Consider the following 144179-nt stretch of genomic DNA (forward strand, 5'->3'; position numbering starts at 1 on the left):
CCGCTGATGTTGTGAGAATGACGTTAACAGTGTGTGTATTTGACGTCCATTTCACTCTTTCCTGGCAAGCCCATAGCTCAATCTCTGATTAGATTATAAAAATAACGTAAAGAAATTCACCAGACCCATGGTATTGATTCTACAGATGTAAATGGACAGCAACTGAGTTTAATGTAATTTCTGTCATTGCATGATTAGCCTTTCTGGCATGTGTAGAGCACAGGCCTGAGTGCCAGTTAGCCCTATATAAACTCGTGACCGAGGAGCAGCATCACATCTCTGACGCTGTCCATTATATCTCAAGTATGTGTACGTTCTCACGCCCGCCATATTAAGTCAGTTTAACTTAGTGAATTTTGTGAATATCAGTGTTCATGTTGTAACAGTGTATCATTTACCCAGTGAAAGAATTAATGTAACGTAAATATCGTCTGTCGATGCCAGACGAAAAATAGCTGGATTTATTTTTTTTCACATCTCTGATCCTGTCCATCATATCTCAGGCACTGTCTGTGTTGCCACTACTACCGAGGTTCGGTAGCCACCTATGGGCAAGATGGTCGTTGAAGGATGTCTTTAATATGGCAAGATTAGAATCTGAGGACAGGAGCACCCAGGGAAGGCCGTGCTGAGATACTGCAGCGAGTCTACCCCGGGCGGTACTAGAGAAGGAGCTGGCTTTGTGTGTAAACAACCCCCGCGCCCAGTTGGCTCAGTATTGTCTGGTTCATTGATCTTGGTTATATACCGAGCACTGTTGGTATCCATGATTGGGGATAATTAGCAGAAATATAGTTATCCCATGTTGAGTATTGACCCATACATATTGATATGACCAGTTTGTTACGAGTTGTATACATTCTTCATATGTACTACCAACTGAGTTCGAGTTAAAGTGCCACGTTGCTCATTCCGAAATAACATGATGCGCTAAATAATATCTTAATTTGGGATAATGTCAAGTGTGTCATATAACCATCTGTAATGACAATGGAATAATATAACATTTCTTTAATGATGTAATAAGTAAAGAAAGATCTATTTTATGAAGTGTAAAGTAAGACCTAAGGGGTTCAGTCTCGTCTGAGTGTACTTATTTAACATCTTGCCTCCTTATGTTAATAAATATTGAATTAGTAAAGTACGAGTACCACCACTTCTCCTTCTACCTTAGTTGGTTCTCAGAAAATAACTATTGTAACTTACATGCCTAGAAATTTTACCTAACAGTTCAATGAGATATGTTATATATCTGTCTGTGGTGGTGGCAGGCTGTTGTAAGTATAAGTTGTTATAAGAATAACATGGTTTCAGATTAATCCATGGCATAGAATATAACTAAAGCAGGATATATTGAGAAAGTAAGCATATAAAATTCAGAAAAAAAAAATAAATAAATATATATATATATATATATATATACATATAACAGAAGAAATGAAGTATAGAAAAGATATTACCTTCGAAAATATAAACAGAGAAATATAAGATATAGATTTATAAACAGAAAGAATTAGAAAACAAAATTATTAATATATACATAAGAAAAGATTACTAGAAAATATAGATATGAAGCAAGTATATACAGTAAGTATTAAAGAATGAAAAGAATGAATATGAAATGGGAAAAAAGAGCCCCTTACAGTAGCCTCACCCACCAACACTAACACTTGTAGCCTCACTTACCAACACTAACACTTGTAGCCTCACTCACCAACACTAACACTTGTAGCCTCACACACCAACACTAACACTTGTAGCCTCATTCACCAACACTAACACTTGTAGCCTCACCCACCAACACTAACACTTGTAGCCTCACACACCAACACTCAACACTTATAGCCTCACTCACCAACACTAACACTTGTAGCCTCACCTCACCAACACCAACACTTGTAGCTTCACACACCAACACTAACACTTGTAGCCTCACTCACCAACACTAACACTTGTAGCCTCACACACCAACACTAACACTTGTAGCCTCACACACCAACACTAACACTTGTAGCCTCACCTCACCAACACTAACACTCTGTAGCCTCACCACCAACACTAACACCTGTAGCCTCACTCACCAACACCAACACTTGTAGCCTCACTCACCAACACTAACACTTGTAGCCTCACTCACCAACACTAACATTTGCAGCCCCACCACCAACACCAACACCTTGTAGCCTCACCCACCAACACCAACACTTATAGCCTCACCACCAACACTCAACACTTGTAGCCTCACCACCAACACCAACACTTGTAGCCTCACTCACCAACACCAACACCCTTATAGCCTCACACACCAACACTGACATTTGCAGCCCAACACACCAACACTAACACTTGTAGCCCTCACCACCAACACTCAACACTTGTAGCCTCACTCACCAACACTAACACTTGTAGCCTCACTCACCAACACTAACACTTGTAGCCTCACACACCAACACTCAACATTTGCAGCCTCACTCACCAACACCAACACTTGTAGCCCACTCACCAACACCAACACTTATAGCCTCACACACCAACACTGACATTTGCAGCCTAACACACCAACACTAACACTTGTAGCCTCACCTCACCAACACCAACATTTGTAGCCTCACTCACCAACACTCAACACTTGTAGCCTCACCCACCAACACCTAACACTTGTAGCCCCACCAACAGCACTAACACTTGTAGCCTCACACACCAACACTAACACTTGTAACCTCACTCACCAACACTAACACTCTTAGCCCTCACTCACCAACACAACACTTGTAGCCTCACACACCAACACTCACACTTGTAGCCTCACTACCAACACTCACACCTGTAGCCTCACCACCAACACTAACACTTGTAGCCTCACCATCAACACTCAACACTTGTAGCCCCACCACCAACACCAACACTTGTAGCCCCACCAACACTAACACTTGTAGCCTCACCTCAACACACAACACCTGTAGCCACACACCAACATAACACTGCACCCCACTCACCAACACTAACACTTGCAGCCTCACCCACCAACACCAACACTGTAGCCTCACACACCACTCAACACTTGTAGCCTCACCACCAACACTCACACTTGTAGCCTCACCACCAACACTAACACCTGTAGCCTCACCACCACACCAACACTTGTATCCTCACTCACCAACACTAACACTTGTAGCCTCACTCACCAACATAACACTCTGTAGCCTCACCACCAACACTCAACACTTGTAGCCTCACTCACCAACACTAACACTTGTAGCCTCACTCACCAACACTAACACTTTGTAGCCTCACACACCAACACTAACACTTGTAGCCTCACTCACCAACACTAACACTTGCAGCCTCACCACCAACACTAACACTTGTAGCCTCACCATCAACACTAACACTTGTAGCCTCACCACCACAACACTAACACTTGTAGCCTCACCACCAACACTAACACTTGTAGCCTCACCACCAACACTAACACTTGTAGCCTCACCCACCAACACTAACACTTGTAGCCTCACCCACCAACACACACTTGTAGCCCCACCCATCAACACTACACCTTGTAGCCTCACACACCAACATAACACTTGTAGCCTCACTCACCAACACTAACACTTGTAGCCTCACCACACACACTAACACTTGTAGCCTCACTCACCAACACTAACACTTGTAGCCTCACCCACCAACACTAACACTTGTAGCCTCACCACCAACACTAACACTTGTAGCCTCACCACCAACACTAACACTTGTAGCCTCACCATCCAAAACCCACAAAACCACCACACACCCACCACCCACCCAACACACCCCAACACTAAACATGTAGCCTCACTCACCAACACAACACTTGTAGCCTCACACACCAACACTCAACACTTGTAGCCCCACTCACCAACACTAACATTTGCAGCCTCACACACACCAACACACCAACACTTGTAGCCTCACTCACCAACACTAACACTTGTAGCCTCACTCACCAACACTAACACTTGTAGCCTCACCACCAACACTAACACCTGTAGCCTCACACACCAACACTAACACTTGTAGCCTCACTCACCAACACTAACACTTGTAGCTCACTACCAAACAAACTTGTAGCCTCACCACCAACACTAACACTTGTAGCTCACCACCAACACCAACACTTGTAGCCTCACACACCAACACCAACACTTGTAGCCCCACACACCAACACTCAACACTTGTAGCCCCACCACCAACACTAACACTTGTAGCCTCACTCACCAACACTAACACTTGTAGCCTCACTCACCAACACTAACACTTGTAGCCTCACCACCAACACTAACACTTGTAGCCCCACCACCAACACAACACTTGCAGCCTCACACACCAACACTCAACACTTGCAGCCTCACTCACCAACACTCAACACTTGTAGCCTCACCAACAACACCAACACTTGTAGCCTCACTCACCAACACTAACACTTGTAGCCTCACCCACCAACACTCAATAACACTTGTAGCCTCACACACCAACACTCACACTTGTAGCCTCACCTCACCAACACTAACACTCTGTAGCCTCACCACCAACACTAACACTTGTAGCCTCACACACCAACACTAACACTTGCAGCTCACCACCAACACTAAACCACTTGTAGCCTCACTCACCAACACCAACACTTGCAGCTCCCACACAAACACAACACACACCAAACTCAGCCCACCAACACCACACCCCAACACCTTGTAGCCCCACCACCAACACCAACACTGTAGCCTCACCCACCAACACCAACACTCTGTAGCCCCACCCAGCACCAACACTCTGTAGCCCCACACACCAACACTCAACACTTGCAGCCCCACCACCAACACCTAACACTTGCAGCCTCACCACCAACACCAACACTTGTAGCCTCACCATCAACACTAACACTTGTAGCCTCACCCACCAACACTAACACCTGTAGCCTCACTCACCAACATCAACACTTGTAGCCTCCACCACAACACTAACACTTGTAGCCTCACCACCAACACTAACACTTGTAGCCTCACCACCAACACCAACACTTGCAGCCCCACTCAACAACACTAACACTTGTAGCCTCACACACCAAACTAACACTTGCAGCCCCACCACCAACACTCAACACTCTGTAGCCCCACCACACACACCAACACTCCTGTAGCCTCACCACCAACACTAACACTTGTAGCCTCACCACCAACACCAACACACCCCACCCAAAAACACCACCACCACCACCAACACCTCATCACCACCAACACCACACTCAACACTAACCCCACCACCACACACCCTGCAGCCCCACCACCAACACCAAACACTGCAGCCCACCTGCACAACACCAACACTCTGTAGCCCTCACCACCAACACCAACACTTGCAGCCTCACACACCAACACTCAACACTCTGCAGCCTCACCCACCAACACCAACACCCTAGCCCACCACCAACACTCAACACTTGTAGCCCTCACCCACAACACTAACACTTGTAGCCCCACTCACCAACACTAACACTCTGTAGCCTCACCCACCAACACTAACACCCTATAGCCTCACCACCAACACCAACACTTGTAGCCTCACACCCACCAACACACTAACACTGTAGCCTCACCACCAACACTAACACTCTGTAGCCTCACACACCAACACTCAACACTCTGTAGCCCCACCACCAACACTAAACACTGTAGCCTCACCCACCAACACCAACACTTGTAGCCCTCACCACCAACACCACTTGCAGCCCCACACACCAACACCAACACCTTGTAGCCCCACCAACACTAACACCTGCAGCCCCACTCACCAACACTCAACACTCTGTAGCCCCACCACCAACACTAACACTTGTAGCCCCACACACCAACACCAACACCCTGTAGCCTCACCACTCACCAACACACTAACACTTGTAGCCTCACTCACCAACACAACACTCCTGTAGCTCACACACCAACACCAACACTCTGTAGCCCTCACCACCAACACCCAACACTCTGTAGCCCCACCACCAACACTAAACACCTGTAGCCCCACCACCAACACCAACACTCCTGCAGCCCCACTCACCAACACCAACACCTGCAGCCTCACCACCAACACCAACACCTCATAGCCCCACCACCAACACCAACACTCTGCACCTCACACACCAACACCAACACCTGCAGCCCCACACACCAACACCAACATTTGTAGCCTCACACCACCAACACTAACACTCTGCAGCCCCACCACCAACACCAACACTTGTAGCCTCACACACCAACACTAACACCTCTATAGCCCCTACCACCAACACTCAATACTTGTAGCCCCCACACACCAACACTAAACATGTAGCCTCACCACCAACACCAACACTTGTAGCCTCACCACCACCAACACTCTGTAGCCCCACCACCAACACCAAAACCTCTGCAGCCCACACACCAACACCAACACCTGTACCTCCCACCAACAACACTAACAACACTCTGCAGCCACCACCAACACTCAACACTTTAGCCTCACACACCAACACTAACACTTGCAGCCCACACACCCACCAACACTCTGTAGCCTCACCCACCAACACTAACACTTGTAGCCCTCACTCACCAACACTAACACTCTGTAGCCCCACCCACCAACACCCAACACCCCTGTAGCCCTCACCAACACCAACACTAACACTTGCAGCCTCACTCACCAACACTAACACTTGTAGCCTCACCACCAACACTAACACCTTGTAGCCCCTCACCCACCAACACCAACACTTGTAGCCCCACCCACCAACACTCACACTCTGTAGCCTCACCCACCACTCAACACTTGTAGCCCCACACACCAACACTAACACTCTGTAGCCTCACTCACCAACACCCAACACTTGTAGCCCTCCACCACACACACTAACACTTGCAGCCCCACTCACCAACACTCAACACTTGTAGCTCACCCACCAACACTAACACTTGTAGCCCTCACTACCAACACTAACAACTTGTAGCCTCACCACCAACACCCAACCCTGTAGCCCCACCACCAACACTAACACCTTGCAGCCTCACCACAACACTAACACACTTGCAGCCCTCACTAACCAACACTCAACACACTTGTAGCCTCACACACCAACACACTCAACACTTGCAGCCTCACTACCAACACACTAACACTTGTAGCCTCACCACCAACACTAAAGCACCCTGTAGCCCTCACACCAACACCTCAACACTCTGTAGCCCCACTACAAACACTAACACTTGTAGCTCATCACCAACACTCAACATCTGCAGCCCCACACAACCAACACTTGCAGCCCCACCACCAACACTAACACCTAGCCCCACCACCACCAACACTTGTAGCCTCACCCACCAACACTAACACTTGCAGCCTCACCACCAACACCAACACCTCTGTAGCCCCACCCACCAACACTAACACTTGTAGCCTCACTCACCAACACTAACACCTGCAGCCTCACCCACCAACACTAACACTCTGTAGCCTCACCACCAACACCAACACTCTGTAGCCTCACACACGAACACCAACACTTGTAGCCCTCACTCACCAACACCAACACTTGCAGCCTCACACACCAACACCCACACTTGTAGCCCCCACCTCACCAACACCCACACCTGCAGCCCACACACCAACACTCAACACTTGCAGCCCCACCTCACCAACACCAACACTTGTAGCCCACACCACCAACACCCAACACTCTGTAGCCCCCACCCACCAACACCAACACTTGTAGCCTCACACACCAACACCAACACTTTAGCCTCACCACCAACACTAACACTTGTAGCCTCACCACCAACAATAACACTCTGCAGCCTCACACACCAACACACTAACACTTTGTAGCCTCACCACCAACACCAACACTCTGTAGCCTCACACACCAACAACACCAACACTGTAGCCTCACCCCAACACTCAACACTTGCAGCCCCCACTCACCAACACTCAACACTTGCAGCCTCACCACCAACACTAACACCTGTAGCCCCACCACCAACACCCAACACTTGCAGCCCCACCACCAACACTACCAACACTTGTAGCCTCACACACCAACACCAACATTTGCAGCCCCACACACCAACACTAACATTTCCAGCCTCCTCACCACCAACACCAACACTCTGTAGCCCTCACTCACCAACACTAACACTTGTAGCCTCACCCACCAACACTAACACTTGTAGCCTCACCACCAACACCAACACTTGTAGCCTCACACACCAACACAAAAACATGCAGCCTCACCACCAACACTAACACTCTGTAGCCTCACCACCAACACCCAACACTCTGTAGCCTCACACACCAACACCCAACACTGCAGCCCCACTCACCAACACCAACACTCTGTAGCCTCACTCACCAACACCAACACCCCAGCCCCACCACCAACACTAACACCTTAGCTCCCCACACCCAACAACACCAACATCTGCACCTCACACACCAACACTAACACTCTGTAGCCCCACCACCAAACACCAACATTGTAGCCCTCACCACCAACACCAACACCTTGTAGCCTCACCCACCACACCCAACACACTCAGCCCCACCACCAACACTAACACACTGCAGCCTCACACACCAACACCCAACACTTGCAGCCCCACCAACACTCAACACTTGCAGCCTCATCACCAACACTCAACACTTGTAGCCTCCCCACACACCAACACCAACACTTGTAGCCCCACCACCAACACCACACTGTAGCCTCACCCACCAACACTAACACTCTGCAGCCCCCACCACCAACACTAACACACTCTGCAGCCCTCACCCACCAACACCAACACTTGCAGCCCCACCCACCAACACCAACACTTGTAGCCCCACCAACAACACCAACACCTGCAGCCTCACACACCAACACTAACACTTGTAGCCCCACCACCAACACCAACACTTGTAGCTCACCTCACCAACACCAACACTTGTAGCCTCACACACCAACACCAACACTCTGCAGCCTCACCACCAACACTCAACACCCTGTAGCCCCACCACCAACACTCAACACTCTGTAGCCCCACTCACCAACACTCAACACTTGTAGCCCCACACACCAACACCAACACTCCTGTAGCCTCACTCACCAACACCACTCTGCAGCCTCACCCACCAACACTCAACACTCTGTAGCCTCACCACCAACACTCAACACTTGTAGCCTCACTCACCAACACCAACACTTGCAGCCTCACTCACCAACACTAACACTCCTGCAGCCTCACACACCAACACTAACACTCTGCAGCCTCACCACCAACACTCACACTTGTAGCCTCACCCACCAACACCAACACTCTGTAGCCTCACCACCAACACTCAACACTCTGCAGCCCACCACCAACACCAACACTCTGTAGCCCCACCACCAACACTCAACACTTGTAGCCCACCACCAACACTCAACACTCTGTAGCCTCACCACCAACACCAACACTCTGCAGCCTCACCACCAACACCAACACTTGTAGCCTCACACACCAACACTCAACACCCTGTAGCCTCACCCACCAACACCAACACTTGTAGCCCCTCACCACCAACACCAACACTTGTAGCCTCACCACCAACACCAACACTTGCAGCCCTCACTCACCAACACCAACACTTGCAGCCCCACCACCAACACTCAACACTCTGCAGCCTCACTACCAACACTAACACACTTGTAGCCTCACCCACCAACACCAACACTGTAGCCTCACCCACCAAAACCAACACTTGTAGCCTCACCACACACACCAACACCCTGTAGCCTCACTCACCAACACTCAACACTTGTAGCCTCACCCACCAAAATCAACACTTGCAGCCCCACTACCAACACTAACACTCTGTAGCCCCACTCCACCAACACTAACACTTGTAGCCCCACTCACCAACACCAACACTCTGCAGCCTCACCACCAACACCAACACTCTGTAGCCCCACTCACCAACACCAACACCTTGTAGCCCCACACACCAAAACTCAACACCCTGTAGCCCCACCAACACCAACACTTGCAGCCCCACCCACCAACACCAACCCTTGTAGCCCCACCACCAACACTAACACTTGTAGCCTCACACAACACTCAACACTTGTAGCCCCACCACCAACACCACACATTTGCAGCCTCACACACCAACACTCAACACTTGTAGCCTCACTCACCAACACTAACACACTGTAGCCTCACTCACCAACACTAACACTTGTAGCCTCACCCACCAACACTAACACTTGTAGCCTCACTCACCAACACTCAACACTTGTAGCCTCACACACCAACACTAACACTTGTAGCCTCACCCACCAACACTAACACTTGTAGCCTCACACCAACACTAACACCCTGTAGCCCCACCCACCAACACTCAACACTTGCAGCCTCACCACCAACAACACCAACACTTGTAGCCCTCACCACCAACACTAACACTTGTAGCCCCACACACCAACACTAACACTTGTAGCCTCACTCAACAACACTCCAACACTCTGTAGCCCCACCACCAACACTACCTTGCAGCCCCACCACCAACACTAAACACCCTTGTAGCCTCACTCACCAACACCAACACTTGCAGCCCCACCACCAACACTAACACTTGTAGCCTCACACACCAACACTAACATCTGCAGCCTCACACACCAAAAACACACCACCTCACCACCACCCAACACTCCTGTAGCCCCACCACCAACACTCAACACTCTGTAGCCCCACCCACCAACACTAACACTTGTAGCCTCACCCACCAACACCAACACTTGCAGCCTCACCACCAACACTAACACTCTGTAGCCTCACCCACCAACACCCAACACTTGTAGCCTCACCACCAACACCAACACCTGTAGCCTCACTCACCAACACTCAACACTTGTAGCCCTCACCACCAACACTAACACTTGTAGCCTCACCCACCAACACTCAACACACTCTGTAGCCCCACCCACCAACACCCCACTTTCACCACCAACACTAACACTTGTAGCCTCACCACCAACACTAACACTCCATAGCCTCACCCACCAACACTCAACACTTGTAGCCTCACTCCCAACACCAACACTCTGTAGCCTCACCCACCAACACTCAACACCCTGTAGCCTCACCACCAACACTAACACTTGTAGCCCACTCACCAACACTAACACTTGTAGCCTCACCACCAACACCAAACTCCTGTAGCCTCACCCAACACTAACACCCTGTAGCCTCACCCACCCACACACACCACACTTGCAGCCCCACCTCACCAACACCACACTCTGCAGTCTCACCCACCAACACTCAACACTTGCAGCCCTCACTACCAACACTTCAACACTTGCAGCCCCACCACCAACACTCAACACTCTGCAGCCTCACCATCAACACTAACACTTCAGCCCTCACCACAAACACTAACACTTGCAGCCCTGTTCAACCAACACTAACACTCTTGCAGCCTCACACACCAACACCTAACACTTTCAGCCCCACCACCAACACTCAACACTTGCAGCCAGCCCACCCACCAAAACCAGCACTCTGTAGCCCCACCAACAACACCAACACTTGCAGCCCCACCACAAACACCACACTTGCAGCCCCACTCACCAACACTAACATTTGGGCAGCCTCACACACCAACACTAACACTCTGCAGCCCCACCACCAACACTCAACACCTCCCCAGCCCCACCCACCAACACTGTTTCACCTGTGCAGCCCCCACCCACCAACACCAACACTCTGCTCCCACCACCCACCCACACCACTCTGCAGCCCCACCCACCAACACCAACACTCTACAGCCCTCACCACCAACACCAACACCTGCAGCCCCACCCACCAACACCACACTTGCAGCCTCACCATCAACACCAACACTTGTAGCCCCACACGAACACCACCAACACTGTAGCCCCACCACCAACACTAACACTTGTAGCCTCACACCCAACACCAACACTCTGTAGCCCTCACTCCCAACAACACCTGCTGACGGCAGCCCTCACACACCACCACACTCTGTGCAGCCCACCACCACACCAACACCTGTAGCCTCACCCCACCAACACCACCACCTGTAGCCCACCACCAACACCACACTCTGCAGCCCTCACACACCAACACTCAACACTTCATAGCCCCCACTCACCAACACTAACACTTGTAGCCCTGAAACGCCCAACACACAACACTCTGTGGTACCCCACACACCAACATCAACACTCTGTAGCCTCACTCACCAACACTCAACACTCTGCAGCCTCACACACCAACACCACACCTGTAGCCTCACCTCACCAACACCAACACTTGTAGCCTCACTCACCAACACTACCAGCTGTAGCCTCACCACCACCAACACTCTGCAGCCCCACCCACCAACACCAACACCTGTGTTCCCCACACAACCAACACCACCATCTCACACACCAACACCAACACTCCCACCCCACCAACACCAACACCTGCAGCCCCCACCCAAACACCCAACACCCAACCACCAACACCAACACCTACAGTCCCCACCCACCAACACCACCACCTGCATCCCACCACACCCAACACCAAAACACGTGTTCCCACCAACCAACACCAACACCTGTCCTCACCACCAACACCAACACTCTGTGAGTCCTCACACAACCAACACCAACACTCCACCACCATCTGACCACTCTGTGGTGTCTCACCACCAACACCAACACTCTTGTGGTCCCACCACCAACACTAACACTTCATAGCCCCACACACCAACGACACACTCCAACACACCAACATCAACACTCCAGCCCCACCCACCAACACTCACTGATTCAGGTCTCACCCACCAACACCAACACCTGCAGCCCCACCCAACTGACCACTGACTCTGTGTTCTCACCAACAAGCACCAACACCTGTGTCTCCACCCACCAACAACACCAACACTCTGTGCTCCCCACCACCAACACACACCTGTATCCCACCCACCAACACCAACACTCTGTGGTGCTCCTCACCACCACCAACACCAACACTCTGCAGCCTCACCATCAACACTCAACACTCTGTAGCCCTCACACACCAAAAACTAACATCAGCCCTCACCTCACCACCAAACACCAACACTTGCAGCTCCCACCACACACACCAACACTTGCAGCCCCACCACCAACACCAACACCCCTGTAGCCCTGCCCACCAACACTAACACTTGCAGTCCCTGCTCACCAACACCAACACTCTGCAGCCCCCACTCACCAACACCACACTCTGTAGCCCCACTCATCAACACTACACACTTGCAGCCCCACCCACAAACACTCACAACACACTTGCAGCTCCCACCAACCAACACTCAACACTCTGTGCAGCCTCACACACCAACACTAACACTCTGCAGTCTCACCTGCTCAACACTTCAACACTCTGTAGCCTCATCCACCAAAACCAGCACCTGCAGCCTCACCACCACTCAACACTCTGTAGCCTCACTACAAACACTAACACTGTAGCCTCCACCACCAACAACACCAACATCTGTAGCCCCACACACCAACACCAACATTTGTAGCCTCACTCACCAACACTAACCTTGTCAGCCTCCACACCAACTAACGCTCACCCACCCACTCACCAACACTCACCCACACAGACCTCACCAACACTAACACTTGTGGCCTCACACCTACACTTGTCCCTCCACCAACACTAACACTTGTAGCCTCACTCCACCAACACTAACACTTGTAGCCCTCACACCAACACTAACACTTGCAGCCTCACTCCAACCCTCTTACTTGTAGCCTCACCCACCAACATAACCTTGTAGCCTCACCACAACACTAACCTTGTGGCCTCACACACCAACACTAACACTTGCAGCCTCACCACCACCAACACTAACACTGCTAACCTCACTAACTGCTTGAGCCTCACTCACCAACACTAACACTTGTGGCCTCACTCACCAACACCACTTGTAGCCTCACCCACCAACACTAACACTTGTAGCCTCACTCACCAACACTAACACTTGCAGCCTCACACACCAACACTAACACTTGTAGCCTCACTCCTGCTAACATGGCTCACTCACCAACACTAACACTGTGTACCCACCCACACTAACACTTGGCAGCCTCACTCACCAACACTAACACTTGTAGCCTCACACAAACACTAACACTTGTGGCCTCACTCACCAACACTAACCTTGTAGCCTCACTCACCAACACTAACACTTGTGGCCTCACCACCAACACTAACACTTGCAGCCTACTCACCAACACTAACACTTGTGGCCTCACACCAACACTAACACTTGTAGCCTCACTCACCAACACTAACACACTTGTAGCCTACTCACCAACACTAACACTTGTAGCCTCACCACACCAACACCTCTACTTGTAGCCTCCTCACCAACATCACACTTGCAGCCTCACACACCAACACTAACATTTGTAGCCTCACTCCAGCTACTAACACTTGAGCCTCACCCACCAACACCTTGTAGCCTCACTCACCAACACTAACTGCCAGCACCTCACACACCAACACTAACACTTGTAGCCCTCCACACACCAACACCACTTGTCGCCTCACCAACACCAACAGTAGCCTCCACCCACCAACACTAACACTTGTAGCTCACTCACCAACACTAACACTTGTAGCCTCCCACTAACAATAGCCTCACTCCCCCTTAGCCTCCTCACCCTTCCTCCTCCTACTAACACTTGTAGCCTCCTCCTAACCTTGTAGCCTCACTCTAACTCTGCCTTGCCCTCACCACCAACACTAACAACTTGTATCCTCACCAACACTAACACTTGTAGCCTCACTCACCTACACTTTGCACCTCACTCACCAACACAACACTTGTAGCCTCACTCCCAACACTAACATGGCCTCACTCACCAACACTTGGCAGCCTCACACACTAACACTTGTGGCCTCAACACCAACACTAACACTTGTGGCCTCCACCAGCACTAACACTTGTAGCCTCACACACCAACACTAACACTTGGTAGCCTCACTCACCAACACTAACATGGCCTCACTCACCAACACTAACATGGCCTCACTCACCAACACTAATGCCTTGGCCTCACCTCACCAACACTAACACTTGGCCTCACTCACCAACACTAACACTTGTGGCCTCACTCACCAACACTAACACTTGTAGCCTCACCACAACACTAACACTTGTAGCCTCACACCAACACTAACACTTGTAGCCTCACTCACCAACACTAACATGGCCACACACCAACACTAACGCATGGCCTCACTCACCAACACTAACACTTGTAGCCTCACTCACCAACACTAACACTTGGCCTCACACCAACACTAACATGGCCTGTCACCAGCATAACTCTCACTCAACACTAACACTTGGCCTCACTCACCAACACTAACACTTGTGGCCTCACCCACCAACACTAACACTTGTCGCCTCCTCACCAACACTAACACTTGCTAGCCTCACACACGAACACTAACACTTGTAGCCTCACTCACCAACACTAACACTGGCCTCACTCACCAACACTAACACTTACCCACCCACTAACACTTGGCCTCACTCACCAACACTAACACTTGTAGCCTCACACACCAACACTAACACTTGTAGCCTCACTCACCAACAATAACACTTGTAGCCTCACTCCAGCTCTAACACTTGTAGCCTCACCCACCCACACTAACACTTGTGGCCTCACTCCTGCACTAACATGGCCTCCACACACCAACACTAACACTTGTACTCCACCAACACTAACACTTGTAGACTCACTCACCAACACTAACACTTGTAGCCTCACACACCAACACTAACCCTTGGCCTCCCAACACTCACATGGCCTCCACACTAACACTTGTAGCCTCCACTCACCAACACTAACACTTGTAGCCTCACCCACCAACACTAACACTTGCAGCCTCACTCACCGACACTAACACTTGGCCTCACACCGACACTAACACTTGTAGCCTCACACACCAACACTAACACTTGTGCCTCACACACCAACACTAACATGGCCTCACTCCACCAACACTAACACTTGTAGCCTCACTCACCAACACTAACACTTGTAGCCTCACTCACCAACACTAACACTTATAGCCTCACTCACCAACACTAACACTTGTAGCCTCCTACCAACACTAACATTGTAGCCTCACCCACCAACACTAACACTTGTAGCCTCACTTACCAACACTAACACTTGTAGCCTCACTCACCAACACTAACACTTGTAGCCTCACACACCAACACTAACACTTGTAGCCTCATTCACCAACACTAACACTTGTAGCCTCACTCACCAACACTAACACTTGTAGCCTCACACACCAACACTAACACTTATAGCCTCACTCACCAACACTAACACTTGTAGCCTCACTCACCAACACTAACACTTGTAGCTTCACACACCAACACTAACACTTGTAGCCCACTCACCAACACTAACACTTGTAGCCACACACACCAACACTCAACACTTGTAGCCTCACACACCAACATAACACTTGTAGCCTCACTCACTAACACTAACACTTGTAGCCTCACTCACCAACACTAACACTTGTAGCCTCACTACCAACACTAACACTTGTAGCCTCACTCACCAACACCAACACTTGTAGCCTCACACACCAACACTAACATTTGCAGCCTCACTCACCAACACTAACACTTGTAGCCTCACCCACCAACACTAACACTTATAGCCTCACTCACCAACACCAACACTTGTAGCCTCACTCACCAACACTAACACTTGTAGCCTACCCACCAACACTAACACTTATAGCCTCACACACCAACACTGACATTTGCAGCCTAACACACCAACAATAACACTTGTAGCCTCACTCACCGACACTAACACTTGTAGCCTCACACACAAACACTAACACTTGTAGCCTCACTCACCAACACTAACACTTGTAGCCTCACTCAACAACACTAACACTTGCAGCCTCACTCACCAACACTAACACTTGTAGCCTCACTCACCAACACTAACACTTGTAGCCTCACACACCAACACTAAAATTTGCAGCCTCACACACCAACACTAACACTTGTAGCCTCACTCACCAACACTAACACTTGTAGCCTCACTCACCAACACTAACACTTGTAGCCTCACCCACCAACACTAACACTTGTAGCCTCACTCACCAACACTAACACTTGTAGCCTCACTCACCAACACTAACACTTGTAGCCTCACCCACCAACACTAACACTTGTAGCCTCACTCACCAACACTAACACTTGTAGCCTCACCCACCAACACTAACACTTGTAGCCTCACCCACCAACACTAACACTTGTAGCCTCACTCACCAACACTAACACTTGTAGCGGTATTCATAGTCATTACACCACCCGACCGATCGAGAGTACCGGTGTGTGGTATTCAGAAGCATTTACTGACTCGAAGAAAGTCCTGGTGGATTTGGCTTCCTTTTGGAATCGTTGGAACAAATTATCGAGAGGGGGTATTCGCCCTCTGACAGTTCCGATGGATAAAACTTTTTACCTTCCGAATGTTTATAATCATTTTGAGATAGAATATATTAAAAACTGATATGAAATGAATTTGTTGGTGCTAAAAAGTTTTATTTTCATATATATTCAATAATTGTCCGTTATTTAAGAGTGTTTAATAGTCTCAGCTGATCATGAGTGTGCATCATTGTATCAACGAGCACCGCGCCACGAATACTGAGTCTACAGTACTGCAGGCAGTGTTTTAGAGAAGAAACAGCAACTTGTAGAGAACCTCTACAACTAGATGTTGCCTGTATAATTAGAAATAATGCTGGTTTGGTAGTTTATGTGCACGATAATTGATATTGCCAGAGCAAGAAATAAGGAAGTTTTACATCTGTTCTCCTATACTTTGTCTTATTCATACAAGTAGAATAGTAAAGAACTGGATCCAAGCAAATCTCCATATCGAGGTGTTGGTCTGGTTGACAAAAGGGGACTACATGAACTTACAGAAAATTTGTGGGCCATAATGTGCCGTGGTTATGACGAGCCATAGAAAATAAATCTTCCTATTCCAATGGCGATTTTACCAGTTTCAGTCGGTGTAAATCGACATCGCAGAGTTCTCCCGCCACACAATTTTACCAGACCTGCTCAGGACTTGCTCGAAGACCAGTGTGTGCTATCCATGATGCGTAGTAACAAAGTCAGGAGAGAAAGGCATAATAGTGCAGCATCTAGCAGGTAGAATCGTCCAAATGGTGATACAAGCAAGAAATTTGCCATGAATACTCTCCTTGGGTAATCTTACAAGGAAAAAGTCCACGCGAAATTTCAACATGGCGGCCATTTTCCAAGATGGCCGCCATCTTGGTCATAATTTCCAACTTTTTGTCATAGATGCTGGTATATACTGTATGTCCAATGTAAGTGGTTTTAATGTCATTTTATATGTTTTAAACTATGCTGAAACCGATTTTGCTATGAAAAACTATGATGCTCTTTAAATCGACATTCCTGTGGAAATTCTTTCAATTAGAGCTTGCGAGAAGATGTCTCATTCAAACGGAAGGCTGCAGCTAAATCCGTCATTTACTGAGAATGTCATAATATAGTCCTAATGATGACAGTCACTGCCTTTTTTATTTCCTCAGTAGGCCTGTCAAGGACAGCTACAAAGAGCTGTGCAAGGAAGTCCATAGCTGAAGCACCTGCACCGTCCACTCGTACATTCGTAGTTGCAACTGCATTTGGTAAACTCTACCAGTCACTCGAAATGGGTGGAAGGGCAGTCCAGAAGACTTTCTACATGTCGCCGTGTTTGACCCATCCCCAGTCACATAGGTAAGGCAGGTCTGGCTGTCTCACAAATACCTGTCCCCATATTTGTCCAGCCTGATAAACAGCACGTTTAGCATGTTCTTTCAGTGCAGCTCGGGTTGGCGGAATAGCATCGTAAGCTTTCTGCTTTTTGGCAAATAGATCAAGCCTTGCTTCATCAACATTTGTTGCTTCACTGGACCTGTCGTACATGAGGACTACAAACTTCTCCAGTGCTTAAAGGTCACTCTCATCCATCTCTGTTGGGCACTGGCTGAGTTTTGCGATTGTATCAGAGATTTCATACACGTTCCATGTTTGCCAGGGGGACTTTTTCGCTTTTCCATGGAAGGCTGACACAACATCATAGCCGCTGAATGCATAAAAAATTAGGATGCCACATGTTTTCTCAGGTCCTATGGCCAAAACTACCTCATGTATTGGAATCCACTGAGTGCTGCGTCCTTTGCCAAATGCAACACACATTTTTTTCCAGACCTTGTTGCATCAGATATGCCTATGACAACGATGTCTGTGTCGTTCGCTTCAACCATCAATGACTTGTATCCCTCAATCGTTGCATGCATTGCATGCAGAAATATCCTTGTGTCAGCCTCTTCTTGGCTACATGGGGCCAGTTCACCCAGGTTGGCTTCTTTGTTACTGATAACATTTTCACCCTCTGTTATGATGGCAATATAAATTGTAGTCATTTGTGACACTTTTTCTGCAAGAAAATTAAACAGTTCTCTTTTGTTGTTATCACGTAGAAAGCTTGGCCAGTGGCTGTCGCTTTCCTTCTAACCGTTTTCCCCCGTTTTGACCTTGCCTCAAATTTCAAGCTGTACTGCCAGTCCTCTTGTGATTGCTACCGAATGCCTCTATCTTGGGAAGAAAGTCTGTAGTGGCATGTTCTTCAAATGACTTGGGTGAATGTGGCGTTAGTATATTCACCATTGCAGATCCGTCCACAATGAGGCATCTGAATCTGGCTTTATCTCTGGCAATGTCACTTTGTTTTGAAGCATGTCAATGAGCTGAGACTTTGTGCACGTGCGGAGTTTTCCTCTGTCACTTAGGGAAGTAGGAACAGACTGGTTCTCATGATTGAAGATTTTTTTTCAAATCGCATTGCTTGTTCTGGCATGAGATGAAAAGTCTGGAGAACAGCTGGTAGTCATCCTTTAGTACCATCATCTTTGGTTTAGATTTACTCTCAGTTGGCTCTTCTTTGAAAAAAGCTGTGTCGTTCTTCTTGATGGGCTTGTAGAAGGAACCATGGCCATCACGCTGTAGTTCTGCCACAAATGACTTGAATCGTTCTTTGCCTTGTTCGTGATGTACTGCTATCAAATTTGCCCCACTAGCATCAACAATGTCTTTCGTGTCCAACACTAGTAGATCATCTGACTCTTCTGTTTAAGGAAAAAAAATGAGTAGCATTACTTTGTTCATGGTGATTAGTGCCTCTACCCACTTCTTTGGCTCCTGGCCAAGCCTCGTAACTTGGAACTAGACTGCTCACCTCTGGACCTGCGATCATCCACCGTCTGAGGGCAGAAGGCTCCTCTGTCTGACCGATAGTTCCTCCATCACCTTTCGCAATCGCATTATTCTGTTCATGATCTTGGTCGATTGCCATTGCAGAGAGCTCTTTTTCGGATTTGTGGACAACAATGTTTCCCCTGTGAAACTCTCTGGCTACTTCTGGATGTTGCTCCTCAATGCACACCATTTCCCGAATGGGAATCGGAAGCCACCGCGCATAGTTCACATTGTTGTTCGCAAAGAAGTATGGTATCAAGTGGGCAAGTGATTCACAATACAGTCTGAAGTTGGCTTCTCGAAATGACCGAATCAATGTTAATATGGTCAACTCCATCTGATAAATGAAAAACCAGAACCTGAACTGTGGGCTGTTCTGTTTTGCACACCATTCTTCGAAACTGATGACCGTGCTGTTAACTGCATCCTCTGTATATAACTTGTACGCATCCTTCAGTAGCTGGTGCAGACTGCACACTGTGATCTGATGTGTTTGGTGTGTTCAGGTTACGCTTGACGCAGAGAGGAACGATTCTGCCGTACCAGAGGAGGCTACACCAGCCTCCACAAGAGCACTAATCCATCCACTGTCTGTCCTATGGATTTTAATGCTGTCATAATGCTTTCATTTCAATATGCAGAACTTAAAACATGATTATGAACTTGTCTTGCCATATTGCTCTGGCCAGTGCAATTGAACCTGCTTAGCAAGCGCATACGTAGAGTGGTTGATCTGCAGGAATGAAATGGTTTCCCTTGCTTTGTTCAGAAAATGTTTTATCGTAGCAACAGAATGAGCTTGGTCTCGAAGGAGAGGAAGCAAAGATATAATGATGCCATTAAACTTGTTACTCCTTCTTTGGGAAGCATGGTGAGCTGACCAGGTTATGCAAGTAGAACAGTCTACTTCTTCTGTTAGGGAAATCTTCTCCAACCAGTCAAACTCGGGTGCCAAGTTTCTTTGAATATGCTGGGGTCTGGCAGGCGTTGAATGGGTATAGGAGGAGGTTCTAGGTTTTTCTTAATGAAGAAAGCTGGTGGAATGTTTGTAAACGACACTGGAATCTTGGGAAGTTTCTTTATTCTGCTATCCGAAAGTTTGGGAGGTCTTATTTCACCTTCATTATCGGAGCTTGGATGTTGGATCAATGAGATATTTGTACCGTGGAAAGCAGCACTTGCTGTATTTGCTGTTGGATTAAAGACAATATTGTCTACAGCAGAGGTTGTGAAGAGTCCCTTACGAAGAACAGGTGGACACATAACCCCATCGTCTACATATTGGTTCACCTTTGATTCCCCTAGCTGTGCAACTATTTCCAATACCTTGTCATAAGATAAGCTAATCTCATCCTCATGAAGGATATCAATGAGTTGTCTCTTCCTGGTCTTTGAATAAATTGCCAAACCGATATATACTGCAAATGGAGTCTCGCGGTCTTTAGAGTGCTTCTTTATACTTTGTGAAGTAGTTATACTGCAGTAGCTGTGCAATTGCAACATCCGATTTGAATACGCCATGATTCAAATGTGACAAACTGAAGAATTGTTGGCGGAATGGAGTCCTCATGGTATTCATGGTAAAATTTTCACTTGTAATTAAGTATTTCTTTTCGAATGATGTCAGCAGCCTTAGCTAAGTGTATGGCTTCATTTTATTTGCTAGCCTCTGACAGAACGGAACTTACATCCGTTTTGAACACAATCAGAACATCCGACCCTTCTTATGCGCTTCTAACTCTGGTATGCGGGAGAGCAACTACTCTTTTAACCCCCGTTGAATTCACGTCTGGTGATTCTACACCAAGTTGCCGAAGTCGTTGCTTATAAAGAGATGCTAAATCTGCAAGCCTGAATACAACTGGATTCGTCCCATCACTTGTAGCCTTTGTATCAGTACTGTAGATGACGAGTTCGGAAAAAGCAATTGGGTACATGTCCTTGCTAGCCGACTTTGTTTTCTGCTCTTGATTCAGGGCATTGAGCTAGGCCCGTTCTCTGTTATATAATCCTACTAAGCAGGAGGGATGATACTTGATTTCCAGTGTGATAGCATCCCCAGCACTCAGCTTTGCTAGGAGCCTTCCGTCGCTCAGATTCCTTAAGCATTCGTTAAGTCGTTTACTCATTTTCATTGTCATTGCTTGTCTTAAAGCTGACGTTGGGAGCTCACGTTCACAGAAGAAGCAGGATGGTTCCGAGGGCTGAGAAGTTCTTGGTCACTTGTTGTGGATCTCTTCTGTGTTTTCAGCAACTCCAGCAGATGCTCTCTTCTGGGCCATTTTTAACTTTGTGTTGTTAAACAACAACCTACAGCTCTGATGATATTTTGCACTGTTCCTTGTCAGTGTGGTCTCTATTCCATCACCTTCATCTATTCCTGGCAGGATTCAGTAGAATTGGCATAGAGTTGATAGCATTAAATAATGGTAGATTCTTGCTATGTTGCTGGAACCAGCCCGATCTTGTTCACTGTTGAATACACTATGTGGGTGAATGAGTTTTTCCTTGCTTTCCTTTTGACAAAGGCAGCATTTATCCCAGTTAGCTTGCTGTGTTTGGTTGGTTTGTTCTGTCATTTTTCTAGACTACAGAATCAATGGGTCAAGGCCGAGGGTTTATCCTTTTACCACCTCTCACCATTATGCACTTTGTTGCATGGGTACAACTAGGTTCATGCATGCGCCCTACACCTAGCCCGATTGTTCATCCAATGCCATTTAAAGCCCGTGCGATCTGTACGGCTATCTAACATTCTTGGGGGTAGATTAGACAGTATTTGGAATACTAACTTTCAATTCAAGTTAGCTGACATTGAATCCTTGCTGAGTTTAACAGCAGTGAATATCACCAGTATGCCCTGGTAGTGTAGACTCTTAGTCTATTGCTATGATTTAGGACTACAAGGCCGTCCAAATAACAGTAGAAATTTCTTTTCACTCTGCACCATGAGATTGGAGTTAGACTTACTCCCTCACACCCAGCCACTTGACTGTGTACCTAGTTTAGCTAGTGAGCCAATATGGTGTACCGGGGTGTGGCCGTCACTGTGCACAAGCGACTTCTAGGAGCCATAAGTGAGAGTCGGGAGACTAGTGAGGACCAGTGTAGGTACAGTCCATCCTGACGGGATGTGGCTGACTGCATAAACAAAGGTATTACCTCTACTGTTGCTTCTCCTACACCTCATTTGTCCAATATGGCGTAAAATTTTGCCTAATATTTTCTAATTTGTCCCAAAATGGTACAAGTATGTATAGAAGACATCCAGGGATGGAAAAATCAGTTCCAACGAGGTTTAAAACATAGAAATCGACACTAATATCACTTAAATCAGACATCTCCTTGATGAAAAGATGCATTTTTAAGTCAGTTGGTGGCCATCTTGAAAGGAGACGCTATGTTGGATTTTTTAAGTGGCTAGCATTTTTTTCATAAAAGGCGACCAAAAAACCACTCTTAGCTGCTGCACAATAACCAGTGTCAGCATCAACCAAGAATACCCACATGGGTAGTCGGTACAACGTAAATGTCAATGGAGGCTGCAAACAAAGGCTATAAGAAGCTGGCTCTACGTGGCATTTATCCCAGATTGAGAAATTTGTAATATTTTTGACATATTATTACATAATGGTTACTGTATGCTATGAAACTGGTTACCACACGTGAGCTATAGTATCTCTATAATATAGAATTCATCTAAAAATGACCAATTAACTTTTTTACATTAAGGCAAAACTTGTATTCTCAATACTGTAGGTAATAATGCACTAATAACTATTTGGTAGCCTAACCTCTTCACTCCCTCTCCCCGTTCCCCCTTTGCATGCTGATTCGAATTCATTGGTTCGGGATTCACAGGGTTCACGACCTGAACACGAGTTTTGAACGTGACTGTACTTGAACTATCAAACCAGGAGCGAATGCATAGCAAAGGCTTTAAATTAGACAAATTTAGATTTACGTGAAAGTAGGTAAACACTGGTTTGGAAATAGAGTAGTGGATGAGTGCAACAAGTTGCCAAACATCATCACTAAATCGAACACCCTGGGAAGTTTCAAATATAGGTTGGACAGATATATGAGTGATAGGAATTTGATGAAAACAAGGCTGCCTAGTATGGACCAATAAGCCTACTACAGTTAACTCCATTCTTATGCTCTTATGAAGAAAGCAATTTCAACTGCTGAACATTATGATGATGTGGATTCCATAATTCCCTCGGAAGGTTATTAGCTGTCCTGTCATGCATAAATTTTTAACTAATTACCCTTGATTCTAACTCCGACTCTTGACCAACGTCCATCACAGTTAAGGGTCTTAACCGTCGACCAGCCTTTATCATGTCCCACGGGTGGAGGCTAAATAAATTTAAACTTTAAAGTATCACTAAAAGACAGATGCACAGACAGAAACACGGACGGGAACACTTGTATGCACTTACTTGTTTTCTCTGGTAGATAGCGCTGTCGATGTAGACCAATTAGGCCCGATCAGCAGACCTTGGACACCCTCAAACAACACACTCTCTACCTCGCCCATGGCCTTCTGGAAAGGAGTGACGGATGGCGACGATATAACAGAACTCCGAATGTCGGTCACCTCAGTAGGTTGGGTGTCGACGGTGACTTGAGCATCAGTGGTGGAGTAAACGCTGACAATGTTGTGGATGTCGACAGCAGCAGAAGCATTCAAGTTAAGATCCGTCACCAGCCAAAACCAGTGAGTGTTCTGGAGTGACATAGCCAGTTAAATAATTGTTTGACGATTTTGCTAATACATTAATAAAGAAAAAAGAAACAAGTAGTATCAAATTGTAATAGATGGGCAAGACAAGGAAGCTACCAAACAGGGAGGTACTACCGCCTGGGAAGAAATTAGAAGCATAATGTATGGTCTAATGGTAGACCCTGCTGTCATATGACATCGCGAAAATTGTGACCAAGTCCCAGGTTGTTGATCTGACTTTCTGCCTCATTTACACACAATTGCAGGGTCTAAATTGTTTCTCTTACTTTGACAACACAACATACATATATCGTTTCTCACTATTGATCTTTTTTTTTATTTTTGTATTTCTTTATGGTTCCTTAATAAAAATAATAATAATAATATTATTGTTATTATCGGTGTTGTTGTTATTGTTATTGTTTGTATTATTTTATTTTAATTCTGTATTTTTTATTATAAATTTTATTTACTATGAACTAGCTATTATTATTATAATTATTATTACTACATTTTCGTCCCCCCAGGCCTGATGTGGGTCAGTGACCTGTGCTGGGGTGGGCTAATACCCGTAAAAAGAAGAACAAAAAGAAGAAAAAAGTCTAGTTTGAGCGGTAGACAACTGGTAAATTTTAGAAGCACTAGCTTTTAAAACAATGTTGTCAATTTTTACGTTACCTTACCAAAATTCCAAAAGAAAAAGGTCATCAATGAAGAATTCACCCCCAAAAATTTATATTAGCTGGATATTCATACTCATTTTAAAATTTTAAATGTACAGTTGGTTCAACTCCCGCGTTAACTACTTAGCGTTGCCAACGCTCTCTGTCCCTGAGGTGGGAACCCAGAACTCTGAAGTGTGAATTCGAAGCAGTCGCTATAGTAAGCGGGAGGTAGAGGGGAGGGGGGGTCCGGGGTAAGTGTGTTACTAGGGGTGAGGAGGGTCAATACCCACGAGATTTCCTCAGCAGAGTGCAATCGTCTAGATCTCGCTAAATGAAAATAATAGTTACAATAGGATGAGAGAGGGATGAATACACGTTCTAAGTACGGTGTTTCTGTGAAAAGGTCCTTATGAGCAAATGGAGTATGAATGTGTTTGAATCTACATCCTGTAAAAGAAGCGACGTTTTGTTTATTCCCTTGATTACGAGATGGAACTTCCAGATGAATAAAATCTTCTGGCGGTAGTCAGGATAAAATAGATAAACAGATACCATACAGAAAGGGGGGGGGGATGTAAAGTGTATTTAATTTTTATTTTTCTATCCGCTATCTGATAAATATGTGTAAGAGTAGAGGTTTTCTCTTTTAATAATTAATAATTGCTCTTTCTTCTCTGTTATTATAACGCAGGGGTGGCCAACCTGTCGATCGCGATCGACTGGTTGATCGCAAGATCTTCTCTAGTCTATCGCATGCCAAAGTTAACGTAATGATCCATCCCTCGTAAGCTGCCATACAAAAACCCTCTTCAAATTTTACTCATAATCATTGGGATATTATATTTGTTTAGATTTTTTTCTGGGAATAGATTATCTTTATGGACACATCAGAGCGATACATACAAAAAAACTTCGACTGTGCCATGCTGTGTGTGGCGGAACCTGATAGGAAGTGCGTTCATACGGGCCTTTTTAGAAGCAGCATATTCGTTGTTTGAAAATTTCAAAAATAAGTCTGAAATACTGTCTTCTATTAAGGATGTTCAGTTATCAAGAAACACTCATGAGGCGCTGTGAATTTATGACTGAGGATTTGTGTGAACAACTGAATAGAGACATACATGAGTGTGCGTTCTTTTCATTACAATTTGATGAGTCTACTGATGTGGTCGATACATCACAATTATGCATTTTCATGAGAATGGTGTTTAAAGACATGAGTACCAAAGAGGAACTGCCGAAAATTCTACCATTAAAAGGAAAAACTCGGGATGAAGACATATTTCAGACTTTCAGTGATTTTGTTAATAGTACACAGTTTCCAGTAAGTAAGCTCGTATCTAAAAATACTGATGGGGCACCTGCAATTGCTGGCCGAATCAGTGGGTTCATGGCCCTGTGCAGGAGTGATGATAGGTTTCCTAACTTCTTTTTTGGCCTCAAAAGATTGACCTTTTGATCACAACGAAGTGTGGCTGTTAGATTTAGCTTTTTTAGATAACATGACTGCTATGCTGAATAAACTAAACTTAGATTTGCAAGGGAAAGATGAAACTATAGTTGACATGATTAGTCCTGTGGCTGCTTTTAAGCATAAACTAAAACTAGTGTCTTCGCAGCTGCATCAACATTAACTACGAAACTTCAGAAATATGATGACTGAACTAGAAAACCAAGGAAAAGACTGTGACCAGTTTGGCAGTGCTCGATATATTGAACAGGTACAAAACTTTGCCTCATATTTTGACAGACGGTTTCAATATATAACAACAATAGAACCTGTTGCAACATATATGTGTTTTCCATTTGGTAAAATCACAAATGTTGAAGATATTGCATTTAGAATGGAATCAGTATTTAACATGGACATATCTGAAGTCGAAAATGAGCTTCTGAAACTTAAAAATGATACTCAGATCAAATCCAGGGCAGGGCATATTATATAAATGGGTCAATACATCTGATATTATATTCAGATTCACCCCCTGTAACTTTCCACTTTCTATGAGTAAGACATGAGTTTTACACGTGAACGGTAGCTTTCCCAAGAGGGACAAGCCCATATGTCAGCATCTTTGTAAGAGCACACCAGCGACGCTCCTTGCTCTGTCACTCAGATCAACTAATATCCAAGGGATGAGATCTACGTTGATATTTACATAAACGCCGTCCTCTTTCTCGTTCACTCATATACAGTGGAACTTAATGTTGATCTACACTCAGGAATTATAGACATAATCCTTTTATAATAAAACAAAGGAACTTCAATTGGGTCTCGTTACAAAAACCTCAATATTTATTTATGTGAACAACTCGGTTAATTGGGGGATTAACCGACGGATTCATATAAGGTGGCAGCCAGGTGGGTAACGAATGAGTTGAACTAGTAGACATACCTAGACATCTGTGTTTTGTGAAAACAGAAAAACAAACAACAGTGACGAGTTACATACTGTTACATAATCCGAGTGTTTAAAACTATATCCCCTATCGAGACGATACTTAGTGAGTGCTCCTCATCTCTGACACCCTCAAGAGATGCAGAATTATTAATATATCATACAGCCAGTTTGGTGAACATCCTGTTACTACCGGTGAAGAAACCCAGAAGTCAGCATTCTTCAGTACAGTGTTGCAGATGGTTTCGTAGTCTGTACTAGCAGTTGACATTTCATAAGTAGCTGGACGGTTGTGTGGTGTCGCGAGCGTCTATTACATAAGTTCCGGTGTCATCAATCAGTTCTCCATATATATGAGACTACAAAGGTTTGGCACACGGCAGTCACGGCAGCGGCATAGCAGCGAGAAGACAGCAAAAAATCCATCCATCATCAATATCTGTTCAACAGTGGAGGAACTACCCTATTCTGTAGTGGATTCGCCCATCGTCGAGGTTGCTGCACACCATCTTTCGTTACCAAGGGAACCAGCAGGAGGCGCGAGCACCCATCCAGGGACGAAGCCCCGCCTACTCTACCCACTCCACCTCAGATATCACCTGGAAGGATTGCGTTTTCTTTACAGACGACTCTACCCTGTAATAGGTATTTCAATTTACATAGTTATACACACATAAACACATTCGAGAGATATCTTCACAACGATAGGAACGTCGGATAGGAGTATTTCATTGATAAAGTGTCTTATCTATATTAAATGTACTAAAGTGCTATAATTTACAGTGGTTATATATCGTGTCTGTTCAATCTTTGATAGTTTAATTATATTAACTACAATTATTTTTATTCATTTCTTGTAAATGAGAGGCAAGTAATTTGCTTTTACCGATTAATTAATCTTTGGCTCACACGGAACTTCTTAGATAATTTTCAAAGTTTCCAATGTCTAAAGGTGACGACCTTGTACGCCTAACGCATCTATTTGCTGATACTGTACTCATAGATGATCAAGTAGAGACTGGTTTTGAATTTGAGTCAGAAACACAGTCAGTTGATTCGGTAGAAAGTAGTGAGAAAGTTATTGAGGAATCATATGACGAATTAAACCGTCGTATCTTAAGGTCTGGAAATAAATATAGTACCTCACCTCAGTATACAAAAGCAGTTAACCCTGTTTCAGGTGATAGTGTGTCTGTTCCTAAGCCAGTAACAACCTTATTAACCCAGCCTTCTGTTAGGAGTAAGAATACTAACTTACTAAATACTAACACTACCATGACTTCCCCTAACCCTCACACCAGTACTACTACCACATCTAAACCTGATAATGTTATTAATATCATGCAGCGTGGCGACTACGTCCGCAATTTTACAGACCAAGATGATTTTTGGGTTGCGCATTTCATTCGTGCATGTGAAGATACCATGCGCACCGGTAAAATAACAAGTGACGAAGAAAAGAAAGCATTTTTACGTCCCCACATTACGCAGGGATCTTACGCCGGTAATCATTTGAATGCGTATGGGTTACAGAACCCCAGTTATGAAAAATTTAAACGCACACGTGTGGGAATTTTTGGGGGTAGGTCACAGTTGGGCGATCTACAGTGGATCTTCAGATGGTTGGACCGTTGTACGCCAGTGGTTCACGCACAGACACCCGTCGTCGCAGTGGACATCGCAGGTGAAGTACGCCAAGATATGGAAGCGACATTCAGAAGTTCAGGTTGGTACGACCCAGATGGCAAAATGTCAGCGACAAATGTGGAGACGTTAATACAGTGGTTCTCAACCTTGTTTGCCCCATGCCCCCTTTCACCATATGTCAGAATGTCATTCCCTCCTCCATTCCAAGATTGTCTGCCTCAAAAAGTGCATTCAAAATAATATGCATATAATACTGAAAATCCTTTATTTTTTCCATATTAGTACATATACATTTACAATTTTACATGGATTATTCTTATAGTGGAGTTTTACAAATTAAATGCCCATTGAAAATGTTGATGGATTTATAAAACTTGAATAAAAGTAAAATAGTTTTTTTATATTTATAATGAATTACTAAACAGACCAAACTGAAGCATAATGCAATAAACAAAAAGTTCAATAGAATACCAGGATATTGTAAATTTGTAATTAATTTTATTCAGATGAAGATTACAGTCAATGAGAAACCTGTGATTGTTTTTTCTTCGCCAATTCTGGGATACGCGGAGGAGTGCTTGAAAGGGCACAACGCAGGTCATTTTCTACCTCTAATCTACTACGTTGCTTCGTTTTAATTTGCAACAGAGTTGAAAAGCCTGACTCACAAAGATATGTCGACACAAACGGAAGCAATGCACGGATAGCTCTTTCTGCCACTTTTGGGTAGGAATCGCACATCAAGGGCCAAAATTCTGTGATTGATTTCTCATCGAACATATCTCTTGCTCCCGAATCAGTTTCCCCCCTGAAAACCTGAATTCCCCCCTGGGGGGAATTCCCCCCTGGTTGAGAACCACTGCGTTAATAGAATTGATTTGTGTAAACGCCTTAGTTAAGGACGTTCAGGTTACGGGCAAGTCGAAGGGAATGATTGAAACCCGTCTTTTGACGCATTCAATATTTATTGATGTGGTCAAAACCAGCAGAGGAGAAGGCGTTCATAATATTACAAGGTGATCCATCTGATACATAATTAGTTAGTCTCACACAATTTTATCTTAATTACAATTTATTAAACATACGGACATAACACAAAGTTCATAACTCTATTAATTTTAGCTTCGCTTCATTCTGCATTGTCTTATTATTCCAGGTTAGGCAGAAACGAGTAGGCGTAATTATTCAACAATATTTCAGTACCGAGGGATATGTCATCACTTAGGCTGTACTTACAAGTGCGGGTCAATGCAGATCAGTATGGTGTCCCAAGAGAAAACAGTATTACGTAAATCGTCCCAGTACAAATTCTCGGACGGAAGGCTGGTCTTCACAGCATCACGAGAGAGGGCGATCTGTCTCATGGAGGGGCGGGCAGCCACCGCCACCAGTCTAACACAGTCCACTCAGCAGAACCAGGACTTGTCTGTAAACACTTCTACATCTGGCGAGGTCACAGTCGAAAGATTTAATGGCATCACACGCCAGCTATGTAGCTGAAGCCAGCGGCGATAAGAATTAGCTTCCTGCTAGTTGTTTGTCGCCCCCTGTACAATGTACACGGTGTACATGCTTGCTCAAGAGGTAAAATTTGAACCGCCTATTGATATGGTTGAGGACGCAAACAAACTCTGCCCCACAGCTACAGGTCCTCTAATGGCGCAGTCTTCCATGATTACGGCGGCGCAGCCTCCCACGTCTACGACACAACCCCAGATACCTCAGATAGCACCCATGACTCCACTCCAAACTCCCTATACGACACCCATGGCTCCAATTGCACCTCAAAACCGGACTTACAAACAAGGTACTTCTTTATGCTGTGCTCATTGTAATAAACGTGGCCACGTAATTGACGACTGTTTTCAGCCCCAAGGTAATAGTGCCAAATTTAAGGACACATCCGGTGCAAAGCCATTCCCAAGGTCATACAGTGAGGCAGCTAAGGCGGCGCCTCCACCTAACCACAAAATGCGCAAGTGGTGCGCTCTACACAAGTCCACTTCTCATAATACACTGGAGTGCGGCTTGGTGATGAAGGCTAGGAATTTAGATCTTAGTGAAACAGAGGTGTCGTACAAGCGTAAGAAGAAGCGTCCCCAGGACAAGTCATCAGGGGAAGATCTGCGCTCATCACAACACGGAGAGGGATAGGCACAGTATTTCCTGCCTCTCCTCACAGCACTTCTATAGCAGCCTCGTTGGTAGCGGCGCTAAGCAAAGTTGAAGAGTTGTCAGTGCCGGTGAGGGTTGATAGTACAAGATTGGCTCTTGATATTGACACGGGTGCTTGCGCTTATGTTTTGGCCTTGACATCCTATCAAGAGTTACAACGTAAATTCCCTCACCGAGACTTCAAATGGCGACCTAGTAACGCTGAGCTCGAAGGAGTATCAGGTACTCAGCTGAGCATTCATGGAATGGTGACGTTACCACTCAGATTTCAAGACGTGGTTCTCCCTTCTACGCGGACTTTTATGTAGTTCAGCAGTTCAATTTGCCAGCTGACGGGTTACTTGTTCTCCCAACCCTTCGAACGAACATGGTAGATGTTCATCCGCGTAATAATACCATTACGTTTAAAGGTGTTTCCTACAACGCTATGAGTCATTCTGAACCGATGCTCACCGCTAGATCGAAAGTGTTGTTCACCAATCCTATTAGGAGGAAGGCGGATCATGCATCAGAGCTACCTCATGACCGCAACCCCACACTTTCCCAGCGTGATTACAGCAGCAATAGTTGGAAGATAGTACCTGCAATTTTGAAGAGTACTCTCCATTACCAGAATGAGGAATTCACCAAAGCAACTGTCGAATTACCCGACGTGTACACGGGCACATATGTTGTGTGTCTCCCGGAAACGTGCAAGGTAAAAGGGCTAGCGTGTGAGTCTACGTTGAGCACCATACGCCCAGGTGGTTTGACAGACGTCCGGATACTAAATAGAACAGGCGTTCAACGGATATTAAAGAAAGGATGTTATTTGTGTGATTTTCTAGTATATCACAACAATGTGGAAGTACAGCCTACAAAATTCCCAATTGGTAGTATTGTTACGCAATACCAACAGAATCGGCAGGACAGGATAGATCAAATAACGCCACATGTTAAAGTGATCGATCATCCTCAGGGCAAGACACGCCTTTTAGAGCTGCTTGCTGACTATAGAAATATAGCAGCCTTGCCAGGGGAAAAGCTAGGTCAGACAGACTTAATATCCCATTATATAGCGTTAAAGGAGGGAACAAACCCTATCTACGTACTAGCTTACAGACTACCTCATAGCCAGCGCGCTGTAGTTCAAGATATGGTGCAGGGTATGTTAGATGAGAGTGTTATTAAACATTCTAAATCCCCCTTTAATAGCCCCTTATTCCTCGTCCCCAAAAAGGATGGTGGATGGCGCCCTGTTATAGATTTCAGGCGCGTCAATGAACAAACAATCCCTGATAGGTACCCTATGCCTATCTTGAGTGACATATTGCAATCCTTAGGTAAGGATAATGCAGTATGTAGCAACTTAGATTTGCTTAGTGGGTATTGGCAGATACCACTCGGTGAGAAATCACGAGAGGTCACGGCGTTCAGTACGCCCCTAGGCCACTTTGAGTTCCTCCGGATGCCATTTGGTCACAGGAATGCCCCACTAACATTTCAAAGAATGATCAACACCCTGTTTGCCGTTATTGATTGGTACCAGTCTGCGCTTATTTGGATGATCTAATAGTAGTCAGTAAGGACGTTGATTCCCATCTGATTAAACTGCGTGAAGTTTTGGAAAAACTTTCCACAGCAGGTCTTAAAATTAAACTCTCGAAGTATGAGTTTTTAAAATCCAGAATCCATTTCCTTGGTCATGTAGTTGACGGTGAGGGCATCCACACAGAAGATAATAAAGTCAAAGCTGTATCTCAGTTCCCGCGTCCTACCTCAGTTGATCATGTGCGTAGTTTTCTTGGCTTATCTGGATATTATCGTTCGTTCATCAAAAACTATGCAACATTAGCACCGCCCCTAACACGGTTGCTCAAAAAAGATGCAATGTTTATATGGGACGCTTTGAGCACGAAAATAGTTTTGCGGCATTGAAGATAGCGCTTACCAATGCCCCTGTTCTCGCATTCCCAGACTACACTCAACCTTTCACTCTCTGTACTGACGCTTCCGGACTTGGAGTCGGAGCCGTGTTCATGCAAGAGGATACGCATAGGAAGTTTAGAGTGATAGCTCTTGCAAGTCGCAAACTTATTGATGCTGAAACACGTTATTCGGTAACGCATTTAGAGACGTTAGCCGTTGTGTGAGCACTTAAGAAATTTAAATACATTATCTTTGTATATAAGATAACTGTTTTTACTGATCATGCGGCAGTAACTGAGCTGTCCCATGGCATAAACTTATCAGGCACGCTGGTATCCGACAATTCAAGAGTTTGACCCCGAGTTTAGATATTTACCCGGGAAGGCGAATATTGTCGCCGACGCTCTGTCAAGAAACATAGCACCAGTAATGCCTGTATCAACCTTCACTCTTTCGCAACTGGAAGATGAGCAACGACGCGACCCATTATGGTCAGCAGTCATTTTTGCTCTCGAATCAGGAGAGGATGTTAAACTCCCTAAATTAATTCTTCCCTTAAATCAGTTTGGATTACGACATAACATACTCCATAGGTCGAAAAAGACGCCAGAGGGTAATGTTTCTCAAATAGTCGTACCTGACATGTTGTGTAAAGTGGTTATAACATTGTTCCATGATGTCCCACAGGCAGGTCACCAGGGTCATGACAAATGGTTAGCGGAATTACGAAAGAAGTATTTCTGGAACACTATGAAGAAAGACATAGAATTACACATAGCTAATTGTTTGGCATGTGCTCAACATAAAGGTTCTACAGGATCACCTGCCCCGATTCTACAATATCCTACACCAGATCGTCCGTTTGACACAGTCGCTATTGACTTGTTACAACTCCCCAAGAGTCATCAAGGATCAACGTACGTCTTAGTGTGTGTGGATCATTTTTCCAGGTTCATGGTCTTGGCTCCACTAAAAGATAAAACGGCCGAGTCTGTGGCCTATGCATTAGTGATGAATCTTATATGTCCATATACTACGCCTAAAGTTATGCTCTCTGACAATGGGACAGAGTTCAAGAATCAGCTAGTAGCGAAAATATGTGCGCAATATGGGATTAAACAAAGTTTTGTGACAGCTTATCATCCACAGGCTAATGGCCTTGTTGAGAGAACCAATCACAAGATCCTAGAAATACTGCGTCCGATTGTCAGTGATACGCAATACGCATGGGAAGATTGGTTACCGCAGGTAGCAGCGTCTATAAATGGGTCAGTTAATAGCTCTACGGGCAAATCACCTTACTACATTATCTATGGTACATCCTTACAGATGCACCATACCCGTGTTATATTATGGATGATTTCGCGGCAAAACAAATTCGTGTCTTTACAGATATTCATACCCAAGTCCGATCACATTTAGCGGCGTCACGTGCCGAAATGATCATCAAGCAACATAAACATGCTAAACCTGTCGTGTTAAACGTAAGTGACGCTGTTATGGTAAGAGAACCGGAAAGGAACTCCAAGCTTTCGGCTAAATTTTCAGGTCCATTCCTCATTATTGCTAAAGAAACAGGCAACAAATTTAAAATTTGGAAGCCTAACGCACAGATTGCAGATGTCGTGCATGAGGACCGTCTTAAAAAGACCCATGAGAATTTATTACTTCCAATTGATGATGATGTGATAGACACCTCTTTACAGACTGTACAGAAGCAGAGTGTTCCAAATGACTATTGTATGAAACTTCGTTCTGCAAGTAGGTGTTAAACTGTGTGTAATCTCTTACAGAATGGCTTGGAGCATCATTGTGTTGCTTCTACTGTGTTGTTGCACCGTTGTGTTGACAGACATGTCCACATCAGTCCTCAAACCTGGTGCACTAGTTGCACCTCTAGGACGCGTTCTCATAGTTGAGGACGTGGTGAACATCAAGTATGAACTCCATCCACTACTCCAGTTTCCGCGTCAGATGGAAAACGTCGACGCTCAACTACAATCAGCATTGGACATCCTTCATGGTCTCAGCGCAGCTTCTAATGAATCGACGATAGTTTCACAAACTATTGACCTTCTACACTTTCGTCTCCAGAACCTTCGCAAGCTTCTCGTCGATGTTGGGAAGAATATACCAGCGTCTCAAGCGGATCTTGCTAAAGAAGTGCATTCTCAGACACGACAAAAAAGGGGTCGCTTTAATTTTGTGGGTCTTATCCAAAGCACTTTGTTTGGCACGGCAACGGCCGATGATGTAGCTAAATTGGGGGACCGAATGAACATTGTCGTTCAGGCTGTATCTCAACAGAATCGTGTTGTTTCTCAAACCTTTCTTGCGATTACTGCTTTAGAATCAAAGGTTAATGCAATAATATCGGAGTCTAACAAAGTTTCGAGGATTGTTAATAGGTTACAGAAATCAGTCCCGACGTTAGAATGGCTCCTTTATTTCACAGAATATTTGCGTGCTGCAGAAATTTCAGTTCAAAAGATTGTAACCTCTAAAAATGAACTAATTGACAGCATTGTAGATGCAGGGATAGGACGTGTGGACGCAAAGCTTGTGCCTGTGCAGACTCTTCTTCATGCTTTACAGATAGCCAAGTTGCAGTATCAATTAACTCCTATTTTTAATGACAATGAAGTTGAATATTATTACCCACTGTTGGAGTCGACTCTCACGCACAATGCTATCCTGATCCACATTCCTATGCGAGGGCAACATCAGTTTCATGCATGGCATTTAGAACCCTTCCCCTGGTTTGTTAACGACACACTGTATACTCTAGATAGGCCTAAAGAACTTTTCCTAATAGATGAAGATTATTCTTTATTGTCAATAGAAGATCCTAAGGTACTGTCACGGTGTAAGACGTCTTATCTACACCTACACGTATGTCCAGCCTACATGTTCGCGTTTATTCCTGCTGCAGAGGGAATATGTGAATTGGCAGTCATACAACCAAATGTGCTCACTGCTCTTGCGCAATGCAGTTATAGGCCAGTTAGTCTCAAAACTGTGTTTCACGCACTACTTGTTCTTTCCAAATCTCACAACTGTTATTTTAAAAAGGCCATGATGGTGTTAAGCAGCTAGTTGTGAAAGGGCATTACAAGGCTCCGGATTACTGTGAAATCACTTGTGGTACATTACGGGCCTTGCCTACTCATCAGCATTTTGCTTTAAATATAAAACTCAAGTCTGCTTTAATTCAACTTCCTGTCATGAATTTCACTATAAAGGATATTCAAATAGTTTCAGAGAAATCAAAAGTTTTAGCATTCTTGATGGAGACACATTTTGCTGATTTGAGTAAAAATTTGCCATTTTATCTTTCACGGGAATTTGCCATACCAAGCCTTACAATTCCCTCCATTATATTAATTTTGACAATTATATTTCTGTTCTGTTATTACAAGGCAGTGTCATCCAAAATGAACGTTGTTCATAACATATTAACCCCTAAGACACTAAAGTTTAGGTCCCCTGTAGTAGCTAATACCCCTACAGTAGTAGATTCCCCTAGGGTTGTCTAGGATGTACTGTACTCTGTGAGCTTAGTTAGGCCTCACGGAGCTCGGTTGGTAGGTGACCGAGCGATGTAATGGGCCCCTGTCTCATCAACAGAACATATATAAATGGGTCAATACATCTGATATTATATTCAGATTCACCACCCTGTAACTTTCCACTGTCTATGAGTAAGACATGAGTTGTACACAACGTTTACAGCGCTGTGTGTGTGTGCCAGACCACGATGCTTCCACCACACCCCATCATTCGTTTAACTATATGAAAAATCGTGTTTAATTTAACTACATATTTCGAAAACCTTAAATTACATGTAGATCAGTCACTCCTCATTTGACACACTTATAGTGTAATACTTTGACCATCCCACCTGGACACATGGAGGCCCACGGTAACTCTCACGGGGCAACATACGCACGAACACACAAGTTATGATATGAACCCTTCCAGGCTTCACTATCATTATCATGTTATGTTCACCGTGCTCTGTATCTTGGTAACTAGTCATAGTATCAATACATGACAGTGTTATTAGTATAATATTGTAAATTTTTACCTACAGTTATTGTTGTAAATCATGGACAGGAAGGATACATAACACATACATGCACTTAGAGCATCAAGATTGTTTTGTAGGCATGACTATTGGTTAATTGAAACCCCAAAAATGTCGTGGCCAGACAGATGACTGAAGGACATTTGGCCGACGGACGTTTCTCCGACGGACATTTGACCGAACGGACATCGAGCCGACGGACATTTGACGGATCGGACAATAGACCGAACGGACAAATGGCCGAACGGACAATAGACCGAACGGACAAATGGCCTTTTTCTTTTTTTCTTTCTTCTTTGTAATGTATTTTTTGCACATTTACTAAAGGATAAAATATATTAATTGTAATGTAATTGCTTTATAACAATTGCTTCAGTCTTGTGCTTAATATCTGGTAGACGTCCGAAAAAATCAGCATTATTTTCCCCAATTTCAATTTAATTAGTGAATTACAAGGACTGAGAGAGGTTTATGTACACGGGTGACCTTACAAAACATGAGGTCAGGTAAGAAACATGACATCCGCTAATCCACACACCAACACCACCACAAACACAAAAGAAAGGGCGACATAACTAGTCATGTTAAGTTAGGTGAAGTTTTTAGCCACGCCCCAAACCAACCAAACGTTAGCCCTGCTTGCCTGGACTCGGATGCATTCGCTCTTCAGAGGTTGTAAAGGTAAGCCGATATTTTTATTTTTATTATTATAATTATTATTATTATTATTATTATTATTATTATTATTATTATTATTATGATTATTATTATTATTGTTATTATTATTATTATTATTATTATTATTATTATTATTATTATTACTTTATTTAATATTTGTTTCTTTTAAGTTGTTGGGGACGATTAAAAACAGAAGACGTTATTCAAGGAGAAGCAAGTAATCACTCACGTCCGCCTGATGCCGGACGTAACCTGTCCTTGAAAACAGTAAAGAAAATTAAAGAAAGAGCCAGACAGTTGGAGGAAGAGACATCGACTATTATACAAAACTGCACCAGTGAGTACCCACTTGATGCTGCAGGTGCTCTTCGTAAGAAAGAAACTCTGGCAAGAATGGTACGCAGACAATGCATGGCACCAGACGGGGACTTTTTAACTGACGACTTACGGAAATCAATTAGAGGAGAAAGTGATAACCTGCTAATTCTGTCAACACCTTGAAACTTACAGCTTCTTGCTTTCAAAGACCACTGGCCAACAACTTCCTTTGCGTTCACATCGCCAATATATTACATTGTCTTTCAGTTTATCAACGATGTAGGCGTAGCCGTCAAGCAAAAGCCTTCTGCCTCCTCTTGTCGTTGGTATGAATTCCATGGTCTTAAAAGAAACAAATATTAAAACAAAAATTGTATATCATGCAAATGTGTCACATTGAAATTATGTTATCTTTTTATCCTTTGTTTTATAAAGCAAATACATTGCAAAGAAGCATTTACATTACAATAAATATCTTTTATTCTTTAGTAAATGTGCAAAAAATACATTGCAAAGCAGAAAGAAAAAATAAATAAAAAGGCCATATGTCCATTCGGCCAAATGTCCGTTCGGCCATTTGTCCGTTCGGTCTATTGTCCGTGCGGCCAAATGTCCGTCGGCTCGATGTCCGTTCGGTCAAATGTCCGGGTGCCAAAAATGTGGTTTTACGTCACTTCATATGAATATGCTTACAAAATCTATGCATTAATATGCATAACTCTTGGGAATCTGTCCAGACATTAAATATATGTTATATACTACAATAAATGTATGTGTTAAATAACGAGTAACTGATCCACATTATTTTGGGAAATAAAGAAATGAAAATCAAGCACTTAGCCATATGGATATAGTTACACGGAAGAAGGGAAATAAGGATGAACCATGGTTTTGATGGAAACAATGTGCTCTGGACGATGTTCACAATGACGAACGGGAGAAACCTCTTTATGAAACATCTTACCTACTAAGGATGAAGCTTAATGTTACGGAACACACACACACGCACACAGTGCAACTTTGTGTGACGCGTTGTCTGACTTGGGGTGGCTTTGAGCGAACCATACACTTGATATTACAATTTATGCATCCTTCCTGTCCATGATTTACAACAATAACTGTAGGTAAAAATTTACAATATTATACTAATAACACTGTCATGTATTGATACTATGACTAGTTACCAAGATACAGAGCACGGTGAACATAACATGATAATGATAGTGAAGCCTGGAAGGGTTCATATCATAACTTGTGCGTTCGTGCGTATGTTGCCCCGTGAAAGTTACCGTGGGCCTCCATGTGCCCAGGTGGGATGGTCAAAGTATTACACTATAAGTGTGTCAAATGAGGAGTGACTGATCTACATGTAATTTAAGGTTTTTGAAATATGTAGTTAAATTAAACACGATTTTTCATATAGTTATGCGAATGAAGGGAAAATAATAGATATAGATGGGGTGTGGTGGAATCACCGTGGTCTGGCACCCACACACAGCAGCCCTGTAAACGTTGTGTAGATTCACTGGGTGGTTTGGAAGTGTTTATTTCCATTCATACTTTCGGAACTACAACCTATGGTAATTTTTCTTCGTGTTCATATGTAATGAAGATAATGCAGAGTATAAAATGCCATATACAATATTTATACATAATATCATCTATACAGCCGTACTATGACTGTGTGTGTTCGTGCCTGTGTTGCCTCGTGATAGTTAGAGTGTGCCCCCGTCCAGAAAGGACACTGTACTAACCTCCAGCATCGACCCAGGTGGGCTAGAGAATATGGTTTCCGAGTGTACCTCACAGCATTTTTTGGATCAACCTCCCTTTGTGAATCAACATTTTCACACAAGAAACACATCAAACCCAAATACGGGTCAACAATGTCAGATGAACACCTGGATGCTTGCTTGAGGCTGGCAGTCACCGCCTACAGTCCTAATTACACAAAGCTGGCAGACAACATGCAGTGCTAACCATCTCATTAGTAAAGTAAGTTTATGATTTTGTCATGTTATCAATATATCATAACAATTATTGAAAAATATTATTTGTTTACTCTGTCTCTCTCTCTCTCTCTCTACGAATCTGCGTATTTTATGGCAATGGGTGAATATTAGGCTGGTAGATCGCGTCAGGGTAACTGTGGAAAAAGTAGATCACATCACAAAAGGTTGGCCACCCCCTGTTATAACATATCACTTTCTTTAATTTCCTTGGTTATCTTCTTTTCATTTCTGATTTACTTGTTATTTTTTCTAATTTCTTTTTTTTCTTTCATTACGCTTATTTATTCCTTTCAATATCATTATTTGTTTATTATATTTTCCTCTTAAATATTTCAGTATTTAGCAGTGCTTAGTGTTGGTGTATTTCCTCTTACTTCTATTCTCAGCTGTGATCAGTTATATTCTGTTCATTGGATTAGCCTGAGAAAACCATATCATTCTTTTACATCACCTCTTAGTATAACTATTATGCTTACAGTTTTACACGGTAGACTGCCTCCACCCAGGCTTTTATCTAGAATATAACTTCTATCATTAAAAGTTTTAGGTCGGGTGGTAGACGAGCTGAGGCACGAGGGTTACAGTGTTTATTTTGAGAACCAATTGTTAGAAGGAAAGGAGCGTTGATACTCACATTCTTCAAAATCAATATTTATTAAAATCAAATGTGAAGAGTATGATAATTTGAACTTTTATCCACAACAATAAAAACTAGGTTCAATCACTGATTACTTTATTGCAACACTCAGACAAGAACGGACCACTTGGTCTTACTTTATAAGTAACAAAAGAGGTCTTTAATTATTTGTTACTACATCAAACAACTGTAACACTGAGGCAAAATGGACCACTAGGTCTTACTTTATAAATAATAAAATATATCTCCAATTAACATTTAATACTTACACCTCCTTAAGGGTATTATTATAGATCATTAACACTAAAGAAAGTCAATGTACACACTTGCTAATATCATAGTGATATTAGTACATTACTTATAGCATCATATTATTACTGAATGAACAACATGGAAACATATACCCGGCCATCTCAGTGGTGAGGATGGCTGGTCTACTCACATAGATACATACACACTACTTCTGTGGGTAATAACATTTAGAGCGACCTGCTATCTCAGGAACATGTATCGTCGTCTCAGTTGTGAGTACACATTAATGGTTTACTCACAATATATATCACTCTAAGACTGGTAATAGCAATATTTATAATGTCAATACTCAACTGGGACAATTATATTTCTGCTAATTATCCAGAATCATATACATTTAAGAATAATACTTGGCACCAGTCAAGATAGTGTACAGCAGGCTTGCACCGCTGATGTTTACTACAACAAACAAGTGAATCATGCTATTAACATTGGTTAGACTGGCGCGCGATGCCGTTAGTTCCCAGTGCGTCACTCCCTCGGCTTTCAGTCTCACTGAATTAAAGACATTGTCCCTTGGAAACCTTGCTTGGAGGCAGCTATCATTCCCCGGTAGCTGCGGGTATCAGCCGAGATACGATGAAAAAGTGTTAGAAAAGTCTAAACTCAAATTCAAATTGTCACATACGTCTGGCAAGGAAGATGCATGGCATCGACACAGACGATGTATAAGTTACATTATGTTTTCACTTGGGACATGAGACTTTCAACTATGTTAAAACATGAACACAGATATTCAGCAAATTTAAACTAAGTTAAGTTAAATTCACTTAATATGGCGGGCATGAGGCACTATTTACATACCTGAGTTACGATGAGAGAGTGTCAGATGAGTGACTTTCTTTGGCTTTGGAGTCATGAGTTATGAGGTGAAAGAAGATTATTAAGGATTAAAGAAAAAGTGGTGAAACTGAAATACAGTAGGAGTAGAAAGAATCTGGGCTCAACCAGATCGCTTCATCTTTCCTATTGGTGTTTTATCTTTGTTTTGCTCCCTTGGGTCGTCAGACCTTTGTATTAGTATTGGTTTATTTATAAAGTGCTGCTTATTATACTTCTAACTTCTTTATTTTTATTTAATTTTTATTTTTTTACTGTGATGGAGTTAGTGAGCCTTCCCAGGTCCTTGTGTGGCTGGTGGGGGTCACTTCTCTTGTTGTTTTTTTTTTTTTTCTAAGGTGTTAGTTAAATGTTAGCTGTGTTAGTCTAAAGGTACACTGTATGGAGAGGCCTGCCAGGTTCTTAGTGGAGCTGGTAGGTCACTCTCATCTTTTATTCTCTTTATTAATGTTTTATGTGTATATTGGGGCAGGAGATGGTTCAATTACTTTCTTCCTGGCTGATTTAAACTAACTGTGTTCCTGGAATTCTTCGTTATCTATATTATTTATTCAATTTTGGCAAGTTTCTGTGTTGAGTTCAGTCACTTTGTTCCAAATATTTGCGGCTTTGTTGTGTATTTCTACATTGATTGCTAAGAGGTTTGCTCTCTTGTGTAGCTGTTCATTATTGATGTGGTCTGTATATTTTATGTTATAAATAAATCTGAGAGCTATCTTTTGTACTGTTTGTAACCTTTTAATGCTCGTTTTACTAAGGGTGTTCAATGGGATGGGTGGGTAGTCCATAATTGATTTGACAAGGGCTATAAAGATCTTTCTTTTGTTATTTATACTAAGATTCTTCTTAAAACGTTTTATTTTTGATAATCTTATTCTTGCCTGTCGTTCTTTAATTTTTATGTATGTTATATATCCTGTTTTTGTTAGTTTTAGTCCAAGCATCCTGCCTTCAGTGTCGTATGGGTATAGTTCCTGGTCGACTATTACTGAACTTGTTTTGATCTTGGCTATTGGTATTATCTTGAATTTCTTTTTATTTGTCCTGATTTTCCATTTTTTCTCAAAGTCATTTATGTTTTTTATCGCTGTTGCCGTGCAGCGTGCCATAAATTGGGTTGATTTTCCTGGGTATGATACTATTTGAGTGATATCATCAGCAAACATTACACATTCGCTAAGGGGGTTGGTTGAGGTGTGTCCGAGGTACTCCACTCTCGAGATTGAACATAGTTTCCATATAGTTTCCAATTTGAATTTGTGCTCTCCTATCATCTAAGTAGTCACATGATATTCTTAGCAAGTATTCGTTAAGTCCCAATTTTAATATTTTATATTTTAAGCCTAAATGCCAAACTTTATCAAAAGCCTTAGAGACGTCCCTTAAAATTATATTTTCTGGTTCCCTTTGCCTTTTTCTATTGCCATTATTTCCGTTATTGTAGCTATTGCAGGTCGGGTATTTCTATTGGGCATAAATCCATGTTGTCTATTGTTTTTTTTTCCGCTGTTGTGTTAAAAGGTTATAAGTCTTGAATTCATTTTTTTCCAGTAGTTTCCCGGTAATTTCTAATAAGGATATTGGCCTGTAGTTTAATATTTCCTTATTGTCCTTACCCTCCTTGGGAATAAATATCATTTTAGCATATTTGAGTTTGTCTGGAAAGTAACCCGTTATTAAGCATGCGTTACAGATGTTCAATAATGTTTTTAAGATGTTTTCCGGTAGATTTATGATCATATATCGTGTAATACCCGTGAGACCGGGGGCCTTTTCTTTAAACTTCCTCAGACAGTGCATCATTTCTCCCATAGTTATTATTTGATTATTAGGTAATAAGTTATAGTCTATATATTGCCTTGGGGTGATTCTATGTATGTGTCTTCCCATTTCTTCTTCTATCCTTTCCTCGTGTTTACTATTAAAATCTTAATTTTCCTCATCTGATATTTTAAACACTTTTACCCATTCTCTTTTGAATGCGGACTCTTGTTCATTTTCCTCGTACAGTTTTGTACGGCGAGCGCCGTGTAAGCTATGACATTTCTAACCACACCCTGCAAAACACAGTGTATTGAGCAAATGCTGCAGCCGCTGAGAATTTATGGGGGCCGAAGTTATTACCAAGAGCAGAGACGTTACCGAGAACAAATTCCTGCTTGAATGTCATGTACAATAATACTGACACGTTCCTTGATAAGAGAGGGGAGTTTGAAACACTACTGAAAGTACACCAACCCGATATAGTAGGAGTTGTAGAACTGTTGTACAAGAACAGGAGAATCGACCCGGAGGAATATGAGTTCAGTATTGACGGGTATGACTTGCAAGAAGGGTGTGGTTATCTATGCTAGGCAAGACCTTAGAGCAAGCCAGGTGAGGGTACAGGGAGAAGATGTTTTTGAAGAACCAAAGTGGTGTAAAATTAAGTAGAAGGGAGATGTACTTATTGTCGGGTGTATCTACAGATCCCCAAACTGCAGCTTACCAAACCAAAGGAACTTCAGAGCCTTAATTGACAATGCAGCGAGGCTCAACCCTAGCCACTTCCCTATCATGGGGGACTTTAACTATGGCGACATCAAATTGAGAAGTGAGCACACGCCAAATTACCTAAATAACCCCGCTACTCTTTTTGTAGAAACTCTAAGAGATAATTTTCTGTTCCAGCATGTGAAAGACCGGACACATTACAGGGGGGAGCAAGCACCCAAGCCACTGGACCTCATCATAACAAACGAAGAGGGTATGGTGGCCAAACTGGAACATCTAGCCCCAGTTGGCACCAGCCACCGTGTAATGCTGTCTTTCAGGTTCAATTGTTACTCGGTGTACGACATAACCAGGCCAAGGTGCAAATATTACCAGTGTAATTATGAGGGGATGAGGGAGGAGATGAAGGGTATCCACTGGCCTGACTCATTAAGGCATAAGAACGCAGACGCTGCACTAAATACCATAGCTGGTAAAGTAAATCATTTGATAGAGAAATACATACCCAAGATCAAACCCAGTGCCTCTAGAACTACAAGGAGACCGCTTCACATGAACCATGCGGCGGTCGACAAAGTTAAGAAGAAAACTAAGAAATCCAAGACGTGGGTCAGGTCGAACGATGAGCTGGACAGGAGGATGCAGGCAAGAGCCAGGAAACAAGCAAAGGCAGAGTGTAGAAGGGCTGAAAAGGAGTTCCAGAGGCTGGTTGCAAGCGAGGTCAGGACAAACCCAAGGGCGTTTTACCGCTATGCAAAGTCGAAATTAACCTTTAGCTTTGACAGTTTATTTCTTATAATCTCATTTTTGAACAGAATGTGGGTCAGTGCTGTACCATACAGCCTATCCTCAAGCACAGGAATATTGTTCGCATCCTCTCTTGTGAACATCGAGGAAAAGTAGCTGTTCAATGCCTCGGCTTTGTCCTGGTCAGACTCTGCGTACCTACCATCATCAAGTCTCAGATTCGATACTCCTACTCGTGTTTTTAATTAAGAGGTGTGGGAGAGGTCCAGGTATCAAGAGGTGTGGGTGGGGGCCTGGTATCAACAGGTGTGGGTGGAGGCCAAGAATCATCAAGTGTGGGTGAGGGCCAGGTATCAACAGGTGTAGGTGAAGGCCAGGTATCAACAGGTGTAGGTGAAGGCCAGGTATCAGCAGGTGTGGGCCCGAGTATCAACTCACCATTCAGGAATGACGAGGAGAGAAAGCAGACGAGAAAGAAGATACCAGCAGAAGCCCGAATCATCTACCTTCTCTTGTAAGTCCCCATTTCTCTGTTGCCAAGATTCACAAAGAAAATACGAATCATAATATCAACCGCACACTATTCATATTATATGAACAAAAAAACAAATCATACTTCAGCAGAACACGAATCATTTACACAGAACACGAATAATTATATATCAATAAAACACGAAACATAATAGGTATATAAACAGGAGACGAACCATATATCAAAAGATCAAGAATTAGATATGACAGGACACTGATTTTCTGACTTAAGGTTAGACGAATGCTAAAGCAAGATGTCAACAAAACTGCACCGAAACTTTAACCTTCTCATAAATTTTCTTAGAGGATAAAGGGGTAAATTTAGCAATAATTAACAAAATAAAGATAGTGACATAACTATACTTGAACTCACCCCAGGAAGACGAGAGATGGCGCTTGTTTGGGGATCTGAGACGCGCTGCTTCTACCCGTCTGGTCTGGCTTCCTCCAACTGTTGTAGACTTGCTTGACTAACGAACAGACTCTCTCGTGTTGCCCCTCCCTCCCCCTCTCCCAAGTAGAAGAACTGGTACAGGTACAAAATCCAAGTAAAGATAAAGGTACGTCACCAAGTACAGGTACTCATATTTCGAAATGGTGGCTGTATATCTTGTTATAATCCCTGATATGAGTCCAATTGAGGAAGATATCTTAAAAAAATGAGTGAGATGACAAAATAATTTGATAGTAATACCTTAATCCTTTGCGTACGATAACGAGCTCCCTTGAGTACGAGACACGTACTCAGGAAGTTGGGTCACTGTACTGAGGGGGCCAAGTTGTTATACTAGGTCAGGGGTCACCAAACTACGGCCCGCGGGCCGGATCCGGCCCGCGACGTCAGTTCATCAGGCCTGCCGACGGTACTTGAATTTGCTTGATAAAACGTATGGAACACGAGACGTTGTGATACAATATAAATTTAAATATTATGCGGCCCGCGCGCGTCATTCTTTCAGTTATCCGGCCCACTGTGAAAAAAGTTTGGTGACCCCTGTACTAGGTGTTAAGCCAGCTTAGTCAAAGGATTAAGACATCGTATGGCGAAATTATCATCAAATAACTCAGGATTTTGTGTCATCTATTACACTCGACACTAACGTTTCTGGGTATTGTCAGGCAGTAAGACTGATAACCACTCTTACTTCTACAAAAGAATTTATATATATATCTATATATATATATATATATATATATATATATATATATATTTATATATATATATATATATATATATATATATATATATATATATATATATATATATATATATATATATATATATATATATATATATATATATATATATATATATATATATATACTTGTATATATATGATCATGTTAATGCTTCGTCTCAAAATCCACATTGTGGAAATCTCGATATATATGCGGCTAACTTTTACCTTATACTGTAATTATAATAGTCTCAGAATATGAGCCTAATTATCATAATTGTGGAGACCTAGAAATACTTATAAACGAACACAACGGAACGCCAAATCCTGACAGGTGGTGACGTCAGGTTGTCGCTCTCCCTGTGGGCTTTGAGGACAACGAACCTCAGTGCCAGGGTGACGCTGTTGAGTAGCGGTACTGCCAACGGTCTTACCATGACTATACAATATATATTGAGACGTCATCTTCCCGCTAACAGCACGCATGGAGGGTCATACTTGCGAAGCTCAGCTTCCATTAGCTATAAGATTTGTTTCATATCGTTATTATTATTATTATTATTATTATTATTATTATTGTTGCAAAAAACCTCTTCGGTTATAAAAAATAAGAAAGTAAAGTAGTGGTAACCTTCACGGGCCTCACCTCGTGCGACACTGCTAACGGAATGAATAAATAAATGAATGAGTAAAGGCTAGTGACAGGGGGGAAGAGGGTTCAGGGGAAGGATAAAGGGAGACTGGAAGTGATTTGTAGAACGAGAGGTAAGATGCAGTGGTTTAAACACCGCTTGCGTAAGGGAGGCGAGCTGTGCTCTGATTGGTGAATGGTCGTTATTGTTCTTTATTTCAGGTCGGCTTGATCTCTTGTGTGTTTCTTGGTGTAATTGCTGGTTTCTGATGGGCGGGCTGCTATGAGCCTTGTTATATTGAAGACGAAGATCTTCTCTTCCGAAGTATTTAGTCGTATTTGTGTCCAAATTTCAGCTTCCTAGCTAAAAACAGTGCCTGGGATAAGAACCATCCACAGAGACACAGGTAAGGGGGCGAGGAGGCCGTTTACGATAAATGAACCCGTAAAAGACAGAATCTTATATATTTATAGAGCCTTTATTCATTCATTCATTATGGGGTTTTTCCTGCGTGTTGGCTCATATTGTACACCTCTTCTACCCTATTCCGTTAGCAGTGTCGCACGAGGTGAGGCCCGTGAAGGTTACCACTACTTTACTTTCTTATTTTTGTATGACCGAAGAGGTATTTTGCAACAACAATAATAATAATAATAATAATAATAATAATAATAATAATAATAATAACGATATGAAAAAAATCTTATAGCTAATGGAAGCTGAGCATCGCAAGTAGGACCCTCCATGTAAGAGTGGTTATCAGTCTTACTGCCTGACAATACCCAGAAATGTTAGTGTCGAGTGTAATAGACGACAGAAAGTCCTGAGTTATTTGATGATAATTTCGCCATACGATGTCTTAATCCTTTGACTAAGCTGGCTTAACACCTAGTATAACAACTTGGCCCCCTCAGTACAGTGACCCAACTTCCTGAGTACGTGTCTTGTACTCAAGGGAGCTCGTTATCGTACTCAAAGGATTAAGGTATTACTTTCAAATGATTTTGTCATCGCACTCATTTTTTTAAGATATCTTCCTCAATTGGACTCATATCAGGGCTTATAACAAGATATACAGCCACCATTTCGAAATATGATTACCTGTACTTGGTGACGTACCTTTATCTTTACTTGGATTTTGTTCCTCTACTTGGGAGAGGGGGAGGGAGGGGCAACACGAGAGAGTCTGTTCGCTAGTCAATTAAGTCAGTACAACAGTTGGAGGAAGCGAGACCAGACGGGTAGAAGCAGCGCGTCTCAGATCCCCAAACAAGCGCCATCTCTAGTCTTCCTGGGGTGAGTTCAAGTATAGTTACGTCACTATCTTTATTTTGTTAATTATTGCTAAATTTACCCCTTTATCCTCTAAGAAAATTTATGAGAAGGTTAAAGTTTCGGTGCAGTTTTGTTGACATCTTGCTTTAGCATTCGTCTAACCTTAAGTCAGAAAATCAGTGTCCTGTCATATCTAATTCTTGATCTTTTGATATATGGTTCGTCTCCTGTTTATATACCTATTATGTTTCGTGTTTTATTGATATATAATTATTCGTGTTCTGTGTAAATGATTCGTGTTTTTGTTCATATATTATGAATCGTGTACGGTTGATATTATGATTCGTATTTTCTTTGTGATTCTTGGCAACAGGGAAATGGGAATTTATAAGAGAAGGTCGAGGGTTCGGGCTTCTGCTGGTATCTTCTTTCTCGTCTGCTTTCTCTCCTCGTCATTCCTGAATGGTGAGTTGATACTCGACCCCCACCCACACCTGTTGATACCTGACCTTCACCTACACCTGTTGATACCTCGCCCTCACTCACACTTGATAATACTTGGCCTCCACCCACACCTGCTGATACCAGGCCCCATCCACACCTGTTGATACCAGGCCCCCACCCACACCTCTTGATACCTGGCCCTTACCCAGATAGATAGATAGCTCGATAGATAGATAGATAGATAGATAGATATGTTTACTGACCGCAGATTACACTAAAATTATTACACTAGGTGCAAACAACATATTTGAATGCAAAACCTTCATTGTAAAATATTAAAAACAATAGATAATCGTAGTCCAACAAATAATCTTTTAACCATATTAAACAAAGTAAACATGTAGAAAGCATCAATTGAACAAGGAACATTAATCATACAACCATAAAATGTCATGGATAATCTTACATACAATATCATTTGTGAACTTGGAAAACAGATCATATAAGGAATTTATGCCATAAAAGTCCCTAAAATGTTGGGTGTTAGGACAAGCCTCCACAACATGCCTCTCGTTTTGCACGAGGCCACATACTGTACACACAGGCGCTGTTCCAAGGGGTGGCGGCCATGCCCCCGCCTGTTCCACCGTCCTGTCTCCACTGCCAGGCTGTGCCCAGACACACTAAAACGTGTAAAAGATATTCTTTGCAAATCATTAATTTTATGTTTCTTGGTGTAAACATCATGCACTATAAAGCTTGGATTAATGTCCTTATATACATTGCATCTTGATGTGTCAGAGTTGTCAATGGCATTATGTACATTTCCAATTAATACAGACATATTGGGAACATTATTGTGTATCATATCGCGTAAAATTTTTCCAATAGGAATATTAGAGGAAATAAAGGAATTTATGGTAAATGACAAAAGATCATCATTCATGTTGCTTCTCTCAGAGCACATTTTATGAAAGAATTTGCGTTGTCTATATTTAAGTAAGTCAGGTAATGAAGGGTAGACCAACCCAGCGTGACATACTGAGTTGGGTGTTGTTCTCCTCACTCCCAACATTTCTTTTATGGCCCAGTTGTAAAGTTTAATTACGGGTTTGACAGCCTCTATCCACGATTCACACCCGTACAGAAGGGATGATGTGGGCCGCGTCGAACGCGCGACGCTTTAAGATAAACGGTACATTATTGTTCCTTTTAATAAAAGAGGCAAACTTCAACACATGACACAGTATGTTTCTTGCATGTTCTTTAGCTGCCGATGACACGGACCTGTCATACGTGGATGGTGAGCCTCGGTATACATAACTGTTACAGTGTTCAACGACTTACTCATGTATATCCAAGCGCAGCGGCTCAGCGTCACCATTTATTACGAAAAACTTTGTTTTGCCAGCATTTATCCTCATTCCATATTCATGACAAAATTCTTGCAATATACTGAACTTTTTAATCATATTTCTCCTCGTTGTAGACAGCAATAGTGTCATCTACAGGCATCAATATATGTATCCATTCTAAAATTATCTCCGGCTGACATTTTCCTTTTACATTCTTTATCAACTCATTCACAAATATTATAAAAAGAAAACATGAGGTGGACAGACCTTGCCTTACACCTTAAGTAGCTGTTATAGCAGCGGATCCCACAATACTCTCCGTAACGCGGTACATTGCCATTACAGCCGCAAGCATCACCATGCCACATCCTATTCGCTTTAAGACAAATAATAATTTGTGCATGGGTACCAAATCATAAGCTTTAGAGAAGTCTATAAAAGTAACAAAAAGCTTAATTTTCTTTCTTCTGGCTCTATCGGTAGGGAGTCGCAAGGTTACAATGTGCTCCATACCTCCGCGTTTCTTTTGTGCCCCAGCCTGCTCCCTGTATAGCCTGAACCATTGGTATAATCTTTCACACAAAATCATATCATACAATTTAGTAATAGAATTAGTGACACTGATGCAGCGACAATTGTGTGGATCAGATCTGTCTCCTTTCTTAAATATTGTAAACACTTTTGCCCTTATCCATGAAACAGGATACTGACCATAACGAAATACACTGTTAAAGAGAGTGACCAGAGTTAATACCCATTGTGCTGGTAGCAACAAAAATACACCTGGGAAAAGCCCATCGGGCCCACATGTTTTATTTGGCTTAATTTTTTTAATTTGCTCATGAACCTCTACGGGCGAGATGGGGCCATCCAGGATAGGTATGGTTGTATTAACTTCATCAGTATAAGGGTCCACAATATCAGGGGGTTAAGTACATTTTCAAAATGAGCTGTAAACTCCTCATCGCTTGGGCAACTATCATCACCATAACCAGACATTTAAATTCCCCTTCCAATCTATTGCTTTCCATACTTTCGAGTCATCATCATCTTGTAGCAACCTTTTCCATCTACCCGAGTTATCATCACTGTACTCCACATTCCGTACACTTCCCAGCACATGTGTCTAATGCATCGGTCACGTTCTCTGCCACTACATTTCTATCACTGTTATCAACTACACCAATTTGAGCAACGTTATCCTCAAACTCTTGTCTATCAATGTTACTAAATTTCACTGAGCACACATTTGGCAGCGTTACTATATAGCGCCGGGTGATCTCTCAGCGACGTTGCCCTTGTAAGGATGCTATCCAAGTCCACGCCTGTGGTGGCAACCGTTACTGCAATCGGGGCGTGGTCGGATGGGAGACCACTCCACCGTACAACATAAAAAACAGTTATGCATTTAACCAAGCCTTGAGATGCAATACATGTGTCAAGTTCTGAAATCCGTGTGTCTCCTTTCCCGTAAGTCTTATTGCCCCAAAAAGTGCTTATGTGGTGTCATATGATTATTAATCACTAATAGATTATTATCAATGTATACAGTGGACAGTAACTCTCCATTATCATTGGCAACGTTGACATCATTTATCACAGGGTGTGATAATCGATTGGGGTTTAAAGGTTATTTATGGGCAAGTAAATCTCTCACTGACTTTCCAAATCTTCCATTCATATCACCAATGAGGACATAGCCATAAAGTTTTTCTTGGATAGCAGCAAATGATGCATGTGAATAATAAGGCGAATCGCATGGTGATATATAGCAAAATCCAAATAAAGTACCTTGCATATTCTTAAATTGTAGTCACACTTGATCACCAACACTTACATCAATAGCGTATACTAAATAAGACAAACTATTCTTCACACCTGGCCTCCATCCACACCTGTCGATACCTGGCCCTCACCCACACCTGTTGATACCTGGCCCTCATCCACACTCGTTGATACCTGGCCCCCACCCACACCTGTTGATACTTGGCCCCCACCCACACCTGTTGATACCTAGCCCCCACCCACACCTGTTGATACCTAGCCCCCACCCACACCTGTTGATACCTAGCCCCCCCACACACCTGTTAATACCTGGCCTTCACCCACATCTGTTGATACCTGATCCTTACCCACAACTGTTCATACCTGATTAATCTTTATTTTGTGAAATTTTGAATTATATCATAGTTGTTACTATAAGAAAGAACAAAAAAAATTATGGATATATCTATAGGAGATGAAAGCCTTTTTATGCTATATGCATCTTACTTCAGCACCTGTTGCCCCCATGAACACCTGTTGCCTTCCAAAGCAGCTGTTGTCCCCTTAATCAAATGTTATCATTCTCGATACCTATTTCCGCCCTCTCGTTCTCTCCTAGTGAGGACGTCCCTTCAGTCCGAAAATCGAGGCCTCGGCAGTAGACTTTCTTGGCGGTGGTCGGGTGCTCCTGTCCTCCCGTCTCCGGAGAACGAGATCATATCCTCCAAAGCTGTGGTGGGTGGAGTTGATGATTTCTACATGAAGGGCGCTGCTTTGTGGAGAAAGGGCACGGTGGAGTGTCCTCTACCTGCCGAGGCACCTGGAGACTACATGAAGCTGCAAAACATCTTCAGGTAAGACTAACACGTTAAGTTCTACAGATCGAGTTCTTCAGACGTCACTTCTTAGTTCAAGTTCAATAGCTCCTTTAGATAGGTTGTTGTGAACAGATTTCGGCAGATAATCTCAAAGACGTTCCTCAGTGTTGTCATCTTCAAGTGCTTGGCTACAGACACAAAATTCTTCGATACAGATTCATTTCAACGATCTGTACCTACTGATTCATCCCTTCTCTTAGATCTTCATTCATTTGCCTAATTAGTATTGTTTTATTGTTCCGTCCTTCACCAGTTTGGAGAAGGAATGGAAGGGGAACGTAAGCAACATCCTACTGGCTGAGACATCCTGCAACATGAAGCCATCCTACCGAGCCTGGTGCGCCGTGGAGAGGTAAGCTGGGTTAATCTGCCTGTAGGTGTACCGTAGGAGGCCGCGAGTGCCTGTATGTGGACTATAAACGATCGGGTGTGTCTGTATGTGTACTATAAGAGGCAGAGTGTGTCTGTATGTACAGTGAAAGACAAAAGTCAGGTCCCGGATTTGTCGAATGATTAATTATTTACAATTGCCAGCACTCACAAGTGGCACATAGGCTGGCGCGTTATGCTATTCGTGGAATCTGTTTGTTTGTTTGTTTACAATGTAGTTTGACAGTGATTGGCTGTTGGAATGCTGACGTTCTCACAATTTCATTATCTGATAACCATTAACTCTACTTCTATGGGGTTTGGCATTACCATAGTTCTGGTGAGGTTGATGTAATGGCAGATAATACGCGCACAGTATATATCAGGGCAAGGGCGGATCCAGGAATATCAAAAAGGGGGGTCCAAGAAGTTGTGAGTGGGGGAACAAGGCGAGCACATCGAGCCCACCCAGATGTTTTTTTTTGGGGGTCGCTGTAAGCTCCCCGAAAATTTCTTGATATCTGACCAATATCATGGGCATTTTGAGACCATTTTGAAGCCATGTGCACTTGTCATTAAGATATATTTCGAGGTCAACAGTGATTACTTTTTACTAGACAAAAACGCCTGACTACAATACAACATTAAAGGAGAAGTATTGGAATTTTCTGATGAAGACGGGGGAGGGGGGGGGGTCTTTCATGTTTTTAGTTTACTCGATAATTTATCCATTTTGTCATGGCTAGCAAGTGGCACTGACTCTTTGAATGATTTTTAGTCGTTCAGTTTGAATTTGAAGGTACGTATCATTATTCATGAACACCTTGCACTATGCCAATGATGAATCCCGTACCATTTCGGATTAAAGTCCATTAGTGTAGTCTCCTTGCCGAACTTTTTTGGGCTTTACTTTTTCAAAATTGGTTGATTTAGACGTGGCCGAAGTTCCACAGATTGAGGATAATTTCTAGCTGGAGTATGTAGCCAAGGCCGTTCATCATCACCATATTCGCTACTTGAACTATCAGTATTAGCATCTAAGTCGATATGCGGAATTGCACCAGCATCGTTTGTTGGATTCTGAGCCACTTCAGACTCTCGAGATTCTGGTAAATTACATTTTAATATTCCTGCGTCAGTGCTATGGGGTTGTAAATTTGGAACGTCATCTCGCTTAGTGCTAGTGCTCTCTTTGCTGTCCAACAGATGGGTCAGGAGTAGGTCTCTTTACAAAGAGTTCACTAAGTTGCCTTTGTGTGCTGTCATTCACGACAAGCAATTATACTGTCTTTCCTCCGTGTCAAAGTTGTGCATGCTTTTCCTTGTACTGCAGTCCGAGTTGCTTTCTTTACCACATTCAGTGCATTTGACCGGTTGACATTAATCTCGTGAGAAGTTGACTGCAATTATTTTTTTTCCAATCTATTCAACAAAAAATTATTTTACTACTTTTCAATAGTTGAATTATGATTTTTTACTCTAGTTTTTGTCTCATTTCCTTCATTAAAAACACATATACTGTCAACAGTATATGTCCACTGAACAGCTATTTACCTCGCATGCTTCATATGAACATGAGGCCATCATCTATACCTGTCTGTGTTTGCGAGCCAGTACTAATGTTACCACTGGCAACTTGCCAGATGGGTTTTAATTTATCATACTGAAAGTGATACAAATGCCTTTGTTAAAGTATTCTCAAAGCTCACTGTGCAATTTGAGGTCAACAAAACTGTGATGAGTATAGACACATGTATGGTAGTATGCATGTGTATACTGTGACTGACGGTAACTAGAATACCTGTTGCATTATGCGTTTAAAACAATATAAAACAAAAAAATAATAAGTACTGGGTTATTGCCCGAAATTTTGGGTAAAAATGCCCGAAAAACTCAGTGATGCCCGAATTTAAGGGGCCATTGCCGCCCTGCCCCCCCCTCCGCCTCCCACGCCAATAAATCTAACCTAACACGCCAGCCGATGTACCAGTAACGAGTGCTGGCATTTGTATACGTATGATAAGATGAAACGCGCGACGAAATGTTCCCTATTCATCAGATGATTGGTAGTAGGTAGTAGGCAGCTACCAAACACGGAGGTACTACCGCCTGGGAAGATATTGGAAGCATAATGTGTTGTCTAATGGTAGACCCTGCTGCCACATGGCATCACAAAAATTGTGACCAAGTCCCAGGTTGCTGATCTGACTTTTTGCCTCATTTACAAACAATTGCAGGGTCTCAATTGTTTCTCTTACTTTAACAACACAACATACAGTTAATATCGTTTTTCATGTTTTATTTTTTTATTTGTTTCTGTACTATTATTATTATTATTATTATTATTATTATTATTACACCACCACCATTATCCCCACCACCACACACACCACCACCACCACCACCACACCACCACACCACCACCCCACACCACATTACCACCACTGACCACCACCACCACCACCACCACCACCGCTTATTACCACCACCACCATTACACCACCATTACACACACCACCACCACCACCACCACCACCACCACACCACCACCACCACTGCTTATTACCACCACCATTATTATTATTATTATTACACACACCACCACCATTATTACACCTTACCACCACCATTACCACATTGTTATTACTTATTATTATTATTATTATTATTATTATTATTATTATTATTATTGTTATTATTATTATTATTATTATTATTATTATTATTATTATTATTATTATTATTATTATTATTATTATTATTATTTTTATTATTATCATTTGGCCCCCAAGGCTCCGATATAGGTTAGTGACCTGTGCCCAGGTGGGCTTAACCCCGTAAAAAAAATAAAAATAAATAAATAAATAAAATAAAATAAAATGTCCAGTACTATACTTTTGTATTTCATTGTATTGTAAAAGGCCGTATATGCCTCTATGTACTTTAAGAAGCTGTGTTTGCCTGTACGTATACTGTAAGATACAACATACGCTTGTATTAGTACCAACAACAGCAAATTGTACTTGTCTTTTGTACGCATATATGTATCGGTACATTCAAGATATAATGATCTTTATACCTTGGGTGTATTAATCGTAAGTGGTCATGTATGCCTCTGTAACGTTAGCGGTCAAGTGTACCTGTGTATGTATTTTAAGTGGTCATGTATACCTCTGTGTATCGCAAGTGGCCAGGTGTTCTGTACTTTGTGTGAACCGTAAGAGTCCACGTGTACAGTATGTGTCTGGGTGCATTGAAGAGGCGGAGTTCCCATAAATTCAAGCTCATCAACGCCCTTCCGTCAATGAGGGGCGACGGCGTTAACATACTCCTTTTTGCCGCAGCATGGTGCAGCAGAACCCGCAATCGTTAGTGTGGTACGTCATGACGTCAAAGGTGGTGAACTTGCGACAGGGTGTGGCTGGTCGCCTGCTGGAGCACTACCACAACCTGAGGCTGGTGACGGTGGGCCTGCGTCAGGTGTTCCATAACACCCCACTGATGGACCTGTACACCTCCACCTCCTGGACCCATAACACCAGTGAGTTACTACCACACTATGAGTGACACACCACTGAATTACTATCACACTATGAGTGACACAGCTCTGAGTTACTACCACACTGGGAGTGACACACCACTGAGTTACTACCACACTGGAAGTGATACACCACTGAGTTTTACCACACTATGAGTGCCACACCACTGAGTTATTACCACACTATAAGTGACACACCACTGACATATGACCACACTATGAGAGACGCACCACTGATTTAAAACCACACTATGAGTGACACACCACTGATTTAATACCACACTATGAGTGACACATCACTGACATATGACCACACTATGAGAGACGCACCACTGATTTAATACCACACTATGAGTGACACACCACTGACATATGACCACACTATGAGAGACGCACCACTGATTTAATACCACACTATGAGTGACACACCACTGTTTTAATACCACACTATGAGTGACACATCACTGACATATGACCACACTATGAGTGACACAGCACTGATTTAATACCACACTATGAGTGACACACCACTGAGTTATTAACATACTGTGAGGTCTCTCCATTGAGTTACTACCACACAATGAATTGAATTGAAAAAGTTTATTTTGCCAGAATAACACAGATACAGAGTGGATAATAATAACAATATTAACATGGCTGAGCCAGTTGAGAACCTGAGCTCTCTTTTAGGCACCAAATATATACTATACATTTATCTCAAGGAAGTATCATGTAACAGTTAGTATCATCGGGAATAGTACAATAGCATGGTGGTAATAAGAACATCTCATAATGTTACCACGGTTATCACTTCAATATTTATTAATTTTATTTATTTATTATTTTTCTTTAATTCATTTTATTTAGTTATATATACATACATTACAGTGTAATTGAAAAACATAAGTATAATGGGGGAGCAGTACAACATGGGTTGTACAGTAATAAGGTTGAACAAGAGGACAGAGCTGTCAGGATTATGTCTAGTTGGCAATTATGTTTAATGCAATGGTAATTACTTATCTATTTGCATGATAATTTCCGATAAAACTGTTTTGATGGTACAATAAAAGCAGGTACTGTAAATGTAGTAGGTGTTACAAGAAATATTAATACTTAGACAATAGATATTTTTTTAAAAGATAGTTTATAGGAAGGGAGCGTAGTCTTTCCTCGGATGGGTGGGGGTAAGTTGTTCCACACCTTCACACCTTGATATTTTATGGAGGTCTGGGACTAAGAGGAGAGCATGGGGGGTGGTCTTAGTGGCTCTGGGTGCCTTAAGTTGTATCTTTGATTATTCCGGAACTGGAAATAATTATTGTCAAGCAAGTGATTGATAGATTTGTAGACAAAGAGGGCACAGCAGTAGGTGTTAATATCTTCGAATTTTAGCATTTTCAATATAGCAAATTTTTCGTTTGTGTGATCTGTTTTTTTTCTTTCAAGTAGGTCATTGTCGGTACAACTCTCTTTTGTGCAATAACCAGAGATTGTGTTTTTGAAGAGCCAGAGGCCCCCCATAGTGTGTGACAGTGTATCAGGTGTTGGTAAACAAGATCATGATGGATTTCTTTCATTGCTGTGAGAGTGAGTGACTGTCGAGTGTGATACATGATACCCCACTGTTTATTGGCTTTACTGTGAATGGATTGTATGTGGTTTTTCCAGTTAAGTTTCTCATCAACAATATCTCCGAGGAATTTAGTATTTTGTTCGCGTTTGAGGACTGTATTACCAAGGTACAAGGGGGTCCAAGTCTGGGGGTAAGTTTTTCCTTCTGTGAAAAATCGTGTAGTGAGTTTTCTTAAGGTTTAAGGTCAGTTTATTATATATTACCCAGGTTCTGACTTTAATCAATTCAGTGTTCATAGTTCTCATCAAGGAATGGAGGTCTGAGTTGTTGGCATAGAGATTACTATCGTCTGCAAATAAGTTGCATTTTATGAGTGTGCTGGCGTGGACTATGTCGTTTATGTACAACAAAAACAGTACTGGACCGAGAATGGAACCTTGGGGGACGCCATACAAGATTGGCGAGGAGTCATATTGGTGATTATTATAGCAGACATACTGCATCCTCTTGGACAGATATGAGGTAAACCAATTATGGAACAGGCTCTAGAGAGGTCCAAGAATATACCGACTGTGAACTGACTGTCATCAAAGGAATTTAAGATGCCAAACAGGGAGGTACTACTGCCTGGGAAGATACTGGAAGCATAATGTGTTGTCTAATGGTAGACCCTGCTGCCATATGGCATCACGAAAATTGTAACCAAGTCCCAGGTTGCTGATCTGACTTTCTGCCTCATTTACACACAATTGCAGGGTCTCAATTGTTTCTCTTAACATTGACAACATAACATATATATATATTGTTTCTCACTCTTTATTTTTTTCTTTATGGTTCTGTATTATGATTATTGCAGTTATTATTATTATTATTACTATTTTTTTTTACTTATCTGAATTATTATTATTATTATTATTATTACTATTATTATTATTATTATTATTATTATTATTATTATTATTATTATTATTATTATTATTATTATTATTATTATTATTATTATTATTATTATTATTATTATTATTATTATTATTATTATTACCCCCCAAGCCCTGATATGGGTCAGTGACCTGTGCCCGGGTGGGCTAATACCCGTAAAAAAAAAGAAAAAAAAAAGAAGGATAGCAGAGCACTCTCAGTCGACCTTCTAGCTCTAAATCCAAACTGGGAGTCTGTATAGATGTTATTGGCATTGCAGAAGGAATATAATCTATTACATGCTAGGTTTTCCAGTATCTTACTCAAGGCTGGGAGGACTGATATGGGGGCGGTAATTCTTGAAGACCTTTGTCCCCAGATTTTTTATATGCTGGGTGAACTTTAGCAATTTTCAGTTTATCCGGAAAGACACCACTAGTGAAGGAGGAGTTACAAATGTGTAGGAGAACAGGTAGTAGTAAGTGGGCTATTTTCTTAATGATGCTCATTGGTATATTGTCTTTGCCTGCAGCTGCATCTTTGGAAATTTTTATGATGGCCAGTAATTCATCTGCTGTAACAGGGGATAAGAACAGCTCAGTTTGCTGTCTGTTTTGCAGGTAGGCTCTAAATTCCTCATGGTGATCAGGGATGCTCTCTGCAAAATTATTGCCAACATTAATAAAATATTGGCAATGAGGGAGGGTTCCGTTACAACTGAATCATTTATCATAAAAGCTGAGTTGGGGGCCGAAGGCTGAGTGTTCCTGTACTGAATAGAATTTGTGACATTCCAGGTTTTCTTACCGTCACTTGATGCTGACTGAAGCTTATTTGTATTATAGTTACGTTTGGCGTTTCTAACTGCTTGAGTTACTCTATTTCTGATACTTCGGTAAGCATCACCGAAAGTTAAGGCTTTTTGCAAATTTCCTTTGGAGTTTGTGTTTTTCTTTTATCATTATCTAAATTTCGCTTGTGATATAGGGTTTGGAAATGAATACGGTTTTCACTAACTTTTACTTGAGCGGGAAGCAATTATCAAAGCAAGCATTGAAGATGCAAGAGAAGTTGCAGCTATTTACGTTAGGGTTGTCGGAGGCATAGACAAGATCCCAGTTAGCATTCATTAGGTTGTTTTCAAAAAGGAGCATGTTGTCGGTGCAGTAGTCTCTGTATTGTATTGAGACTCTACTAGACCTTTCAGGTCTTGTGACTGTTTTATACATGGCAAAAACTTGGAAGTGATCTGAGATATTGTTATAAATAATTCTACTTGCAAGATTGTTAGGAGTGTTGTTAGTCCAGATATGATCTATCACAGTGGCAGAGGTGGCAGTTACTCTAGTGGGATTGGTTATAGCGCTGAAGAAGAGTTTAGAATGGCAGGTAGGAAGAAGGTCTAATACTGAGGTATCGGTTTCTGATTTTAATAGATCAAGGTTGAAATCTCCTGTAATATAGCAATGTTTCCTCTCTGAACTTATGATAGTGACAAGCTCTGAAAATTTATCAAGAACATTCCTTACATTAGTGTGGGGTCTTCTGTAGATTACTCCTACGAAGATATTTCGTGTGTCGTTACGTAATTCAATTAAAACACTCCATGTACTCCTCCTGAACCTATAAATCATCTTTTACAGAAGTGTTATACTTGATATCAACATATAGGGCGACACCACCACTGTGTCGTGACGTGTTGACGCAGTGTCTATTATAATTAGGAATGTTATACGAATGGTCAATATCGTTAGTGAGTTTGTTCTCACAGAATCCAAGTACATCAAATTTATGGGCAATAGAAGATAAACACTGATCTAAAGAGGTATCTAGATGAAGGGGAATCCTGCTGATGTTATGGCTAATCAAGGAGAAGGAATGAGGTAGTAGGAGACTAGAACTAAACTCGGGAGAGTCAGGAAAGTAATAGTTACAGTTTGGGTTGGTGTAACACACCACTGAGTTACTACCACACTAGGAGTGACACACTACTAGGCTATTACCACACTAGGAGTGACACACCACTGAGTTATTACCACACTATGAGTGACGCACCACGGAGTCATAACCATACTATGAGTGACACACCACTGAGTTATTACCACAAGTATGAGTAACACACCACTGAGTTACTACCACACTAGGAGTGACACACTACTGGGTTATTACCACACTAGGAGTGACACACCACTGAGTTATTACCACACTATGAGTGACCCACCACTGAGTCATAACAATACTATGAGTGACACACCACTGAGTTATTACCACAAGTATGAGTGAAACACCACTGAGTTATTACCACAACTATGAGTGACGCACCACTGAGTTATTACCACACTATGAGTGACACTCCACTGAGTTATTCCCAAGTATGAGTGAAACACCACTGAGTTACTACCACACTAGGAGTGACACACTACTAGGGCTATTACACACTAGAGTGACACACCACTGAGTTATTACCACACTATGAGTGACACACTACTAGGCTATTACCACACTAGAGTGACACACCACTGAGTTACCACACTAAGAGTGACGCACCACGGAGTCATAACCATACTATGAGTGACACACCACTGAGTTATTACTACAAGTATGAGTACACACCACTGAGTTACTACCACACTAGGAGTGACACACCATTGCTATTACCACACCAGAGGACACACCACTGAGTTATTACCACACCATGAGTGACCCACCACTGAGTCATAACAATACTATGAGACACACCACTGAGTTATTACCACAAGTATGAGTGAAACACCACTGAGTTATTACCACAACTATGAGTGACGCACCACTGAGTTATTACCACACTATGAGTGACACTCCACTGAGTTATTCCCACAAGTATGAGTGAAACACCACTGAGTTACTACCACACTAGGAGTGACACACTACTAGGCTATTACCACACTAGGAGTGACACACCACTGAGTTATTACCACACTATGAGTGACGCACCACGGAGTCATAACCATACTATGAGTGACACACCACTGAGTTATTACCACAAGTATGAGTAACACACCACTGAGTTACTACCACACTAGGAGTGACACACTACTGGGTTATTACCACACTAGGAGTGACACACCACTGAGTTATTACCACACTATGAGTGACGCACCACTGAGTCATAACCATACTATGAGTGACACACCACTGAGTTATTACCACAAGTATGAGTGAAACACCACTGAGTTATTACCACAACTATGAGTGACGCACCACTGAGTTATTACCACACTATGAGTGACACTCCACTGAGTTATTACCACAAGTATGAGTGAAACACCACTGAGTTACTACCACACTAGGAGTGACACACTACTGGGTTATTATCATACTATGAGTGACGCACCACTGAGTTATTACCACAAGTATGAGTGAAACACAACTGAGTTATTACCACAACTATGAGTGACACACCACTGAGTCATAACCATACTATGAGTGACGCACCACTGAGTCATAACCTTACTATGAGTGACACACCACTGAGTTATTACCACAACTATGAGTGACACACCACTGAGTTATTACGACAACTATGAGTGATACACCACTGAGTTATTACCTACTACTATTACTTTGCTGTCACTTAGAATCGAGTATGATGATCATCCAGCTATGATAATAATATATGAGTTATTAAGGATGTCACTTTCGTTGGTGAACTCTAAGGCGACTAGAGAGGCCGATACGGGACTGGCAGAGTCGGTCACAGATGTTCCACATGTGGAGGGCTACATCTAGTGCGGGAGGGGCGGCGGTAGCGTCTTTCCGACGTTGGCACTTTAGAGTCGGGCTAACTCGTGTGGTGATCCTCGAAGCGTTACTGTGTGGAGTAATCGTCTCCCAGGTTAAGGGTCGATTTGGCACTTTTTCAGGTTTGTCTTAAAACTATCCTTATACCTTTTCATTTCCCCACCAGCGTTACGTTTACTATTCGTTAGGTGACAGTAAAGTAGCTACTTTGGCAGTCTACTGTCGTCCATTCGAGTAACATGGCCAGTCCAACATAGTTGTACATGGATAATGGTAGCCTCGATGCTCCTACAGTTGGGGTCAGAGAGAATACTGGCATTTCTTTTCTTGTCTACCCAGAGAACTCGGAGGATAGAACATAGACTACGTTGGTGAAAGTTTTCAAGTGCCTTGAGGTGCCTCATGTATGTGACCCATGTCTCGCTGCCATATAGCAGGGTGGAGGGGACCACTGGTCGATATACGTGCAACTTTGTTGATTATTTTAGCTCCCTACAGCTGAATACAAGGGTACGGACTCTGCCAGAGGCTCGAGATGCACATCTGATCCGATGTTGAATCTCTTCATCGATGTCTGCGGTGGTGGACAGGTGGGAGCCGAGATAGTGAAAGTGGATAACAATGGAGAGGGTAGTACCGTTAAGCTGGATGGATGGTGGAGGTGTGGCTGAACCAGGGGTAGGTTGAAAGAGAATCTGAGTCTTATGTACATTCACCTCAAGGCTGAAGTATGCATACACATCTGCGTAGGTGTTCAGGATCTCCTGTAGGTCGCGTTCAGTGTGAGTGACAGGGGTGAGGTTGCCTGCATACTGAAGGTCAGTAATGGATGCTGCCGACACCTTTACCCCTGCCTGGAGTCGTCATATGTTGAAAAGACCTTTCAATCGGTACTGGATGTCCACCCACCAGCTAAATTGGCACTGGCACGAGTAAAGAAGGAAGCAAAGAAAATGGAAAAGAGAGATAGAGCTGGTACACATCATTGTTTTACTGTCGTTTCGTTGGGGAAAACTCAGGCTGTGCTTCATTGTGCAGGACACTGCCGTTAATGCCATCATGAAGCTGCCTCACAATGGCAATAAATTCTGGTGGGCAGCCAAAACGGCTGAGGGCCCGCCGGAGGCTTTCCCTGTTGACTGAGTCGAAGGCCTTGGTTTGGTCCATGAAGGCCATGTATAGGTCACGATGCTGTTCTCTGCACTTTTCCTGTATCTGGCGGGCAGCAAAGATCACGACAGTGGTGCCTTGTGAGGGTCTAAAGTCACATTGAGACTCTGGGAGGAAGTTTTCCGCACCAGGAAGACGTCTGTTTGGGAGGACTCAAGCCATAATCTTGCCAGCTACAAAACAGTAAGATCCTGCGGTAGTTGCCATAATTTGACCAGTCTCCTTCGTTCTTCTAAGTATTGACGATGGAGGCGTCTTTAAGAGATTGGAGATTTCCTCTTTTTCCCCTATATTTTCCAGGAGAGATTAGAGACGGCTGGTAAGCAGAAGTCCCCCTGCTTTATACACCTCGGCTGGTATTCCTTGAGGCCCTGAGGCTTTGTTATTTTTCATCTGTTTGATGGCAGTAGCTACCTTATACAGAGATGGAGAATAGCTGAGATAGGTCAACCTTGGATGCTGAGGGACCTGCTGGGTAGTCAGGACATCCACATCGGTGTTTCGGTTGAGCAGCAAAAGGTAGAGTTCTCTCTCCAGGATGCCTTCTTCGTCTTTAATTAGGGAGTTACCGTCGGATGAGGGAGAGGGACTGAACTATGAGTGATTGACCCATAAAATGTTTTCGTCGAATTGAAAAATTCGCGCATCTTGTTTGAATCTGCATTTTTTGTGTTTCACAGGCTTTAATTTTAAACCAGTCGTTTCTTAGTTCGCGAAGTTCGTGCTAGACCGCCACTTTTTCCTTGCGGAAGGTATCAGCTTTGGTCCAAGACTGAGGATTGTTCAGCCAGTCAGTTAACACAGCACATTTATCATCGACAAGTACCTTGATTTCCAGGTCATTTTCATCATACCAGTCCTGGAGTCATCTTATGTTAAAAAGATCCTTCATCCGGTACTAGATGTCCACCTCGCCGGCTACATTGGCACCAGTATGCGTAAGGAAGGCAGCCAAGAAAATGGAAAAGAGAGAGGTGGTGCCAGTACACACTCTTGTTTAACCCCCGTTTGGATGGGGAAGGACTCATACTGGGTGCCATTGTGCAGGGCACCGCCGTTCATGCCGTCGTGGAGTTGCCTCACAATGACGATGAATTTTGGTGGGCAGCCAAAACGGCTGAGAGTCGATAAAAGCTTTTCTCTGCACTTTTCCTATATCTGGCGGGCAGTAAAGATCATGATGTTCTAAAGCCACATTGGTTTTCTGGGAGGAAGTCTTCCGCCTCAGGAAGAAGTCTGTTTGGGAGGACTCGGGCGATAATCTTGCCAACTACGGACAGCAGCGAGATCCCACAGTAGTTGCCACACACTGACCGGTCTCCCTTGTTCTTATAAATATTGACGATAGAGACGTCTTTAAGAATTTGGGGATTTCCTTCTTTTCCCATATATTCTCCAGGATAGAGTGGAGATGGCTGGAAAGCAGAAATCCTACTGCTTTATAGACCTCGGCTGGGATTCTATCAGGCTCTGAGTCATTGTTATTTTTCATCTGTTTGATGGACAGTAGCTACCTCATCCAGGGAGGATAGCTGAGGTAGGTCAGATCTGGATGCTGAGGGACCTGCTGGGTAGTCATGACATCCACATCGGTGTTTAGTTTGAGCAGTGAATGGTAGTGCGTTTTACAACTCTGAAGGATGCCTTAATCATTTTTAATTATGGAGTTACCGTCTGATGAACAGGAGGGGACTGCTCTACGAGTGACTGGCTCATAATATGTTTTAGTGGAATTAAAAAATTCGCAAATTATGTGCTGATCTGCAATTTTTTGTCTTATACATGCTTTAATTTTAAACCGGTCGTTTTAAACCGATGGGCCGCCGCATTCTTCTTGGGGAAGGTATCAGCTTTGTTCAAAGAATAAGGGTTGTTCCGACAATTAGTTTAAGCAGCACGTTTATCATCGACGAGTACATTGGTTGCCGAGTCATTTTCATCAAACCAGTCCTGGTATTCTTTCGATCTGGCCGAGGGTTGTTTGTTGTCGGGTTGTTTATCAGCCCATGTTCGAGCTGCTCTCTGAAAGCATGTGCTGCCGCTGTATCCTCCAGACGCTTAGTGTTAAAACCTCTTTTGGAAACTTGCTGCCTTCGCCGTTTTGGGTGACGTGAAGTGAGAACTTGGCTCTGGCAAGCCGATGATCAGTGTCACAGTGGTCTAAGCCATGCAAGGCACGGGTGATGAGAAAATCTCGACGATCTCTTTCTCTGACAATGATGTAGTCAATGATATGCCAGTGTTTGGATCGTGGGTGTTGCCACAAACCATTGAACATGTCGGCCTACCAAAACAAGGTATTGGTTATAGTGAGGTTGTGTGCAGCACACTTGCTGAGGAGGAGTAAACTGTTAGGGTTACACTTGCCTAGTCCATTTCTCCCTATGGTTCCCTGCCAAATGTCAGCATCTGTGCCAACTCTGGCATTGAAGTCGCCAAAGAGCACAATCTATTTTATGTCTGGTGATAGAGGTTTGCACGCTGTCGAGGTCGGCATAAAAGTCCTCCTTGATGCCATCCTCTGCATCCAGTGTTGGGGCGTATGCACTGATAAAAATGGCATGACGTACGTGATTCAGTGGGAATCGGAGCGTCATGAGGCGCTCGTTGATCCCAATAGACTTATCATTTAGCCTGTGTAGGATGCGTTGGCGGATGGGAAAGCCAACTCCATAAATGCCGTGTATCTCCGCAACAGGCTTACCCTTCCAGAAGAATGTACTGTATAGCCAGAGCCCCATTCTGTGAGTTGACCCTCGTCTGGGAGCTGGGACTCACTAATGGCTGCTATTTCGAAGTTATATCTAGCCAGCTCTTTTGCTACAAGTGCGGTTTTTCTTTCAGGACGCTCATTTGTGCCAGTATCCAGAAGGGTCCTGACATTCCATGCAGCGACCATAAGATTGTGTTTAGTTTAATTTTGCTTGGATCTGTGATTATGATTGTATTTTCGACCGTATAATGTGGACCTTACTGGGTGTGGTTGCTCAGTGAGGTTGGTTTTTAGACAGGATATGTTTAAGGCACCTTTTCTAACCCCCTCCCCATGTGGGGTGAGCAAAGTGGCTCCTCGGAAGGGTTGCACAGCTGCACAGACAGGACCGGATTGCACTGCTGCCTAGATCCCAGTGCATAAACGACCGTCTTATCTGTGCTGCTCATGTGCAGAGTTGTGACTCGAGACTCCCGGCAGTCAGTTCTGCCTGTCCCCGTCGCCACTCGTCTGACGCCATAGGATTTTTCGGGGTATAGATGTTTTGATGATGATGAGACGTATGATGAGCTGGATGATGGCTGTGCGTGATTTGATTTATGTGGTGAGGCAGGAGCGCAGGCTGCAACCACACAGCTTGTCTATCCCTTTTCCTGATCCAGTGCTGCAAGTATTGCAACGACTGGGGAGAGGGAGAGTTGCAATGGACTGCAGATAGCCCAGTTTGTTGGGTTTCGCCTTAGTAGCCTGTCCATCACGCATTGCTTTCGTCCGCTGCTGTAGTCATTGGGTTCCAATGGGGTCACTTTTTCCGCCTATACCACCGTTGGGGTCTTGTTGGAGCTCTGCATGCATGTATGCCTGATGGCGGCTCTACTGCAGATTTTTCGTTCTGGGTTTATTCCTGTAGCCTTATACCTATCATTTATCAAGGTATAAGGTAATGGTTGGGAGGCGCCAGGTCGTGTCTACATGCCAGTGGGCCTATTCGCCGTCCCTCTGGGGCCCATTGCTATTCCGAGATCCTCTGCTGGTGTAGCCTGGGCCCACAAGGCACCCAGTTACCGGGTGTTGCCGCGAGAAGGCACAGCAGGAATCTTGATAGTGAGGAGGCTGTGTACTGGCAGGGGAAGACTTATGCAAGTTGCTTCCCTTTTCACCACGAGGGATAGCCAGCACCGGTAGCTGAAAGCGAGAGAGAGCAAGCAGTGCTTGCACCTTAATACTAACATAATGCTGCCACAGTCGACGCATTTCACCTCCCTGTGTGCATACTACGCATGACACCACTGAGTTACTACCACACTATAAGTGACAGACTAGTGAGTTACTACCACACTATGAGTGACCCACCACTGAGTTACTACCACATGAACAACATAAGAACATAAGAACATAAGAATGGAGGAAACTGCAGTGGGCCTATTGGCCCATACTGGGCAGTCCCATTTACACCCAACCCCTATTGCTCATATATACATCCAACCTATGTTTGAAACTATCCAGCATATTCGAGTCAACGATGATATTTGGTAACTTGTTCCATTCATCCACTACTCTATTTCCAACCAATGTTTACCTATTTTGCGCCTAAATCTGAATTTGTCTAATTTAAAACCATTGTTACGAGTTGGCTCCTGGTTGGATAGTTTGAGTATCTTTGTAATGTCCCCTTTGTTCAGCCCTGACTCCCATTTATACACCTCTATCATGTCGCCCCTCACTCTACGTCTCTCGAGGGAGTGCAAATTAAGATGTTTTAACCTGTCTCTGTACTCAAGGTTCCTAATGCCCGGGGTTTTTCTTGTCATTCGCCTCTGAATTTTTTCCAATGATTCTATGTCCATTCTGTAATACTGTGACCAGAATTGAACTGCGTAATCCAAGTGAGGTCTCACAAGTGCAAGATATAGTTTTAGGATGACCTCGCTAGTCTTGTAACTAACACTCCTTTGTATGAACCCAAGTACTATATTAGCCTAGTTTCGAGCAAATACACATTGTTTACTTGGCTTAAGATTCCTAATTATCATTACTTCTAAATCTTTCTCGCAATCGGATTTCTCAATAACATCGTTGTTCATCTGGTATCTGGTTTCCTTGTTTACATCTCCTATACTGAGTACTTTACATTTGTCCACATTGAATTTCATCTGCCATTTTTCAGACCATTCGAAAAATTTGTTTAGATCTTCCTGTTGTTTTGCGGAGTCCTCGTCAGATTTAATCACACGCCCCATTTTTTTGTCGTCAGCAAATTTACTTATGTTGCTGTCTATGCTGATATCTATGTCGCTTATGTATATAAAAATAATAATGGTCTGAGTACTGAGCCCTGGGGAACTCCACTAGTGACGTTGCTCCAATCGAATTTAGTGCTGTTTCTTGACCTGTAACCACGCTCTAATCCATTTTAGAATATCTCCTTTAATGCCATGAGCTCCCACTCTTCTTATTAGTCTTTCGTGAGGGACTCTGTTGAAGGCTTGGCTAAAGTCGAGATATACCACATCATAATTGTGCCCCTCGTCCACTGATTCGAAAACAGATGAAAAGAATGTTAATTGATTAGTTATACATGAACGCCCGCTTGTGAAGCCATGTTGGAAATCACTGATCAACTTGTGCTTCTCCAGGAGATTTCGAATAGAGTTTGAAATGATTGCTTCCATTAATTTGCCTACAACTGATTGGACGGTAGTTAGAGGACAGTGATCTATCTCCCTTCTTGAAAATCGGTATTACATTCGCTATCCTCCAGGATTCTGGTACTACACCCGTTTTTAAGGACATGTTAAACAACTATGCTAAGGGCATACTAATTTCTTCCCTACATTCCTTTAATACTCTGGCAAATATCTCGTCGGGACCTGGTGACTTATTAGGCTTTAGTTTGTCAATTTGTTTACTAGCATCTTTACTAGTCACTGCTATCTTGCTTAATTTATTTCTTCACTATCTCTGTATAGAGTCGGTGCTTCGGGCATCATGTTTAAATTTTCGGTGGTGAAAACTGTTGAAAATTTTATATTCAGATTATTGCTCATTTTTCCGTCGTTATCAGTTAGCTCACCGGTATCTGACTGTATTGGTCCAACCTTTTCTCATGTTTTAGTTTGATACATTTGATAGAATCCCTTGGGGTTTGACTTCCCCTCCCTTGCTACCTTCAGTTCATTATTCCTCTTTGCTTTTCTTATCTCGGTCTTAACCCTACCGGCCAATACTTTATAATAATCTCGGAAGTAACCTTCACCACTATTTATTTTCCTCCTATAGCCTTCCTTTTTCAAATAATATCCTTTAAATAATAATTTATCCATTTTGGGTCATTGTTGTTTGGTCTGAGTTTTCTGTATGGTATGTTCTGCCTCAGATCTCGTTATCAGGTTATTCTCAACCGTCAGGTCTCCAGGTAAGGTGAGGTCACCCTCTGTGGGTACATTGTGTGAGGTCATGTAATTCACCCCCAAGCATGATACCCCCCCCCCCTTCTCACAGCTGCCTCTTCAAACTATCAAAGAACGCCCTTCTGAAATCTGGGACTTCAGTGGAATTTTCCTTGCATCTGCTCTGAAATTCTAACTGGAATCTAATTTCTTTGTGATCGCTGTTTGGAAGTTCGTTCCCTACCTCGACATTACTAATGAGGTTTTCTCTGTTTGACAGAACTAAATCGAGTATATTATTACCCCGGGTCCTGGATTGTTTCAAGAAAATCCTCTGACGTTGAGTTGCCCGTAAGGTCAATCCAATCTATTTGGCTAAAGTTAAAGTCGCCTACTATACAGATTTTGCTATGTATGGAAGTCTTGCTCATTTCATCCCAAATAAGTCGCTCATTAACTCTATCAAGATTAGGAGGTCTATACATTACTCCTTTGAATAATTTATCCCTACCGTCGATTAATTCAATCCAAATTGTTTCTGTAAATCAGCTCAGTTTTTATTTCCTTATTTATTTCACACTTCAGATATTGTCCCTGACATAAATTGCTAATCCACCTCCTTTCCTACTCTGCCCATCGGTATGGAATAATTTGTAACCTGCAATTTGTTATTCAACAGGTAACTCACGTGAGTCTAGGTTTATCCATGTTTCGGTGAATGCTATTATATCGATTTTTTCGGTACATACCAACGCCCTGATTTCATCCATTTTGTTTCTCATACCTCTACTGTTTGCTTAGTAAACATTTAAGTTAGTCGTGTTCTGACTCCTCTCTTTGTCGTGTTTAGGTTTTAACTCCCTGCCTAATTTAGTTTTGTCATAATTCCTAGCAGTATTTCCCTGTAACCTTTTACTTTGTTTACCCTTTCCCATTGCAGTCTCCTCCACCCCCATGCTCATATTATCGTTTTCTTCTATGTCACAAAATATCCAGTGTTCACTCACAAACAACTGAAGGAAAATGTGAGCAGAGCCAATGCCAACCGTTCACTTCTATCATTACCCGAATATTGATGTGTACACTGGGTCGGCAGGGATTTCAAAATGTGTCAACCGAAGTAATGTGTTCTCCCAACCACCCAGCTGGCACCAAGCCGGCATGAGACGTCTCCTGTGAACATTTGTCACTGCTTCCGGTTTGTAAAAATTAATTTACAGCAATAATTGGTAGTAATGAAAATCATTATATTTATATATATATATATATATATGCAAGTAAATCACTGTAGTTGCGCGTGATCCAGGTATATGCTGATAACAAACAAGGAAAGAAGAAAACACGAAGTTCCCAAACGCTTTCGTGTAATTCACATCTTCAGGGGCGAGTACAAACTAAGGAGAAGTACAAAACAAGGTGTATATATACAGAGGAGGGTGAGATCAGGTCCACAATGGTCAGGTATTAGGTAATGACCCTACTAATCTTTATAAAGCACTGCAACGGTCGGTAGTCAGGTCAGAGGATAAGGTGACCCAACCTTCTCACCTGGTTACAAATCTTCTTAATTACAAAATTGTCCAGTTTGTATATGCCATTACTCAAATTCATGTTGACTGCTTCGGTATGTTTAATGAGACTAGATTCTATAATGGTTGCCTCCAAGGGGACTAGGGTCAGGCTCAGGAAAGCTGACCATGGTGTGGAATGTAGGAACCCCTACCAGGTGCTGGAGGAAGCTGGCGAGGAAGAGAAGAGGCAGGAAAGTGTGGTGCAGGTAGAGGAAAGGGCAGTTGTACAAACCCTGCCCAGAGGTAAGGTCGTGGTAGTTGGGGACAGCCAGGTGAGGTTATTAGATAGGACTTTTTGTACAAGAGATAGGAAAAGTAGGACTAGGGTGTGTTTTCCTGGGGCTGGGATAGGGCATGTACCTGAGAGGTTAGACAAGGTTTTGTCAGGGGAGGGTACAAATCCAGTAGTGTGTCTTAGTGTGGGAGGAAACGACATAGGAAAGGTTAGGAGTGAGGAACTTTTCAAGAGGTATAGGGAGGCGCTGGGGAAGATTAGAGATAGGGGAGGGTTGAGGGTTCCCGATAGTATGTGGTGTCTTGCCTAGAAGAGGGGTTGGTCGTGAATGGCTGTCCAGGGCAATTGCTATAAATTGCCAACTGGAAAAACATTGTGCAAACAATGGTTGGGCATTCATTGATAGCTGGCAACGATTCTATGGCGACGACTACTTGTATAGTCGTGACGGAGTACACTTGTCTCGTGCGGGGGAAAAGACGTTGTCTGCATCCCTGGAGCGTGAAATTGTCACTCCAAAAGGGGGGTTTCGCCAGTAGAGAGAGGTCGGGGAAAGTGGGAGTCAAAAAACAAGCAGGTCCTGGGAAGTAAAATTAGTTACTCAGGACAAGGGGTAAAACAGGACCAGGGAAGGGTAGGCTTAAATGTATACTATACAAACAGTAGGAGTGTTAGAAATAAAATAGACTTGCTGAGAGCGGTTGTATGCACCAAGAATGTAGACGTCATAGCAATCACCGAAACTTGGATGAATCTGGCGAGCAAAATTTTTTTATCAGAGTACTATCATAGAAGAGTACAACCTTTTTCACAAGGACAGGGAAGGTAGGAAGGGGGGAGGATACATTAAAATGTTGTATTAATAAATCAATAAAGGGTGAAATGGGAACCGAGTCTGTATGGGTAGAAATCACGGAAGGAAGAGAAAAACTAATTATGGGAGTGATTTACAGGCCCCCAAGTCTGGACAAAGAAGCAGCTCAGCCCATATGGCAGGAAATGAGTAGGGCAGCAAAATATAACAACCTGTGCATTATGGGGGATTTCAACTTCAGAAATATTGACTGGGACAACATTGTAGGTGACTATGAATCTGAAGACTTCCTAGACGCAGTACAGGACAATTTTTTTAAACAACTAATTACAGAACCTACAAGAGGTGACACTATATTAGACCTAGTATTAACAAATAAAGAAAATATTATCAGAGATATCACAGTAGGGGAAGAACTAGGTAACAGTGATCACAGAGAAATCAGGTTTACCCTAAATTGGGAAACGAAAAACAATGACAATATGGTCAGAGTCCCAAACTTTCGGTTGGCGGATTATCAGGGGTTAAGAAGGTACCTAGGTGAGGTCTCCTGGGAACAGTCACGTCAATCCCCAGTAGGAAGGGGTGAGGTCATAGATGACACAACAATCGATCATGACTATAATATATTCACTAGTATACTAAATAAAGCACAAGAACAAAATATACCATACAGAAAAATTAGGTCAAATAAGAATGAGCCAAGGTGGATGACCAGAAAACTTAAACATGACATAGGAATAAAGAAAGGAATTTATAAGAAATTAAAGGGATGGGAGGAGCAGCTCAGAAATAGGTATAATGAACTATCTAGGAATGTTAAGAAAAATGTAAGGAAAGCAAAGAGAGACTATGAAGTCAAAAGAGCAAGAGAATCGAAGGCGAATCCCAAGGGATTTCTCCAGGTATATAGAACAAGAGTCAAGGACAAAGTTGGGCCTTTAAAGTCAGGGAGGGGAGAAGTGATAAATGGCAGTGAAGGAATAAGCAAAGCATTGAATAACTACTTCTTATCAGTTTTCACAGAAGAAATTCGCGAGGAAATTCCAGATGTGGAAGTGATATTTAGGGGAAAGGAAGAAGAGAAATTAAAGAATATCACTATCAAAAAAGAGGATGTTCTTAAGAGGATAAATAAACTAAAGAAGACAAAATCCCCAGGGCCGGATGAAATTTTCCCTCGAGTCTTGAAAGAGTGTAGGGAACAGATTAGCTGACACCTTGTAAATTTATTTACACAATCAATAGACACCAGAGTTGTGCCAGACTTGTGGAAACAGGCAAATGTAGTAGCCATATTCAAAAAGGGAGACAGAGCATCAGCGTCAAATTACCGGCCGATCAGTTTGACGTCAGTAGTGGGGAAATTTCTTGAATGAATTATAGCAGATAGAATCCAATCGCATTTAGAGAAAGGCAAATTAATCTACGGCTCTCAACATGGGTTTACAAAGGGAAAATCTTGTCTAATTATCTGCTGACGTTTTTCAGGAAAGTCTTCGAGGTAGTAGATAATGACGAAAATTACGATGTTATTTACTTAGAATTTAGCAAAGCATTTGACAGAGTAAAGCATCAGAGGCTTCTGAGAAAAATTAAGGCTCATAGTATCGAGGGGAAAGTTTTAAATTGGATAAAATCAGGGCTCACCGATAGGACGCAGAGGGTCAGCGTAGATGGTGTTAAATCTGAGTGGGGCCGTGTAACCAGTGGGGTTCCCCAGGGGTCAGTACTAGGCCCACTCTTGTTCATAATCTACATAAGCGATCTAGATACTGGGATCAGCAGTGACATAAGCAAGTTTGCGGATGACACCACAATAGGGCGGCAGATAAATTCAGGGCAGGATGCAAATGCATTACAGGAGGATCTAAATAAACTGCAGGGGTGGTCTGAAAAATGGCAAATGAAATTCAACACCAGCAAGTGCAGCGTACTTAATATTGGAAGAACAAATACTTATAATGTATACAGCCTTAACAACATCAACCTAGAGAAGTCGACTTGTGAAAGAGACCTAGGGGTACTTGTAAGCCCGGACCTACGGCCTAGAAAACAGTGCGTTAATGTTCGAAATAAGGCAAACAGAGTATTGGGTTTTATATCTAGAAGTGTAAGTAATAAGAGTGTAGAGGTCTTATTGCAACTATATCTATCTATATATATATATATATATATATATATATATATATATATATATATATATATATATATATATATATATATATATATATATATATATATATATATATATATATATATATATATATATATATATATATATATATATATATATATATATATATATATATATATATTTTTTTATATATGTGAATCACACACTTGGGAACTTCGTGTTTTCTTTTTCCTTGTGGTTATCAGCATATACCTGGATCACGTGCACCTACAGAGATTTATTTGCATATATATATATATATATATATATATATATGTATTATGGGTGGGGTTAAAAAATCTTAGGGCGGCAGTGCATGCCGCGTGTCAACAAAAAATTTTCCCGTGCCAACTTTGGCACGCGTGCCAACTTTGGCACGCGTGCCATAGGTTCGCCACCCCTGCCTTAGGAGATATACAGAAATACCGGAGTCTTTCATAGAGTACACAAAAAGAAAATGGAGAACTAAGACAAACTGAAGTGGTTAGAGGTCGGATGTCTCTATTGGGGGACTGAAAAGTTCATATTTTTTGTGGGCGATGTAGCATAATATGAATAGTTTTTTTTTTACGGGGATCAGCCCACCCGGGCACAGGTCAATGACCCACATCGGGTTATGGGGGGCGAAAACGTAATAATAATAATAATAATAATAATAATAATAATAATAATAATAATAATAATAATAACAATAATAATAATAATAATAATAATAATAATAACAATAATAATAATAATAATAATAATAATAAAGAATCACAAAAATGAAAAAAAAGATAAAAGTGAGCAACAATATATGTATGTTGTGTTGTCAAAGTAAGAGAAACAATTGAGACCCTGCAATTGTGTGTAAATGAAGCAGAAAGTCAGATCAACAACCTGGGACTTGGTCACAATTTTCGTGATGCCATATGGCAACAGGGTCTACCATTAGACAACACATTATGCTTCCAATATCTTCCCAGGCGGTAGCATCTCCCTGTTTGGTAGCTTCCTACTACCTACTACCTTTAAGCGTTGAACGGACAAACCACGTTATGTGACCTTGACACTACAGTGACGAGTTACGACTAGTCACGAGTTACGATAGGTCAAGAGTTACGCCCACTATCACGAGTTATTACCACAGTCATGAGTTAAGACCACAGTCACGAGTTACGACAGGTCAAGAATTACGACCACAGTCACGAGTTACTATCTCAGTCATGAGCTACGACCACAGTATTAAGTTACGACCACAGTTATGAGTTACGACCAGTCAAGAGTTACGACCACAGTCACGAGTTACTACCACTGACACGAGTTAGTATCACAGTCATGAGTTACGACCACAGACACGAGTTATTACCACAGTCACAAGTTACTACTACAGTCACGTGTTACTACCATAGACACGAGTTATTACCACAGTCACGAGTTACGACCACAGTCATGAGTTATAACCACAGTCACGTGTTACTACCATAGTCACGTGCTACTACCACAGTCATGATGCTACAATGTGGACAATGTTACCAACATTGTAACTGTAATGAGACAAATCTCACAAGAAGAAGATTACATATAGGTAGAATATTGATAGTATAAGAGTATAAAGAGAGGAAGATTTTGGTAGCGTGGCCGTGATAGATATTTACACTTATCGTATCTTATACGTCAATACACATCTATTACGTCTTAAGGGCGACTTCTCAAACACCGCTTCGTTACAACTCTTTATTAATTACGAACATGACATGGACACATTAATAACACCTTCTATTGAAGTTACTAGGACATTATATTTACGTTACTAGGACATCATATTACGTTACTAGACACTCTGATTCGGACACGAACATGAAATGAATACACTTCCCACGTAAGTAACTCATCCCATGGAAAGCTCTGACAAACACTCACGTGACCTAGGGGAGGCCTAGCAGGTGGTCCTGGGTTGTCTCTATGGGAGACTGCTTAGCTGGGCGCCGGAGGGAAGTCTCGGTCCTGACCGGAGGCGACTGGAGGCGACCGGAGGCGGCTTGCCTCCGGCCCCTGACTTCTCTCGAGCAGGACTCGGGACGTGGTAGCTGGTCCTTCTTGGTTACAAGACACACTCTCTCTGTCCCTCTCTGGCTCTCTGTCTCTCTCTGGTCTCTCTCTCTGCCGAGGGAGGACTAGGATGTCCTATATATTGGGAGGCGAGCCCTCAGGTTGAGCTGATGGGGGGGGCGGCGAAGGGTCTCCTTACATTTGCCCTCGCTAATGTAGGGTCAGGTCTGGACTTTTTCAGAGACTATAAGTTGTATCTTCTGGAGAAGTCATCAGATGGGGCCGTGACATGAGAGGCCCTGGTTGATTTGTGGCCCCTTGAGTTGGGCTCCGAGGGTTACATTTGACCTGGCTAATGTGAGGTCAGGTCTGGACTTCTTTCTGCGGTGTAGGTTATTGTATATTGGGAGAGAGTCGGCTGGTGCCCTCTTACATGTTTGTTGTGGTGCCGTGTCACATGGGAGGGGAGCCTAGCTGATTTATAACCCTTGGTCAACCGTGAGAGTTACCCTACACTTGACCTCCCTAATGTCGGGTCAAGCCTGGACTGTCTCTGAGATGCAAGCTGCGGTCTGACAACCCATCACTACATAACGTTGTTGTGGATCCAATGCAAACATTGTCGGTAACATGTGTCAGCTACATTATTATAAGCAATGTTGTGACGAATTCACGAAAATATTGGCTACATAATAATTGGGAACAGTTTACGTAACAAAACTGTTTCCCGTTGATGAGTTTAGTGTTGGCAATACTGTTAGGTAGCAGTATTGTAGACTACAGTTGGCAGCACCCTCCACAGGTACTACATATGCAGTTGCCCACACTTCCACATGGTGCAGTTAGTGTTGTCAATCCTCTCTCTTCATGATTTTTGAGGCTGCAGTATGAATAGTCGGAACCCAAGTAACGAAGAGTCAGTGCCAGTCTCTCTGTAACTGATATTGCCTTTCTGTAATTTGGATCCAGTTCACCTATTAGAGGTTAATTTTCTGCATCACATATTCAAATCAGCGATGGACATCTTGCAAAGTCCTGGAAGCAACCACTAACTCTTACTTGAGAAGTCAATAGCCCAAAATCGTCACGTTTAAGCCACCAATTACATCGTCCTTTTTTTTTCAACTCTCTCGTGGTGTAAGAATCAACCGAAGAAAGTAACAGGGCTGCTGCTCATCCGATTGTCTGTATCCGATCACGTTTTCTTGAAAGTAATTGGGAGTTCTTTGTAGAAAACTTTCAAATGACGATGTATAACGTAGATATTTTGAGCACTATGAACACGTCCAATAAAGGGCAAAGAGAAAACAGAAAACAGGGTCCGGATCCCCTTTTTCATCAGAAAATTCCAATACATTTTCATTAGTGCAGTATTGTCCTCAGGCGTCTTTGTATAGTAAAATGTAATTTCTATTGACTTCAGAATATCTTCCAATATCAAGTGCACATGGCCTCAATATGGCCTGAAAATGCCCGTATTATTGGTCAGATTAAAAAAAAAATCTTTGGTGCTTCCAACGCCCCCCCTCCCCCCACCTGGGTGGGCTCGCTGTGCTCGCCATGTTCTCCCCCCCACAGCTTCTTGGACCTCCCCCTTTTGATATTCATGGATCCGCCCCTGCACGTTTGAATTAATGTTGTTTAATGAACAAAAAAATATAAATACGCATATACCTGTTACATACATATATACGAGTATGTAAAAATCAATCCATTATTTATTCATTATTTCAATCAGTTGTTGTACAACCGCAATATTGACATTCATACAACCTCCTTTACACTTATTCTTTTATAGTGATAAGGGCATTTAGCGTTTGCATTTGCAAGGAGTTTCTACACTTTGTTTCGGTAAGGTTCAATTTTGAAAATAGTCTTTCAGCATCTGCATTAGATGTTGGCAATGCCAAGACGTCCAACGCAAATCTTCCAATTACCTCATCTTTGAGGTTCCCGACGTCATCTTTAATTTTCATTACTTTTTTATAAAAAAATAAAATATCCAAGCTTTTTGTTTCGTCATCTTTTGCCTCCCAACACAGTCTTTGCCACTGATCCTTTAACTCCTGAAGGGTTCTATTAAATATCCTTGGTGCCAATATAACCAAGTCTGACAATGATGTTCTTGGAGTCGTTGGATCTAGGGCTTTCTGGGGATTAAGAAAAGAGACAAGTATAGAAATGGATCATTGATGTTAAATCTTTTTTCATTTCTGTGCACATTACCATCAAGAAGTTTTTGCATCTCATATTGATATCTTATATTAAGGTTTGATTTTCTGCAATATCCGGTCTATTTTTATATAGTTGGGCAATTTCTTCCTTTATTATTATAGGGTATTTAGGCCAAAAAATACAGTTTCTTGAAATTTCCGAAATTTCCGATCACGGATAGTGACACGTCACCAAACCGATGGAGTTGTGTCCGTTTTCTTTCATCCGACTAGTCACTAGCAGAAGCAATTTCCGACGAACGGTCGCCCTGTTAAGTGACGGCTTGAACCTCATTCGCCGACACCGTGTTGTCAAATAAACTGGCTGGTGTGGACGATAGGATTACTACACCTATTTTTAACAATGTTGCCTACAATGTTAAAACAAAATATGTACCGTTGGTGTGAATTCAGTTTCAACCTTGTTGCCAACAATATTACCATCTTTGGTCGAAACTCTAAACAACAATGTTCGTAACACTGTTGTGTTAGTGTAGATATGTCTGTATTCAACGTTGTTGCAAACACTGTTAGTAGCTTTTGTCCGGAATGTTTACAACAATATTCATAACCCTGCTACGTTGGCGTGGGCGTGAATCTCAACATTGATGATAACACAGTCACCAATACATGTTACAAACAATGTTTGTGCTTGGTGTGGCTCCACCCTAACGTTTGTGTCTTCTCCCTTCGTCAGCGTGGCCAGCAGTGAGTCTCAGCAACATGATTCGCCTGGCGTTGGTGTGGCACGTTGGGGGTCTATACAGCGACAATGACGTGGTGTGCATCGCTCCTCTAACCCACCAGAAGAACGTCATAGGGCTCTACGATGACACGAATGTGAACAACGCTGTGTTTCACTTTGATAGACACCACCCAATGCTGGAGGCCTTCATGAGTCACCTTAACGAAAACTTCAGCGTGCGTAATGTCCTCCTTTAAGACTTTTATCGTTATTTCTAGTGTTAGTGTTTCTCTCCAGCACATTTCGTTCACTCTGTATCTTGAGAATGCTACGCTCACTTTTGTTCACACTTAGAGCGTAAGGTCACCAACTAGAGCTTAAGAGTGGATAATTTTAAGATCATCTCTACCTACTCTTAATACACAAATGAAAAAGCAAGTGACTTCTTAACACTCTACATCTGGAGTTACCTTCTCATTGTATGTAGCCATGTTTGGGGCTGTCTGAGTCATCCCAATGCATGTTTATGATGACGATTGGGACCACTACTCGGCTACCAATGTCTTCTTATTTACCTTTTTATGCAATTACATTTGTTTGTTTAGACCCTACGCTAAATAGGGATAATCGCTGATTAAATTTTAAAACGAAACTAATGTTTTTATCAAATTGGGAAACGTTTTCCGTTTATTGCTTCAACTTAACAGAAATTAGTGCGTATGTGGTAAAATTTGATATTTTTCACTTAAGACATTTTTTACCAATATAAAACAGCCAAATTATACTTAGTGTCGGTTAAATAAAGTTAGGTTGCGTTAGGTTTTCAATAAACTATTCACTTTTATGTGTTTTGATGATTTATGTAGTTGTCTATGGCATATCGTTTCTAACAAGAAGAAATATATAGAAGTTATCGCTATTTGGCCAACATCCCTATTTTGTGTAACATATTATAATCATGCATTTTCTACCTAAATTATCAAGCTACAAAAAAATGACCTGAAACACTGAGTTGTACAATCTTGCCCTCTTTTCCCCTTCAGCCGAACGTGTGGGGGTTTAACGGACCAATGATGATGACGAAGGTGCTAAAGACCGCATGCGGCAAGGAGCTGGCTGCTGGGGACGTGTGTCAAGGGGTGACACTACTGCACAAACGAAACTTCTACCCCTTGCCTGTTGCAGAATGGAAGATCTTCTTCACAGCCCTGAAGGGCGTGGATGTGCATAAGGTACAGTAGGGGTCAGGAATTCGCGATGAGTCTAACCGGAGGGTGAGCAGGCTGTTATACCCTTACTTGATAGCGAGTCGCTGTGCTGAACCTTCCCACCAACACACAGTGTAGAACTGTTAACGAAGCAGTGATTCAGGTCAAGACTCAACACATGAGATGGAACGGAGGATATTTATGAATATGAGCCGAGAACGCTGTTGATGAGTGATGAAGAGTGATGCTAACATCATATTTACAAAATGGAGAAATCATATAGTATACAATATGTGTGTGTCGTGTCCATTTACCTGTATATCTCAGAATATAATGGAGGGAGTTGGATGTGTAACAGCATAAGCCAGTGGTCGCATAACATCAAGCTACGGTAAGTGAAGCGCCAGGTAGAAAGGATAATAACAACATAGCCCTAAAGAGTATTTATGTTGACTGCACATACAGTACAAAAACCGATCCATCATTAATATGAAGATTGCGAAATGTTCCTTATAATAAACTTCATGCTAGGAATTTAACGTAAATATTGCGACTATATACTGTGTTACTTAACAGAATATTGCCAGCAGAGATTACGTCACTTCTCTGTAAAAGGGAATCTTCATCGAACATGTGTTCCTGTATAACATCAGAAATTATTTCCAAAATTATGTTGAATATTCCTTTAAGCTTTATAGTACATGACAATGTTTAGTTTGAGATGAATAGTAGAACAATGGACACAATCGTTCCATTCAGCTCTTTCCCCCACGTTATTTTTTTTAACTGATCTAAAGATTTGCACGAAATACAAATATAGTACAGACTAGTACAAACAAGAGAAATGGAACGTCTTTAAATTCGAGGAAAAGGAAACATGTAATGATTCTGTAAAACATTATGTCATTACAGTGTATGCTCAGAAGTTATGTAATTGCAGTTGTCATGTAACATCACGGCTGAAGGGATACCTGATCTGAGCAAAATGTACTCGTATGGCTCTAACCGCCACAAATATTGTACTATCCATTCACTGACATGGAGGAATTTCAATCCCATCTAGGGCAATCTATTTTTATTTTGTTTTTACCTGACTATTTCGGGTTGTCAATTTTGACTGCCTCTTGCCTCTATGTCATGTATTTAGTTTATTCCAGTCAAATCTATTCTAGTAATTCATTCACTAACTAAAATCGACAGTAAAGTAAGGGGCCTTTGGTCTGCGTGTATATTGCTGCTACATTAACAGCATATTTGTTACTGTGGCTTTCCAGACACATACAGACAGGTAGTAACGCCTATTGAAAATCAATAGGCGTTACTTACAAGTACATTACTGTATGGTAAATTTAATTTACAAACTTCTAAGAGCGGTAGTTTTTGTGTGTAAGGTGAAGCGTTTACAGCACCCAACAGGGAAGCATGCTAAGTTCATGCTTGCCTTTATGTCTCACGAGTTAAGGGCGTAGAAGCCTGAAGAGTCAATGGTTTATGTCTAAGCAAGTTATTGGAAGCCCCAACAACTTGTCCCTGAATACGAATTCGCAACTTTCGATTTACAGCAGGTATCTACTTTGCTGGTAGGTGAACAGGGACCAAGGGGACTAGGAAGAGTGTCCAAACAACTTCCGCCGGCCCGGGAATCGAACCCGTGACATTTTACTTGCGAGGCAAGAGCGGTACCGCTCTACCATCAGCGCCCCCATAGCAGTTGTTCGAGGTAATGAACGGCTGCCCCTCACGCCCTATCCTGATCCCCTCCTCCCCCCCACACACAGCCAACGAATGGCCATGTGCGTGTGTATGGTGTGGTAAGTTAACACAACGGGTTATGTGAAATATTACTTCCACCACATTTGTCTCTTACTCTCTCCACTCTGTATGTATGTATGTGTCTGCAAGGCCACATTAACAAATTAGATCTTAATGTAGCAACAATATACACGCAGACCAAAGGCCCCTTACTTTACTGTCGAAGGTTTTGAAGTATAATCTGGCTGATCGCTCCCAACATCGTATAAACCTCTTACATTAACCCAAGCGATAGTGTCCCTTGCAATGGTTGTTAGATCATTTAAGTAATATATGTGTTGAAGGGGAGGTTCGGCACATCAAATCGCCGTGAAATAAGGGTGGAACAGCATGATTACCCTCTGGTCTAACTATATCACGAATTTCTGATCCCGACTATACGTGAGCATTGAGCGTGGTAGTGTTGGATATTTGTTCTGTTTGAGAAAGAACACGCGGGGCAGGACATTTTTAGGTTAAATATGTCACTTACGTTTAACAGATCAAGGTAGTCCTTGTTTATTGCAATGGTTCCGTCTCTGAAAACCCTTTGGGTTTATTTGTATATACAAAAACACTTATATGTCAATAAAAGAAGCAATAAATACTTGCAGATGTATTTTAAACACAATATGGAATACAGAGGAGAGGCGTGTGCATGTTCTCTCTCTAACGGTCATTGTTCCTTCACTACGCTCACGTCGTTTATTAATATCTAATGACACTAGCTGTTTTTTTTTTCAAGTAAGGTGTACTGTATGTGGCGAAGCACTGGCGGGCGATTTATTCACTCATTATGCAAAGACATACAAAGACAATCATCCCTCCCTACAAACATGTAAAGCTCAGCACAATGGCAGCTGTACCGTCATCATCTTCCCTGCTGTGTAGTACACCCAGAAGGTTCTAATTGATTTCTGTTTAACTGGAAGTAATTCACGCTCACGGTTAAAATCTTTTCATATAACTAGACACGGTGTGATAATCGAATATTTGGGTCAGAGAAATTACTTTGTGATAAACCTAAACTACAATATGCGAATTTCTTAAAACAACGACTATGTTCTCAAAACCTAATGTGATATGTACTGTAGTTTTCACCTCAAAGATTTTACTAAAATTTCTTCTCACTAACAACAAATGTTTCCATAATATTGAATGGTCCGGTGGCAGACTGGCTAAATGGGGCGGAACCTATTTTGAGACATACAAATTTTTATTGTTGTTTTTGGTAGATTAGGCCACCGCCAACTCGCGAATACTATTTTAGGCCATATCTTGGCTTGCAATGTATTTGTAGTCTAGGAAGCTAATGGAATTCACCTAAAGAGCCAATTTCATTATTTATTTTGAAAATATTCAAAATGGCTGTCTAAATTCACCAGCAAATACTATTCCGGCCATATCTCGGCTTCTACGTTAAAGAGAGTTGATTTTGGTGGCAAAACCATTATTTCCTTTATGGAATTCAAAAAATGCATAAATCTTAACTAAGTTATCATCCTCATTATCTATATAGCACAAAGACTTAATAAAATGTACAATTTACCAAATTTCTAATACTTTGGAGCCTATAATAATTTGCAATGATTTTTCTTAACTCCTGTTTCTAATTTCAATATATAATCCCAATGTAAAATGTTCCAGATTACATTTTCAAGATTCAATCATCTAGGACTTTATTGAAAGAGCAGTGATGGTATGCAGACACAAAAAGCAGAACATGAAACCTGTGCTGAGAGACAACCACAATAAGTAGTTGAACAAGGGAGTGATGATGAACATGAGCATTTAATCATCTTTAGAAAATGCATAGGAACTGGTGACATATCTATTGGGATAGCAGCTGGTACCAACATCTTTGCTGCGGCATCCATTGACTATCCATAAAGGATGGGATTGAGATCAGGAGGGGTGTAACAGCATCATCTGTACTATATATTTACCCAAATGTATAATACCAAATTATTCACTAAGTTATTCAACAATGACTCAGTAGTTATTCACAAAGTTATTCAGCTGTGTTGAATTGCTGAAGTGACATTTTTTTTTTTTGGTTTATTGGGCACTCCCCTACATCCTTGTGTAAGGTGAAGCGCAGAAGCGTTTACAGCGCCCAACAGGGAAGCATGCTAAGTTCATGCTTGCCTTTATGTCTCATGAGTTAATGGCGTAGAAGCCTGAAGAGTCAAGGGCGGCGAAGAGCCGAAGCGTAGAAGACTTGAAGAGTCAAGGGCGCGTAGAAGCCTGAAGAGTCAAGGGCGTAGAAGCCTGAAGAGTTAAAAGGCGTAGAAGCCTGAGTTAATGGCGTAGTGAAGAGTCAAGGGCGTAAAAGCCTGAAGAGTCAGTGGTTTATGTCATCAAATTATTGAAAGCTCCAACAACTCCCTGAATACGAATTTGCAACTTTCAACTTACAACAGGTAATTACTTTACTGCTCGGTGAACAGGGACCTATGGGGGCTAGGAAGTATGTCCAAACAACTTCCACCGGCCCGAGAATCGAACCCGTGACATCTCACTTGCGAGGCAAGAACGGTACCGCTTCTACTACCGGTCCCCCGCTGAGGTGACATTCCCTTCTGGGAGCGAGCGAGGTCACGCTGGGGTCAGCGCATATCAGCAACAACATATCTGACGCGTTTCCTCTCGAGGCCTGCCAGTTCGCTCTTTCTCTCTCACTCACCCAGGGAGAGTTGTTGAATAACTTGGTGAATAATTTGGTATTATACATTTGGGCAAATATTTATATAATACAAATGGTGCTGTTACAGGATCAGCATCAAGAGAACTTCTCCAGATGGCTGCTTGTAGGTGAGCCCTGTATACAAGTTCTTCAAAAGCTTCTGTTGTTGTCCGATGCAGAGTTGAGTTTGTGATTGCACAATTTTGTTGACCATACAACATACATGTGAGTTGTCTTGTCAGTCTCACGCGGGAAGCCATAACAAGCTACAAAGCTACTTTGCTGTCACTCAGAATCGAGTATGACGATGATCCAGCTATGTTACAATGATATGAGATATTAAGGATGTCACCTAGGTTGGTGAATTTTAAGGTGGCTAAAGAGGCCGATACGGGACCGGCAGAATCGAATACAGATGCTGCACATGTGGATGGCTCCAACTAGTGCTGGGGGGAGGGGGGGGGTGGCAGCGTCTTTCCGGCACAGGCGCTTGTCTGCCTTTGTTTGCATTCGGGCTAATTCGAAAATATCAATACCTTCTCGTGCGGTGCTCCTCCAACCGTTACGATGTGAAATAATCAACTCCCAGGTGAGGGGGTCGATTTGGCATTTATTCAGGTTTGTCTAAAGACTATGCTTACACCTCTTCAATTGCCCACTAGAGCTACATTTACTATTCATTAGATGACTGTCTACTGTCGTCCATGCGGGTAACATGGCCAGTCCAACGTAGTTGTTCATGGATAATGCTTGATGCTCCTACAGTTGTGTCAGCGAAAATACTGGCATATGTTCTCTTGTTTTCCCAGCGAACTCGGAGGATGGAACGTAGACTACGTTAGTGAAAGTTTTCAAGTACATTGAGGTGCCTCCTGTATGTGTAACCCATGTCTCACTGCCATATAGCAGGTGTGGGAGGACCACTGCTCGATGTACGTGCAACTTTAAAGACAATTTCAGCTCCCTACAGTTGAAGACACAGGTACGGAGTCTGCCAAGGGCTTGAGATGCATATTTGATCCGATGATGAATCTCTTCATTGATGTCCGCGGTGGTGGACAGGTGTGAGCCGAGATACTGAAAGTGGGTAACATTAGAGAGGGTAGTACCATTAAACTGGATGGATGGTGAAGGTGTGGCTGAACCAGAGGCACGCTGAAAGAGAATCTGTGTTGTACGCACATTCACCTCGAGGCCGAAGTGTGCATACGCATCTGCATAGGTGTTCAGGATCTCCTGTAGGTCGCGCTAAGTGTGAGCGACAAGGGTGAGGTCGTCTGCATACTGAAGCTCAGTAATGGAAGCTGCCGACACCTTTGTTCCTGCCTGGAGTAGTCTTATTTTGGAAAGAGCCTTCATCCGGTACTCGATGTCCACCCCGTCGGCTAAATTGACACTAGCACGAGTAAGGAAGGCAGCTAAGAAAATGAAAAAGAGAGTTAGCGCCAATACATATTCTTGTTTTACCCCCGTTTGAATGGGGAAGAACTCAGAATGGGTACCACTGTGCAGGACACTGCCGTTGATGCCGGCTGGAGTTGCCTCACAATGGCGATGAAGTTTTGTGGGCAGCCAAACCGTCTGAGGGTCAGCGAGAGGGCTTCCCTGTTGACTGAGTCGTAGGCCTTGGTTAGGTCGATGAAGGCCATGTACAGGTCATGACACTGTTCTCTGCACTTTTCCTGTATTTAGCGGGCAGCAAAGGTCATGTCAGTGGTGCCACATGATGGTCTAAAACCACACTGAGATTCTGGGAGGAGGTTTTCCGTCTCAGGTAGTAGTCTGTTTAGGAGGACTCGGACGACAATCTTGACAGTTACGGACAGTGGCGAGATCCCGTGGTAGTTGCCACAGTCTGACCAGTCTCCCTTGTTCTTATAAATATTGACGATGGAGGCGTCTTTTAGAACTTGGGGGGGATTTCCTCCTTTTCCCATATATTCTCCAGAAGAGAGTGGAGATGGCTGGTAAGCAGAGAGCCTCCTGCTTTAAACACCTCGGCTGAGATTCCATCAGGCCCTGAGGCTTTGTTATTTTCATCTGTTTGATGGCAGTATCTACCTCATTCAGAGATGGAGGATAGCGGAGATGGGTCAGCTCTGGATGCTGAGGGACCTGCTGGGTAGTCAGGACATCCACAGTGTTGTTTCGGTTGAGTAGCGAATGGTAATGCTCTTTCCACTGCTAACGGATGCCTTCTTCATCTTTAATTAGAGAGTTACCCCCATCAGATGAGCGGAGGGGAGCTGTGCCATGAGTGATTGGCTCATGAATGCTTTAGTGGAATTGAAAAATTCACACATCTTGTGTTGATCTGCAATTTTTATTTACGTTTCACATGCTTTATTTTTAAACCAGTCGTTCTTTAGTAAGCGAAGTTTATGCTGGGCCGTCGTTTTCTTCTTGTGGGAGGTATCAACTTTGGTCCTAGACCGACGGTTGTTCTGCCAGTCAGTTAAAGCAGCACGTTTATACAACGACGAGTACATTGATTTCCGGACAATTTTCATCAAACCAGTCCTGATGTATTCTTTCAGCTTGCCGAGGGCCTCTCTGCAGGTCTTTGTCATGACAGTGTCGAGAATACTCTATTCGGCACTGGGATTTGGGTTGTTTATCAGCCCATGTTCGAGCTGCTCTCGGAAATCATGGTCTACCACTGGATCCTCCAGACACTTAGTGTTAAAACCTCTCATGGAGGCTTGTTGCCTTCGCCGTTTTGGGGCGACGTGAAGTGAGAGCTTGGCCCTGATGAGCCAATGATCAGTGTCGCAGTGGTCTGAGCTACGCATTGCTCGGGAGATGAGAACGTTTCTGCGATCTCTTTCTCTGACAATGATATAGTCAATGGGATGCCAGTGTTTGGGCCGTGGGTGTTGCCACAAACCCTTGAACTTGTCAGCCTGCCTAAACATTGTATCTGTGAAAGTGAGGTTGTGTGCAGCACACTTGCTGAGGAAGAGTAGGCCGTTAGGATTACACTTGCCAAATGTCAGCATCTCTACCAACTAGAGCATTGAAGTCACTAAGGAGCACAACATATCTTCTCTGGGGATAGAAGCTAGCACTCTTTCAAGGTCGGCATAAAAGGCTTCCTTGATGTCATCGTCTGCATCCAGTGATGGGGCAGATGTACTGATGAAAAAGGCATGACGTTAGTGATTCAGTGGGACTCTGAGCGTCATGAGGCGCTCGTTGATCCCAGGAGGCATTTCAGTTAGCCTGTGTAGGATGTGTTGGCGGATGGCAAAGCCAACTCCATAAATGCGGTGTTTCTCTGCAGGAGGCTTACCCTTCCAGAAGAATGTACTGTATAGCCAGAGCCCCATTCTGTGAGTCGACCCTCTTCTGGGAGCTGGGACTCACTAATGGCTGCTATTTCGAAGTTATATCTAGCCAGCTCTTTTGCCACAAGGGCGGTTTTTCTTTCAGGACGTGCATTTGTGCCAGTATCCAGAAGGGTCCTGACATTCCGTGTAGCGACCATAAGAGGTTGTATAGTTTGTTTTTCTTTGGATCTGTGATTTTGATTGTGTTTTCGACAGCATAAGGATGACCTTACTGGGTGCAGTTGCCCAGTCATGTTGGTTCTTTAGACATGCCCCTCTCCCCTATGGGGTGAGCAGAGTGGCTGCTCGAACGGGCTGCTCAGTCGTACAGACATGACTGGATTTCACTGCTGCCTAGATCCCAGTGCATAAACGCCCATCTTATCTGTGCCGCCCATGTGCAGAGTTGTGACTAGAGACTCCCGGCAGTCATATCTGCCTGTCTCCGAAGCCATTCGTCCGTCGCTGTAGGACTTTTGGGTATTAAGTGTTGATGATGATGAGCTGGATGATGGCTGCGCGTGAGTTGATGTATGTGGTGAGGCAGGAGCGCAGACTGCAACCACAATGAACTTAGTAGCTTCGGACTTGACGTCAGTCATCTGCTCCTACATACAACCGAGCTTACAGAGAGCCTTACCAGATTTCAGCATTTTGATCACTCTACTTTTGCCAAAACCCCACAGATAAGAGACTGTATCACATTTAGTTAGAACATGAGTAAGTACACGAATCTCAACAATGTTGGCATGTTCTTCAGCGGCTGCTTTGATATCTACACTTGACCCTGATGAACTCGTTCCAGTCATCACCATATTGCAAATCAGTTGATTTGCTCGGTAGACGTGAATCAATAGAACAAATATATGTGTCATCTGCAACGACTCTGATTCTCAGTTTGCCAGAAATAGCCAGGTGTACAACGTGCTGGATGATAATTACATCTGCTTCCTCTTGCGTGGTACGAAGATCCAGTCGTTCTCTGATATCACCATTGTGTTGGTTCAGCTCCTGTAACTACAAGCTGCATCCTATTATGTGGTAATAGATCACCCGATCTCTGACATATTCACAGATGAGACGGATCAGCTGAAGTTCGTTCTCTGTGGTCGCTAGTGCTGCCTGCTGCATAAGCTGCAGAAAATTTGAAACATAGTACTTCATCATATGTTGACGTGACTCCAAAGCCATGAAGCAGTTCATTGGTTGTCTTCTCATGCACGACTACTCCCAGTGCAATCTGTAAGGAAGTTGGTTTGTTAGTGACAGCACAAAGTCACCACAGCAGCTGGTAGATTAGCATCAAGCTTTGGTGACGACGAGATAGGAAGCTCAATAAGGCTGGGCTGCTACAAGCAAGAGGAATCATCTAGACTAATTTTGCTATCATATTTTGACTGATCCCATTTGAACTGTACAGATTCCCTGATGATCTTCTTGCCCGCACTTGCTGTGGCTGTTTCAATATCGTCCTCGTCATTTGCCACTAAGTCCATGTGTTTTGAAGCTTGCTTCTTGAAGAGTAAGATATTGGTATCTCCATCACCTGATAGAATCAGGTCTGGCTCAAATCTGTCAGGGAACTTTTGAATCAACAGTCAACAGCATTCCAGATACGCGACTGCTCACTCAGCACTCATTTCACCATTTGATAGAATGTACTTTCTTCTGATACAGTGCCACTTGAAGAGGACCTGATATTACTTGCATTCCTTATGGTACTGAGCAACGGCTGCATTGAGGTCACTGACAGCTGCTTGGACTCTCCGTCTGATTTTAACTGACCAGTCATCATTATGCTGACCACATGTTTCCACAATAACTACCTTGAATATTTTTATAGAACTCTCATGATTCACAGTGAGACATTTGATAACACGACGCCATCGATTTGGGTTCCGAGGATCCAACTCTAGGCATTTCTCTCCGCAGAAGATACAATGTTCCTGGAAGTTGAATGGAAATTCTTCAGAGCCACGACTTCTTTTCACTGTTGGTTCAACACTGGTGTCAGTATCACCTCGTTTGGAAAGGTAGCGTTTGATGTGGTGCTTAGAGGTGTATGAAGAGACACAGTTATTGTGACATCTATATCTAGCAGCTCAGTCATGTGACAACTGTTGGTGTAAAGTAATGTATCACCTTTTTGTGTACTAGCTGTCCTTAAACGTTCTACACCTACATCACAAAATCCACCACCACTATCACTACAGTTTATGTAAACTTTCAAATAACAAACCTCTTCAGTCAAGATCATTATCTTCTATAAAACTTGTAATTAGAAGAAACATACAGTTATTTGATTCATCACCATGCATATTGATCAAAATTGCTATAAGCATTAAATTCTTTCAACGCGCACCAAATTTGCAATTCCTACCCATTACCTGAAAGCAGAAATAACTATCATGACGGTTTTAAAGCATTCCCTCTAAGGCTGTGGAACAAGCATTATCATTAATATGAGTTAACTGTGTATTAAATGTTTGTTTGATTGGTAAAACGGATTTACCAGCGAAAGAATATTTTCGAAATACATATTTCACATTTTTAAAAATTGCTTGAAGTTGATATCATATTAATTTCTGCGTGTTTCAACAGATTCCTAAATTACAAATACATGGATTTTGCCACCAAAATGAAGTCTCTATCTCGATTAGAAGCCGAGATGTGGTCAAAACTGGTATTCGTGAGTTGGCAGTGGCGGCAACTTTGAATGTGCTCAATAAATATTTTCCCCAAGGGTGCCATCTTGGCACCCGGCTGATTTATGATTAGTAGGACCTAATCTATCAGAAACAACAATAAAACAATGTATATGTCTCAAAACAGGGTGTCGTGGTCTGCCACTGGACTAATATGTCTCTCGTCTCTTGTGGAGAATTTTAAGTTATCCAGTTTCTGTTATTGTAAAGATATGCTCCCTCATGTCAAAATCTAATTCACATTCATTCATTCATTGAACTTTTATCTGGATTCCAATTTTGTCTGATTCATAATATCTTTATCTAATATTAAATGTTTCCTTTCCTTTGTTTATGAAATGTTATGTTACGTCAAGTCGCGTTAAATGCCTTCATACACAACAGATGTTTCCCAACTCGTACGTGATCCACAAGTGGAACAAGATGAGTCACTCTCAGCCTGTCTTCAAGGACTCCGGGATGCTGTACGACGAAACTGCTAAGGTCTTCTGTCCCATCACCAGGGAGATCGCCACCCATGTGTACTGATTCCCCATCACTACCCCATCACACTCCCTTATTACTCCATCACACTACCCCATCGCACTCCCTTAATACTCCATCACACTACCCCATCGCACTCCCTTAATACTCCATCACACTCCCTTAATACTCCATCACACTCCCTCAATACTCCATCACACTACCCCATCGCACTCCCTTAATACTCCATCACACTACCCCATCACACTCCCTCAATACTCCATCACACTACATCATTACCTCATCACACTCCGTCAGCTGGCACGGAGACACATCCGACAAGAGGATATTCTTACACCTACGATATTGAAATATTAAACTGGATGGCCTATATTTTTTTATCCATGAATTATATACATTATATAAGATATGTAAAGTATACAACATTAAATATAACTGTGATATAGTCTAGTAGCCTCGAGTTAGAGGGAATTTCTTCCTGGCGTGCAAAATAATGTGTACAATGATTTTGTTGGTTGATTCCTGTATTGTTATTAGAGAGGCAGTATAGGTCTTGACGTTTACGTACACCATGTTGCTCACAGAAATGAGTATACCTTATTTAAGTGATCCTGGTTTCGCATTTATTTTATCTTCGCTTTCCTGAATGGTCTTTCAACACACACACACACACACACACACACACACACACACACACACACACACACATTGTTGGGGGAGTCCTTAATTAACATTTGTTTTACAGTGCATGAGTTTTTAAATGCGACATTAACGTTCCAGGTTTTCAGTTGTATAGGAATTTGAGAAAATTTTTTGTTAAATGGTAATACTAAGAGATTCTTATTGTCATGGGTGGGCTTAGGATCAGTTCTATAAAAAAGATTTATTAGTAATGTTAAGGCATTTGTCTATAAAAGACAGGCGGCTGCATTTACAAGGTTCCTTGCAAGGAATGTAATATGTTCTACTTAGGCCAGACAGGTAAAGATCTAATAACTAGACTTAAACAGCATAAATATAGTGTTAGGACAGGCCAGGAATCCAATGCTCTGTTCATTCATATGAGAGATAATAAGCATTGCATTGACTAGGATAATGCCTCCTCAATATTACCTTGTAATTCAATTGTCTGTAGGAAAATTACAGAATCCAGTCTCATTAAACATACCGAATCTGTCAACATGAATTTGACTAATGGTATGTACAAACTGGATAATTTTGTGATTAAGAAGATTTGTAGCCAGGTGAGAAGTTTGGGTCATCTTACCCTATGACCTGACTACAGGCAGCTGCTGTACTTAGAGATAGTATGGTAATTTTTTTTTTATTAAGAAGATTAGTAAGGGTCACTGCCTTATGACCAGAACATTGTGGACCCCTACTGTCCCCTAGGGACTTGATCTCACTCTCCTCTACTGTATATATTAGCCTTGTCGAGTATTTCTCCTTAGTCTGTACTCACCCCCAAAGAAGTGAATTACACGAAAGCGCTTGGGAACTTCGTGTTCTCTTGTTTCCTTGTGGTTATCAGCATATTCTTGGATCACGCGCACCTACAGTGACTTACTTGTGTATATATATATATATATATATATATATATATATATATATATATATATATATATATATATATATATATATATATATATATATATATATATATATATATATATAATATATCTATATATATGTTACAGTAAATATAGATAATTACCTAAAGCGATAGCTTCAGACTTTTTTGGAACATGTGACTGGCGAGAGCTGATCATGTAGATCCTTTTAAATAACACATATAATAAAAGGATTCATGCATAAGCTAACCTACTTTAGATATAACTTGGATATCGTATGATGGTAAAGGATGTACAAAAATGAAACGGGGCAAATTTTAATGTATACGAATTAATTTCAATAAAGCTGTAGCTACAAAAGCAAAAGGTTATCCTTGTTTGGCAAAAACTTTAGTCGTTTTTCAAAGTTCAATCGGTGATAATTCGTTAATTCGCGTCATATGCAAACATATATAATGGTAAGTTGAAGTAGAAAGGTATTATGCACTGTTTTTAAAGCAGGGGAGGCCAACCCGTCGATCGCAAGCCCTTCTCTAGTCGATCGCATAGCATAGTTAAACTTAATGATCCTTCACTGGTATCCTGGTATCGATCCTGTGAGGTTACTAGGTTAATGCACCTTGGGGCTGGTAGTCCTCTTAGAGTTGATTGAGTATGACAGGTCAAGTAGTTGGCATGTACCAGATGTAGCGGGGTTCACAAAGAATTTACCACACTCTGATTTTACAAACCACAGAAACGCTTATTTAAACAACTTGGGATGTCTAAACAGGAATTTCTCAACTGTGCCTTGGACACAGAGTTGTACTGTAGCTGTACGGGTTGGTTGTTCTTTGAGAAGGGGAAAAAATGTACAACAGCGTCTCCACAACACTTGAGAGTTGGGAAGAGTGGGGTGTCTGACGTTGAGTCTTTGTAGCGATGGATACTCCCACACGGCAGGCGTTAACGAATGTACTGGGTCACGTCCACTTGAGATGGGGACTCCAGTCATCTGCTTCATGAGGTCTTGCCACACGAAAGTGATTTATGTTTAACTCACTTAAATGTTATTTGAGTCAAAAAAATTGTATGTCGATCTGGGATGACATTTAAATATATCACTTGCCATATAACGTTGCTCACGAGAATATATTCGGTATATAGTCTGTTGCCTTGGAGAATGACACTTAGAAAATTTCACTGTTACTTGGGTTACAGTGACGTCAGTTCTTGCACACTTAGTTACACTGCTTCATTGGTTCAGTTAATAGTTCTATCTGTTCGCTGCCACCTATATATAGAAGCTTTGGGTAGAGTTCCCTTTAACTTGGCTTATATATAAATGAGTTGAAGGGTCAAGTTACAAACCCAAAATAGTCTTTTCTCCATTTATTGGTAAAACTATATTGGTCACAGTCTATTAGTAAATGCACCGTAATTAACATTGTAAGCTGTGAGTGTTAGTTAAGGACAGGGATCAGCTTGACTGAGTTAAGTCACCCGTCAGATTCTCGTGAGGCTCAAGTGAAGACTGGTGCTCGTGTAATGACCACGGTCTTACACGTCAGTTAGCGCCAAAAATCAAATGATTCATATTACGCTCAATAGCCCACAAAACATGTACCTCGGCTTTCGTTTGAGTCCTCCATCTGAGGAGTCCGTTTTCTCATCACTTCAAGACACCTCAGTCCTCCGTTATCCCATTTTCTCTGACTTACTGAAACCAACCTCTCTATAAAATGAATTTGAGTGTGAGAGAGAACACCCTTGTTTTGAGTCAACTTAGATATGTCTGTTTACAGTTGGAACATTCAAGATCCATTGTGAGTGGGGTAGAATGCTTCAACTGTCCTTATCGTTAGTAGAACGTGTCAAGTAAGTGAGTGTCGAGTTTGCCAGCTAGAGTGGCGTATTTTATGTCGTCCGTGGGGGTATCCATGAGTTTCTGATCGCGCCTGAAGTTATATCATTTTGTCGCCCCGACATCAGAGAATCTGATGTTTATAGTTTAATTAGTGTCAGTTGTCTATTTGAGAAAGTCATTAATCTCCTGAACTATTCTGTCAACTGGTATAATCTCCAAGATCTAGCGCCTCCCCGTGAATAGCCCCTTGTTCGCCTCAGGCCTGAGCTTGCAGAATTAATGTTATCGACGTGTATATTCCACCTTTTCCTGGCAAGCTCAACCTCTGATTAGATTATATGAATAGACATAGGAAATTACCCTGATCAAGAACACCGGAGTTCATAACTAAGTATACAGTGATCCAAAATGATAGAGAAGTTTTGTTGTTGGTAAGATCGACCCTTCTGGTATGAATACGGAGGCCCAAGCTGCCCCGCGAGTGCACGTATATACCTCGACACGAGGGAGAATCACGCATTCGTGACTTCCTCAACGTCTCTCCAGGTATGTTAACGTGTGTTCCCGCCGCCTATTAATTCAGTTTAACTTAGTCAATTTTGGTGAATATCAGTGCTCATGTGTTAACATAGTGAATTCTGTGCCAATTAAGTCGAGTAACGTAGAGATTTAGATATTGTCTGAACCGTTGCCAGGCGTATGTTTTGTATAGTTGAAGTTAGACCTTTACGCATTCGTGACTTCCTCAACGTCTCTCCAGTGTGTTGAGCTGAATACTCATCAGCTAACGTGGGGCGGTAACCGGGTTGGACGATGCCGTTAATTCGACAGGACTGAACTGGGAAGTCCGTTTCCCGCAAATCAGGCGCCCACTCCCTGAGCGTGTGTCGGTCTACAACCGACCCCTAACAGCGATCTTCATTTGTTGTAGAGACCAGCGTTACCCTGGGGCACTCCTCACAGTTACATAGGCCTAAGTATTATGGTACCTTGTTTGGGGGATAACTAGCAGAAATATAGTATCCCAGGTTAAGTATTGAACCACTGAATGAGAGTTAAAAGTGCCATGTTGTTCCTTGTGAATTAACAGGAGGTATTGTATGTTGAGATTATTGTGGAGTTGTCCAGTGTGCTATGTATTCATTGGTAGTGACCATGAAATGATAATCTGAGAGTATAATGATATAACCAAGAAGTGAAGAGTTAATTTGCTACTTGGTAAGGTAAGACCTGAGGGTCCAGTGATATCTGGTGTATACCCAGTACTGACTATCATTTGGCAGAGTGACAATACCACAATTGTCGATTGAAGTAATAAGTATTTGGAGGTATTTAATGAGGTAATAAGTTCTTGAAGTGTTTGATGACTTAAGAAACAAATTGCAGTTCTGTTTTGTCTGAGTGAATCTAAGATGCATCTTATCCAATCACTGTGTTAATAAATATTGAATTAGTAATCTACGTCTACGAGTATCACCACTCTATCCTTTCCCACATTGGTTCTCAGAAAATAACTAACTCACGTGCCTAGAAGCTCGCTACCTAACAGTTAACTAAGAGATGTTATATTCTAGAAAATCCTGGGTGGTGGCAGGCTACCGTTGTAATTATAATAAGTGTGGTAATAACAAAGACATGGTTTCCCAGGTTAATCCATGGTTTAGAATATAACTAGAACAAAATATATGGATGAGATCATAATATATGACAGGAAATGAAAAGAAAGAACATTGACTTGGAGAACATAAGCAGAGAAGCATAAGAGTTACTTATATAAGAATATATAAGAATATAAGGTATATAGAGATAAAGAACATATAAGAATATAAGCAAGAATATATAAAGTAAGTATGTGTGTAAAGAACTGAAGAAGGATAAGTATATAAAACGGGATACTCATTGAAAAGAATAACTGGATGGTAAATTATTGAAAAGAGGAAACTCGGCCCGTTACACTCGTGAGGAGAGGTGCCTCTGAAGGAGAGGCCGGGCTAACCCTACATTCTTTAAGTCGGCCTACTGATAGAGGAATTTCCCCTCACTTGAGCATCACATGGCAACTCACAGCTTATGGAAAATTACCGTGGGGTGATTGTATTATATAAACTAAATGTATTAACCCAAATTTATAATTGTTATTGCCATGAGATAGGGGAAAATACAGCTCATTTTCGACTTCAGATATGTCCATGTTAAATACAGATGTCATTCTAGATGCAATATTTTAAACATTTGTCTTTACCATATCTTGAAACCGTCTGTCAAAATCTGAAGCAAGGTTTTGCACCTGTTCAATATATCGAGCACTGTCAAACTGGCAACAGTCTTTTACTTGATTTTCTAATTCTGTCATCATATTTCTGAAGTTTCGTAGTTGATGTTGCTGTAGCTGCGAAGATACTAGTTTTAGTTCCTGCTTGAACGCAGTCACAGCATTAATTATGTCAACTATAGTGTATGTGTATTATGAATGTTGTATGTATACCATGTATGTACCCTACTTATATACATTACTTCTCTAGTCAGTAGCGTGTGGCAATGCCCCTGTTTCATGTCACCACACGCTTAGATAATGTGCCTGGCGACATCTGGAAGCTGCTAATGTACCACTTACCACATGTCTCCTGAGAGGTCAGGGAGAGGTCAGTGACCCATTAGAGAGTGTAGGGACTACCTGTGCTTGTAAGCACACCCTTGTATATCCCATTAAATAGAACCTACAAAACTCTACAGGTGTTTGTGTTTGCTCCTGTAGTTAGAACTAAGTACCCCGAACATAAGAACATAAGAACATAAGAAAATAAGGAGTCTGCAATAGGCCGGTTGGCCTGTGCATGGCAGCTCCTGTCGAGAGTTGCTACCACTCTCTATCATCCATAAATCTATCTAGCCTCCTTTTGAAACTTTCCAGAGTTCCCGCACTTACTACAAAGTTGCTAAGCTTGTTCCACTCATCCACCACCCTATTTGTGAACCAGTTTCTTCCTATCTCCTTCCTAGACCTAAACTTATCCAACTTGAATTCATTGCTCCGAGTCCTATCCTGCTCGGATGTTATAAGAACTTTATCTATATCCCCTTTATTGATTCCTTTCACCCACTTAAATACTTCTATCATATGTCCCCGCACTCTTTGTCTTTCTAGGGAATGCAAGTTAAGTTTCTTTAGCCTATCCTGATATGGAAGGTTTCTTAGTCCTGGAATAATTTTTGTCATTCTTCGCTGCACCGACTCTAGTGAATTCATATCCAGTTTATAATAGGGGCACCAGAACTGAACCGCATAATCGAGGTGTGGCCTGACTAGCGCAAGATATAGTTGCAATAAGACCTCTGCACTCCTGCTACTTACACTTCTAGATATAAAACCCAATACTCTGTTTGCCTTATTTCGAACATTAACGCACTGTTTTCTAGGCCGTAGGTCCGGGCTTACAAGTACCCCTAGGTCTCTTTCACAAGTCGACTTCTCTAGGTTGATGTTGTTAAGGCTGTATACATTATAAGTATTTGTTCTTCCAATATTTAGTACGCTGCACTTGCTGGTGTTGAATTTCATTTGCCATTTTTCAGACCACCCCTGCAGTTTATTTAGATCCTCCTGTAATGCATTTGCATCCTGCCCTGAATTAATGTGCCGCCCTATTTTGGTGTCATCCGCAAACTTGCTTATGTCACTGCTGGTCCCAGTATCTAGATCGTTTATGTAGATTATGAACAAGCGTGGGCCTAGTACTGACCCCTGGGGAACCCCACTGGTTACACGGCCCCACTCAGATTTAACACCATCTAAACTGACCCTCTGCGTTCTATGGGTGAGCCATGATTTTATCCAATTTAAAACTTTCCCCTCGATACCATGAGCCTTAATTTTTGTCAGAAGCCTCTGATGCGGTACTCTGTCAAATGCTTTGCCCAATTCTAAGTAAATAACATCGTAATTTTCGCCATTATTTACTATCTCGAAGACTTTCCTAAAAAACGTTAGCACATTTGTTAGACAAGATTTTCCCTTTGTAAACCCATGTTGAGAGTCGTAGATTAATTTGCTTTTCTCTAGATGCGATCGGATGCTATCTGCTATAATTGATTCAAGAAATTTCCCCACTACTGACGTCAAACTGATCGGCCGGTAATTTGACGCTGATGCTCTGTCTCCCTTTTTGAATATGGGTACTACATTTGCCTGTTTCCACAAGTCTGGCACAACTCCAGTGTCTAATGAATTTGTAAATAAGTTTACGAGGGGTCCGCTAATCTGTTCCCTACACTCTTTCAAGACTCGAGGGAAAATTTCATCCGGCCCTGGGGATTTTGTTTTCTTTAGTTAATTTATCTTCTTAAGAACATCCTCTTTTCTGAGTGATATTCTTTAATTTCTCTTCTTTCTTTCCCTTAAAAATCAGTTCCACCTCTGGAATTTCATCGCAAATTTCTTCTGTGAAAACTGATAAGAAGTAGCTGTTCAATGCTTTGCTTATTTCTTCACTGCCATTTATCACTTCTCCCCTCCCTGACTTTAAAGGCCCAACTTAGTCCTTGACCTTTGTCCTATATACCTGGAAAAATCCCTTGGGATTCGCCTTGGATTCTCTTGCTATTTTGGTTTCATTGTCTCTCTTTGCTTTCCTTACATTTTTCTTAACATTCCTAGATAGTTCATTATACCTATTTCTGAGCTGTTCCTCCCCTCCCTTTAATTTCTCATATATTCCTTCCTTTATTCCTATGTCATGTTTAAGTTTTCTGGTCATCCACCTTGGCTCATTCTTATTTGACCTAATTTTTCTGTATGGTATAATTTGTTCTTGTGCTTTATGTAGTATACTAGTGAATATATTATAGTCATGATCAATTGTTGTGTCATCTATGACCTCACCCCTTCCTACTGGGGACTGATGTGACTGTTCCCAGGTGACCTCACCTAGGTACCTTCTTAACCCCTGATAATCCGCCAATCGAAAGTTTGGGACTCTTTCCATATTGTCATTATTTTTCGTTTCCCAATTTAGGGTGAACCTGATTTCTCTGTGATCACTGTTACCTAGTTCTTCCCCTACTGTGATATCTCTGATAATATTTTCTTTATTTGTTAATACTAGGTCTAATATATTGTCACCTCTAGTAGGTTCTGTAATTAGTTGTTTAAAAAAATTGTCCTGTACTGCGTCTAGGAAGTTTTCAGATTCATAGTCACCTACAATGTTGTCCCAGTCAATATTTCTGAAGTTGAAATCCCCCATAATGCATAGGTTGTTATATTTTGCTGCCCTACTCATTTCCTGCCATATGGGCTGAGCTGCTTCTTTGCCAAGACTTGGGGGGCCTGTAAATCACTGCCATAATTAGTTTTTCTCTTCCTTCCGTGATTTCTACCCACACAGACTCGGTTCCTATTTCACCCTTTATTGAATTATTAATACAACATTTTAAAGTATCCTTGACGAAGAGTGCGACCCCTCCCCCCTTCCTACCTTCCCTGTCCTTGTGAAAAAGGTTGTACCCTTCTATGTGGTACTCTGATAAAAAAATTTTGCTCGCCAGATTCATCCAAGTTTCGGTGATTGCTATGACGTCTACATTCTCGGTACATACAACCGCTCTCAGCAAGTCTATTTTATTTCTAACGCTCCTACTGTTTGTATAGTATACATTTAAACCTACTCTTCCCTGGTCCTGTTTTACCCCTTGTCCTGAGCAACTAATTTTGCACTTTTAGAACCTTAGCGTTTTGACTCCACTTTCCCCGACCTCTCTCTACTGGCGAAAGCCCCTTCAGGTGACAATTTTCACGCTCAGGGATGCAGACAACGTCTTTGCCCTCTCATGAGACAAATTGTACTCCGTCGCGACTGTACAGGTAGTCGTTGTGCCATAGAATCGTTGCCAGGGTCGTTGCCTTGCCATGAATGTTGCCAGGCAAACAGAGTATTAGGTTTTATATCTAGAAGTGTAAGTAACGAGTGCAGAGGTCTTGCAACTATATCTTGCGCTAGTCAGGGCGCACCTCGATTATGCGGTTCAGTTCTGATGCCCTTATTATAGAATGGATATCAATTCACTGGAGTCGGTGCGAAGAATGACGAAAGTGATTCCGGGAATAAACCTACCATATCAAGATAGGTTAAAGAAACTAAACTTGCATTCCTAGAAAGACGAAGAGTGCGGGGAGATATGATAGAAAGTTTTAAGTGGGTGAAAGGAATCAATAAAGGGATACAGATAAAGTTCTTATAATATCTGAGCAGGATGGGACTCGGAGCAACGGATTTAAGTTGGATAAGTTTAGGTTTAGGAGGGAATAGGAAGAAATTGGTTTCACAAAATGATTGGTGGACGTGTGGAACAAGCTTAGCAATTTTGTAGTAAGTGCTGGAACGCTGGAAAGTCTTAAAAGAAGGCTAGATAGATTCATGGATGATAGAGAGTGGTAGTAACTCTCGACAGGAGCTGCCATGCACAGGCCAACCGGCCTATTGCAGACTCCTTGTTATCTTATGTTCTTATGTTCTTATATTTGTGGAGTGTAGTAAAAACACATAGTTTAATACTTTTATCAACCTCCCTTTGCTACTATAACTTCATGCAGTCTGATAGGCATGGAATCTACCAGATTGCTACAAATGTCCGGCCTATTCATTATTCCCTCCCACACCATTCTTGCCTGTCTCCTCACTGCCTCTCTCGTCTTCTCCCTCCACCCTATTCAACAACTATATGCGCCCAAAGATTCTCTATTGGGTTACAGTCAGCCCCTTTCAGGGCCAATCCAATAGAATAATATCTGGGTGGCCCTCAAACCAAAGTCTGGCTGCCCGACTTGTATGTATTGGACTGCGGTTTTGCACCATATATATAGGTTGAGACTCTGGGATGGCATATGCCCGCACCGATGGGAGAAAGGATGTCTCTAGAATATCAATATACTGGTCTGCAGTCATATGTCCCTCAATGTCCGTCAGTTCACCTACCTTCCGTCCATGCATGGAGGTTGTCACACGACTGCTTGTCGATGTCTCATGGATGTGTCTTCGAGCATATCTTGTATTACGTAATCGCCAACACTAGCGACCGACTGCTGCGACAGATGTGAAACATTTTTCATCGGTGAAAATGACAGATCTCCAAAAATCAACCCTCACATCCGCATACGTCTTAGTAAACCTTTTACGTGCTTCTCTGTGTGCCTCTTTTAAAGTTTCCTTGCGTGCTGGGATGAAAAACTGTCGGCCATTCTCCTGTATTCGCCTCCTGGTAGTTATCTGGTGACAGCGAACTCTTGATACCCTTGTTATGCACACGTCAGTTGAGAGTGGTGCTCTCTCTGCTTCCTTTCGTATCTGTTGATCCTCTTCAGGCGTGGTGACTCTTGTCCCTCCTGGGCGGGTCCTGGTGAGCACGTGACCCTCCTCCTGATGTCGCCTCACCCAAAGCCTAACTGTATATCTGAGATACCGAGAAGGCGACTAATCTCCCTTATCCCCTCCTGCCTCGTGATATGCAACAATCCTGGTGCGATGTGTTATCACCTCAGGCCGATTAGCCCTCGTCCGTGGTGGCCTCATGTGACCTTGTGGCTGAACCTCCATAACTGTAATAATAAAACGATAAAGTCATTAGTATATCAGATCTTTAATAACAGTTGGACATTCATTAATAAAATTCATAATATTATAGGGTATGGAGTAAATATCAAAATGTGAATGAAGGATGTACATGAAAACCCATTTCCTGTTATTTTACAGCATTGTAGGGTTCGACAACCTTTTAATTATCACAGTTAGCCTTTAGACGTCGTAATGGTTGGAGTATTGATGAGAAGATGGAGAGGTTAGTGAGAGAGGTGATACCGGATATTTATAATTCATCCAAAACAGGACACTGTCCATGTAGCCAGGGATGGCCCGCCTGGGTGGTAGGAGGGGGGTTGTTCCCAATGATTGGGCTTAGAGTTGGTCATGATCGTCTTAATGACATCTAAGCTTCAGGGTGTTGGTCAAGAAAGGAAACAAGAGGTTTTCGCGACCAATACATGGCTTTAATAGGTGTTCAAGAAACAGAGACTTTAATAATGGTAAATAATTTCATATTTAACTAGACAGCACTGGGAGACTGCAAACCTCCGATATGGGGAAAAAGCATCAGGTCTTGGCAGATATGAACAATTAAATATCATACACAACGTGGTAACATTATCAGTGGAAAAGGTCACATGATGTTAATAACGTGTCCAGTCTCTGATAGTGTTACTGTTATCATATATTACATACCCACAAATCATTATTAATTGGGCCATTGGTGGGAAACTGCCTCATAATTCTTCAACTGATAACAATTGTGGCTACGGTCAAAATGTTGTATTTATTAATGCAAATCATAAGTCATTATGGTTGTAAATAAACTTTACTAGCAACAGTGGACCTTTAATTTGCATCCAGCAGGTTTCCTCACATTCCTACGTAGTCTGTCGCGTGTTCTTAGTACAGAAAATTTTATGAGAGTCTTCTATATTGTCATGTCTCCAGAATACGCCCCTACTTTATGAATGACATTTATGAAACACCCTGTATATTTAAGGAATCCGTTATACTCACCAGAGTTACCGCTTGAGATGATATAGGAAGGGATGGGAGGATGGTTAGTAGTCCTGTTGAGGTTGCAGGTGGACAGAAATCAAAGCACACACACACGGTGAAGCTGGAAGAAAACACATCGGAAATGTGACTTTAGTAAAGAACAAATATGAGGGTATAGAAAACAATATTGTCGAAATATATCCACTTTGTATATCTAATATACGAGTACATAGATTTGATTATATACGGTATATTGCTTGCTTGTCAAGCAATAAAACGAAGAAAACATACAACTTACCCTTTGAGCAACTGTGTCCACACTAACGTGAAGCCTTCTACACAAGGCTTCAGGTCGGTCATCGCTGTGTGATTGGCTCACCTGTATGGCGGTGCTTCGGATCTTAATATCATAACTACGGTGTGTGAGACTTTTCCTTCTTGTCGAAATGTTTATGACGATATTTTTGAAGAATTATAAAATGCTGTTTATTACTTACTGCGATAACTTGCATTATGCAGAAAGATGAGTATAACATGACAAACTGATAGCAAGAAGCCTCCAAGCGTTCAGAACTTGTATGTTTGTGCCCGTGTTGCCCTGTGATAGTTAGCGTGGCCAAACCTGGGTGGGCACAAAATTGATGTTTCCGAGTGTACTAACAGCATTTTTTGGATCAACCTCCTTTAGCAAATCAACATTTCACACATGAAACACATCAAACCCAAATACCGATCAACAATGTCAGATGAACACCTGGATGCTTGCTTGAGGCTAGCAGTCACCGCCTACCAATCCTCTCTCTTTATCTACAAGTCTACGTATTTGCTGGCAATGGGAGAGGGTGTTATGGGTGAATATTAGGCTGGTAGATCGCATCAAAATGTATATGGAAAAAATAAATACCACATCACACAAAGGTTGACACACCTACTGTTTTGAAAAGTAAGGGCTTATGAAAACAACTGCAAACAAGCAACCACAGCTTAACCATAAATGAGTTGCGTTTATAACCCAGAGCCTCTGTGATGACAGCTGAAACCAAAACAAGAGACATACGCGGTGACAAGCGGAGCCGTGTAAAGAAACACAAACGTAAACTTAAATAAATGATATAAAATTAACACCTAAACAGGACACGAACCAAAGAAATTATGTCTCTACAGTCTCTTAACCCAACAACATCCGAGCATATGAGGAAAGGCAGTTCAAAATATCTCTAGAAACACAATAGAACAAGTTAAACCATCACACACTACCTGGACATGTCAACAAACAATAAGATCGCCTGAAACATACACCAACACAAAAACCTGGATGGCATAAGGAGAACCCGAGTCGCCAAGCCGTTGTATATATTAAGTAATCCGGAAGAGGCGTAGCAGAACCATTACAGTACTCCATAGAGCGGAGACCAGCACATACACACAAGCACTGAGATCACACCAGCCACGAATGTCTATTGTACTACTGACTGACCCACCGGTGTTTGTATCAAGGTGAGTAGGGGGAGGGAGGAAAAGGCCAGCCACGCCCGACTTCAACAAACCTTGGGAAATACTCCAACTACTGGATGAGAATAAGTAGTCCTACCTGAGGAGCAGCAGGAATGAAGGTGACGTGCAAGTGAAAATATATAGTAAATTCATAAGAAGCTTCAACTGGATGATTGTAGAGACGTAGGGAAGTGGAGCTGGTGATACAGAGGATGACCAGGCTGCCTAGTTACTCTTGGTGAATGAGCGTACTGGTGGTTGTAGGTGGTGAACACATTTTCATCCCCAGGTTCGAAAAACCATCTACTCCCTTACTTTATACCCGTCACCGTTTTTTTCTTCAGTTTTCATGATGTCAAGGCTTCGAAAAAAGCTTTTACTAGTCAAGTGATTTCTGGCCAAGCCCAACTGTAAATAGATATCCAAGATGGCCGCTCGCTGACGGTGGACAAGGTGAAAACAACTTGCTTTTTCTCCAGTAGGCCTAAAAACACAGTGAACTATATATTTTAACTAATTTGGGGTGAAAAATCAATTGCTGTGGTTATTTTGATGTTTCAATGACATGTTAAGGGTTAAAATCAGATAACAGCTGCCAAAGTGGGTAAAAATGTATATTTTTCAGCTAAATTAATACCATTTGAACCAGTAGACCTAGATACATGAACGACCTTTAGATTTTGACTAATTTTGAGGTAGGAAATCGTGGGTATGGTTATTTCGAGGTTTAAAAGTCATGTTTCAGGTCAAATGTTCAAAATGGCCGTACGGATAACCAAATATCATCAGTGTCTAGATTTCGGAGTTGGTGTTCAAAAATTTTAAATTGACCAACCAAAAATCATGACTAATTAAGATTTTTCAAGCTTGGACATCAGGTAACTAAAAATGGTAGCAGGTATAAAGAAAAGGAACGAGGACTTTTTCGGGCCGTGAACTAATTAGTTGTGGTTGCTAACAATATTAAGATATTTTCTTCTAATTTCTGAGTACGGTATGGGTGTTTACAAGCCGTTTAGGCTCAAAGAGGAGCGTTACAAAATCATTGTAAATCTTGAATGCATTCAAATATTTACCCATGCAAATGAACTCCCTTAAGCATGCAACTGATCCTGGTAGTTCTGAGTCTCAATGGAATTAAATGTAAATAAAAGAGAGCGCTATCATTCAGTTCGTGCTCATCTGACTTGTTACCTCAGCGCGAATGCATATTTTGAGGCGAAGTGAACGAGTGGCGGAAAGTACGAAGACCTTGAGGTCAAATCCAAAAGCTGCGAGGATGCTATCAAAATGACAGGTTAGAGTCACTATGGCCAGGCGCAATTATGGCATGAAAAGATGTTGACCTTGTGGCAAAGGAGGCCAAAGTATCATCTTGCTTGTTGCCACCAATTCATCCTCCAGAAGGACCTGCTGCTATGAAGGTCGGAGACTGATAAGGCCATGCTCAAGGCTCATGAGGTGTTTTTGGTATATCTGTAATCATGTCGAGGAAACAGTCATTCAAAAGAAACAAAATTAAAAAGGATTACCATGCTGAAGAAGTATCGCCTGTAAATGTTTGAAAATCACAATGAGTTCTACAATAGTGAGTACAAAACATATAAACTCAAGAATAAAATTAGTGAAGCACTTCCTTCCAAAAATTCAACTTTGGAGACATGGCTATCATGATCAGACTGTAGTGTAGCCGTCTGGCGTCACCTGGTTAAGAAAGCCGTGGAAGCTGTCTTTAACATAACAACCTCTATAATTATAGATTGATGGGGAAGCGGCCCTTGTTCGTCGTCGAGTGATTATGTCTACCTACAAGTCTTCAGATGAGTTGCCCTGGCCTCCTCCTATAGGCAAGGTGATTAAAGATCTTACCCCCTTGGCTCTGCTACAGTATTTCATCGAGTGTCTGGTTGTTGGGAAAACCAAAAGACGCCTCATTGAGTCATTGTCACGATGTCATGTATGCTGCCCTGGACGGACGCTGGGTCACCTCCAAACACATGCTTTTGGGGATAACCGTTTTGATCACTGTGTATCATACTCAAGAGTGCTTGAGGCATTGACAGCAGTGTTCGTCCAGAATCAAGGAATTACCTCGGTCCACTTCCTGCTGTAATGATTGACATCAGACCACAGCTTACATCTAACAGTAGTAGATGCCCGTGGTAACCACATGAGTTGTTGCCCTACGTGACAGTAAGATCTGACCAGGAGGTCACGAACAAAATTACCTGTAACCTGGCGTTATGGCCGTGTTAAGAAACCACACCTAGCCAAGACACACCGGGTGGTAATAACTGGAAGCATTACCGACCAGCATTTGTGACCACACGCACCTGGGCAAACACACATGTCCAGATCTAACTTCGTTTAGTATTTAATTAGGAGGGTCATCTGCAGCTCTCCTCCAATATAAAGGCCCTGCAGCTCCTTCCACTTTCACATCACTACTCGACAGAAGGCAGGTCACGCTCGTCACTAGTAGAGGTCGGGAGGGAGACTTTCCTCCCCAACACCGCATCTCCAGCTGGCAAAGTCTCCCACAGGAGACATAGTCCGGCACTCCCTTCAACAGCACCTGCTGGGCCTCCTTCAGGTCACACGTGAGTCTTTATCAGAGCGATTCAGGGGCGAGTTACTTACGGTGGGAAGTGTATTCATTTCATGTTTGTGTCCGAGAGTCAGTGTCTAGTAACTTCGATATATTGATCTATTAATGTTAATGTGTCATTGATTTGAATAATAAATAGCTGTACCCTGAAAGTGGTGTTTAGAGAAAGATTTCCCCTAAGAATATATTTACAATTAAATAACTAACCATCCACGCTACCAAACTTCCTCACTTTACAAGTCAAATACTAATAACTTCTAAATATTATTTCTTCTTAAATTCCCTCTCATTATACTACAAACATCGACATAGTCATGTCTTCTCTCGTTCATTTGTGGTTCGGTAATTTTGGCTTGGGAAAAGAACACCGCTGGGAAAGGAACTGAAACTCCATGCTCATAGTATTTGTTGTCAAGATAAACATCGCCGTCATAGCAATGACTGATGATGTTGATCCCAACGGCTGAAAAAGCTATTTGAGGAAAAACTGAAATATACAAGTCTGAAATCTCTAAAGTACTGGCATGGACAGATCAGTGATGGCCAAAGCTCACGATTTAGACCTTATGTGAGTTTTTGACGAGAATTCGTCTCCAGCCCCAACCCCAGGTGTTGACTGGGGTGAAGTGGGCTGGACATCCTGCATCAGGAACAGTGTTGAACCCCACTCACACCCACATTTGAATACCTTCATGCAACCCCTGTCACAGTAAGCACTGGTGGGAGTGTCTGGATTTAAGCGCAAGCTACTGAGAAAGCTGCTGCAGTAGGCCAATCTTGAACCATCGCCTGTGGCTTGACAGCATTCATCTGGCCTAAGCTATTACGTTTGTAATACCCTAGAATTCCCTAAAATATTCATCCCAGACACGCGTCTTTACACAACCAGTGCGTGTCAAGGGTGTTATCTGAAAGTCCATGGAAAGTGGTGCTGAGCAGATCGTTATCCATCCTGACATGGCAATTGCTCCATTAACAAGGTGCCTAGGGTGACTTCTGCTCGAGCAGTGCCAGGGTCTATCGAGAATAAGAATTCATTGGAGATCGTCAAGCTTCTGAAGCGCATATCGGATTTACAAAAACAGATTGCTTAGGGCTATAGATAATGCTGCAGAAAATTTTAAAGAGTATCAGGAAGATATGAAAAGGCGGTATGACAAGAAGCCTAGAAGCAGAGGGATTTGGCCTGGTACCCACGTGTTGGCACAAACAGGAAATCCATTGAAAGTCAGATTTTGTGGTCCCTGGGTGATTGAAAAAATAATGAAGAAATTGAACTATATTGTAAAATATAAGGAAGACACAAGTCAAACCTATTGTGTCACGTAAACATGATAAAAACATATTATGATACTCTACAGAAAATTATGTAAATAACAAGGTGAATTGTCTATGTGTCAGGTCTGATGATGAAAAGGTGGTCGATGTGAAGTTGGGGAGATGTGAAAATAAACTGTTAAACAATTCGGATGTGTTGAATAATTTAGAAAAGAAACTTGATCATTTAGGAACCGAAAGAAATCCAAATCCTTTAGAGTGTACATGAGTTTAGGCCTTTGTTTTCTGATGTTCCTAGGAGAACTGAGGTAATACAGCATGATGGTGAGGTTGAAAATTAAACATCCCTTGGAGTTCACCCTGTGTATTGGTATTCTAAACCTGATGGTATTTCATATAGATTTTGTACCGTTTACAGAATTACAAATTTCAGGAAAGTTGTGTTTACCTGAATTTTTAACTGTATATATATATGTTTTCGAGTACGCTGATTGCAAATATGACTTTATTTTTTTTTTACAGCATCAATAGTTTTATCAGAAATTAGCAATTAATTGTTTATCATCTCTGAAATTTAACCAGACATCAGAAGGTGAAATGTTGATATACATCACATTTGCTCATGAAATAAATGAAACGAGAACACAATTTTATATTTATATTGAAAGCATAAACAACACATTCCTTTTCTACAGTTGTTACTAATGAAATTGAACAATAAACTATGTTAAAAATGAACACTTGAACGGCATTTTCTCTTGTGTTCCTTAGGGTAATCTCGAATCAACCCTGTCATTTATTGATTCAAACTTGGGGAAATCCTCTGAATAAACACAATAAATGAACAATATGGGGAAACTAAAAATATGTGATAATATGGTTGTGCTGTTAACAGGTGCAGGTCTCATTGCGTTAGGTGGCATGGGCGATGATTTTCTTTGGAATAGGTAACTTTGTCATTCTGAAGAATCTTGTAAAATCGAATCGTTATGCCGTAGATAGTTCAGCTGCGCTTAATGTTAAAGAGTTGGGTCACACCATTAACTGGAGTGATTGATCCACAATGAATGAATCGAATTGTAGTTGTAGAAGAAATAATGTCAAAGTCTTTGATAAAAAACCCACAAATTGTCAACATCTCTAGAGGACAATAAGTCCCCTGACTTAATCACCTTGGATGGGTGTTCATAAGACCTTACCTGGGTCACTTGTGGCCCTATAAACCTCCCCTTCTGAAGAGGACCGTAGGTTACGGTCGAAATATACTGACAGTGTTACCGTCTCCTTCATTGGGATTTCAGTGTTATGATTTGTGGTATTGCATATTTTTTTCCTTTATGGATATATATTGACGATGACACAGTGCAAAAACGTACCACAGAACAGTATAAACATACCTGTGTGTGTGTGTGTGTGTGTGTGTGTGTGTGTGCGCAAGATTGCAAGTGTATAGCATATATGTATGTATGTATGTATGTGTGTATGTATGCATGTATGTATGTAACCAAATAAAATTTGTGGTGAAATAAAATAAAATCAACACTTGGTATACACTACCATGGCATTAAGCTGAGCTGATGCATACAAATTCTTCACCTGAAATGGAGGAACGTTATTTTCAATACGTTACGTTAAATATGACTAGTGTCAACATGTACTGTATATACACAGTAACTCATTTTAATCAAGGTTAGGTTAGGTTAGGTTAGGTTAGTTTTGAATATCTTCTGGTTATTTAAAAATAATAAATTATCCGAAAGTAAAGATTTTTGTTACAAATTAAAAAATGAAAGCGTAACTAAACTGTGACCTTTTCAGTGATTTTTCCCTAATGTTTAACTATATTCAGAAATGTCTATACTGTATACCCAAGGTGCGGTGGGATGCTCACTAACTCACCATGGGACACCTGTTAATAGCTGCCAACACCTGTTAAAAGCTGGCAAACCTGTTAATAGCTACCAACATCTGATAATTTATGGTTTAGGTAATGACTGTGATGCTGTACACTGGAGCAGACCATCACACAAAATCGAGTGGAAGACATGTTTGAGTCAGATATTACCCACGAAGAGAAAATATTGAATACATAAATAATCGAATCACTGCCGTAACATTGAAACTGGAAAGCATTACGTCCTCAACAAAGAAGAACTCGTGAACAAAACATTTTTAACACCTCCTAAAACAATATCAACTCCTTACCAAATGACAGTGGCATTATCAATAAAGGTGACGTAATGACCATATAGAGGTGACCAGTCGAAGAAGCTGTTGGACAAGGATGGAAGAGAAACGAGAAACAAAGAGGTGAGATGGTGATAAATTTTCCATAGAAATAATTTATACATGATGAAAACCTTCTCTCAACACCAAGAGTCACATAAATACACATGGTAAAAGACAATAACCCTGATATAGACACACCAACACTGGTATACACACACCAACACTGGTATACACACCAACACTGGTATACACACAAACACTGGTATACACACACTAACACTGGTATACACACACTAACCCTGGTATACACACACATAACCCCATACACACACAACCCCTGGTATACACACACCAACCCTGGTATACACACACAAACCCTGGTATACACACACTAACCCTGGTATACACACACTAACCCGGTATACACACACTAACACTGGTATACACACACTAACACTATACACACACTAACCCTGGTATACACACAATAACACTGGTATACACACACTAACCCTGGTATACACACACAACCCTGGTATACACACACTAACACTGGTATACACACACTAACCCTGGTATACACACCAACCCTGGTATACACACACTAACCCTGGTATACACACACTAACACTGGTATACACACACTAACACTGGTATACACACACTAACACTGGTATACACACTACTAACCCTGGTATACACACACTAACACTGGTATACACACACTAACCCTGGTATACACACACAAACACTGGTATACACACACTAACCCCTGGTATACACACACCAACCCTGGTATACACACACTAACACTGGTATACACACACTAACACTGGTATACACACACTAACACTGGTATACACACACCAACACTGGATACACACACTAACACTGGTATACACACACTAACCCTGGTATACACACCAACCCTGGTATAACACACTAACACTGGTATACACACACACAACCCTGGTATACACACACTAACCCTGGTATACACACACTAACCCTGGTATACACACACCAACCCTGGTATACACACACTAACCCTGGTATACACACACTAACCCCTGGTATACACACACTAACCCTGGTATACACACACTAACACTGGTATATACATACCAAACCCTGGTATACACACACTAACACTGGTATACACACACTAACCCTGGTATACACACACTAACCCTGGTATACACACAATAACCCTGGTATACACAAAATAACCCTGGTATACACACACTAACCTGACACACACCAACACTGGTATAGACACAATAACCCTGATATTGACACAATAAACCTGGTATACACACAATAACCCTGTTATAGACACAATAACCCTGTTATAGACACACAACCCTGGTATACACACACTAACACTGGTATACACACAATAACCCTGGTATAGACACAAAACCCTGATATTGACACACAACCCTGGTATACACAATAACCCTGTTATAGACACAATAACCCCTGTTATAGACGCAATAACCCTGGTATACACACAATAACCCTGTTAAGACACAATAACCCTGTTATAGAACACAACCCTGGTATACACACAATAACCCTGTTATAGACACAATAACCCTGTTATAGACACACAACCCTGGTATACACACAATAACCCTATTATAGACACAATAACTGGTATACACACAATAACCCTGTTATAGACGCAATAACCCTTATAGACACACAACTGTTATAGACACAATAACCCTGTTATAGACACAAAACCCTGGTATACAAATAATAACAACCCTGTTATAGACGCAATAACCCTGTTATAGATACACAACTGGTATACACACAATAACCCTGTTATAGACACAATAACCCTGTTATAGACACAATAACCCTGTTATAGACACAATAACCCTGGTATACACACAATAACCTGTTATAGAAACAATAACCTGATATACACACAATAACCCTTATAGACGCATAACCCTGTTATAGAACAATAACCCTGTTATAGACACAATAACCCTTGTTATAGACACAATAACCCCGTATACACACACAAATCCCTGTTATAGACGCACAATCCTTTTATAGACACAATAACCCTGGTATACAACAATAACCCTGTTATAGACACAATAACCCTGGTATACACACAAACCCTGTTATACTAACAACCCTGTTATAGACACAATAACCCTATAGACACAATCCTGGTATACACACAATAACCCTTGTTATAGAGCACAACCCTGGTATACACACACAACCCTGTTATAGACACAATAACCCTGTTATAGACACACAATAACCTGTTATACACAATAATAACCCTAATATAGAATAATAACCCTGTTATGTAACAACAATAACCCTGTTATAGACACAATAACCCTGTTATAGACACAATAACCCTGGTATACACAATAATAACCCTGTTATAGACACAATAACCCTGTTATAGACACAATAACCTGTTATAGACACACAATCTGTTATAGACACAAACCCTGTTATAGACACAATAACCCTGTTATAGACACACAATCTCATATTGACACAATAACCCTGGTATACACACACTAACCCTGGTATACACACACTAACCCTGGTATAGACACAATAACCCTAGTATAGACACAATAACCCTGTTATAGACACAATAACCCTAGTATAGACACAATAACCCTGTTATAGACACAATAACCCTGATATAGACACAATAACCCTGATATAGACACAATAACCCTGGTATACACACAATAACCCTGTTATAGACACAATAACCCTGTTATAGACACAATAACCCTGTTATAGACACAATAACCCTGTTATAGACACAATAACCCTGTTATAGACACAATAACCCTGATATAGACACAATAACCCTGGTATAGACACAATAACCCTGTTATAGACACAATAACCCTGTTATAGACACAATAACCCTGGTATACACACAATAACCCTGTTATAGACACAATAATCCTGGTATACACACAATAACCCTGATATAGACACAATAACCCTGTTATAGACACAATAACCCTGATATAGACACAATAACCCTGTTATAGACACAATAACCCTGTTATAGACACAATAACCCTGGTATAGGCACAATAGCCCTAGTATAGACACAATAACCCTAGTATAGACACAATAACCCTGATATAGACACAATAACCCTAGTATAGACACAATAACCTTAGTATAGATATAATAACCCCGGTATAGGCACAATAGCCCTAGTATAGACACAATAACCCTGATATAGACACAATAACCCTAGTATAGACACAATAACCTTAGTATAGACACAATAACACCGGTATAGAAAGAATACCCTGGTATAGACTTAATAGTATAGAAGCAATAACCCCGGTATAGGCACAATAACCCTAGAATAAAAAAAATAACACTGGTATAGACACAATAACCTTAGTATAGATACACTAAACCCGGTATAGGCACAATAGTCTGGTATAGACATTAACCCTAGTATAGACACAATAACCCTGGTATAGAAACAATAACATTAGTATTGACACACTACTACTACTTTGCTGTCACTCGGAATCGAGTATGACGATCAACCAATTATGGAACAATGATATTAGTTATTAAGGATGTCACCTAGGTTGGTGAGTTTTGAGGTGACTAAAGAGACCGATACGGGACCCGCAGCGTCGTTCACATTCGTTGCACATGTGAAAGGCTGCAGGAGGGGTGATGGCAGCGTCTTTCAGGTGTTGGCGCTTGTTTGCCTCGGTTTGCAGTCGGGCTAACTCGAAAGCATTGGCACCTTCTCGTGTGGTGCTTCTCCAAGCGTTACGATGTGAAATAATCAACTCCCAGGTGAGGGGGTCGATTTGGCACTTTTTCAGGTTTCTCTTAAGATTATCCTTATACATTTTCAATTGCCCGCCGGCGTTATGTTTACTATTCGTTAGGTGACTGTACAGTAGCTGCTTTGGCAGTCTACTGTCGTCCATGCGGGTAACATGGCCAGACCAAGGTTGTTGTTCATGGATAATGGTAGCCTCGATATCCTATAGTTGCTGTCAGCAAGAATACTGGCATTTCTTCTCTTGTCTTCCCAGCGAACTCGGAGGATGAAACGTAGACTACGTTGGTGAAAGTTTTCAAGTGCCTTGAGGTGCCTCCTGTATGTGACACATGTCTCACTATCATATCGCAGGGTGGGGAGGACCACTGCTCGATAGACGTGTAACTTTGTAGATAGTTTCAGCTCCTTACAGCTGAAGACACGATTTCGGAGTCTGCCAAAGGCTTGAGATGTACATCTGATCCGATGCTGAATCTCTTCATCGGTGTCTGCGGAGGTGGACAGGTGGGAGCCGAGATACCGAAAGTGGGCAACATTAGAGAGGGTTGTACCGTTAATCTGGATGGATGGTGGAGAGGTGTCTGAACCAGGGGCAGTTTGAAAGAGAATGAGTCTTACTTACATTCACCTCAAGGCCGAAGTGTGCATACGCGTCTGCGTAGGTGTTCAGGATCTCCTGTAGGTCGTGTTCAGTGTGAAGTTCAGTAATGGAAGCTGCTGACACCTTCGTTCTTGCCTGGAGTCGTCTTATGTTGAGAAGACCCCCCTTCACTATTGTCCTCAGAATATCTGCTAATATCAAGTACACATGACTTCAAGAAATGGTGTCAAAATGTCCATGATATTGGTCAGATTAAAGAAAAGAGAAATTTATGCGGTGTTTAGGGCGCCCCCTCCTCCCCCCCAAAAAAAACAACAAAAAAAACAAGCTGGATGGGCTTGCTCTTGCCCATGTTGTTTAATTAAGAACAATACCCCATTCTGTCATCAGTCCCTTAGTCTATGTCCCCTGTGCGAGTGTCCTGCGGCATCGAGCAACCAGGGCGTAGACGTTCAACCTACTTTCCAAAGCGACCTGTGTCCCACCTGCCAGCATCTGACAGCGTAAACATCCCGTCTACGCAGCGTAGAAGTTTGTTGGTACTTTTTAAAAATAATGCCTTACAACGTGTGGTACCTGCAGAGATACCCAGGAAAAAACATTCCATTAATCAGAGGAGGACGCTGGATGAAAGTAGGCGAATTTTACCGTCTCCACAAGGAACTTCGCCAAGATCAAAGAAGTTTCATGAATACACCAGAATGTAATCTGATTGGGGACGAGGCCTACTCACTGGGTGTATATTTGTTGAAACCCTATCCTAGGAATGCTCTGAACAAAGAAAACATTATTTTTAATTACAGGTTGTCACGTGCCAGGCGTGTTGTAACGTGTGCATTTGGAATTTGTACAAGTTAAATGGATAATTTTAAATAAAGCTATTGAAACAAAGGTAGATACTGCTGTTGACATTGTAAAGTGTGCTACACCTTTCCATAATATCATCATTGATACAGAGGGTCTGGAGTAAAGTCATATGCAATTCAAGAATGGACAGTTAAGAATAACACAGCACCCTCTAGAATAAACAATACTTCACATTTATGTGCAAAGAATGTGAGAGAAACATTCTGCAGCTACTTTAATAGTCCAAAAGGATCTAATTCTTAGCAAGATCAAGCTGTTAACAGTGGAAAATTAAGACATAGCCTTCTTTAATTTTGGTGTAGAATGAGAGGACTCGCGCGACTGAGGAAGGGACGATCAAAATAATTGACCGCCGCTTGCAAATCGCGCGTCTGGTTCCCGATTCCTGGTCGCTCACGAACGCTTCACGCGTCTACGTGGGACACATCTGAGAAAACATATATTTGTCCGCTACATCAAGGTAGTGCGTTTACTGGTGTGGTAGCTCAATACCACAGGATGCTCGCACATGGGACATAGCCTCCTAACTCGCTGTCTGAGCTACTTCTTCCACGCGAATGATTTTGTCAAAATACTGTAGTTCTCTCCTCCAATGACAGCTCTGGCTTGGTCCTTAAGTATGCTTCTGTTTGCTTTGATAGTCGCTATGGTACACCTCCGATACTCAAAACATTCCACATCTCTTTTCGAGGAACTTTGTTGAAAGCTTTTTCTAGATCAAGGAAGCACAAGCAATGTTCCCTGTCATAATTCCAGATTTTTTCGAGATAGAATTTAACGGCTGATATTTGGACTGTGGTGACCCTCATGGTCTAAATCTGTTTTCCATTTTGGCTTCTATTTTTCCAATATTCTCTCGTAAACGTTTACTATGTGGCTCATGAGGGATAAAACTCTGTAGTTTTACTTTATGTGTGTGTGTGTGTGTGTGTGTGTGTGTGTGTGTGTGTGTGTGTGTGTGTGTGTGTGTGTGTGTGTGTGTGTGTGGTCGTCTTTTTGTTTATAAATAAGGCACATAGATTCTGAGAGCACTTCAGGCTCTCACCCTTTATGTTATATATTTGTTTATAGTTTTCACCTTCTGTTCTTCTATACCTTCTTGGCATGCAGTTCCCCAATATTGTTCGATGTAATTTCAATAATTTTAGACGTCTCCCTCAACCTTCTCCTTCATTTCACTTTTTTGTCTTTCTTTACGTTTGATTATTTTTTCTTTTACTTCCACTGCACTTCTTCACTTCATCTGTAGAGCACGCTGTAGAATTTTTTTTTTCATCTCCTGCCTACCGACACCACGCACACCTTCCCACACCACGCCGACCTACCCAAACCACACCTACTTACTCAACCACGCCTACTTACCCACACCACGCCTCCTTACTTACACCACGCCTACTTACCCACACCACGCTTTCTTACCCACACCACGCCTACTTTCTCAACCACGCCTACCTTCCCAAACCACGCCTACCTACCCACACCACGATGCTGGGACTAACATATGCTGGGATTAAGAGGAGCTGGGACTAACATGTGGTGGAATTAAGAGGGTCTGGAACTAGGATGTGCTGAGATTTTTAGGTGCTGGGACTAACATGTGTTGGGATTGAGAAGTGCCGGAACTAGGATGTGCTGAGATTTGGAGGTGCTGGGATTAACATGTGCTGGGATTAAGAGGTGCTTGGACTAGGATGTGCTGGGATTAACGTGTGCTGGGATTAAGAAGTGGTGGGACTAGGATGTGCTGAGATTAGGATATAATGAGACATAACTCACAGAGAAGATGATTACATATATAAGTAAGAAGTATAGAGAGTACGAATGTAAAGATAGGAACTTGGTAGAGTGGCCGGGATATTATTTACTCAGCGTCAATGCGCTTATCTTATCTCGTATGTCAATACACATATATTACGTTCTTAAAGGGACAACTTGTTAAACACCTCTTCGACACAACTATTTATTAATTCACCCAATGACATGGACACTTCAATATCACTATTATATCAGGGTATTAACACATTAGGTCTTACGTTACTCGACACTGACTCTCGGATACAACATTAATGAATACACTTCCCACAGTAGGTAACTCACACTAGGGATAGTTCTGACAAGACTCACGTGTACCCAGTGGGTGCTTCGCTGGGCTGCCTCCTATGGGAGGCTTCTGCTTAGCTGGGGTCTGGTCGGGAAGTCCCCCTCCCGATCTAGGGAGAGGACGAGCGTGACTCTGAGAATCTCCAGAGTAATGAGCGTCTTCTCAGAATGTTCGAATAAGAACATAAGAACATAAGAATGGAGGAAACTGCAGCGGGCCTATTGACCCATACAGGGCAGACCCGTTTATACCCAACCCCTATTGCTCATATAAGCATCCAATCTATGTTTTAAGCTATCCAGAGTATTCGAGTTAATGACGATATTTGGTAACTTGTTCCATTCATCCACTACTCTGTTTCCAAACCAGTGTTTACCTATTTTACGTAGAAATCTAAATTTGTCTAATTTAAAACCATTGTTACGAATTCGCTCCTGGTTGGATAGTTTGAGTACCTTTGTAATGTCCCCTTTGTTTAACCCTGACTTCCATTTATACACCTCTATCATGTCGCCCCTCACTCTACGTCTCTCGAGGGAGTGCAAATTAAGATGCTTTAACCTGTCTCTGTACTCAAGGTTCCTAATGCCCGGGATTAGTCTTGTCATTCTCCTCTGGATTCTTTCCAAGGATTCTATATCCATTCTGTAATACGGTGACCAAAACTGAACTGCTTAATCCAGGAGAGGTCTTACAAGTGCTAGATATAATTTTAAGATGACCTCGCTAGTCTTGTAACTAGCACTCCTTTGTATGAACCCAAGTACTTTATTAGCCTTGTTATGAGCAAAAACACATTGTTTACTTGGCTTAAGATTCCTACTTATCATTACTCCTGAATCTCTCTCGCAGTCGGATTCCACAATGGCATCGTTGTTCATCTGGTAACTGGTTTCCCTGTTTACATCTCCTATACTGAGTACTTTACATTTGTCCACATTGAATTTCATCTGCCATTTTTCCTACCATTCGAAAAATTTATTTAGATCTTCCTGTAGTTTTGCAGGGTCCTCATCAGATCTAATAACACGTCCTATTTTAGTGTCATCAGCAAATTTACTTATGTTGCTGTCTATGCCGATATCGTCGTTTATGTATATAATAAATAATAATGGTCCAAGTACTGAGCCTTGGGGAACTCCACAAGTGACGTTGCTCCAATGTGATTTAGTGCCGTTTATGCTCACTCCCTGTTTCCTGTCCCGTAACCACGCCCTAATCCATTTAAGGATATTACCTTTGATGCCATGCGCTTCTACCTTTCTAATTAGTCTTTCGTGGGGGACTCTGTCGAAGGCTTTGCTAAATTCGAGATATACCACATCATAATTGTGCCCCTCATCAACCTATTCGAAAACTGATGAAAAGAATCTTAATAGATTAGTTAGACATGAACGCCTGCTTGTGAAGCCATGTTGGGAATCATTGATCAACCTGTGCTTCTCCAGGTGGTTTGGAATAGAGTTTGAAATGATTGATTCTAGTAGTTTGCCCACTATTGATGTTAGAGTGATTGGGCGGTAGTTAGAGGATAGTGATCTGTCCCCCTTCTTGAAAATAGGTATTACATTCGCTATCCTTCAGGATTCTGGTACTACACCTGTTTTTAATGACATGTTAAACAACTTTGCTAAGGGCATACTAAGCTCTTCCTTACATTCCTTTAATACTCTAGCAAATATCTCATCGGAACCAGGTGACTTATTAGGCTTCAGTTTGTCTATTTGCTTATTAACATCGTTACTAGTCACTACTATCTCGCTTAATTTGTTTTCTTCACTATCTCTGAATAGAGTCGGTGCCTCGGGTATCATGTTTAAATTTTCAGTGGTGAAAACTGTTGAAAAATATTTATTCAGATTATTGCTCATTTGTCTGTCGTTATTAGTTAGCTCGCCGGTATGATACATTTGGTAGAATCCTTTGTGGTTTGTCTTCGCCCCCCTTGCTATCGTCAGTTCATTATTCCTCTTTGTTTTTCTTATCTCGGTCTTAACCCTACCGGCCAATACCTTATAATACTCCCGGAGGTAAATTTCGCCACAGTTTATCCTTCTACCTATGGCCTTCCTTTGGCCAATAATGTTCTTAAATAATTATTTATCTATTTAGGGTCATTGTTGTCTGATCTGAGTTTTTTGTATGGTATGTTCTGCCTTTGTGTGTAACTCATTATTTAAATTGTCGTGGAACTCGACAATTTCAGATCTCGTTATCAGGTCGGTGTCATCTGTCAGGTTCACGCCCAAGCGCAACAACCCCTCTCTCAACTGCCTCTTTAAACTATCAAAGTTTGCCCTTCTGAAATCTGGGACTTTAATGGAATTTTCCTTACGTCTTACCTGAAAATCTAACTGGAATCTAATTTCTTTGTGATCTCTGTTTGCAAGTTCGTTCCCTACCTCGACATTGCTAATGAGGTTTTCTCTGTTCGACAGAACTAAATCCAGTATATTATTACCCAGGGTTGGTTTGGTTATATGTTGACTTAGGAAACAGTCCTGGATCGTTTCGAGGAAATCCTCTGATACTGAGTTACCCGTAAGGTCAGTCCAATCTATTTGGCCAAGGTTAAAATCGCCTACTATACAGACTTTGTTGTGTATGGAAGCCTTGCCCATTTCATCCCAGATAAGTCGCTCATTAACTCTATCAAGATTGGGAGGTCTATATATTACTCCTATGATTAATCTTTCCCTACCGTCGATTAATTCTATCCAAATTGTTTCTGTATTCTGCTCAGTTTTTATTTCCTTTTTTACTTCACACTTCAGATTATCCCTGACATAGATTGCTACTCCGCCTCCTTTCCTGGTCTGCCTATCGGTATGGAGCAATTTGTTTCCCGCAATTTGGTATTCGACCGGTAACTCACATGAGTCTAGGTTGATCCATGTTTCAGTGAATGCAATTATATCGATTTTTTCGGTACATACCAAGGCCCTAATATCATCCATTTTGTTTCTCATACTTCTACTGTTCGCGTAGTAGACATCTAAGTTAATCGTGTTCTGAGTCCTCTCTTTACCGCATTTAGGTTTTAACTCCCTGTCTAATTTAGTTTTGTCATCATTCCTAACACTATTTCCCTGTAATTTTTTCACTTTGTTTACGCTCTCCCACTCCAGTCTCCTCCACCCCCGTGCCCTTATGTTCCCCTAGCAGTTAAAAGGCTTTGATATCCTTTGAACTGCCCTCTCGAGAGACCCAGCCAGGGTTGCCACCCCATCCCTAGACAGGTGCACCCCATCCCTAGCATAAAGGTCCCTTCTGCCGTAGAAGTTGTCCCAGTTGTCAATGAATGGGACTGATATTGACTTGCCATATCTGTCAAAACGGTCGTTGACACCAACCGCCCTTGACAACCATTCTCTGCCAACTCTCCTTCTAGTCAGGACACCCACATATGATAGGGATCCCTCCCCTAGTCCTAATACGATCTATAGCTGTTTTGAACTTATCAAGAAGCTCCTCGCTCCTACACCGGCCAATATCATTGCCTCCTGCACTGAGGCAGATAATGGGTTTGTTCCCATTACCAGACAAGATATTGTCCATCCTGTCAATTATATCCCCCACCCCAGCTCCTGGCAAACACACCCTCATCCTATTTTTGTTTTTACCACAAAAAGCCCTGTCCAAGTACCTTATCTGTGAGTCACCAACAATTAAAGATTTTATACCTTCCTTGTCAGCCCTGTCCCTGACTGTGTTAACGTCCAATTTGTCTACCACTGTACTAACGTCCAATTCGTCTATCAAGGGACTGAACGAATTGGTACAATTAGCTGTTGATGTCGTTGTTGACTTATCCTTGGTGTGTTTTTTCATCACCAGTTTGGTCTTCCCTCTCCTCACAAACTTCCACTCGTCTGAGTTATCGTCAGACACGGGCTTTCCTTGTCTCGCCTCTTCCTTCATCCTCGCCTTCTCTTCCTTTAATTTCCTATTCTCCAACGTGATCCTCTCCAGCTTGGCCAACAAACTCGCACACCCCAGACCACACATAGCACTGGCCATATCTGATAATTATCCCTCGTGGATGGGAATGTAGGGCCTTTATATGGGGTCGGCCCAGCCGCTTTTGACTTCTAACCAATTATCACTAAACTGGTTAGATCTGGACCGCGTATTCAGGTGTGGTCATGCCCAGGTGTCTTGGTCAGGTGAGGTCACCCAATAATTCAGGTAATTAGCGGACGAGATCACCTCCCTAGGGTCTTGGGGTGTGTCCACCTGGTATGTGGTGGTATCACGAGGTCTGTCGTGTACTCGCTGTTATATGTGATGTAATTCTGGGCTGTAAGCTTTGGTCTGATATTCAATCATTACAAGGAGGTGCTGGAACTAACATGTACTGGAATTAAGAGGTGCTTGGACAAGGATGTGCTGGGATTAAGAGGTGCTGGGATTAACATGTGCTGGGATTAAGAGCAGCTGGGACTAACATATGCTGGGACTAACATATGCTGGGAATAAGAGGTGCTGGGACTAACATGTGCAAGGATTAAGAGCAACTGGGACTAACATATGCAGGGATTAAGAGGTGCTGGGACTAACATGTTCTGGGATTAAGAGGTACTAGGACTACTAGCATGTTCTGGGATTAAGAAGTGCTGGGACTAACATGTGCTGCGATTAAGAGCAGCTGGGACTAACATGTACTGGGACTAAGAGCTGCTGAGACCAATCACCTGCATTATGGTGAGGATGATCCACTGAAGGCCTCCCACCAGGAGGTGTTGAGAGGGGTGGGTGTAGGAGGAGAGGAGGAGCGTCTCCCATAGGTAGTCGCCTGTCACTTGCTGCACCGCCACGCCTTCTGCCCACAGGGCCTTCACCAGACTCTCATCTGAACAAATGACCATACAGAGCTTATAGAGATCGTAATTCATAGAGTTGTTAATCATTCTATAAATTACAAGAGATATACATTAATTTTCGCTCTAAGAAAATTGATTATGACCGAATTAATCCTATAAAGCCACATAACGATAAAGTTGGCACTAACCTGGCTGGCCCTGGAAGGTCACATGGAGGTGGGATGTTGGCACGGTGCCAACAAAGTGCACCGTGGCAGTTACTAGGTCGGGATCAAGACATATCTCGTGGTTGTTCACTAGCATAGTGTCATTAAGGGTTCCTTCCATTCTTGCTATCGATGGTTCGCCCAGTAGTATCACTGAAAAGCGTTATTAATAAACACAGTAAATTAAAAGAAATAGGGTGGACAGAAAAGAGATATGAAAAGAGAGGAGACATTGAAATATAGGAGGCCTGGAGACAGAGGAGAGCTGAAGTGACAAGGAAAATTAGAGAAACAAGGGAGCTGTAGAGACCACTTTCCACCGTCTTCCATGTGAACATCACTAGTAAGCCTTGGCGGCTAGATGTGGTCTGTGCCGTAATGCAGACTTCATCCACATACAATATTACAGCATCAATACGTTAAATTGTTTAGGGATTAGCGCTTTAGAGCATGACAAGATCAGGTGCTTTCATCCTCGTACCTTGACTCCCTTATATAACACACTATCATACTTACTGGATAAATAACCTTTTATGGATGTCAAGAGATTACCTTAGATGACAAACTTGGCTAGTTACATACTTGTCATTTGAACTATTTGATAATTTTTATCAGAGGCTAATTTAATCTCAGTTAAGGCTACATGTGTTTTGTTTTAAACAGCAAAGACATTCTACAAAACACGTCATTATGCCGTGCTTGGGTATAAATATTAAAAGCCAAATTGTCTTTGACTTGACAAATAAGACGGTTAAGGTTTAACTTTTTTATAGAAAATTGCTAATACTGCGAGCAAAATATGTCAAAAAAAGTGAGCTAGGTTTAGGGATTTATTCTATGGAAGCTTGTGTCCATTTCTTGGGCAGAAAACCTCATGTGAAGCAGCGGGCGTTCAGCCACTCCCGTCAACAATCTTAAAGTGTTATAGTTTATAACATAATATCATCCTCGCCAGGCAAATTAACTTTCGTCCCTAATGCAGTTATTAGTTTATAGTGAGTTAAAACAAAGTGGTCAGTAAAATATGGTAAGGAACAAGGTATGTCAATAATGAAGGCTCCCTTAAGGTGAGCATTGAGATATTGCTGTATGTCTTGAGGTGACGAAATGATTAGTGCCACACTAGACCACCGAACCATTGTGGGGTGCGATGACCGAGTGGAAACAACGCTCGCCTCATGTTCTGATGATCAGTGGTTCCATCCTGGGGCATTCCCCGTCCACCCAGCTGTAAACAGTTACCTAACATATAAAGTTGTGAAAATGAAGGCGGTCGAGTGTAGTGTCGGCGACAGTGCTTCCTTGTGTACCGAATGCTTAATAACACCAGGCTATACTGTAGCCCCACTGTCCCTTATGGGACGTCACGCCTATGACACCCACTTTCATTTTTTTGACGATCTGTCTAATACCATGTCAGTACAGTCTGCAAGAGTGGGATGAATTTGATCGATGGTGAGTGACTTGGTAATGGCTTTCATTTTATATCACATTTCTGTTGGCTTATTGTGTCAGGATTTACTGACATATACATTTAATTGCATAAGCGATACCGTTTCGTTCACTAGCTCGGTGAAGACAGTGACAAGTTGTGACGAGTCAAGTTCTGGGTGGCAGGTTGGCAGAGCCCAACACAAGAAACTGGGGGATTGGTGGTAGAAGCGGTACCGTTCTTGCCTCGCAAGCGAGATGTCACGGGTTCGATTCCCGGGCTGGTGGAAGTTGTTTGGACTTACTTCCTAGCCCCCATTAGTCCCTGTTCACCTAGCAGTAAAGTAGGTACCTGGTGTAAGTCGAAAGTTGCGAATTCGTATTCAGGGAAAGTTGTTGGAGCTTCCAATAACTTGATGACATAAACCACTGACTCTTCAGGCGTCTACGCCCTTGACTCATGAGACATAAGGCAAGCATGAACTTAGTATGCTTCCCTGTTGGGCGCTGCAAACGCTTCTGCACTTCACCTTACACAAGGATGTGGGGGGTGCCCAATAAAAAAAAAAAACACCTATTCCCTCCCTGACCAGATATCCCTCCTCCTAGTGACAGGCCTGGCACTTGACATTATTAAGGACCTGCCACGCTTTGCCATAAACAGATAAATTGTACCGGGAATTTTCCCCCCACACGCTCATCATTCTGTCACTTTATGTAACTTGCTGACAAAACCCATGACCCTTCAGGGTTTTACGCCCTTAATGCATGAGTCATAAGGGCAAGCATAAACTCCGCATGCTTCCCAGTTGGGCACTGTAAACGCTTCTGCGCTTCACCTTGCACAGGATGTAAGGAGGTGCCCAATAAACTAGCTCTCTCGTGGGCAATCTAAATCTAATCTAAATCGTCAGACTAAGTTATGGTGCTGAGAGCAACGAGAACCAGGTGTGGGAGCGATCTAGCCGTTTGACTAATCAGCTGGCCTATACCTGACCTCTGTGGTAATTACAAGCTCAGCTGTGAATAATCGTCAACAACTGAATCATTGTTGAATAACTTGGTGAATAAGTTGACGATTATTCATATCGGTGAATATTTATATGAAGAAAAGGTGCTATTACACGGCTCGGCCACCTCCAACCCAGTCCTCACGGTTTAAATCCTAGGTATACCTAACCATGATACAATAAAGTGGGCTTTAGCTGAACTTTTCCTTTTGCACATGCTTTTGCAATACCTTCTGGAAAGTTTTTTGGGAAACTATTGTGTACCTAGAGGACATTTCCCTGTAAAAAATATCATAACAATCAAGGAACTGACAAATATGATGGGAGGAATTATGAAACCTGGTAGGATTATACCGGAAGGAAGAGAATCTGTAAGTCAGGAAACTGTGTTTCATTAATGTAAGATAGAAGTTTAAGCTTATCAGAGACAATGTGAATGCTACAGAAATTAATATTCAGGAAAAATGGTATGGGTACCAGCTCAAAAGTAATGTTTGATACAGATGCAAGATGATGGCGAGTAGGCAAGGTTGTGAATGCATTACTGCTAAGCTCACAATAGTCTGGTGCTATATGATAACCTTCTACTATTAAATGTTTACCTACATCCTGACATATAAGTATCACACTGGTTTGATTTGGAAAATAAAAATATTGCATAATATTGACATGTGCGTGAAACACTAACCTATGAGGTATTGGAGTGTATTCATATTGCTGTAGAGCTGTAGAAGCATTAGTTTGTATTATAGCTACAGTAGTTCACAAGTGGCTTCTGCAACCCGATTGAAAGCGAAAGCATAAGCAGGAGATACATATAATTGTAAGTATGTTGACTTACATTGATTTGAGACTTCATGCTTAGTCACAGCAACTAACAAGAAATATTCGAAACCATTATTAGTTCAGTTTCTCTGTTAAGAACCAAAAGATCGTCATTCGCCTCTACTGAAAATGGTTCCAAATGCCATGCATTAAACTTCTGTTTTGATTTTAGTGGAATACGTATTAGTGTTTCCTCATATGCCACTAATAAAGAATAATAATATTCCACGTCATGCTCCCGAAAGAAGGAGTTAGATGATACTTTCAGCTATATGAAAAGCGGCAATAAGTTGACCAACCGGCAACAGTTGTGCATCTACACGACCTAAACTTGCATTCACTAAATCAGCTATATGAGTCTATCATTGGTAACTGTGAGAGCTTGCACAGAGTCAGCTGCCATATTCTGTCAGAGTAGCCATTCTAGTAGACACTGACGTGTGAATCCCTGGACAATACGTGTAGTTGATTAGTTTGTCAAAATAGCATTCATCTGAGAGTTCAGATTTGTATTGCCTTGAGGCCAGTATACTATGTTATTCAGTTTCCTAAACGCTTCTGAAACTGGGTTCATTCGTTCTAGTTTAACTACATCTTCGGCGGTTGCCGTACAAACAGGGTAAAACAAAATTAAATAGACCACGTTTTGAAGCCGAGGAGAATGTACATTCTTCCATGTCTTCACAGCTTTATTGGTCGTTCTGAATGAGAACTATCAGTGAGAGATGGTAGACTGTTGTTCTAGATCTTGCAGGGTGTCCATAGCTCTTTCAATGTGGAGCTATTGACCCCAGGTGCACTGGTATGCTAGGGTACAGAGGGAAGATCAGCTAAAACTAATGGCCCATCACTTTTGGTAGATTTTTGGTAGATTTAGTGTATATAAACAGAAAAATAAATTCAGTTTCAATATTTTGCAACCTTTTTGCTAGGTAAATTTTAGCGTGAAATTTATCGAAAATCTAACGTAATAGCTGCATTAGTGCATTACAATTAAACAGTGAATATTGCTTTCTGACTTCATTCTTAACAACCCAACTAACAATATTTTTTTTCGTTTCAGATTCTGATGCATTGTGAGAAAGTTGATAATATTTGCTGCTTGTTTCAGGACGAGGAACCAAAATCCAGCCATTCCTAGTCACTATCTTGGGTCTGGGGAGAGAGCTCCTGAAGTCGGAGTTGCCATTGAGAGATGCTTTGAGATACGGTGTTTTAATCAGGCAAATCAGTGAAAAAGAACCAAAGAACTGTACAAACAAAGACATTGCCAGTGATATGACCAAAGCTGTCTTGGCACAGTACACTCTGGCTAATGCTCAGTTCAAGCCTCCAGTCATAACAAGTCAGAAGAAGATTAGTGAGAGACTGCCTAGCCAGTTGGGAAAAGGCAAGAGATATCTCTCTTGGGAGAAAACTTTAGAAGTTAAGGACAGCTGTAAGCAACTGGACCAGTTATTTGACCTCTTAATTACTTGCAAGTGCCCAATTGTTCTCTGTCTGGGTTTAGATGCGATGCGTGACTGGCAAATCCGGGCCCATCTCCTGTATTTGCAAAGCGTGAACTGAAGATTCCTGTACGGTGTCGAACTGGCATTTGTCAGCACAGAGAAGACTGGCAGTATAGGGGCTCTCATGATTTCTAGCCAAGATATTCCGGAGTCCAAGAGACAGGAGGCTGCCACAGAGAGACAGAAGAGGAGAAGAGTTGCCGAGGAAAAGAGACTTGAGAAGGCCCAGGGTGAGGTAAAAAAGGCCGAAGAATGGAGTCAAGCTGATTCAGAGTTTAGTGACTTCCCCATGGCTGATCGGAGTGCTGACCAGGAGAATGCTGACTTTGTCCCTAACCCAGAAAATAGTGATCCCAAACCTTCCAGACATAAGATTCGAAATAGGAAAGATATCCCGAGCATAGCTCTGGCCAGCATGCGACACCACACTGGTCTCAGAGAAACTGCAGAGATAACAACAGCTGCCTGGGTTGACGGTGGTTTGATAACACCTGATGATGGTCACCTGGTGATAGATCATAACAAAGTAAGGAGAGCTCAGGAGAAACTTGTCAGTAACCTAGAAGAGGAGTTTGATAAGGGGATAAGAGAAAATGGAATCAATTGTTTGTTCTTTGATGGGAGAAGGGATGACACTAAAGTGTTCATGAAAGTTGGAGATTCTGACAAGTTGTTCCTTGCCATGGTGAAGGAGGAACACTACTCCTGCTGCAGTGAACCAGGAGGGAAATATTTGTGGCATTTCACTCCAGAGAAAGATGACATCAGGAAACCAGCTGAGATAGTGGCAGATAACATTGTGAACTGGCTCAGAGAGAGGAACGTAGACCAGACCCTGCAGGCCATTGGAGGGGACAGCACCAACACGAACACAGGGTGGCAAGGGGGGTCATACAGTGGATAGAGCGGAAGATTGGGAGGAAGCTGGTCTGGATTGTTTGTTACCTCCACACCAACGAGTTGCCACTCAGACATCTGATCCAGGAGCTGGATGGCAAGACTCTTTCAAACAACAGATGGTCTGGTCCTCTTGGCAAGATGCTGGACTCTGCCACTGAATTAGAAATAAATCCGAGCTTTGAAAAAATCACAGTTGGCCCTCCACTCGTTGAGCTTGCACATACTGTCATTGACGACCTGGTATTGACCAGTACTATGGTTACATGATTTGCAGTGCCATCAAAACTGGGGTCATGCCTGATAGACTTGCTTACCTGCAGATAGATCCAGTCTCACATTCTAGGTGGCTCACAACGGCTCTCAGGTTCTGCTGAATTTGGGTCGCTCATCATAAACTGAAAGGGAACCAGCTTCACAACCTGAGACTTATTGTCCAATTCATCGTGAGTGTCTACTTGCCAAATTGGTTCAACACCAATGTCAAGTCATCGTTCTCCGAAGGTCCGAGGCATGTTCTCTTCCAGCTTGACCTCCTGAGGAGTCAGCCAAGGAAGGTTGTTCAGATTGTGGAGCAGACTGTGAGGAGATATTCCTGGTATGCTCATCCCGAGGCAGTTCTGCAGACAATGCTCTGCAGTAAGGATGAGGAGGAGAGAAGAGTGGCAGTCAAAAAGATCTTGGATATGAGACTTATGAGAGGATCTGGGCATGACGAATAAGTTGGTGACGATTCCTTCAGGGTCAGGAAGACTCCTGAAGTCAATCTAGGTGCCAAGACCCTCACTGATCTCATAGATCTGGATAACATCCAGGCTGGCAGTGAGCCCCTCTTACCTGCAGCCTCACCAATGTTCAAGTCAGAGCTTTCCTGGACAACCCCATGCATGTCCCTGCCTGGCCCTTGCACACCCAGAGTATAGAGCGTTGTGTACAGCAAGTGAGCGAGGCCAGCAGTCACGTGTACAGCCAGGAGAGGAGGGAAGGCTACATCCGAGCTCAGGTGGTCAGCAGGGAGGTGATGAGTAGAAACAGAAGCAAGAAAGACATGTTCTCTATGGTGTGCAGCAACACCGGGTCGTAGTAGTAAAACCGGTTTTTGTATTTGATGATTTTGTTTTCTAAAGGAATATTAAATTTAATAAATGTGTCAAGATCATTCGTTTCACTATTCTGGATCATTTTCATCCTAATAAATTAACCTGATACATTTACTTTACTTTAAATAAGCTATTTAGTGGTGTTGGTAAAAGGGTGGGAATACTGAATTTTCATAAGATTTCAAGTTAAAATTTACCTAGCAAAAAATGAAAACTTTTCAAATCTGAAGATATCACATGATTCTGCACATAGAACTACATCATTAATACCATGGGCCGATGTTTCAAACTCAAAAAAAAAAATTCGCCTCCGTATGACACACCCTACTGGTATGCATACAAAACCATGGAGCTTGTACTTGACCGTTACGACATCTTCCACTAGAAGGACTTTGCCCAGTGGGGCAACTAAATCTCCTGATTTGATGTCTGCTGGGGTTGTGGCTGTCGCCACCGCGCTCCATGCAAACAGGAGTAGCAATTACAAGCCATGCTTGAAAGGGGCGATATTATTGATTTCTTTTTGCTGATCGTAGTTTTTGACGTTATGTATTGTCTATTGACGTATCGTGTTGAGCAACTGTCATAGTAGAAGTAGGATGTACTTGACTGCCATTAGGAGTTCCTACTATTTGGTATGCTTATTTTTTTTTCATTTTATCTACATGTACTATACCTACATTTTCATTGGCTCAACTACTTGGAATTTGTTTTTGTGTTTTTTCGCTTTAAGTCTATGTTATAATTTAGGCAAAAGTTTTGCTGTGCGTTCCGGCGCTTTTATCATTACTGCGACTCCTATTTCTAGAGTTATAGGCTTAGCGTTATTTTGTTGCTTGCAAATCATTTCAGCAAATGAGGCTGCTAAATGTTCACTTTTCCATGGATGCTTGTGAAAACATTGATTTGCTTCTTGGCATAGTCATCCATGTTGTACACAGGTTGTGGGGTTCCTGATAGTAGATCATAGGGCAAGCATTTATCGATACCACAATTATGTAGTACAGTGATTAGCCAATAAAGCTATTGATAGATCCATTGATCGATGCTGCTACTTGTGGAAGCCAATCCTCCTACGAACTATGCATCGGATTCGCCACATGTCGGAGAAAAGTTACGATATGTACGCTCGACCAACCCATTTGAGGATGTATGGTAGGCGGTTGTGAAGGTTTGTGTGATGTCATATTGTTGTCATATTGCAGTTAAGAGTTGATTCTTAAATTCTGCCCCGTTATCTGAGAGTATCCCCGGTGTAGAAAAAGGACAGATAATGAGTATCTAACATGAGAACATGCAATGGTGTTAGACGGATCTGTTGTATCCCTTTCCCCAGGTAGGAACAGTCCCGTTTACACCAACCCGTTGGAATTGCTCATCTAGCCATTTTTCCAAGACCATATAGCGAGGAAGCCCTTTGTTTAGATCTTCATATGTCGAGTTATTGCTGATGATATTTGGTAAGATCACCTAATGTTTACACGTCTGCTATTGAAATTAGTTGCTCTTTTATTGTCCTAAGCCCCAAATTTCACTTATGTTGTTCCAAATCCTGTCTATGCTTTATTGGGCGAAAAAATATATATGGATCTAAAATGATCACCTAAAGCAGCGCGGGTGGTCCCCATTAGAGGTTCACGGCGCCATAAGCTCGTTGAACAGGTACAGTGGCGAATATAGCAGAGTCTAGGACTGCTTTTATTGTCCTGGTGGCCCAGAGGTAGCATCCCCCGGTCACAATTATAAGATTGTGGGTTCAAATCCTGGTGGGGTGAGGTGTTGATTATATGTAGAAATCCGCGTGCTTTAATGGTCTAATGAAATATATATGGATCCTCGGGTTTCGAAGCCACAATTGGTAAAACGTTGCTCTGATCACTTAAGCGGAATGGGTGGTCCCCATTAGAGGTTCACGGCGCCATAAGCTCGTTGAACAGGCTTTGTGTGAAATATAGCAGAGTCTAGGACTGCTTTTATTGTCCTGGTGGCCCAGAGGTAGCGTTCCCCGGTCACAATTATAAGATCGTGGGTTCAAATCCTGGTGGGGTGAGGTGTTGATTAAATGTAGAAGTCCACGTGCTTTATTGGGCTAATGAAATATATATGGATCCTTCTTGTTTCGAAGCCGCATTTGGTAAAATGTTGGTCTGATCACCTAAGCAGCACGGGTGGTCCCCATTAGAGTTTCACGGCGCCATAAGCTAGTTGAACAGGCTATGTGTGAAATATAGCAGAGTCTAGGACTGCTTTTATTGTCCTGGTGGCCCAGAGTTAGCGTCCCCCGGTCACAATTATAAGATTGTGGGTTCAAATTTCTAATTAGTCTTACGTGGGGGACTTTGTCGAAGGCTTTGCTAAAGTCGAGATATACCACATCATAATTGTGCCCCTCGTCCACCGATTCGAAAACTGATGAAAAGAATCTTAATAGATTAGTTAGACAAGAACGTCCGCTTGTGAAGCCATGCTGGGAATCATTGATCAATCGGTGCTTCTCCAGGTGATTTCGAATAGAGTTTGAAATGATTGAAAATCGGTATTACATTCGCTATCCTCCAGGATTCTGGTACTACACCTGTTTTTAAGGACATGTTAAACAACTTAGCTAAGGGCATACTAAGCTCTTCCTTACATTCCTTTAATACTCTGGCAAATATCTCATTGGGACCAGGTGACTTATTAGGCTTTAGTTTGTCTATTTGCTTACTAACATCGTTACTAGTCACTACTATTTCGCTTAATTTGTTTTCTTTACTATCTCTGAATAGAGTCGGTGCCTAGGGTATCATGTTTAAATTTTCGGTGGGGAAAACTGTTGAAAAATATTTATTCAAATTATTCCTCATTTCTCCGTCGTTATCAGTGAGCTCGCCGGTATCTGACCGTATTGGTCCAATCTTTTCTCGTGTTTTAGTTTGATACATTTGGTAGAATCCTTTGGGGTTTGTCTTCGCCTCCCTTGCTATCCTTACCTCATTATTCCTCTTGGCTTTCCTTTTCTCGGTTTTAACCCTACTCGCCAATATCTTAGATAATCCTGGAGGTAAATTTCGCCACGCTTTATCCTTCTACCTATAGCCTTCCTTTGGCCAATGATGTTCTTTAAATAATTATTTATCCATTTAGGATCATTGTTGTCTGATCTGAGTTTTTTGTATGGTATGTTCTGCCTCTGTGCATTAAGTAACTCATTATTTAAATTGATGTGGAACTCGGCAGTCTCAGATGTCGTTATCAGGTCGGAGTCATCTGTCAGGTTCACGACCAAGCACGACACCCCCTCTCTCAGCTGCCTCTTTAAACTGTCAAAGTTTGCCCTTCTAAAATCTGGTACTTTAGTGGAATTTTCCTTACGTCTGCCCTGAAAATCTAACTGGAATCGAATTTCTCTGTGATCGCTGTTTGCAAGTTCGTTCCCTACCTCGACATTGCTAATGAGGTTTTTCTGTTGGACAGAACTAAATCGAGTATATTATTACCCAGTGTGGGTTCGGTTATATGTTGACTTAGGAAACAGTCCTCGATCGTCTCGAGAAAATCCTCTGATTCTGAGTTACCAGTAAGGTCAGTCCAATCTATTTGGCCAAGGTTAAAGTCGCCTACTATACAGACTTTGTTGTGTATGGAAGCCCTGCCCATTTCATCCCAGATAAGTCGCTTATTGACTCTATCAAGATTGGGAGGTCTATATATTACTCCTGTGATTAATTTTTCCCTACCGTCGTTTAATTCTATCCAAATTGTTTCTGTATTCCTCTCAGTTTTTATTTCCTTATTTATTTCACACTTCAGATTATCCCTAACATAGATTGCAACTCCGCCTCCTTTCCTGGTTTGCCTATCGGTATGGAACAATTTGTAACCCGCAATTTGGTATTCGACCGGCAACTCGCGTGAGTCTAGGTTGATCCATGTTTCATTGAATGCTATTATATCGATTTTTTCGGTACATACCAAGGCCCTAATATCAACCATTTTGTTTCTCATACTTCTACTGTTCACGTAGTAGACATTTAAGTTAGTCGTGTTCTGAGTCCTCCCTTTACCGCGTTTAGTTTTAAACTCCCTGTTTAATTTAGTTTTGTCATCATTCCTAACACTATTTCCCTGTAATCTTTTACTTTGTTTACCCGCTCCCACTGCAGTTTCCCCCACTCCCGTGCCCATATGTTCCCCTAGCAGTTTAAAGACTTCGATATCCTTTGAACTGCCCCCTCTAGAGACCCAGCCAGGGTTGCCACCCCATCCCGAGACAGGTGCACCCCATCCCTAGCATAAAGGTCCCTTTTGCCGTAGAAGTTGTCCCAGTTGTCAATGAATGGGACAAATATTGACTTGCAATATCTGTCAAGACGGTCGTTGACACCAACCGCCCTTGACAACCATTCACTGCCAACTCTCCTTCTAGGCAGGACACCGCATATGATAGGGATCCCTCCCTTAAACCTAATACGATCTATAGCTGTCTTGAACTTATCAAAAAGCTCCTCGCTCCTACACCGGCCAATATCATTGCCTCCTGCACTGAGGCAAATAATGGGTTTGTTCCCATTACTAGACAAGATATTGTCTATCCTGTCAACTATATCCCCCACCCCAGCTCCTGGCAAACACACCCTCATCCTATTTTTGTTTTTACCACAGAAGGCCCTGTCCATGTACCTATGGGAGACTGTACTAGCTGGTGACGCAGGGGTCGGTAGGGAAGTTTCCCTCCCGACCTGAGGGAGACTGAGCGTGACTCTGTCCTCTGTCAATGGACCAGGCTGAGACCTCGTTGCCCTTAGTGGCGGACTTCTTTGATGAGCGGGACTGGAGACGTCGTTGCTGGCCCTTCTCGGTTACAAGACTCTCTCCTGTGAGAGGAGCTGCAGGCCCTATATATTGGGGGAAGAGCCGGCAGATGACCTCTCCTACTGAACTAGGTGTCTCTTGACCGAGTTGTTGGGTCTGGTGACAGGGATGCTGGCTGATTAGCAGTTCCTTGAATTAACAAGGTTATGACGCCGGGTTGAGCTGATTGGGTGGCGGTGAGGATTCTGGTTCCCTTGTGAACTTGACCTTCCTTAGGTCAGGTCTGGACCTCTCCTGGGACTGTAGGGTGTGTCAAATTATGGGTGTTCCCCTGCTCATCTACTCACTGTTATATGTGTTGTATTTCTCTGAGCTGTAAGCTGTGGTCTGATAACCAATCATTACAACTAGAGCGGGATCCATCGTTGTTCCCTTGTGTTTTGCACAAGATAAACACTTTGCAATGTGATGCTCGATGTTATTCCTCATAGTTTTCCAATAATATTTTTGTTTAATTATTGTTAGACATCTGTATCGCCTTGGGTGCCCAGCTTGGGGTGCATCATGGAAGAGGGTGAGAATGTTTTCCTTCATTGGTGTGGGAATAACAATTTGAGAGATTGACTCTTGTTGTGTTTTCACTGAGCGATACAATATGTCGTGCCGCAGCTCAAACTGTGAGAGTGGTAGAGGTAGTTATGGCATATTTACCTCATCTCCCGATTCTAATGCCTAGATTACCTTGGACCACAGTGGATACAGTAATTGTTCCGCCCTTAACTGTGACAGGGTGAACGTGGGTAGTGGCGTGACAGGAGCTATGTGTCTGGATAGCGAATGAGCTACCACGTTCACACGGCCCGGAAAATACTTGAAGTCGAGTACTAACTTCTGTATTCTCAGATACCAGAGCGCTGAACGCCCTGATAAATTCTTCTCATGAAATAGTTCTGCCACGGCTACATGATCTATACGGACTGTGATCGGATATCCAAAAATGAGATCCCGAAAATGCTTGAAAGTCCACACTACAGCTAATGCTTCCAATTGAGTAGCTGAATAACGTGTTTCTGCATCGTTGAGGGTGCGATTGGCGTTTGCTACTAAACACCACTTCCCTCGATGATCAGTTTGCATAAGCACAGCCCCTAACCCTGGTCCGGAGTCATCGATGTAAATGGTTTAGTGTAGTCCGGAAAGGATAACACTGGAGCAGTCGTTAAGGCGCTCTTGAGGGCATGAAAACTGTTCTCTTGTTCTTTATTCCACTTAAACTCTACGTCCTTTCTGAGGAGTTTAGTGAGTGGTGATTCTAACTTCACATAACCTCAATGAAAGAACGGCAGTATCCTGATAATCCCAGGAAACTACGAAGTTGATCTGCATTCTTGGTACAAGGGAACTTCTTCACGACCTTTACCTTACAATCTACTGTGTGTTTACCGAGAAATTGGATTCTGGATTTAAGAAATTCACATTTGGAGCACTTTCAATCCAGCTATTTGTAGCTTTGTGAAAACGTCTCGTAGTTTCTACAAATGGCATTGCAAATCTTTGCTTACTATGATAAGATCATCTAGATGGGCATAGACTGTGTTACCTATCATTCCAGCAAACAAGGCATTCGTTAGAATTCGAAATGTCCCATTGGTGTACTGAACGAAGTTACCTCGTGGGATTCCTTATGTAAGGAAATTTGCCAGTACCCGCTAAGTAAATCTAGGTTACTGAAGACGGCTTTGTCTTTTCCTAGAGACTGTAGCAAGTCAGTTAGGACAGGCTGGGTACTAGGAATAAAGGCGAGTTTCATGGTGATGAGGAAGGATGAATTTCCTTTTGTTCCACCTTTTCTTGTACTATCTGTTGGACTACAGCCCCTTGGGATGTAGATTGGTTTAGTGTCTGGGTTGAGTGGAATGTGATGGTTTGTCAACGTTGTTTTACCTCGGGGTTCTCCAGGTAATGCTATGATCTCCTTGAACTCGGCTAGTAATTCTGAAAGATCACGCCGGCCCGGGAACTTTCTAAGTGTGTTTATTTAGTTTTGCTTTTAAGCATTTGTGCAAATAGTTTATATTTTATATTGACTACGTGTGAAGACTTCTTGAAGTTTACTTGTGTTTGTTTAGTCCGTAAAATAATGATTGTTTATGATCTACCTGACCGAAGAGCCCGTAGATTTCGACGCCGGGCGATGACGTCTGAAGTCGATGACGTCTTACGTTGGGAAGGATGACGTCACACGTCTTGTAGCGATCAACCTGGAAGCTGACTTGTCTTGCATACAATCTCCCTCGTACTCCTGAGTTGTAGTGCTGGCTGGCTTGCTGGCTTACTGGCTGTCTGACCGGGAGCTGGCTGTTAGGTGACTGGGACACTAAGACAATACTCGGGTCGGCCCAGCTGAGGTCGGCTCCAGTCGGGTGACCATGAGCTGAGAGCTGGTGGTTTGACTGCTATGTCTGCAAGTCGTTATATTGTCTTTGTTGCCACTGTGTTTCTGTGTATACGTTTTGCAAGTGTTTATAATCACTGGCCACTTATTTTACTTGAAAATGCTTGTTTGTTGATGATTCACTTAAAGTGCCAGTTGTGTCACTTAAGTCACTGGGTTCACTTAGTTCATCAAAAATTATTGTTTCTGAATACTTCACTGGTTTTGAGTATTCGTCTCACTGGCTGCCACCAAAATGTGATAGCGGTCAACAACTGAGTTATGGTGCTGTGACAGTGACAAGACCTAGGTGTGGGAGCTGACCTACGCCAGACCTCTAAGCTCAGCCATGAATAATCGTAAACAACTGAATCATTTTTTAAAAACTTGGTAAATAAGTTGACGGTTGTTCATTTGGGTGAATATTTATATAAAGAAAAGGTGCTATTATAGGTATGGGTAAAAAGGGAATATAGGTAAGTGGGGAGTATAGGTAAGTGGGAAGTATAGGTAACTGGGGAGTATGGGTAACAAGGAAATATAAATAAATGGGGAGAAAAGGTAACTGGGTAGAATAGGTAAGTAGGGAGTATGGGCAACAAGGGAATATAATTATCTGGGGAGTAGTGATAATAGGGAAAATAGGTAGCTGGAGAGTACAAGTAACGGGGCAGGATTAGTACCTTGGAATGTAGGTAACTGTGGAGTATAGGTAACTGGGGAGTATAGGTAACTGTGGAGTATAGGTAACTGGGGAGTATTGGTAACTGGGGAGTAAAAGTAACTGGGGAGTATTGGTAACTGGGGAGTATAGGTAACTGGTGAGTACAGGTAACTAGAGAATATAGGTAGTTGGGGAGTAGAGGTAAATGGGGAGTATGGGTAACTAGGAAATTTAGGTAACAAGGGAGTACAGGTAACTGGGTAGTATAGGTAACTGAGAAGTATAGATAATTGGGAAATTTATGTAATTTATGTATTGTTAACTGGGGAGTAAAGGTAGCTGGGGAGTATAAGTAACTATAGTATTTCCACACTAAGCTTGCCCATAAGCCCTCGTCTATAGCTAAAAACAGCGTTTTACCCCCCCCCCACCCCTTCCAACCCACCACCAACGCACTGCACATATATAACCGCGTATTTATATCGACCTTATATAATAAATATATATATAATTGTTTCACATCCTCTCTAAAGTGCTAATGCCTTTTGTATAATAACAAGTCTGCTTACCAACTGTGAACACATTTAGTTTGAATTTTCTATAAACCAATCAGCTATAAGTATAGAAGAGGGGTGTGGCCTACGGGCCAGGTGACCGTGGAAAGAGTATAGGGAATATACAGGTACAGTAGGTAACTGGGGAGCATAGGTAACTGGGGAGCATAGGTAACTGGGGAGTATAGGTAACTGGGGAGTATAGGTAACTCGGAAGTATAGGTAACTGGGGAGTATAGGTAACTGGGGAGTATAGGTAACTCGGAAGTATAGGTAACTGGGGAGTATAGGTAACTGGAAGTATAGGTAACTGGGGAGTATAGGTAGCACGAATTATAGGTAACTGGGGGTATAGGTAACTGGGGGTATGAGTAACTGGGGAATTATAGGTAACTGGGGCATAGGTAACTGGAATTATAGGTGGCACTGAGAATATGAGTAACTGGGGTATAGGTAACTGGAAGTATAGGTAACTGGAATTATAGGTAACTGGGGAGTATAGGTAACTGGGGAGTATATAGTGCTGGAGTATAGGTGTGAGTGTAGGTGCTGGGGGTATAGGTAACTGGGGGTATAGTAACAAGAGTATAGGTAACTGGGGTATAGGTAACTCAAGAATATGAGTAACTGGGATTATAGGTAGCTGGGAGTATAGGTAACTGGTGATATCAGGTAACTGGGAGTATAGGTAACTGGAGTATAGGTAACTGGGGAATTATGGGTAACCGGTGAGTATAGGTAACTGTGGACGATAAGTAACTGCGGGTATAGGTAACGGAGGCATGGAGTAACTGGAGTATAGGTAACTGGGAAGTATGGGTAACTGGGGGTATAGGTAACTGTGGAGTATAGGTAACTGGGGAATTATAGGTAACTGGGGAATTATAGGTAGCTGGGGAGTATAGGTAACTGGAGTGGGTAACTGTGGAGTATGGTGGCTGGAAGTATAGGTAACTGGGGATTATGGGTAACTGGGGAGTATAGGTAACTGGGTGAAAGGTAACTGGAGTATAGGTAACTGGAATATGAGAGCCGGGTAGTATAGTGCTGTGGAGATAAGCAACTGGGAGATATAGGTAACTGGAAGCATAGGTAACAGAGAATTATATAGGTAACTGGGGAGTATAGGTAACTGTGGACTATAGGTAACTAGGAGTATAGGTAACTGGGGAGTATAGGTAACTGGGAGTATAGGTAACGTGGAGAGTGTAGGTAACTGGAGAGTATAGGTAACTGTGTGGAGTATAGGTAACTGGGGTATAGGTAACTGGGGGTATGGGTAGCACAGGTAGTATATAGGTAACTGGGAGTAGAGTAACTGGGAATTATAGGTAACTGGGAATTATAAGTGGCTGATATAGGTAACTGGGATTATGGAGTGGCTGGAGTGTAGGTAACTGGAGTATAGGTGGCACAATAGAATATAGGTAACTGGAGTAGCATGGGTAACTGGGGTGTAATTGTCAAGTATAGGTAACTGAGAATTATAGGTAACTGGGTAGTATAGTGCTTGGGGAGTATAGGTGCACTGGGTATGGGTAACTGGGGATTATGGGTAACAGGTGAGTGGCTGGAGGTGTGGAGTGGCTGGAGTATAGGTAACTGGGTATAGGTAACTGGAGGTGTGAGTGGCTGGGGGTGCAGGTAACTGGGGATTATAGGTAACTGGGGGTATAGGTAACTGGGGTATAGGTAACTGGGTAGTATAGGTAATCGGAGTATAGGTAATCAGAGTATAAGTAACTGGGGAGAATAGGTAACTGGGGAGTATAGGTAACTGGGGTGTGTATAGGTAACTAGGGGAGTAGGTAACTGGGGAGTATAGGTAATTGGGGTAGTATAGGTAATCGGGGAGTATAGGTAACTTGGGTAGACAGGTAACTGGGGAGTAAAGGCAACTGGGGAGCATAGGTAACTGGGTAGTATAGTAATCTGAGTATAGGTAACTGGGGAGCAGAAGGACAGGGCATAGGTACAGAGGAGTATAGGTAACTGGGGCAGGGTAACAGAGAGGTAGGTAAATTGGGGAGTATAGGTACTGAGGAGGTAGGTAATTGGCAAGGGGTAACTGGAGAGTATAGGTAACTGGAGAGATAGGTAACAGGATAGTATAGGTAATTGAGGAGTATAGTAAATGGGGAGTAAAGGTAACTGGGATAGGTAACTGGGGAGTATAGGTAAGTTAGAGTATAACTGGGGAGTACAGGTAACTGAGGAGTATAGGTAACTGAGGAGATAGGTAACTGAGGAGTATAGGAATGGGGAGTATAGGTAATTGAGAGTAGAAAATTGAGAGTAGTAACTGAGGAGTATAGGTAAATGGGGAGGGTAGAGAGTATTGGCACTGGGGAGTATTGGTAACTGGGGGAGTATAGGTAACTGGGGAGTATGGTAACTGGAGAGTATTGCACTGGGGAGTTTAGGTAAGGGAGGAGTTTAGGTAACTTGAGAGTATTGGTAATGTGGAGTATAGGTAAGGGGGAGGATAGGTAACTGGAGAGTATAGGTAATGAGGAGTATAGGAACTGAGAGTATTGGTAACTGGAGGAGCTTAGGCAACGGAGAGTATTGGGTAATGTGAGTAGGTAAGTGGGAGGGTCAGGTGGGGAGTATAGGTAACTGGGGAGTATATGTAACTGGAGAGTATTGGTAACTGGGAGTAGGTAACTGGGGAGTATAGGTAACTGGAGTATTGGTAACTGGGGAGCTAGGTAAGTGGAGGAGTTTAGGTAACTTGAGAGTATTGGTAATCAGGAGTATAGGTAACTGGGGAGAGTAGGTAAGTGGGGAGTGGCTGTAAGTGGGAGGCAGGTAACTGGAGAGTATTGGAGTAACTGGGAGTTTAGGTAAGGAGAGTTTAGGTAACTGGAGAGGCTGGTAACTGAGGAGTATAGGTAACTGGGGAGTATAGGTAACTGAGGAGTATAGGTAACTGGGGAGAGTAGGTAACTGAGAGTATAGGTAGCTGTTGAGTAGTAGGTAACTGGAGGAGCAGGTAACTTAGGAGCAGGAGGGGTAATTGGGGAGCAGGGTAACTGAGAGTATAGGTAACTGGGAGTATAGGTAACTGAGGAGTATAGGTAACTGGGGAGTATAGGTAACTGAGAGTATAGGTAACTTAGAGTGTAGGTAACTGAGGAGTATAGTAACTGAGGAGTATAGGTAATTGAAGAGTATAGGTAACTGGGAGTATAGGTAACTGGGGAGTATAGGTAATTGGAGGAGTATAGGTAACTGGGGAGTATAGGTACTGAGGAGCATAGGTAACTGGGGAGTATAGGTAACTGAGGAGTATAGGTAACTGGGGAGTATAGGTAATCAGAGTATAGGTAACTTGAGAGTATAGGTAACTGAGGAGTATAGGTAACTGGGGAGTATAGGTAATTGGAGGAGTATAGGTAACTGAGAGTATAGGTGAACCTTAG

General features: G+C 42.3%; 1 protein-coding gene across 1 annotated transcript; it reads left to right on the forward strand.

Moving 5' to 3' along the window:
* Positions 1-49632: 49632 nt before the first annotated feature.
* Positions 49633-94226, forward strand: LOC121869248 (lactosylceramide 4-alpha-galactosyltransferase-like). The gene is made up of 8 exons (XM_042370489.1): positions 49633-49705; positions 50058-50149; positions 53867-54101; positions 54379-54477; positions 57839-58035; positions 81316-81539; positions 82347-82535; positions 93407-94226. Exons 2-8 carry the CDS (start codon positions 50062-50064, stop codon positions 93548-93550), a joined length of 1176 nt encoding a protein of 391 aa, XP_042226423.1. The 5' UTR covers positions 49633-49705; positions 50058-50061; the 3' UTR covers positions 93551-94226.
* Positions 94227-144179: the final 49953 nt, after the last annotated feature.

This window comes from Homarus americanus, unplaced genomic scaffold (assembly GCF_018991925.1).
Source record: "Homarus americanus isolate GMGI-L3 unplaced genomic scaffold, GMGI_Hamer_2.0 scaffold3084, whole genome shotgun sequence".
In the NCBI taxonomy this organism is placed as follows: Eukaryota; Metazoa; Arthropoda; class Malacostraca; order Decapoda; family Nephropidae; genus Homarus; species Homarus americanus.

Excerpts from the sequence above, each read along its gene's own strand:
- LOC121869248 (XM_042370489.1), top strand. The coding sequence starts at position 50,062 with ATGGGAATTTATAAGAGAAGGTCGAGGGTTCGGGCTTCTGCTGGTATC. Across the intron at positions 58,036-81,315 it reads CTCCTGGACCCATAACACCA|CGTGGCCAGCAGTGAGTCTC; the intron begins GTGAGTTACTAC and ends TCCCTTCGTCAG. Across the intron at positions 82,536-93,406 it reads AGGGCGTGGATGTGCATAAG|ATGTTTCCCAACTCGTACGT; the intron begins GTACAGTAGGGG and ends CATACACAACAG.